Genomic DNA, 105,749 nt, shown 5'->3' with positions numbered 1-105,749 from the left:
TCATCTGTGGGTTTTTTGGTTTTGCCACCAAGCCACAGCCAACCTAAGTCAACCCAAGGAACGAACAGAGGTGTTGTTGCCATTGCCTGCCTCCCTGTCCCATCCTTGGTGTTCCTTGGAGGCCTCCCATCCGACTACTGGCCACCAGAGCTGACCCTGCTTAGCTTCTTTGAGATTCGAGAAGATCTGGCTAGTCTGGGCATGTGCTGGCTACCAGAAGCCCTTTGTGGCTGCAGATATCAGCAGCACCAACATCTTCAGCTTTGCTCCACCACGACGACAACTGCTCATCTGAGCCGGGCCACCGGTGCCACCCTGCCAATGTGCAAGATTGGTAGCTGCCCGTGAGCATATGGCGTTCTCTGTTATTGCCCCCCCCCCCCACACACACACACCAGGTGGAATAGTCTGCTGCCCAATGGGGTCAGGAAGACTCTCGCAGCACTGACACATTGCGAACTGAATTATTCAGAAGGTCTTTATTGTATTATAATGGAACCATTCAATAATAAAGGACTAAGGATTATCAAACTACAGTGTAGTTTCTGCAGCATTTATCATGTCATGTTAACACGTGTTCTTTGTCTCAGATTTCCTGATTCCTAAGCCTGTCATATTACTTACTAGATGTCCCATCTTGTTGATAACTGCTCTGAAAAAAAACCAGACGTGTGAGCTTCGGTGATTTCTCAGAGCAGCCTGGTGTCGTGGTTAAAAGCAGCAGATTCTGATCAAGAGAACTGGGTTTGATTCCCTGCTCCTTCACATGGGACAGTCACAGTCCTCTTGGGATTCTTGCAGCCCCCCCCCCCCCTCCCGTGGGAAGAGGAGCAGTTGGTGATTGTAAACAGCTTTGAGACTCCTGAAGGTAGAGAAAGCAGCATATAAAACCCAACTCTTCTTCTTGGAATGGGGCCAGTCTGCCTCCTCTCTCTCCCGGGCAATTGTCTCGGCTGGGGGGTTGAAACCAACTCTGCAAAAGCTGCAGCTTGTGAGCCCCTCTCCAACCCCACGGTGCACTCAGTAGGCAGGAAGCAGCTGTCCTCCTGTGAGGCTTCCCCAATCAGGAATGACGCTCTTGTAGCCCCCGCCTGCTGGGGGGGGGGGGTGTCCCAGCCAGAACAGAGGCCTGCCAGCCACAGACTAGTCCAACAATAAAGGTGCAATTAATGGGGTTCGAGAACACACATCCTTCTGCAATATATTCTTTCTGAGTAGGGGCATAACATTTACAGGTATGGTCAAACACCCCCCAACCCTCCATACACACATCTCGATGGAAAGCATCACATCCCCTTTCCAGCACGATGGCAGGAGGCTGGCCCTTGGCTCCCTGTCCGGGGGATGGGAGGGGGCAGTGGGAGAACACCTCCTCCCAAGCGTGACCTCTTGAAAAGGAGTCCCAGTCATCAGGCCCTGACATCAGGCCGAGACCAAGGTGGGACTTGCTCTGTTCAATCCCAGCCTACGGGTGATGCCCGATGTACCACAGAGAGCATGGAAACCTGTCTCTCCAGTCTGGTGTCAGGTGAGCGCACTTGATGGAGGTCACCATGGCAACCCTTCCCAGGCTCAGGCAAGCCCATCAGAACTTCCCAATGGCTATTCTAGGCATGGTGGGCTGTTCCGCCTGCTCCGGCAGCAGAGTCTTTGGGGCTAGCGCTTGGGGGGAGAAGGCCCGCTGCCTGCTGGTCCTGCCGCCAGAGGTGCTCAGCCAGCCCATTTAGGAGGTGGGCCACGTTCGACAGTCCAGCATGGCTGCCTGGGGCGTTGATGCTCTTTGCCCGCAATACCGGCAGGCCCCAACTGCGATGGAACGCAGCCACGTCGTGCTCTGTGACGTCAGTGTGTGCAAATTGGTCAAACCTGGAAAGAGGAGCTAAGGAGAATAATTTCTAGCCACATAAACACACGGAGCTGCCTTCGGCCAAGTCAGACCCCCCCCCCACTCCAGGGAGGGAGAGAAAGAGGTCTTTCTCATCCTCTGAGACCTGATCCTTTTAACTGGAGATGTGATGCAGGATCGTGCCTGGGACCCTTCGCATGCCAACGAGATGCTTCAGGGCTGGGCTCCAGCCCTTCCTTGTCTGAATCATGGCAGCCCCAACCTGGGAGGGGACTAAGAGCACAGAGTGGGGTTTTCTGCTGCCCCAGACTTTGGGGCCAGACCAGCTGGAACAGCGCCTTTCTAGATGGATACCTACAGGCAGCCATGGCCGTCTCAGCTGGTCAAGAGGGCTTCCACCTCTACAGGAATCAAGGCACTTAATGCCAAAGTGACTCTGAGCATGTCAGAAGTACCTCCCTCATCTAAAAATGTAAGAGCATAGTGCCGGTGAGCATGGGTAGAACAACTCTTCCCCCCTGCCCCCAGTGTTAAAGGATATTTAGTGCCAATGACTATTCTGACAGCATTCTTGGCTCCCTCAGCCACACGAGAGATCTGGCTTGGCAAGTCATCAAAAGAGGCACGGTCCGTGAAGGAGAACAGGAGGAGGAAGCCGTCCACTTTTTCGATGCAAGCCTGGGAGTTGGAAGGCAAAACGGGTCCCTCGTGGGACAGGCCCCTCACTCCGGTCTCCTCCCTGTGCAGCTGGGAGCCTCTGCCTGGCCCCAGCAGGCCCACTGCACCCTCGCTTACCGGCAGGATGTGATCAAACTTCTTCACCACGGACCCTCCGCAGTCCCAGAAGGTGAACTTGAAGAAAAGGGGCCTGCCGCTCTCACGCAGCTTGGCTGGCCAATAGACACTCGTCGTCTGGATCCCTGCAACATAACCAACCACTTCACAGGAACTGGACACCGGTCAGCACCACAAAACCGTGCTTGAAAACATGATAACAATCAACAAACTGCAGTGATTCTGCGGCTGCCATGAGATACAGAACACAATGCAGAATGGCACTGCATTGCCGTGCCTTTGGTTGATACTTGAGGATGTACTTTTTGAACTTCACAGGGTGCCCAGTTGAGCACAACTGTGAAAAATAAATCTATGCACAGTTCAACCCACTGGAATATGATCTTTTACCTCTTATGCCTTTTGAAAGCCTAAAACAAAAATATGCCCCACCAGGATTCAGGAGAGACTCTCCTTGGCTGGTCTGCCAAGACCTTCCCCAGAGCCACTCCAGGCCAGCTCCCTTGGGCAAAGGAAGCGGGGTGGGGGCATGGGAGGGGGGTGCTGTTCAGACCTCCCCAGCACTGCAAGCATCCTCTTGTGTCCTCTTCTCAGGATCTCAGTCCACCTGGGGAACTAAGGCCCCTCCCACTGCGGAATGCCCCCTCCCAGGCCCCCCACACCTGTTGTTTCGTGGTGTGCTGAGGGCACCTGCAGGCCGCCCAGAGAGGCCACCAAGGCTGTCTTGCCCACAGCACTTCGACCTGACACAAAGACCTTATAGCTGACGACATCGGCCGCTTCTTGTGGAGAGAGCACCGGCCTCTCGAGCAGCCCTGAGAAACAACAGAGAGTCATGTTAGATCTTTGGGGACTCAAGTGGAATTCCACATTTAGAACTGGAGCGTGCCTCTGAGTGCACACAGAGTGCGTCTCCATGGCGAGCGAATGCTGCCACCCGGACAGGGCAACCCGCCTCCTGCCGAGTCCAGCCGTCCTTCCAGCCTGCCCTTCTCTCCTCTCTCCTGGCAGCGGTGCATGAGGCTCCGGGCAAGCAGGCTTCCCAGGGCCCGGCCCGGCCACCGGCTCGGCACCGGGCCCCTCCCCCGCCTTCAAAGCCGCAGGAGGGCCAGGCTTCGCGTGGGGGCGGGGGGGGGGGCGGGGAGTAGGAGCGCCCCCTCCCATCCCCTCCCCTCCGGCTCTCTCTCTCTCTCACTCACCCCAGGGCCCGCGCTGGTTCCGCCGCAGGGCCGCGCCCAAGTACCGCTCGGCCTCCGGGCTCTTGTGCCAGTCCGGGTCCACCACGCAGCCGTGGGGCACCAGCATGGCCGCGCGCGTCGACGGAGCCCCCCGGGGACGCGCGCCGTGGCTCCCTCGGGACGGCCCCGTGGCAAGGGGGTCCACAGACGCCCGGGCGGAGGGAGGGAGGGAGGGGCCTCGGCGCCCCCCTCGTACACGGACGTCTCACGCGTCAGGACATCCAGACGTCCCCTCGCCACCTGCGCTCTGCCCCTTTCGCGTGCGCTCCTTCCGCCCTTCCTTCGACCGCCGTCATCGCGTCATCAACGCGCCCGTCCCTTGTCGCTCTCCCAGCGCCGCGTGTGCAGAGACCACGAGCGGCAGCATGAGCGGAGCACGTGCATGGGAACGGCCTCTGAGCACGTGCAGAACGCAGCCACGCTGGGGCCAGGCCTTTCCGCAGAACGGTCGCTGCCCCCCTCCTGCCCTTCCCGCCGTCACGTGGCTTAAAAGCCCTCCTCCCCGGCAGTGGGGGCGGTGTCCAAGTCCATCCCTAGGTCAGGAGGGCGAGAAGTCCCGGGCGGGGGGTGGCCTCCTCCGTCTCGGTGCAGCAGGACGTGCAACCTGCTCGCCGAGGGGGCCGTTGCAGGCATTTGGAAGAGAAGCCGCACGTGTGTGTGTGTGAGAATAAGTGACCAGCAGCCTTTGGTCGACTACAGACAGTGGTCCCCCCCCTCCGGTCACCGCTTAAGTGAAGTAGCCCCCCATCCCTCCACCACCCCCATACTGGTGCTAGCGCCTCGCCAAGCTTCTGCAGACCCAAGGAAGTTGACTTGCCAGGCCCTGGGGGCAGCTCCACAGCAGTTATGAAATTGCAGCCAGTGATTTTTATTAACAATCCCCCCCCCCTCCGGTTTCTAGAATAAGGAAACAGGCTCCGGGCAAGGATTGTCTAAAACTGTAAACACAAATCGGGGTGTGTGTGTGTGTGGGGGGGGGGGGAATTGTGAGCAAAGCTGCACCAGAGCATTGCTAGCAGCAGACAGCACATGAGCACACCCTGCCGGTCTGCAAGGGTCACGGTGGATGCCAGAGGCCGTCATCCCCGTTGAAGCCATTGGAGTGGGGTGGGTATTTCCTCTCCTTGCCAGATGAAGGAAACAAGCAAGGCCAAGGCCAGGTGTTTTTTTTGGGGGGGGGGATGTAGCCCTTGACTGTCTTTCTTCTGGAAAACATTACAAGCAAGGAAAGCATGGCTGAAAAGTGCACAACTACACCCTGGGCCAGCTGCAGACCCCCACCAGACCCCCCACACCCTTGCCCACCCCCACGTTCTCCCTGCGGGGGAAAAAGGTGCTCTTTGTCTGCATAGCCCCAGCCGTGTCTTGCCTGCTTCCCCACCCCCACCCCCCTTGCTTAACCTCTCTGCGAGGAGGGAGCTCATTCGGTTGGGAGGGAAGCACCGGGCGTTTGCTTAGATTCTTTTATTGATGGGAGGAGTCCCCAATTCACAGCCTGCCTGACAGTGTGCCCAGGAGGGGGCGGCGGTCTCTGTCTGTCTGTCAGGAAGAGAGCACTCCTGGCCGCATTATCTTTTTGCTCGCACAAAGTACAAGGCGTTGGTTTTGGGATAGTACTTGACGTTCTGCTTCTTGTCCATGAGGCCCCCAAAAATGATCAGCTCCCCCCGGCCTTGCACCACCGTGTGCAGGCTGGTCTCGGGCGGCCCGACCACGCAGCTGCCGTGGAACACTCTCCACTGGACACGGCCTTCCGCCTTGCTGTCCTTGACGTCCAGCACATACATCTGCATGGGCTTGCAGTTCAAGCTCTGATACAAGGGCTTGCCGACGTTCAGCGACTGAGGGGGATGATGGCCCAGCCGACGAGCTATGGGTGGCAAAGAGTGCCCATCCCCTTGGGCCGAGCTGGGGCGAGGGGTGGGTGCTGCCTCCGCAGGGCCTGAGCTCTGGCCCCCAGGGGACGCTGGAGAGCCTGCTGAGGGGGGGCTCAGAACTGCCAAAGCAGGTGGCGTTTTGGAGGAAAGGGCTTTGACTGCCTCCAAGCTTCGCCGCAGAGTGCCTGGAGAGACAGCCCCCGCCAAGGAGTTGGCGCCATGAGGCGGGGTGTGAACACCGTTGGTTTGTTCGGGGGGGTTCCTGACGCTGCTTCCAACCGTCCTGCTCTCTGTGCCGTCCAGCTGAGAAGGAACGGAAGGCAATCTGGGTTCCCAGTTCAAGTCTGCCAACCTCAAGTCTTTCTGGTCAGGGAGGGAGCCCCGCCTCGGTGCTGCAGAAACGCCAATCTTGAGGTCATGCCCTTCGGTGGCGGCAGGTGTGCTGGGCGACGCCACTTGGACTGGACTGTCCAATGAGGTTCCAGGCGATAAGAACTCGCTGCCATTCAGCACGGGTGAACTGTCCTCTCGGGCAGGCGAGAGACTCCCTTCCCGGGAACCCGAAGGGGTCTGCCGATGCACCCGCGGCCTCAGGGTTCCCCAGCGGCCATTCACACAAGGTACCTCGTCTGTGGTTCGAACTGGAGAGTGGGAACGGTATTCCCGTGTCTCAGGAGCCAGGGCAGGCGGTGTGGCACTGATGGGGGAGGGACGGGAGTTCAAGCTGGGGCTCAGGGGGGCTCTCCCACTGGGTGCCTGGCTGAAGACCACCACACACTGGCCCACCTGGAAGGGAACAGAGACCAGCAGAGAGATCAGAGCAGCTTTCTTCAGACTATGTACTTTCTTCGCTGGGCCGCCTCAGCAAGTCTCTAGCTGGGGCTGCCCTACAGGCTTGGGCAAGGGGAGATGCTTCCCACAAATTGCCACTGGAACCAGAATAGCCCAGTGTGACTGACAACCACAGGACAGCCTGTTGCAGAAACTCCCACCCTGACTCGCCATGAGGACTCAAAGCGAGGAGCCTCTGCCCCTCACACGGCTTGGTGAAGAACAAGAGAGGAACGGAGAGCCCCGCTGTGTGTGTGCTGCGACCTTCCTGCCTGCCTCTTACTTACCCTGCAAGCAGGGTGGCACCAGAGCTCAGGGGCCCCTTGATCTTCATTCTCCACCTTCAGGGGCTGCCAAGTCCAGGGCTCACAGCTCAAGTGCAGCAACCAGGCATCTTTGAACAGCTGCAGAAATGCCAGAGAGATTAGTGTGGGAAGAGGGGGCTGGTTTTTTTTAAAAAAGCAAGTCGCGTGTCTGGCACATGGACCTGTAGAACAAAGGGCTTGTGTGTGTGTGTGTGTCGGAAAGCAGAAAGCCGCAGCCTTGGCCCGAGCCCCCCGCCCCGTCTCCGGGCCTTCAGTGTCACCCACAGGCAGCAGGCTGCTTTTGTTTCTGGATCCGGAGAAGGCAGAGCTGTAGGCGCAAGGAATTTACAACATACATTTTTAGAAACAAGCCTGTGTTGGTTACACACAGTAATGCATCACTGTATCTCACAAGTCCTCCAAGGCTCTACAAAAAGTTTCAAGTGGGGAACTTCCTGGGAAGAATATTCATTCCAACCCCAAAAGGAAAAGACTCCAGCAAACCTCCAGCAAGCAAGCTCTAGCACTTTGCTCCGTCAGCCTGGTTATTTTAAAAACCATGATTATAACCCTGCTCAGAACCTGCCAAGGAGCAAAGGTCAGCAGGGCAGAAAGCACATGAGGAAAGCAAGAAGGGCTGGTTGGGAAGCCACCAGAGAACTCCTGGCTGTGCAGAAGGGCAAGAAAGCTCAAGAAATTGCACCAGGCATCAATTCCTGTTCAGGGATGACACAGAATCCTGGCTTGGAGGGGGGGGGGGTTGCTACAATCACACCGCAATGCCTTCCCCTCTCCCCCCCACCTCACCGTGCCCTTCAGGAACCTGACTGGCCACAAGAGGCCCACTGAGAGTCCCAGGTCCTGCCAAGGTTTATGGGCACCTGGCAGAAAGCTTCCAACATAAAGAACAGACAAAGCAACCTCGACCAGAACGCAGCTGAAACAGGAACGCCAGAGGGCCACGGATAGGATACACTTCTGGGAACCTACTCACCGCATTGGGACCACCGCAGCCCCCCAGGACCAGAATTGTTTCATCATCTATGACAATCTGAAGAAAAGGAAGGCACACTCAATGCAGATGGAATTGGAAGTCCTCCTTTTTTATTTTATGAAGTTCATATCCTGCCCTCCCCGGTCAGCAGCCGGGCTCAAGGCAGCGTCCACATGTTTAAAAACAATCCATTATAATAATTCCTACAGCTAACTTCTTCACCCTTTAAAAAAAACCATGGCAGTCAATATCACAGACCTATGGAAAAAGCCCCCTCTCACCTCAGAACACAAACCCCCACTCAAGAATGGTGCAAGCGCGGGCGAAGCTAAGGAGCAGGGGTGCTGCAAGCCGTGTGGATGGAGTCCGGATTTATGAGCTGCCTCAAGCAAAGGCCTGGTGGAACATCTCTGTCTTGGAGGCCCTCTGGGACCACTCAAGGTCCCGCAAGGCCCCAGCGCCAGCCAACAGAGTTCCACCAGGATGGAGCTGGGGTAGAGAAATCCCTGGCTCTGGTTGAGGCCGATCGCATGTCCCTGGGCCAGAGAATACCAGAAGGTTTTTAACAGAAGGCCAGAGCATCCTCCAAGGGCCATATGGAGTGATGTGGTTCCAGAGATACGAGGGTTCTAGACTGCTCAAGGCCTTGAAGGTTGAAACTAAAACCTCGAACCTGATTCAGAATCCCACCAGCAACCAGTACAGCTGCCAGAGCACAAAGGTGCTCTGTGCTGTCTCTCGCTGCTGCATTCTGGAGCACCAGCAGTTTCTGAGTCAGTCTCAGGGGCAGGCCCGCATAGAGAGAGTTACAGTAGTGTAGCCGGGAGGTGACCGTCGCATGGATCACTGTGGCCAGGTGGGGCGGGAAAGGTAAGAGGCCAACTACCCGGTGGTAAAAGGCCATCCTTGCGGTATTTGTGACTCGGGCCTCCGCGGATAAGGCTTTTAACAGATGCCGGTGTTTGTAGTGCTGCATCTTCAAATCTTGGCACCTGGAAACCCTCAGCCAGCCAGCCAGCCATCCCCGGCCCGGCCACAGGGCCTCCGTGTCTCTGAGGGATGCAGTCTTAGTCTGCTCTTTCCCAACCATCCAGCCCCGGCCTCCAAACCTTTTCCCCCATTTTTAAATAAAAGTTTGTGATTTTTTCTTTTCTTTTTATAACTGCTCCAAGCACTAACAACATTTCAACAGAAAGAAAGACAGAAAGAAAAAGAAAGGGCACTGGATGAAGCAGGAAAATGAGGCCACAGTCCTTCCGGGGCCCTAGCAATGACCTGGTCATTTGAAGGGGCGGAGTTACTGGCCTCTGTTGCATCTGCCCTCCCCCTCCCCCTGGCGGAATGTCTCTTATTCCCCACCCCCTAGCCCTGTTTCTTTCCCCAGCTGAAGAGCCCAAAGCCAAAGGGGCCTCTGGGCCAGGATCAGGCCGCCTCTCTTCAGCAGCCAGGCAACTGCAAGACATGTGGAAGGCCTCCTGCCACCCATGGTGATGGACTGTGCCTCTAGACCTCCACCCCTCCCCTGGACAAGCCCCCTCAGCTCGGGCTGGACCCGCACTCTGGACCCTGGAGGCTGCTGACGTGGTTGACCTTGGGCTCATGGAGCAGGGAGGCTGCGCCCCCGGGTCCCGTCTGAGCTGGCCGGCAGGTCTGCCTCTGGTTTCTTCCGGTTCTCTTTCTGTGCAGGCGCTGGTGGGGCAGATGCCTTAGCCAGAATCAGCACACTGCGCCCCCCCCGCCCCCGAAACTCTAGGCTGGCAGCCACACATTCCTTTCCCAGAGTGACCAGGGACCAAACCCGGTGCACTTCAAGGGCAAAGCTTGTGCGTGTGCGTGTGTGTGCTGTACCTGGGACTGGCCTCCACGGGGGTGAGGGCTGGGGCCGGAGACGGTTGGCTTGGACCAGGCCCACTGCTCCAGATCCAGCACCCAGAGTTCGTTGCTCCTATGAGGAAAAAGCAGCTGCCACCACTGCCAATAACACCCCTGCCCTCCCGCAGCAAGCAAGGCCCAGTCACGCTGCAGCCGTTGCCTCCCACCATGTGCCCGCTGCTCTCGCTGGACGTTCCCTTCCCTGTGACCACCCCGCTTCTGGCAGCCTGGACACACAAGGCTGCTTCTGATGGCCGGTGCCGCCCATCCGGCCCTCTCTCCCCACAGCCTTGCCCCACCCTCTTTGAGGTGGCAGGGCAGCGCTTCTTTCAGTGGGGGCCCTGGAAAAGCCATCTGTTGCTTGCATGGCCCAATAACACCATGGGCTTCAGCTGAGTGGCCCAGGCCACAGCAGGGGAAGACTTACATTTGCCGAGACCCCAGAGAACCCCCAAAGACAATCATTTTGTCCTTTATCACACAGGAGGAGTGGCCAGCCATGGGAGGGGGACCGTGAGTTGTCACAACACAGTTCCACCTGGGGAAGAAACGAGAAAACAGACACAAGAATTCTCCCCGCCAGGTGAGATGGAGCTGGCTTCCACCTCGGGCCCCACCCACACCACCTCTCACCAGTTTTTGGAAGGTGAATATGTGTGGATTTCATCAAAGAACCTCTCCGGTTGGTGCAGGGGGTACGGGCTGGGCCGCGTCCAGCCCCCAAAGAGCACCAGCAAGTCCTTGTACACCACCAGAGTGGCCCCAGCCTTAGGTGAGGGGTAGGAGCCTGCAGGGGGAGGAGGAGAGGTAGGCGGAGCCCCACTCAGCCAGGGGCAGGCATCGCACCCTCCGCACCGCATTCCCCGCCCCCCAGGTCAGAAGATCAGGACCAGAGTCAGGCGTTCCCCTCCCCCCACCCCAAACATCTGCACTCCCATCGGCTACAGGTGAGCACACATGCCAGTTTGCGAGGTGGGGGCAGGCGACTCACGATTCTCATCTGGGTAAAAGGAGGATACTCAACCTTCCCCCAGCCCCCCACCCAACTGAGCTATTTTCCAACACGGGGCTCTGGCTGAGAGAAGGGCAGGGGCTGCGTCTATTCCCTGCCCCCCACCCTCTGCGGAAGCTCGGCAAGCCAAGTAAATGGGCCACAGAAGCATGCCGGGGGGGGGGGGGTCTCCACAACTGATCTCCCTGCTCCCAAAGCCTCGGGGGGGGGGGGAGCCAGAGAAAGAACAACAGGCAGCAACAGCAGCAGGCCGCTTGACTAAATGCTTTGCCTCTGGAGTGGTGGGGGAGGTGTCCGTCTGGGGATCCAGTCGCCTTCAGGGGTGCCCTCCCCTCTTTGCTCCCAGCGCCGAGGGACCGAAGTGCTCTGGGACACAAATGGAGGGGCCCCCCCCATCCCTCAGCTCACTTTGGCTCATATGCAACTCCCAGCTGGCAGATCAATCCTGGTCCTGCAGGGGCTGGCTTTGTGTAAACCTGAGAGCCGTCCCCACCCCCACCCCCCACAACCCGCTGGTGCTGCCACCCAGTTCGCCTGACCTGAGGCCAGTGGGCGGATCCACTCCTTGCTGTTCAGGTCCAGCCTCCACAGGTCATTGAAAGCAGCATTGCAGCTGCTCTGGGTGCAGCCCCCAAAGACGTACATGGACTGGTTGGCGTCATAGTAGCACGCACCTGCAGAAGAGCAGACAGAAGCACGGGCCCGCTAGCACCTCCTTCCCCTGCCGAAGGGGCGGAAGCAAGGGCATCTCCGGCAGATGGCTGCCAGGTAGGCAGGCCAAAAGCCAGCTGCAGAGAAAGGCTGCGTCCCCTGGCTTGACGGGCCCCTGCACTGAGGACCACTGTCTTGTACATGAGGGGCTGGAGTTTAGGAACACCCTGCGGGCGCACGCAGAAGATGTGTTAGGGTGTGATGGCTATCCCCATGCATGCTGGGACCACTGCAGGTGCTTCGAGCCTTTCCAAGGGAGGCTGCCACTCCGTGAAAACACAAATCCCACCCCTCTCCTCAGAGAGGCCCCGCAGGGGCAGAGGACAATCTGCACAGCCCTGAACACAGCCAGTCTGTTTTGCAAGGGTGCCACGTGACACTGCCTGCCCACCCCGCCGTCAGGGGTCCACCTGGGGAACGCTCCCTGGCCGCTTGCCTGCAGGATCCTCTTATTTGCCACAGGAGAGCAGCAAAGACCCTCTTTGATACTCCTGGCTCAGATTCCTCAGGGGCAGACACAAGCTGAGCACCTCAAACTGCTACAGGGCAGGGGAGAGAGGAGATCGAGGTCCCAGCAGAAGGGCAAAGGCCGCGAAGAAAGCCCTCACAGCTGCCAAGGTCTTCAAGAGCAGCCAGCAAGCCAGCTGTCTGGAGAAGGCCTGACCACAGCGCCCTGAGGAGTGCCTCTGCTGTCTGGACATGGCTGGCAACGGCTCTAGACTGAGACCTGCGAGCAGCTCCCCCATGAAGTGCCGTGGCAGGGCCTGCCACTCTGGCAGGGGTTGCTGACACTGGACAGAGGTGGGCAAGTGTTTGGCCTGCCACTCTTGACCAGCCACGGCTCTTGTGCAAATGAGCCGGGTGGGCAGAGTGAATTTGCCCACATCCCCTCCCCCAATCAGGAAACTCACTGTGTGAAAAGCGCTGAGTGATGGGTGTGCCAGGGTATGGGTACGTGCGACTCTCCCACTGAATGTTGCCTTCTTGGACTGCCTTGATGAAGCCGTGGTAACACTGGTGGGCCACACCTGCAGGACACAGCAAGCCAGAGGAAGCTGGGGCACCCTCCACGCATGGCAGGCGGGCTGGCTGGGGCCAAGTTGGGAGTCCCTTCCGTGGCCCCTGTCACTTCAAGCCTCAGCAGACGGCTACTGCCCCTTTGGACTCAATGTCCAGCCTCCTCCTCCTCCCAGTGGGGAAGGGTGAATGGACTTCACAGCACAACTTCTGACTACAGGCGCCCCCCCCCCCCCTTCCCTCAGGAGTCAACCCAGGAGTCTCACCTGCTCCTCTGACAGGCAGTGGCTCACCCAGGGCCAGGTGGAGGTCTTTCACCTCACCTCCTACCCAGTGCTTTTCCAAACCGGAGAGGCTGTGGGCACAGAACTGGGGCCCTCCTGGGTGCCAAGTGGCTGCGACAGCACACAGCTGGCTCCAGGGCAGGGAGTGTGTGCTGCCTCCCCTCTGCACTCTGGGGACCTCTCCTCTGAAGCTGCCTTCTGGCAAACCAGAGGCAGCAGCTGCCGGCAGTTCTGGAGAGAGGTCCTCTCTCTGTAGCCCAGGTGCAGAGGGAGGATGCCCACTGGCAATGCCGCAGTCCTTGGGGCAGGAGTCTTCTTTTGGCCACGATCCTGACCGCTCCTTCCATGGGGGGGGGGGGCTTAGATTTGGCAGTTCTTGCTCTTTCTGTGACTATTTACACGCCCCAGCCCCAGCCGCTCCGCCTGCCGTGCCCCCTTGAAACCCTTCCATGTGCGAGCCTTCTGATTCTGCTGGCACAGGAAGGGGCAGGCAGCACGTGGAGCCCTGGCACCGAGTGGGCAGAAGGCGTCTCTCTCTGCATTCAGAAGGGAGCGAATCCCGCAATGCGGAGGTCCCTGTCCTGCCCAGCCCGACTGGCACGGAGCCGGAGGGCCTGCTGGGGCTTTTCCATGGGGCTCCCCACGCCAGAGTTAACCGACGGTGGCACCAGTACCTTTGATCAGCCGATACCACTGCTTGCAAACGAGTGCTGCAGTTTTGTGCTCCTGATAGGGCGAGAGGAAGGACAAGATGTACTCCAGCACCTCTTCCGGCAACTCCAGCATGGACCGGATGTGCTGCCCCCTGGCCTCCTGCTCCGTGCTCTCCTCCGTGGCCACAGCTTCCTCCGAGTCCACGGCCATGAAGCTGTCATCCTCGCTCTCGAAGGAGTGAGCCATGGCATTCCACCGTGCCGCTGGGGGGGGGGGGGGAGCCACATGTCACACTTAGCAGATGATAGAAAGGCACAATCACTGGACAACACTGCCCTTTGCTGATGTGACTCCATTTCCCCCAAAAGGGGCCTGAGGAAACGGGAGGATGCTCTGGTCTTTGACAGTTCTCCACAAGGTTTCCCCCCCTTGAAAATAGCACCCAGCTGCAACGTGGCCACCCTCTTGTGAAATGGAATGGTGAACAGCAAGCAATCTGGGCATCCCAAAGACCTCTAATGGACCACGTCCCCTGGGCTCAGAGAGCTTGGATTTGCCATCAAATGCAGCAACTGGTGAACCACGACCCTGCACAGCTCCAGCGGCCTCATGCAGAAAACATCAGTTTGCCGTCTGACACCCCAACCCAAAGCCTTCACTGGGCCTCCGATGACGAGGAGTGTGTATGATCCATCAGATCATGTATTTAACAGCTACGGGCAACTCCTCGCCCAGTTAGTCCAAAGTTTCGGGCTTGGCTATCATCAATATACAAATGACACCCAGCTATATCTGCTGATGGAAACCCAACTGGATTCCATACCAAATGAGCTAGCCTGTTGCCTGGAGGCCATGGTGGGACGGTTGAAGCACAGTTGGCTGAAACTAAATCCACCAAAGATGGAGGTACTGTGGCTGGGCCAGGGAGGTTTAAGGTTAGGATGCCAGCTGCCAAATTTTGATGAGGTGGAATTGATACCCACACCTACCGCAAGAAACCTGGGTGTGACTTTTGACGCTCCTCTGGAGGCCCAGGTCACAAAGACAGCTGGGGTGGTATCTTGCCGTCTTCCCCAGGCTAAGCAAATGGTACCCCATCTGTCTTGCCTTGACCTAGCTGCTATGATCCATCCTACAGTCACCTCCAGACTGGACTACTGAAACTCCTTCTATACATTTGAGCTACCTTTGAGATTGTTCCGGAAACTTCAGCTGGTCCAGAATGCGGCCATGAGGGTTCTTTCAGGAACACCTTTAAGATCTCATATTCAGCCTGTACTTCAACAGCTGTACTGGCTACCAGTTGAATGCCAGATGAAGTTCAAGATTTTGGTGCTAACCCTTAAATCCCTAAATGGCCTAGGGCCGTCATACCTGTGGGATCATCTCTCTCAATACAACCACCAGAGATCAATACACTCCACCAGAAGTGCTCTGCTGGTGATCCCTGGCCCTAGAAGTATCCGGCTGCCCCCAACTAGAGCCAGAGACTTTTCATTTCTGGCCCTCTGTCAACTGAGCTCTGAAGGATTCAGCTCAATTCAACAGGACCTGTAGGGATGAGATATTCCACCAGGCCGAAGGCTAAGGCAGCAGTGGTTCCTTGATTGCTGACCCCCTTACCCTCTCCTAACCCTCTGTATTCTCTGTCTGTCTCTATTTGTTCATTTATGGGATTTAGTTTGTTTTCTTATTGTTGTTTTAGGTCCCCCTCCCTGTGTTGATGAAACAGCACGGTCATATTTGAACTGTAATATTAAGGTGGCGGTGGGGGTATTTATTGATGGGCTTGTCATTGGCTTTACGAAAGATGTATTTTTTTGTATTGTATTTTGTACTGTAAGCCACCCTGAACTCGTCTTCGGACAGGAAAGCTAAATTAAATCTCTCGTTCGGCCAGCAACTGCTTAACGTTGTTTATACAACTGTATGTGATGTAATTTTTTCACTAAATAAGTTCAAAAAAACATTAGCTTTCTTGGAGTGTGAGCCAGCACAGCATTTCTGTGGGCGCAAGGAAAGTCTCCCACGATGCCCTGCTCCTGCAAACCCTCCCGCCCTTTCCCCCAGGAGCAGGACTTCAGGGGGCATTTCAGGCTGCTGCAGGAGGGGGAATGAAGGGAAGTTGTGCTCCACTTCAAGAAGTCTTTGCACCCAAAGAAACATGGTACCGAACACCTTTCTTTCTCCAGGCTAAAACTCATTCCTGCAATCAGTAAAAAGCCCAGCTAGGGTTGGGGTGGGGAGGAGAACTCCCACCATAACCTTTCATGAGAGGTTAGTTGCTCTGGCCTCTGGGCACTGGACACTCCCACCAACTGACTTGGAGAAAGCCCCCACAGCCTCCAGAGTTGTTTTGAGGCAGGAAAGAAGCCCACCACTTGCCTCGCCTTGCCTGCTACATAACCACCTGGTTGGCTTCTCTTTCCTGCCTCTGAAACCTCAGCAGACCATTGGGCCCTTCAGTCCAGACCCCAACTAAGAAGAGAGTCTCTGGAGATGGAGCGTGTAGCCCTCGTATACACAAAAGACTTACCCTGAGGTTTGGTGCTAGAGGTGGCTGCTGTTGACACCCTGCTGGCCGTGTTGCACCTGAACTAGTGAGACCCGGGTTCTAACCTTTGCTCAGATGTGACGCTTGCCAAGTTGCCTTGACCAAGTCACAGTCATTCACTCCAATCCATTCCAAAGGGTCACTGAAAAAAAACAAAAGGGGCATCAGCTGGGAATGTGACGGGCTCGGAGAAATACATGTACCTGTGAGGCAGGCTGCAAAAATTAAAGACCCGTGTGTGCTTGGGTAGCACGGGATCAGCAGTGTGCAGCTCCTTTTCAAATATCAGGTCCATCTGCAATTTTTCCTCTAGAAAACCAACACATTTCTCCTTTTATATTCCATAGATATGCCGAATCATAGAGTTGGAAGACACCTCAAGGGTCATCCAGGCCAATCCACTGCCATGTAGGAAGACACAATCAAAGCATTCCCGTGCCATGTTGTTAAATCAGTAAAATAAGTTTAGTTTGGACTCCCCCACTCCTGCAAACCCAGGGACTTTCCCATGGCTTCAAAACTTCCAACATTTTCATATCTCTAGTAGAAGCCCAAGCAAAAGGGAACAAGAGGCAATTAGGAACAGCTCAAGACAGCAGGATTTTTACTGTGCGGATCCGCTGGGCAACAGGCACAGCCCACTGCTGTGGAAGAAGGAGCAGCTGAAACCGCACCCCTGCTTGCCCACCTGACACAGCAGCACCGTGGTCACGCAGTCACGCAGACCCCAGCATATGGATTATCACAGACCTCACTCTTCCTACATAGAGGGCATCTGCCAACAATAGCTCAGCTAACTGTCACGGTCAACATTATTATTACTACACATGGTGAATAAATCCTGAGTCTTTGAAAAGAGAAAATATTTCACAGCTTTTCAGTGTTTTCTCAAATGTCCCAATTGCCCTACCAGAAAACTGCAAAAAGCCTGGGGGAAAACACCCCTCACTGATTTTTTCCTCAGACCTTCGTATACCTGGGGGCAGGGGGAGAGTTTTACAGCTCCCTCAAGTTAGAGCAGGCCTATGTCACAGGGAGTCCAGTCCTGGACCAACATGGATACGAAATCCCTCCTCTCCCCCCCCCCCCACTCACCAGAACAAGGATTTTTAGCCAAGCAGAAAACATCTTTTTTAGCTGAAGCAAAGGATCAAACCGAGGGAGCTCAGATCCCCTGCCTGCCTGCAAGGGCTCGGCAATGTTTTTGGCATTCAACGGGGCAGCTGCACAAGGGAAGTGACTCCAGGATTCCCAGGCCCTTCTCCCGAAGGGAGCGCACATCATGCCCTGGCATCTTACTCTTTGTCTTGAATATAAGGGCAATGATGAAGCTGACATCGGACACTCTGGGGCAGCCAGAGGCTGTGCCAAGAGGGTTTGGTGCTGGCCCTGTAGAGGGGCAAAAGCATGCTCCGACATTCATAGCCTGAGGAGAAATGCCTTAGGCCCCTGCAGGGCTGGATTCCTTCTACTTGGACATACTGACAGGCCCCGTCAAAGTCGGCAGCTTGGAGGTTCTGTGGAACAGGCCCCAGGTTTGTCAAGCATTGACATCCATCTGGGCATGGCTTTGAAAACTCCGCTGGTGGAGAAGGGGTTCAGCTCATCCAAGGAAACCAGTATTAGGGGCCAACTTAGCAAGCTGTCTCTTGGAAGGTTCTTTGTCTGAACACTGGAGGGGAGCAAAAGGGGCAACCAAGACATTTAGGCGTACCGAGCAACCAGAAGAGGGTCAATCCATCATTGGCTCTGCCAGCTGTCCCTCGAGCACCAGAGCAGCCCACACAGGCCCTCCCCATTTCTCTGCTTCCCAAACAAGAATGTCTCTCGGGTCCGACTCAACAGAGAAATGGCCAGCCCTATGGTTGTTACTTGCCGTCAGGTGTACAGTCAGGCCCATTTTGAACTCACTGCAGACAAGGGCAGGATCACATTCACACTGGCAGCCTGGCCCCAACTGCCAGGCTCTGAGCACAAAGCCCCGCCTTAAAAGGTAGCCAACCACCCAACATCACAGCCCGCCAGCCCCAATGCCCAGGAACTTCCTTTGGAGAACTTCAGTGGGAGGGGAGGATGCCCTGCAGCTGCATCACAGCCCTCCAACACAGCGGCACTCTGGAGTGGAACATGAAGCTAGTCCAAGAGCATGAGTGGGAGCATGCTTGAATCCTCCTCTGCCCACAAACCATGCATTCAACAACCACCAGGCTCACAGTCCCCATCATGACTCTACTGGTGTCTGCCTAACAGAACAAGTCTCATCCAGACCATAAACAGATGCAAAATGAATTTCAAGAAAACACCACTGGTGCTCAGGAAGCCGATGGATTACTCCAGGGCCAGAGTTGCCATCAAGCAGGCACAGGTTCATTTTGCTCTGCTTTGGTGGTTCCGTTTCTTCATCTGCTTGCAGCAGAGATACTGCGGAGTCCATTCCTGTCGGCTGCTTGCCAAGAAACACACAGCCTGATAACCAAAAGACTGTCAACTTCCCTACAGTGAACTCCTTCAGCAGCTGAAAGGACACTAAGGCGTGAGCTGGGAGGAGAATAACAAGGAGACAGCGACAGAGAACAGAAGGCAGGCATGGGCCAGGGGGTCAAGCCCTCCGCCAAAGCACCCGCAAAAGGCCATCCCCCCTTCGTGCACGTAGTGAGAAGCCAGCCCAGTCGCTAGTTCAGGTCAGGGAAATGCAACGATGGTGGTTGCTGACTTCCAACCCCAGTTTCCTGCTGAACCTGCCCACTGTAGTGAGGGTGTTGAGGCGAAGCAGGTTCCCACACTCCACTATGGCCATGCTTATTTAGAAGAGTCATTTGCTTCACGGAAGTACGCTTGCAACTGGAGGTGTGCAAATGTTATCCCAATTTGTGCCAGTTCTCTATGCTACAGTGAACTCTTCCAAAGCAGCACAAACTCCCGAGGTTACGGTTGCTTTTGCTAGACCTTCAGCCTATAATAAGAAAAAATCCATAATATTTACAAAATTTTCTTGCCCAAAATAGATGTCTACTCACCACAGATAATGTTATGATACTATTTACAACACTGGCATAAAAGTATAATTCAATGGAACAGGTTTAAAAACATACATAGGAATCACCCCCCCCCCCCGCGACCGCTCCCCCGCCGCACCTTTGGCCAGTCTCTCCCTGGCTGGGCACACCTTGCAGGGCGGGCGGGCGGGCGGGCACCGTGGAGCCCGTGAAAGACGCAGCAGAGGCCCCATCCAGCCCTCCCCACTCTCCCTCCCCCGCCCCGCCGTGTCCTGCTCCGTCCCCGCGGGCAGAGCAACACGCCTCGCCCCCGGGAGGGGAGGGCAGGCAGGGCGCGCCCCTCGGGCCCCTCCGCCCCGCGCTTCCCAGTAAGCAGCCCCGCCGCCCCGGGACAAAAGGGCCCTGCCGCTGCCGGCCTCCCCGAAGCGGGCCGCGGGGGAGCAGCCGCCCCGCCTCAGCCGCCCGGGAGGGGCGCGGACGGCGCAGGGGCCCCGGCAGCCCCGCCCGGAGGACCCCCCTCCCTCCCTCCCTCCCTCCCTCGAGCTCACCTCGCCCCTCCCCGCCTAGTCACAGCCCTTCCGGTGGGCCGGGCGGCCGCGCAGCCAAGGACCAGCCGCCTCCGCGCCGAGACCCCCCGGCCGCCGCCGCCGCCGCGGCCGTCATCTTGCCGCGGCCGCCGTCCCGACCGGAGGAGGAGGAGGGAGGGAAGGGGCGGGGCCAGGGGCGGTCGGGAAGGAGCGAGCGAGCGCTCCCTCTGCGCATGCGTGCGGTGGGGACCTCGGCGACGCGCGGTATTGTCCCGTCAGAGGCGAGGGGTCACGTGACGCTCTCCTCGGCCTGTGGGGCCTCTGGCGGGGCGCCTGCGTCTGCGGCAACAGGCAGACCGGCGGCCTGCTCGGGAGGGGCTCGGCCGGTGCACCGTCCCGCTGTGCTTTGGGAAAGGCGGCGAGGAGGGCCGCTCGCTCATATCACAGCGTCGAGACGACCGTCCCGCCCCCACGAAGGGCGGAGGGCCCGGCTGCAGGCGCTCCCGTGGGGCCGGAGGTGGTCTCGGCGGGAGCCTCTGCGCTCAGCCCGGGGCCAGCGGCTGGCTCTTGCTTTCAGTAAAAGGGCCTTTCAGTCTGGTTTGCAGGTTTCAGTCCAGAGAGCAGAACTCGCGCTCCCGCGCTGGAAGCCTGCTGGCTGCGGTGTGCCCACGAGGGGCACCGGGCTTGACAGGCAGGCGGAGAGAGACCTGGCGGCGATGCCACGTGTGGCTCGCAGCAGCAGCAGCAGGGACGTCGCTCTTCTGGCGCTCGGAGTCCAGATTCCCTGACTGGGTGTCCAGGAGGCGACGTCCTTCGGCCCTAAGGGGGGAAAACGGGGGTGGGGGACATCTGCCTGTCCCGAGCAGGGCAAGGATGCGGCCTGCTGGCAGCTGCCTCTTCCAGGGCGAAGGGGGGCGACCGGTCTTGCCGGGTGAGCTGCCTGCCCGAGATCCCTTTTCTGCCCGGTACGGGGCCGCCGTTCCTTGTCGCATTCCGAAGGGAAACGGCGCACGTGTGCAGAAAGGGCCCCCGCGGTTGGGGGGAACGAGCACGTGCGGCCCCCACGGGCAAGAGGCTGTCTTGCCTGCGCACGCGTGAGGAGGCCCGTCGGTGACAGAACAGAAGTGCGCATGCGCCGGAGAAAGGCCGGGAAGAAGCGTCTGCGCATGGGCGTGTCGAGGCGGCCTTCTGCTGAGGTGGGGGGGTGCTCCGGCGGCTGGGAGCGGCGCGCGCGCATGCGCGTTAGGCGGGCTGGCGGCAGAGGGGCATTACAATGGAAGATGAGGAGGTCGCCGAGAGTTGGGAGGAGGCGGCCGACAGCGGGGTGAGCGGGGGGGGGGGCGGGCGGGGGCCTCTCCCCCGGGGGGCCGGGAGGGGGGTGGGGGAGAGGCGCGCCCCGCCGCTTCGGGCCTCGTCCCTCCTTCGGCGTGGAAGGCGCTGAGGCGCCGCAGGCTCGAGCGCGCCTGGTAGGCCTCTTAAAGGATCCGTGTCCTCGGCCCTCCGAGCGAGCCCCGGCCCACGTGTCTGCTCAGGGCCCGCGCCTCCTCCTTCGGCCCCAGGGGCTCGGCGGGGCCCGGGAGAGCGGCGGAAGCCGGGCGGGGCCGCGCGGGCTCCTCGTGGGCCAGGCGGCCTCGGTCCGTGGGCACGGCCCCGCTGCCGGAGGGGAGGGTGGAGCGTGGAAGGTTGCCCCCTCCTGCCTCGGGCGGAGAGGAGGAGGAGGAGGCTCCCGGGAGCCGCGGAGGCTCTTCTGCGGAGTCGGCCTCCCGGGGCAGGCCAGGCAGCGGCCGCCGGCTGGAGCGCCTGTGGGCCCGGGCCTCTGCGGGCTCCCTGGCGCTCCCTGCGTGAGGCTGGCTGGTGGCCCCTGACACCCCCCCCCCCCCGGCGCCGCTTGTTCTGCCGGCCGAGGGCTCAGTCTCTCCAGCCGTGCCTCGGGGGAAGGGGGCCGGGCGGGGGGACCGGGCGGCGCTTCCTGCGGGGTCCAGCGGGGTTCTGAGGGCCATGCTGGGCCCCGCAGGGCGATGCGGCTGCAGAAGCTGCTACCGGCCCTCTCGACTGACCCGCGGGGCCAAGGAGGCCAGCCTCCCACCCGAGAGCCAACCCGGTTGGAGGCCCCAGTTGGTGAGGAATGCCAGCAGTTCGGTTACTGGCTAGAGCTGCGTGGAGGGTGCCCATCACCCACCCACTCACCCACTCACTTATGGGGCTAAGCAAATGACTGAAATTACCTTCAGTTTATTCATGTTCTTGCAGGGACTTAAGACAGACTGATTCAGGAAAGGACTATTATTATTTTCTTTCTTCATCCTTTATTGACATTTAAATAATACAGACTAAACAAAATTAAAATAAAAGCTCACAGTAGTCTACTTCTTTCCTTTAACAACTGCAGAGAGCCTAGCAACTGTAGCAGTAGTCTCAGCTCATGTAACAAAAACTGGATAATACTATCCTTGTTCGTAAGATTTTTGGAACAAAGTAAGGGAAGGAGAAAATTATTGCATAGTACTGCATGCAACTGGCAGTCCATAATGACAAAATATATTGTGTCGAGAGAGCTTGGGGAACATGGACATGTTATTTCCTGCAGAGGGATCCTCTGGTATCTTTCAGTCAGTACCTTTGAGGGAAGAATATTATATCAAGCTAACATAAAACCTACAATGTGAGGAATTATCTAAATTGTGGAAGTAATGAGGTTGATAGTTTTAATGCGGCAGGAGAACAAGTGGGCGGTTGAGCAGGGAACAATTTTTGATATCCCAGGTCAAGCTCTAAAATATGCGTGACTCATTTGAAAGTGCAGTGGAGTCGATCTAAAGTCCAAAGTGTCAGACTCTGGTTTCGATATTGGAAAACCATAGGATACTGTGGGAATCATTTTTCAGATGAAACATTAGGGAGTTTCAATTTGCTGTAAAGTGGATCGTAAGTCAGTTTTTAAACGAAATCAGCCAAGCCTTACATTTTAGGAGATGTTGACCCAACTCAGCACAAATGACAGAGTAGGGCTGACATTTAGGAACTCCTAGGAGCTGGTGAAAATAATCTTCACGTTGTTGTTAAATGGGAACACTATATAGCAACTGCAATAGAATTTTGGCTTGAAGATTTTAATAGCCAGGCCAAATTGATTCCCTTTAAGAAAAAAAGAACTGTTTAATTGATGCAGAAGAGTTTTTGGCCAAATTTACAATTCTGGCCAAAGAATTGGAGTATGATGCAGCCCCTGCCTTGGTTGAATTCATGGTGCTGGTTATCACCTGCAAAGACCTGAATGCCCTCGGATCCACATTCCACACGATAGCCTTAGATGACTCTCGGTTTGCACCTTTTTCTTAATAGTGTTCTTTTTTGATACGGTTGTGTTGGCTTATAGGAAATAGACCGGCGGCTGGAAAGGAAACTGAGAATCAAGCAAAAGGAGAGGTGAGGCTACTCTGACCCAATTCTGAATGGGAATGACCTTAATGCGTCCGATGAGTGCCTATTACAGTGATCTGGCCCCAGTTGCTGGAAGGTCCTTGGGCTTACATAAACAAATAAATTGTCTCCTGGGGCCAAACTGAAATAAAATAGATGAATGGTAGTGTGTGTGGGGTGTGTGTGTGTGTGTATGTGTGTCTTCCATTCTGCCCTGGAGGCTTGTCTGCATTTCATTCCGCTGGGTTCAGGCTGGGGGGCTGCCTTGACTTAGAAGAAGAAGAGTTGGATTTATATCCCCCCTTTCTCTCCTGTAAGGAGACTCAAAGGGGCTTACACACTCCTTTCCCTTCCCCCCCCCCCCACAACAAACACCCTGTGAGGTGGGTGGGGCTGAGAGAGCTCAGAAGAACTGTGACTAGCCCAAGATCACCCAGCTGGCGTGTGTTGGAGTCCACAGGCTAATCTGAATTCCCCAGATAAGCCTCCACAGCTCAAGTGGCAGAGCGGGGAATCAAATCCTCCAGATTAGAGTACACCTGTTCTTAACCATTACACCACTGATGCTCTCCGCCTCGCACCTCCTACTGGGCGGCTGAGGCAGAACAGCTGCTCCCCCTGCGGCCTGCTTTGGGGAGGCCGGCAGCGGCAGGGCCCTTTTGTCCTGGGGTGGTGGGGACTTACTCTGCTTTGTGTTGCACTGGGAGGAGGGGGGTTGCTGGGGATGGGATGCTGGCACAGATGTTCTCCTGGGGCCCTTCCAATACGCGGTGTCTGTTGCTCGCTGCCTGCAGTTGCATAATCTGTGCCACTAGTAGTAAACTCTCTCCCTCCCTGATCCTCTTGACAGCGGGAAATCCAAATCTCCCCCTAAAGTGCCGATTGTCATTCAGGATGACAGCCTTCCCTCAGGTCCTCCTCCACAGATCAGGATCTTAAAGCGGCCCACGAGCAACGGGGAGTTCAGCAGTCCTCATTCAGCCAACCGGCCAGCTTTCCAGGGGAAGTCACTGGCCCAAAGGGAGGCGGAGTATGCAGAAGCCCGGAAACGAATTCTAGGCAGCGCGAGTCCTGAAGAAGAGCAAGAGAAGCCTATTCTCGACAGGTGGGGAGCATGAGGTTTGGGGGCAGTGGCTGGTGCTGCTGCTGGAGGGGCTTTCCTGCTGGCCAGTGGGCCAAACCCAAGAGGTGCCATGGTGGTGCTCCAGGCGGTTTGCCTTCTGGTGCTTATGCCTGTGGGCAGCAGCCGACCCTCTCTCATTCACACCACCCTGGACTTGAGTGGGATGCCAGCTGCCTGCATGTCATGTTATCCTCTCCACACTGAGCGTAGCCTCCTGCCACAGTGCCATTTCCTGGGCAAGCCATGTGGCGTGGCGTGGTGGCTGACTGCCAAGGAGCAATATCTCAGTGGCATCGTGAGACAGTGTCCCCAGTGGGAAAAGCACCTGCTTTTTCTTAGGGAGGGGGAGGAGGGTTCACTCTCACTCACCCTCATGGCCCCAGCGTCAGTGGTGGCATTCTGCTTGCTCTTGGAGGAGATGGAGGCTTTCTGGCCTGTGACTAGTTACTCCAAGGGAGGCAGCTGATGATTTCTCCAGTGCCAAGGAAGGGACTGATTGTGGCTGGGTATCTACTTGGCATGCAGCATCTCCAGATTAAATGATGGTCTGGCTCTGCAGAAGGCAGCTTCGTGGATCTTTGGGCACTGATGGGCCTCTGGGGAGACTAGAGCAAACCTCTGCTCATGGAGGCAGGTCTTTCTCTGAATCCAGAGCTAGGAGGCAGTCTCAGGGGACAGCCTTAGGCCCTGCATGAGTGGTGGGATGCTGGGTCAGAGCAGCAGGAGTGTTTCTGTCTCCTCCTGATCTGGCGCTGGCACGCTTGGTTGGTGAAAGCTGCTTGTGTGTTCTCCCGCAGGCCCACGAGGATCTCGCAGCCAGAAGATGCCAGACAGCCCAGCAACGTGATCCGGCAGCCGCTGGGGCCAGACGGTTCGCAAGGCTTCAAGCAGCGTAGATAGGCATGGGTGGCCAGCTCGGCGGCTCGAAAGTAGGGCTGTCCCCCAGCCCGGATTGTGCTACTGCAGCAGCGGACAAATGGACTGGAGCAGGGAGGCCCCCCTTCCGGGGTTCCTTGCACTGTGACCCCCTTTGCTCTGCCAACTGTGCCCTTCAACCCCCTGCACTGTGACCCCACTTCACCCACTGTGATTGGTGCATAGAAGAGGGCTGTCCCAAGGGAGCAGGGCAGGCTTCTCCACAGAGTGTGGGGCTGCACACAGTGCGGCTGGCCAATGTTTGCATCAACAATAAGGACTGCAGCTTTGGCAGAGGGGCTCGGCTGGGATTGGGAGCGAGAGGCGGGGGCTGCTTCTTTAACCATGCATGTTGGCCCATGTTGCTTTTGGGACAAGTTCAGTTAACATGGGGTGGGGGTGGGTGGGAGCTGTGCACAAGTTGTTGTTTGGTTTTGGAGAACTTAATGGTATTGAAGCCAAAAGTGCATGAGAAGGCGTGGGGGAGGGGTGTTAGAATTTTAACTAGTTTCTCTGAGAAGCGGCAGTTTGTAGATTTCCAGGGAGAGAAAGCCTTTTTGTTGAGCTTGTGCCGGGGCTGATGGGTGGGACTGGGCATGCCTGGTCCTCATCCAGGTCCCCTCTGCTGCTAACCAAGTGGGATGTGGAGTGCACGGGAGCTGCGCCTTCACCCGAGGCACACCTGCCACTTGCCTGGAAATATCCGAGCTGGTATCAGCCTGCTGGCCTTTGTGGCTGAGGGTGAAATGGAACCGGTTGCATTTAGGGAGGGGGAGGATCAGCTGGTGCCCCCTTGCCTGCTTGCGCTTCTTCCAGGCACTGGGGTGGGGTCGGCTTGGTGCCACAGAGATGGTGAGCTAGGAGCAGATGGGTGAAGTCCCACGGGTGTTGGGCAATGCTTGTGTTGGCCAGGCAGGTGGGATGAGGCAGGCTGGACCTTGACCTTGTGGCTCCAAGGCGGTGGTCGCCTCCAGAAGTCACAGTAGGATTCAGGAGAGAGCAGGAAGCCACGTTCCTTCTCATGCAGAGATGGAGCAGAGGGTCAGACCTGATGCTTGCAGTCAGCCAGATAGGATTGTGAGAGATCTGAGGGGCTCCAGGCAATCTGAAAAACACCTGGTGGGAATTGGTTGCTTTAACTTTTGTCTCACCTGGACAGCAGAAATGGTGGAATTTCCCTTTACTGCATCAGGAAGACCAGCCTTTGGCCTTTTCCCCTGGCAGCTGGAGGCAGATTTCCCTGGGAGGCTGGCAAACCTCTGCACGGTGCAAAGTCCCATGGAGGCCTTTCCTTCGCCCCTCTAGGGGGCTGGGCTCTCAGCCTCCCCCAGCACCACCTTCACATGACCCTGGGCCAGCTGACTTCACTGGGTTTGTGTGCCTGGTTTCAGAGGGCACCACAGGTGTACAAGCATTCAGTTAATGGCAGGCCCGTAACCTTCTCTTAGACTGAAATGGAAATGGAACTTTGCCTGAGTCGGGTCATATGGGGTGGGAGCAAGGGAGAGTCTCTTTGTACGTCTGTCTGAGACTTGTACAAAAATATTGCAAAGTAAATAACTGGCTGAGGAAAATCAACAATAATAAAACTACCTGTGTACAAAAAGTAACAACGTGATTGCCCGTGGCTCTGTTTGACTTGAGGCCCTTTCTGGATCTTTCAGCTGAGCCCTCTTGGCCAACGGCAGGACCCTTCGTTCAAAACCAGCAGCAGCTTCTGCAGCTGCTTCTTTTCTTCCTTGGAATCGTGGGGGACGCTTTGGGGTGTTTGGGGGTTTGGACCCTCTTCCTCCAGCCTCATTTCTGTCTTATGCTTCTGGCTCTTTCGGAGGGACAGTAATTCACTCCAGTTAGGGTGGCAAGGAGAAGATAAGGCCAGAAAATCCCCAGCGGAAGAAAAAGGGGGTAGTGTGCAGGGAATAATGGTGTGAGCAATAATGGTGTCAGTCACCATGCCTTTCCTTAACTCTGCTTGGGTGGGCAGTGTCCTGTCCAGCTGCTCCTGCTGGCTACTCCCAGAAAAAGCGCACAGCCTGCTTGCTGCCACTGCAGAAGGCCGTTGAGAACGTTGCTCCTCCACCAGCAGAGCCATACGGGAGGACCCTGCAGGCCTGCAGGCAGGCCGGCAGGGTCCATCGAGCAGTCTGCCTTCCAGGACTCTTTGGAATGGGTGCCCAGTCCATTGTTTTGTTCAGCAAACAGTGTTGAAATCAGTTCAGAGTCCACTTAGGGTTGGGGGGGAGGGGGCGTGTTCTTAGAGACACTTTAGGATTTGTGTGTGTGTTTTCACAAGGCAAGGAAGTAGCCACATCAGCATATGATCATTTTAAGTATGCAGAGAAACATTTTATAAACTGTATTTTAAATAAATGTGTTAACTTTTGAATATGCAGCCTCATGGTTATTCGTCTTGTGAGCCTGACAGAAAATCTGCTTTGAAAACCAACAGGCAGCCTTGGAGTAGAAAGAGCACCGATTTTCCCTGGGGCAGCCACTACAAAGCCCTGTGCCGTCTGAATGGCTTCAGTGGGGCAAACAACAAACTTGTCACTCACATGCAAATGGAGGAGCAGAAAGCCCTACCAGCACAAATACTCCTCCTCTGTGGCTCTAAGTTTTGGAAGCTAATTAGAGCCTCCAGCTTTGGGTGCAGTGAACCTGAGCAGGGGGGGAGGAGAGCCGATGTGTTCCTGTCTGTTGGTGAGCTCCCTGGGAGCATTGCATGGCCTCTGCATTGCATGGTCTACAGTGGTCTGAGCAGGGCTGGTTGGTAGGCCTCATGCCTGGCTTCTTCAGGTTGTCTGTGGCAGAAGCTTTAATTGATAGCCCATGTTATATTTTAGATTGTTGTTGCCAGGGAGTGGGCAACATTCATTGCTCACCTGGAGTAACTTCACTTGCTGCCTGCCAAGGCCCTAGCAACGTCAGGACTGGAAGTCCAGGCTTTGCAGGCTACGGGCTGTGGTGCCTGCCAGCTCCAAGAAGGGAGGCAAACGTTTTCCCAACGTTTTCCCAGTACTTAAAAAATGGACTGGTAACCCCACCCGCAATACAATGAACTCAACCACACCTTTGCAAAGCAAGTTCCACCCAAACAGGTAATGATTGGTTCCCCACCCTGGGACATGGACAGTATACCCCACTAAACTTTCCCTTCTCACTGAGAACCAGACTTTTCTCTGGGATACGCCTCTGAAGATGCCGGCCACAGATGCAGGCGAAACGTCAGGAACAAGATCCACCAGACCACGGCCACGCAGCCCCCGGAAAACCCTCCAGACCCAGTTTTGCCAACAGCCCAATCCTAGGGGTGGAGGCGGGCAGGGGGAGTGGGCGCCCTCTGGCTCTCTCGCGGCAGGCCTGCTCCCCGGGACCTTCGCGCCTGACGCTTCTGCAGGGCCTCGCTCTGATTCGGCGTCATACCCAGTTCCCAGCGAATGGGGGTGCGAGGAGGGAGGAGCGCCACGGGGAGTTCCCCGCACGTGGGCGGGGTTCCTGGCGCTGCAGTCGCCAACGGCCGCATGTTGGGGGCATCTCAACGGTTACCCCCAGGCCGTCACCTGGCACCGACCTCCTCTAAGACGAAGGAGAGGCCCCGCCGCCGCCGCCGCCGCCGCCCCCCTCCCGCCGAGCCCTGCTGCCCCGGGGACGCGTCGTCGGCCGGGTTTCCGGGAGGGCTGCCGGCCTCTCCTCCAGGCCCGAGCCCCCCCCCTCCTCCCTCCCGGGGTGCGAAGGAGCGAGCGACGGAGTTTGGGTCCCCGACGCTCCCCGGAGTCGAAAGCAGGCCGGAAGTGGGTGGCTGATGGGACGCTGCTCGCGCATGCGCGGCACGCACCTACCCCGCCCCCTCCGGGCGGGACCCGGATTTCCGGATCGTCCGGCTCCAAGATGGCGGACAGCGAGTACGAGTCGGTGCTGTGCGTCAAACCGGAAGTGCTGGTCTACCGGCTTCCCCCGCGCTCCTCCAACCGCGGGTACAGGTGGGTAGGGCGCTCTGAGCGTGTGCAGAGTGTGCCGCCCGAGCCGCTGACGGACCCGCGCTCCGGCTCGTGGCCCCGCGCTTGCCCCCGACCTCCTGCTCCCCAACCGCGGAGAGGAAGGGAAGCGGTTGCCTGAAGGGAGCTGAACTGCCCCTTGGCCCCGACAGCGCTCCCTCTGGGACCCGCTGCCTCGCCGCCGCCGCCCTCGAGAGTCCGCCGAAGCCTCGGGAAGCCCCTCCAGTTGAGTGGGCTGAGAGAAGTCTGCCAGGACCGGCTGGCTTCGTCTGGAAACCCGCCTCTCCCCATTCGCTGTGGCCCGCCCGGGTCTGCCTGCCGCGGTTCGGGGTCTGCAGCTGCTGCCCCCCCCCCCCCAATTTGTGCGTCATCCCATCCGGCATCCCGTCTCACACCCAGAGGCCAACCGGCGTGGAGACCGAGGCCGCCCTGTGCTGATGTCGTCTGCTGGCGTTGGGCCTCGGAGGTTGACTGCTTCTGCACGTGGAGGTTGGCTTTAGTTCCCACGGGCAGCAACCACCGACGGACCTCTCCTCCGCGAGTCTGCCTCATCCCCCTTCAAAGCCGACTGTGTCTGTGGCCGTCACTACATCCTCTGGCAGGAAATGTCACACTTTAATCACTTGCTGTGTAAAAAAGTATTTTGTTCTGTCCAACTTGAGGCTGTTGCCAGTCAGCCTTTGAGTTCAGGTACTTCAGAAGAGAGGAAGGAAGTGATCTGTATGAACCCTCTCCACCGCAGACATAATTGTATCGCCAACTGGACTGTTCTCATTTGTATTTTTCCTAGCTCTGCAGCGTCCTTTTTGACATATGATGGCCAGATCAGCACCTAGTATTCTAAATGAGGCTGCACTGTCGATCAGTACAGGAGCATTAGAATATTGACAGTTTTATTTACATTCACTTTCTTAACAATCCTCAGCATGAAGATAGTTTTAGAGAATCGCCACATTGGTCTGCAGTAGAACAGTTAGACTGAAGTCCCGAAGAAGCCCTTAGATCCTGAAAAGTTTGGTCCCCAAGGTGTTCCTGGCCTCTAATCTAGCTGTTCCCCACCATAAAGTTGGCCTTTCTCACTGCTGCTGAGTCAGGCTATCTGCTATAGCCCCAAGGTCTCGTTCCATCTCATTCACGGCGTGTTCAGACCCCGTCACCATAAAGTTAAAGTTGGGGTTTTTAATCCACGTACATCACCTTGTCTAGACTGAATGTTGTTCACTGGATTGTTGCCCACTCTGCCAATTTGTGGGGAGCCTCCTGGAGCTCTCCAGTCATGCTCGTGTTTTGTATCATCTGCAAACTTGGTCACTTCACTGCTCACCCACAGTTCCAGATCATTGATGAAAAAATTAAGGATAATGGGAGGGGTGGCATGCAGGAGCAGGGAATCCTGTTGCTTAATTCTCCCTTTGAGAAAATGATCCCTTTATTCTAACTCTATGCTTCTGTCATTTAACCAGTTTTCAATTCAAAAGAGGGCGGGTCCCCATCCCATGAGTTCAAAGCTTATCCAGGAATCCTTGGTGAGGCACTTTTGGTTAAAGCCTTTTGAAAGACCACATGTGCGCCATCTACTGGGTCACAGTTGCCTTCTCAAGGAACTTGCCTTTGCAGAAACCGGACTGATTTTCTTTCAGCAGGTTTTGTTCCTCTAGGTGTCCAGTACTTTTAACTTTGATTACAAGTTCTATTGATTTGCCTGGGACAAACAATACATTAATTGCTGTAACTTTCTAGTTAACTTCTGCCCCCCTTTTTAAAAATGAGTGTGATATTTGCTGCTGTACAATGGCTGATTTTAGTGACGAATTACATATACAGCTTAGTAGATCAACAGTCTCACCTTTGAGCTCCCCATGACCTCTCAGGGTGGGCCATCAGGACCTGCAGTTGTTAATTTCCCCAGTGGGCCTGGAATGTCACCTCTCCACCTCACAGATAGTTTTTTAGACTTTCTCCCTGAAAGCAGAGGCGTTGGTGGAGGTGGGAGCCCCACACATTCCCCAGCGTATCCAGTCGCAAACAGTGTTTTGTGCTCCTCTGTCACCTCCCATCTTTCCTCTCCCCTTTCTGCTGCTAGAGCTGCTGAGTGGCAGTTGGACCAGCCAGCGTGGAGTGGCCGGATGCGCATCACCTCCCAGGGGAAGATGGCCTACGTGAAGCTGGAGGACAAGACTTCAGGTACAAGCAGGCCTGGCAGTGCTCTTGGCCTCCCTTGGCCTGGAAGACCGTCCCACATTGGAAGCAGGTGCTTAATGAAGCAGACTTTGGTGGTCAGAAGGGCTGGGCTGGGAGCATCTCTGAAAACCACCTGCTTTTTATGCTGCTCTTGGGGTCTCACTGACCCCGATATTAAAGAACAGGTCCTCTACTCCATCCCCATTAGCTTGTGCATTTTTGAACTCAGAATATCTCTGTGGCTAATCTTCAGCTGCTCTACAGGCCTGGCGAGAATGCTTCTGAGCCTCCATTCCCCTGAGCCCTGGTTGCAGATGTTCGCAAGGAAAGTGGCAGGCCCCTGTGGGTGGAGGGCCAGCCAGCACCACACCTCACACTTCTGCCTCCCCTCAGGAGAACTCTTTGCTCAGGCCCCAGTGGACCAGTTTCCAGGCCTCGCTGTGGAGGGCGTGACAGACTCCAGCAGGTACTTCGTCCTTCGGATCGAGGATGGAAACGGTAAGGGGGCGGCAGCAGCAGTGTGGGTCGCAGTTGTCCCCATCCGGTTGGCTGCAAAGGCTTCAGACCCACAAACTCACAACACCTCATGGCCACCTTCTCTGGGCACAGAGCTTGCCTTCCCGCCTCCTAGGGTGGGGGAAATTCCTGGAGATATGGACCCTGGGAAGGGGAGGCAGCTCAGCAGGGACGTGATGTCCCAGAATGGCCACCTTCTCCAGGCGCATCTGGATCTGTGTTATCTGGGGATCTGCTGTAATTCCAGAAGATCTTTCCCCCTGTCGGGAGGCTGGCAAGGCTGCAGCCACCCCTTTTCCTTCAGTGCTGTTTCCTCTCTGGCCCTGGGGGCAGAGTGCAGGTGATTTGGGTTTCCCAGAACTTTGGGCTGTGGAAGAGGCGTTTGGCTGTGCAGGGACCACTTGGCTACCAAGGGTGGAAACCTCTTCCCTCCCCGAGGCACCTGCTGGATTGGAACGCTAGGGATGTGTCCAGACAGCGCTCTCTGGGGAACCAATCCCAAGGGCCCCTGCCCGTCCTCTGGCGCAGCTCTGCTTGGTGCCCTTTGACAGAGCAACGGAGCAGGGCCAGTGGCAGGGCTTGGCCTTCAGTTCCCCCCTGCTCCGATGGTGGTCTGAGGCCTTGATCCACGGCCAGCCCCTCTGGGGAAGGGGGGGTGCTTCTGCCCACTCCTGCGGTCCAGCCCCCAGAGGGAAGTAACGGACTTTTGCTCTAACAGCTGCCTGACATGAGCTGGCCTCGTGGGATACCAGTTCACAAGGCAGCCGGTCCCAGCAGCAGAGGCCAGGTCACCTTTGTGTGGCATGTCACGCAGGAGTGGCGCAGCCAAGCCTCTTGGAGAAGGCGACTGGCAGTGACGTTGCTCATTGTGTCTGGTTTTCTGTTTCAGGACGTCGGGCGTTCATCGGCCTTGGCTTTGTTGACCGAGGCGATTCCTTTGACTTCAACGTTGCGCTCCAAGACCACTTCAAGTGAGCTCTCGCCCTCCCTGGCCTCGTTGCTCTGGGCACACCGCAGCCCGGCTCTTTGCTCGGCACACAGAATCCGTGCCAAAGCAGCGGCCGGAGACTGGAGCGGGTTTCTGCTCACTCCTCCGTTGTCGCCTCTGAGAGCACAGGGTGTGTAGTGCCAGCTTAGGAGCAGGTGGCAGAAGGGTCTCCTGCCAGTCCCCTTCACCACTCTGCTGTACATCTCGGGAGCAGAGATGGGCGTGGGGTTTCCAGTGGCTCTTGAGCACCTTATCCCTCCCCAGAAATCAAAAGTGGCCCTTCTGAGTCCACAACCTGTTTCAGTCTCTGCCTGCTTCCGCATTCTCTTGTTTCCAGCCCCTCAGTTTCTCTGGTGCTTTGCAGGTGGGTGAAACAGCAGAGCGAGCTCGCAAAACAAGCCCAGAGTCCAGAACAGGGGCCAAAGTTGGACTTGGGCTTCAAGGAAGGACAGACCATCAAGCTCAACATAGCGGTGAGGGCTTTGCTGCCGCCTCGGGGGTGAATGGGAGGCAAAGGGTGCGCGGGCAGCCATGTTTGGCCAGCCCTTCCCTGTCCCCTGAAGGTTGTGGGCCGCCCCTCCCCCCCGGGCCCATGGCTGGATGGGGGCAGATGCCTCTGTGTAGTAGTTGGAAATGTGAGCGGGAATGCTTTTAACTCTCTTTAGAACATGAAGAAGAAGGAGGGTGCGCTGGGGAGCAAATCACGCACAGGAAGCTTGGGGGGCCCCAGTCTGATTCCCCCCCCTCCAGGAGGAAGGGGCTCTTTCATTCCTCTGCCCGAGAAGCAAACATCGTCCCATCCAGCAGAGTCCCCAGCAGGTGCCCCTGAAGCAGGTCTGTGCATCTGGTCCAGCTTCCCAAGCAGAAGGGGCAAATGATTCTTCGGGGCTGAGCTGCTTCAAGAGGACTCTGGGTGCAACGGGGTGATGCTCTTTTGGGGTGCAGCGGCATGAGCAGTGATTTGGAGGCTGTGTTCAGGGGCTCCCGGGAAGGGCGGGTCCATGTGCCTGCGGAGCCTCACTGCTGGGGCGTGCTCTGTGTCCTGGGGAGTGCTCTTGATTTGACGGCTGCAACTAGCCGGGGCCAACCACAGAGCGACGCCACTGGCGTTTACTGCAGGGAGGCTGAAGGAGCTGCAGGGGGTGTTGCCAGCGAATCCCAGACGTGTGCCTTCAGGGCCAAGCTAGGCGGTCTGTTGGATAGCCATTCCGCCCGCGTACTGGGAAACAAAGCTGCTGCCCCCCCCCCCCCAGATCACAACTGGACCAGTAGGGAGCATTGGTCTGAGACGCATACACACACACGCACCCCCGACCAGGAGAACGCCAGAAGCTGCCCTTTCTCTTCCTCATACAAGCTGGCTGTTTCCACAAAGCTGCAACTGTTCTGGTGGGGCCTGTGTTACCCTCACACCTCAGCTGATCCCTCCTCCTGTCTTTCAACACAGAGGCCTCCACAGCTTGGCCGCAGTGCCAGATGCTTACAGCTGAAGCCACTGCTGAGATCTGGGGAGACTTTGCTCAGGCTTCCGGGTGAGGAATCTGTTGCGAGAGCTGCGTTTGTGCCCGTTTGGCCCGTCCTGGTCTGCTACTGTGTCCCTCTGTGGGTCTCTTTGGGTCTGCCTGTGCCAGAAGGCAGGAGTGTGAAACACGCAGGCAGGAAGCGCCTGCTCGGAGGGAAGCAGGTCTCTGAATCCTGCTTTTCTGTAACACCCAGTAAAACATGTGGGGATCTCCCCCCCCCCCAACAGAGGTGGCATTTCTGCTCTGATTTCTTGTCTTCTCTGCTTCTTCCCAGGTCTGCTCCTGCCCCTCCTCAGCAGAGTAGAAGCTGGGTGCAGTTCTGAGCCAGGGCGAGCTCCACTCTCCCCACTCCAGGTGACGGAAGGCCAGCCTTTTGCTTTTCTCTTCTGCACGGAAGGCCAAGAGGAGCCCCCCTCTGGGCCTGTTCCAAGGGCTCCGTTTGCAACGTTTTCCAGCACGTGCCTTGGGCAGAATGAAGAGGAAGAGTTCCGTAGCTACCCTCCCTCCCTCCCTCCCTCCCCAGCGTCAAGCGTGGGGGATTCTTTTCCACAGCCTGTAATTGCTGAAGGGGACTTTTTCCTGCACTCAGATCACAGTGGATGGATCCAAAGGGCCTTGAAAGGGCAGCAAAAGAGATCTCAGGGGAAGCCCTTCTGCCTTTCTCCCCCAGGGCAGAGAGTGGGGAGTCCCACCCCAGAGGTCTGGGGCTCTCTGGCCAAGTCCCTCCTGCAGGCTGGCCGCCACGTTCTCCAGGGGGAGGGACAGTGCTCGCTGGCACGCTGCTAGATTTGCTTCTCCCACACTCTGCAGCGCAGCCTGCATCTCTGTCCCCTTGGATCAGAGCAGCCCAGGCCCACCTTGGTTCCTCCCGAAGCACATTTGCACAGCAACTGGCTTGACTCCTCCGTCCCCAGAGTTCTGGACTCTGAGGCAGAAGCGGGTGGGAAGGGGGCGGTCTTTCATCTGAGCATGCCTTCACTTGTGGGGTAGTGGTAGGGGGGCGGGGGGAGGCTGGAAGGTGGTTGGGTGGCTGCCATCCCTGAAAGATAGCCCCCCCCACCCAGATTGTCTTGTGAAGAGCCTTCCTCCCACCCCCTGCCTTCCCTCCACTTTAACATTCCTTATTGTTCTGCCGTAAATACCCCGCCCCGTGCCCCCAAGCCTTTGGTTCCCCAAGAGCTCCTGGTCTGGCGGCCTGTGCGGTCTAGATGTCCTGAAGGACCAGTCTGTTTGGGAGATTGTGGTTAAGGAACTGTACTTGAATTATCTTTTAAATATACACGAATGCATCTATATTCTTACCTATTTATACTGAGGCGAAAGCCTCTTTCTCAGAAAGTTCTATTTTGCATCTCTGCAGAGTATCTCCTGTTTTTAAACAACTGATTCCTAATTAAAGCAATTCCTGGAAAACTTGTTTTGGTTTGCTTTGGGGGAGGAGGGGGCACAGCTCAGCCAAGGGGGGGAAATGGAGGGTCTCACTTTCTGCATGGCTGGGAGGAGGAGGGGGGGCTGCGCAAAGGAAAGCGGGGAAGGGGGCTCCTGTTTTCCTGCCCAAGAGCCTCCCTTCTTTCCTAGCAGCCTGGCAATGCCTCGAGAGCCAGCTGCCTTGGCCTGCGCCCTGACCCGGCTCTGCCTTCGGGCTGTGAGGAGTCCTCCGCCCCCCAACCCCCCCACCCAGGCAGCCGAGGCCTCCGCGCCCGGCCCTCCCCGCCGTGGAGTCCGCTCGCCCTGCAGACAGAGACAGCGCGGGCTCCTTCCCGGGCCGGCCGGCGAGGAAGCGTCCAGGCGGGGAGGTGGCCAGAGGGGCGTGATCGGGGCCCGGGCCGGCCCCCTCCGGCCAAGGGCCAGCCTTCCTCGCCTGCCCCCGCCAGGCAGCGCTATGGCAACGGGAGCGGAGCGGGAGGCCACCAACGGCCGGCGACCCGGGGTAGCAGCGCGCCGCTGAGCCACCGGAGCCAGAGCGGCAGCAGGTGACTGGGCGGGCGGGCGGTGCCTTCTGCACGTGCTCAGAGGCTCCGGAGCGGAGGCGCGCTTGGCCCGGGCCCGTTCTGCCGCGCCCGGCGCGCCTCGAACCTGGGCGCTGCAGCAGGCAGCCGGCGCCGCGGGGCAGGGTCGGAGGGTAGTGGCCGTAGTCGTGCCTCCGGGCGGGAGTGGGGGTCGCCGCTGGAGCTGGCGCCTGGCGGAGAGCGCGCGCTGAGCCTGCGACCCTTGCCAGCCCGTGCCGCCGGCCAGCAGATGCGCCTGGGGGGGCCGCTGGAGGGGGAGGGCGATGCGCGCCCCGCCCCGCTATCTGCTACGGTTCCTCCTCCTCCTCCCTGGCGGGGGGGGGGGACGGTCTCTCAGTCCCGCCTGGCTGGCCGGTTCCCGTGCATGAGCAGCCGGGAGCCCGGGCAGTGGGGGTGGGCGCTGGCTGGCTGGCGCCCGGTTTCGCCTTCGGGAGGCTTGGAGGCGGCGGCGGGTGCGTGCTTGCGTGCGTGCGTGCGCGTGTGGAGGAGAAACGGCGGGCCTCCGCTCGCCCCCTGCCTGCTTGCCTGCTGGGCTCGGTCCGCTGGCCTGGAGAGCAGCGGGGGCGGCCCCTGACCGGTTCTCTCTGGGCGTCCGAGGGGGCGTGGCGCGGGCGGGCGGGCTGGTTTGCTGCGGCGCCCGCCCCTCCGCCATCCGCCGCGCGGGAAACCAGGAGGACCCCCGTTGCGGCCACCGCCCCCACCAGGTGGTGTCCCAGGCGGTGGTGACGTTTGGCCAAAGGTGCTGGGTCCACTTTTGTCAGGGCCCAAAGAGAAGCGGCCTCCGGGTTCTCAGGGTGCAGCTTGACCCTGTGCCTGCTGGGGTGTCTGGGTTGCGCGTGTGCGGGGGGGGGTGGTGGTGGTCCTGTCCGCTCTGCAGAACGGGGGTGGCCGCCTGCAGAAACCTGGAGGGAGAAAGATTGTCTGGTTCTTCTGTTGTGGAAGGGGCCAGGTCTGCCGTGCAGCATTTGCTAGGAGTAGCCTGGCGTTTCTGCGTATGCGCGTGTGTTTCCCGCTCCCTGGCAGGCAGTGGAGGGTAGCAGGAGGAAGCCCCTTCCTTCCTTGTGTGCCTCACAGCTGAGGCGCTTTGTTGTTGGTTGGCAGACGCTGGAGAGGACCCTGGCCCTGGTCACTGCGGAGCGAAGGGCCTTTCCCCCCGGGGTTCCTGTGAAGGCTCCCCCCCCCCCCCCCCACACTTGGTTGCCTACCGAATCCAAGAAATCATCACCAAACACCTGACTGAAGGTGATAGGGAAGTGGTTGTTGTGGGAGCTTTCTGGGTTGTGTGGGCGTGGTCTGGTGGATCTTGTTCCTAACATTTCACCTGCGTCTGTGGGAGGCATCTTCAGAGGTGTATCACAGAGAGAAGCGTGTTACATACTGTGTCCAGAAGTGTACATTTTAACACTTGTAACACACATCTCTCTGTGATACACCTCTGAAGATGCTGGCCACAGATGCAGGCAAAATGTTAGGAACAAGATCCACCAGACCATGGCCGCACAGCCTGGAAAGCCCACAACCACCAGTTGAATCTGGCCATGAAAGCCTTCGACCACACAGAGAGAGGGAAGGTCCGGCTGGCCACACAGGAGACTGGGGCAGGTGGGAGCAGGGTTCTCCTGGCTGCCCGGCTTAGACATGCCCTTTCTGGCTGAGGCTGAGGATGGCTCCCACGGAGGAGGGCAGTTCTGGAGGCCCCGGCCAAAGAGGCTTTGGTGGGTGTGGAGACAGAAAGCCCAGGATGCTCGTGCGGTTGAGCTGGGGTGGCAGGGAGCGTCTGAGGCCAGGTCTGGCTCTGTGTATGTGTGGTTGGGGGGTCACACCTGTTTCTGTAAGCAGCCTTGAGCTCCTTCTTTCTATGGGGGGGGGGGGCACAAACCTTTAAACAAAGTAATTCATCCCAAAACTTTTCCACCTGGGGAGTGAGAAACAGCTGAGATCTGGCAGAATGGAGCTTCTCTGCCATGGGCGTTTCCCCATCTAAAGGGTAGGTGGAGGAGCTGGAGTGTGTACAAACCAGCCCATTGCAGGTGACCTGCTCTCTTTCAAGCACTGTGCTTCTGGCACTCGTGAGTGGAAAGACAGCAGGGCGAGTGCCCTAGCCAATATCTTGGTGCCAGTCATTCACAGTTGGCAGGCTTTCGCACAGAAAGGGGAAAGCAAGCGCTAGGCTGCCCTTGGGACAGATGGGTGAGGACGGAGAAGCTACTTGGTGATGCATGTGGCCTGGTGTTGGGTGCGCCACCTTTTTGGGGCAGAGGATTTGGAATCCATTTCCATGGCACTTAAATGGAAAAGGCGGTTGATGGGAGCATTGGGAAATCCAAAATAAGTATGATGCAGAAGACACCACCACCGGGTGAGGGAGCTGTGAAATACGTATCCTAACAAATGGCAAACTGAAATAAAGCCACGACATTAGCAGCATCTTCCCTAATAGCAGCTCCCACAGCTGCTCCCTGGGAGGCGTCCGAATGTCCGTGGACTTTCCATGGCAGGCAGCATATTGTGATAGTTGAGGAGTACATCAAAACAATAGGGGTCCTCCACAGAACATGCAAGGAGAAGATCACTTCATGGACGGGGACACACACACACACACACACACACACACACAATAATAATAAGTGACTCGGGGGGGGGGGTGAGTGGGTGTGCTCCTAATTCTGGCTTCACTGAACTTTCTTGGAATTTTGGAGGTGGGGGGGAAAGATCCATGTTTTTCAAAAAATGATGGTGAATTATTCTCTCCTGTTTCATGACTGTGTCCAGGTGCATTAGACTTGTGGGCCTGGGCTTCCTAGCACGTCCTGGTCCACGTGGCTGAAATGCCTGCTGGGGGGCGAAGTGCACGGCTGCCCTCGAGCTCTGTGTTGCCCTCTTTCCCTCCCTGCAGCCTTCCCTGCCAAGATGTCTGCCTTGCTTTCCCCGCACGAGGAGAACCGCATCTTGCAGCAGGAGCTGTCCCGGGTGGAGGACTTACTGGCACAGAGCCGTGCAGAGCGGGATGAGTTAGCTATCAAGTACAACGCCATCAGCGAAAGGGTGAGAGTGGGTGCTCCTCTGCGGATCTTGTCCACCTCCTTCCCTGGAGTCAGGGCTGTCTCTTTTGGCAATAGTTGCATGAGCCGGGGGCTGTCCAGGAAGAACAGTGAAGTGGTTGCTGCCCAGATGATGCCAGGAGGGAGAAAGGGGAGGGGAGGGTGTTTGGGGAAAGGGGAGGGGGGAGGTTGCACATGGGTCTGTGTTTTGCTTGTGCTCCCCCCCATCAAAAACCACATTCTCTGCTGTCGCCTTGGCATGCCCAGTGAATGAACCTGGAGGGGAAGAGGAAGCCATGAGAGAGAAAGTTCTGCTTCTCGGCGCCTGTTCCCCCAAGCTGTTGCTTCTGGCCGACTTGCAGGGGGTCACTACAGGGGGTCACGGTAAAGCCCCCACCTGCTGCACTAACCACAGTCAACTTCTTCTCTCACCCTACCCTGGGAACTTTGGATCCGCCTCTTCCTTTTCTGGGTTGGGAGCAGAAGTCAGGAGATGGTTTCCGGGCTTCCTCGGCTCGCCTCCCCATTGTGCTATAGCCTTTTCCGTCCACTCTGCTGGAAGAAGTTGAATCCTCACTGCTGTGCCCAAAGAAAGGGACCTACTTGGCAGAACGCATTTGTTCGCTGTTGGTGTGTGTGTGGGGGGGCACACTTTCCTCCCTCTCCTCCTGTGTGTGTGTGTCGTGTGCTTGTACCTGCCACCGCTTCATCACACATTCTGTTCAGCATCCTTCCAGTATGCCACCACTTTTGGGCCCTCAGCCCTCCTCTTGAGAGGCAGGGCTGGCTGGCTGAAGTGTGCCTGCGCCCCCTGTTCTCCCAGGAAAGAATGCAAAGCCCCACTGCCTGAGGGGTGGAGCAGTGGCCGCCAGCTGGGATTGCTTTAAAATGAGACCTGAGGTCCATCAACAGTCCAGGTGTTTAAATGGATCATCTACGATTAGAGGCTTTCGGTTACTGGGGGCACCCGGCTTTTGTGCCTGGCTGTGTGCCCTGGAAATAGGGGGCAGGGCTAAAGGGCCTTGATTCTGGGAGACAGCCCTTCTGTTTCCTCCTTGGTTGCGCCCGGCCATTATTATAGTGGTGCATTTCCATCTCCCCCGCCCCCGCCCCCGTGAAAAAAAGCATGCGCTCGCGATTTCAGTCTGCCAGTGGAGAACAGGATCTTCTGTGGAAAGTCTCCTCTGAGAAGGATCTGAGAGCGTCCCTCAGAGCACCTGTGCTAAGCATCCATGGGCATCGGGGACAGAAAGGCCAGGAGAGGGTGTTTTGGGGAGTGGGGTTGCTTTGCCCTGTGGCACTCCTCTGCCGTTGGCCTTTGCCGGTGGTGGGGGAGGCAGCCTGTCAGGAGGATAAGAAGTCCTTTGGCCAATGGGACTGACTGGAGCTGGCCAAAGTATTGGAGCTGGGGAAATCTTCTTTCAAGACCGGGGGGGGGGGGGCATGCTCACATGCTCCAGTGATCATGACAACCATCAACAGGGAGATGAAAAAGGGCTGCAAGTTTCTATGGCAACAGTTGCCAAGATTATAGTAAACTTCGCTTAGACGCTCCTCTGCCCGTGCCAGATCACCCCTCCAGCCCAAGGTGGCAGATTCTTTAACAATGTGAAAAGGGGCAGCAGCAGACATTGCGTGTTGAGTCCGCTGGGTTCTCTCTTTTTAGACTAGTTCTGCCAGAGTTCTTTTGCGGTGGGGGTGGGGGGGGTAACCTCTGTCCTTTCAAATGGCCTCCGAAGTTAGCAAGGCTTCAGCTGTGGAAACTTGAATAAAAAGTGGAAGGCGTGGTGGGAGGGGGCCAGGTGCTTTCAGACCCAGAAAAGCTCACATGTATTGGTGGGCACAGGAGCCTGAGCGACTCGGCTTCCATTTAACAAAACCCCTCCTCTGTAGGTCCCTTTTCCCCAGAGACATGAAGAAAACCAGGGGAAAGGCTGGCTATGTTTTCCCAGTGGTTTAGGGCCTTGCCCCTGGAAGTCCCTGGCCTCTCCTCGTGAGCCTGGAGAAGCATCTGCCAGGAAGCAGAGTGGCGGAATTGACTGTCCAAAGAGCTCCTCAGATGTGCTGGTCACAGTCTTGATGTGGTTTTGGTGCAGCAAATGCGCAGCCTTCAGTGTGGCTGCAGCCCTCCAGATGCTCCACAGAGGAGAGCATGATGGGGGTGCAGTTGTGGGGCGAGTGGCTTGCCACCCCAGGCAGTTGGCCGGTTCCTCTCTGCTTGCTTTGTGTGAAACAGCTCACAGTCCCTGTCTTCTGCTGAGGCAGAGCCTTGGCGTGTTTTGACTCCTCTGCCTGAGCAAGGCTGCTGTATCGGCTGAAGGACAGCAGATGTTTGGCAAAGCAACGTATGAGGAGGGGCCACCCCCCTCTGAGCCCTGCCAACAACTGGGGAGGCTGCACATGAAGAAGAGAGTGGAACAGGCCAGTGACAGGCGGGTCAGGAGGTCGCCCTGAGCCCAAGCTGATCGACAGGGCTGCTGCCTTCCTGGCGGTGGGGCAGACGGTGGCTTCAGATTGGGGGCTGCCTGTTAGAGGTGGAAGAATACTTCTTTGTCTAGGCAGCGGCTGGCAGGAATGATGCCGAGGCAGGATCTCAGTGGGGCACAGCCTTTGGGTTCTGGCTGAATGGATTCTCCCCCTCCTTTCCCTCTGGTGTCCTCGGTCTTGGCCGGCAGTGATTCTGTAACACGGCTGATGGTGCCGCTGGAGGGGCCCATCACCCAAACAGATGTGGGTGTTCTTTCCTCCATCCCTGCTCTGGAGTAGTTGCTTCCCTTCATGGAGGAGAGGGCCTGGCTCCAGCGGGGGGCGGGGGGGTTCTCAACATCTGGGACCGTGCTGCAGTTTTGAGCTCTGACAAGTCCCACATTCTCCTGCCCAGTGGAATGAAGGCAATGCCCCCCACCTTTCCCTCTGTGTAACTCCTGTCTCTTCCTCCACATGTGGGCCCCAGTGAGTTACTTCAGGCAGGCATGAGACCCAGCCCCTTTGTCAAAGGAGCGTGAGGCCAGCGCCAAGGGCCTTCTTCAGCCTTGGTAAGATCTGGACCAAAGGCCTGGCAAACAGGTGTCCCCAGCCACCCTGGAAATGCAGAGCGTGGGGCCCTGCTGCCTTCCTGACAGCAAGGTTGAAAATGCACACAGGCCGCCTCTGCTTGGCTTTCCCTGAGTTCCGTGTTCCTTCAGGCTGCGCTCTCCACAGACCTTTTCCGTGGGCACCTGCTTTCAGCCCACGTCCCACTCTTTTCTGTGGCGTGGGCTCTCCACATTCCACACTTGATTCTCCTGCCTCTGTGCCTGTAGGTGCCAGCCGCTGGATCCTAGGGCCTCACTGCGTGCCTCTCTCCTCCCTCTGAGCATTTGAAACCCTTTGGCATGTTCCCCGTAACAGGGCCAGAGAGAGGCAGTAAGTCTGTAGTTTGTAGCCAGTCACACCTGTGCATTTGGGACTGGTTTTCTGCTAGCCAGGAGGCCGTGTGGGCGGGGGGTGGATTCCTGTGTCTGTCTGTTCATCCTGCCCTGAGTGTGGCTAGCAAACACAAGTCCTTGCATGCATCCGGGCGAGCGGCTTTCGTTTCTCTCTCACCGGCCTCACCCTGCCTTTTGGTGTGGAAGCTGGAACAGTCCATCTGCTGGAGTGCGGAGGGGCTGAGTGGCCACCAGAGGACGGAGCAGCGTTGGAGGCGGAGTGGGCCAGCAGAGAAGATGGGCCGCATGGGTCTGGTGGTCCAGATGCTTCCTCTGGAGCCAGGAGTCCACTGGCTGCTGCAGCTGGACAAAGGCGGGGCGTTGCTTCTGCCGGGCATCTCAGGGAGAAAGCCTGGCTATACATGAAGGCGGTCTTCCTCATGACCTCCTGCCTTAGTCAGTCGGCTACCAAAGCGGTTTCCACTGCTGTCCCCCCCCCCCTGCATTTTATCCTTGCAGCAATTCGGTGGGGGCTAGGGTTAGGCTGACCCAGGGTCACCCAGCAAGCCCCCGTGGGAGAGTGGGATGGTCAGAGGGTAGAATCTGATCCTGTGACGGCTGCATCACCTTGTTCCTTTAACTGGAGATGTTGGGGGCTGAAAGTTGGACCTCCTGACTGTCCAGCAGGGGCTCTTCCCCTGAGCCAGGGCCCTTTCCCACAGCTCCCCGGTCAGGTGCTTGGAGACTTGAATATCCTCCCTGCTGCCTGGCCGGAAGCCATACTGGGGATTGCGAAGAGCCACATTTGTAGTTTACTCACCCCAAAGAGTCACATGGCTACACTGTGCCTTGCGTACAACCCCAAGCACACAAGATATAATATTTCACTGCAAGGTGGAACCTGTGAGTAACTTGTGGTGGTGAAGGAGAGGCATATGAAGGAGCAGTGCCCCCGGTCATCTCTGCTGGGTCAGGCGGCAGCAGAGGGAGACCGGGAAGTGAAGTTGGCCCTGGAGTGGTCCCACTGTGCCACGAGCCAGCACTGCAGGGCTGCTAAACTCTGTGGGGCCAACAGTGGGCATTTGCTCCCCCCTGCATCGCCCCCTGCCCTGGCTGGAAGCAGCGCAGGGCAGGATTGTTAGTGAGTTGGCAGAAGGTGCCAGGGTGGTTGAGGAGTCTGGGCCAAGCGGCCCCTGAGGTTCGAGGAGAGTTGCTAGGACTTGGCTCTTCGTTCTCTTGGCCACCAGCACTCCAGCAGGAAATGTCCCTGTAATGTCAGTGTCCTGTCTGCCCCTGAGCAGTCTGTGGGTCTTTGCCCCCTTCCAGTGGGGCTGCCAGCTTTCCAGGGTTTTAGATAGAAGCCTTTCCCCTCAACGTCCTGTCGAAGGCTTTCACGGCAGAAATCAACTGTCTGTTGTGGGTTCTCTGGGCTGCGTGGTTGTGGACATTTTGCCCTCATCTGTGTCTGGCATCTTCATGTTTCTCTCTGTGGCACAGTCTTTCCCCTCACCTGATGTGTTCAGTGGCAGATGGCAGACCTGGGACCTTCTGTATAGCAGGTGGACACTCCACTGTGTCCAAAGGATAACTTGTGTTTTGAAATAAAATAAAATCAGTTTACCTTGAAACCATAGTAATGGTGACATTTCCCCCATTTCTGAGGCAACGGCCCACTTCCCAGGAATGTGAAGTGGAGGCCGTTTGCGGTGGGGCTCAGAAAAGCCACCTGGAACTGCCTCTTCACGCAGACGTCCTCCTGTGGAATGGCTCCCCTGAGGTGGTCGGGAAGAGACCCCCTCCCCACTGGCATTTTGCTGAATGTGCAGAACAGAAATGTTCAGGAGGGCATTTTTACGAAGAGATCGGGATGGTAGCTGAACAGAAAACCTCTGCGGTTGGGGGGATGGGATGGGGGGTCGCTTCTATGAAGACCGTGCTTATCCTCCTGGTGCTCCCCCCCCCCCCGCCTTCCTTTCTTTACTGCAACATCCTCTCCCTTCATAGTCCTGTCTCTTCTGCAGGGGGGGCCACTTCGTGGGCAGTCTGTGCAGCCTGACGGCTCTTTCCTTTTGGTCCCTCCAGGCTGGCTGCAGTGTTCACTGGAGGCCCCTGCTGTCTGGCTGCATATTTTGGTGTCTCAGTGAGGAAAGCAGGCCGTCAGTCAAGCCAGTGATCATAGGGATGCGGCCTCTGAGCGGTGGATGGGGGTCTCCCCGCCCTTTCCCTTTCAGGTCCCTGGAAATACTTTCCACAACCCATGGGGCCAGGGAGGGCTATTCCTGCCTTTTTGGTTTTTTTTGCAGCATGTGAGCATGAAAGAGATAGTTTGTTCATAACGAGGGGTGCAGACGGGGAGTAGTTTTTCATTTTCCTGAAGTGATAGGAATGTCTGGATGGATGTGCAGTGCCTTTGGGGCAGAGACCCTTCCATCCCTTCCTCCCCCCACTCCCGCTCCCAGGGGGTTGATCCACCTTTCCTCCTGAGCAGCTGGAGCAGGCGCTGCGCTTGGAGGCGGGGGAGCCCGAAGTACTGGAGAGCCGGGAGTTGGCCCAACACAACATTGAGCTGCGCCGGCGACTGGAGGACGAGCAGGCGGCCTACAAGCGCAAGCTGCAGGCGTACCAGGAGGGGCAGCAGCGGCAGGCACAGCTGGTGCAGAAGCTGCAAGGCAAGGTGAGCCCTTGGCATGGGGGGGGAGGGGGGCGCTGGTCCCGCAGCTGCTCCTGTTATACCTGCTATCCTTCTCGTGTCCTCACAACCACCCTGCGAAGCAACAGTTGCAGGTAGAGGATTGAGGCTCAGGTCCAAAGGGCAAATTCTGAGCAGAGTTTCCAGCATGAGTGTTTCCAGCATCCCGAGAAGCTCAGGGTGCTGCGTCGGGTGAATGCACTGAGGTTTTGGGAAGGCAGGAGCAGGGCGTGGTGTGATGGGTGAGGCGGCCCCGGGAAGCCTCCTGGGGTGAGGAAGCTGGGAAATGTTTGGTGCTTGAGCCTTGCTCGCCAGCTGGCAGACATTTCCTGTCCTCCGTAGGTCCTGCAATATAAGAAGAAATGTGCCGAGTTGGAGCAGCAGTTGGGGGAGAAACCAGCCGAGCTGGAGCAGCGGAGCAGCGTGGCGGCAGTGGTGGGTGGGGCCGACTCTCTGCTTTCCCTTTGGCCCCTTTCCGCTGGGCTCTAATCCTGATGGCTGGCCACTGTAGTCCGAGGGCAGCCAGCAACCCTTAACCCCCCCAACCCCCCCCCACGCACACCCTTCAAAGCATTCCACTTCCCAGGGGTCCTTGGCTGTGACTATTAAGCCACTTCTAATCGGTCCCCTCAGCAGCACTGGACCAACGATTTGGGGCTGGTGTGAGAGAGCATTTCTGAGGGCTGAGTCTGTGGAAGCGGAAGGGAGACTGGGTATGTGGACGGAAGGCACTCTGCTTATGGTCAGAATCACTTCACAGGTTCCAGGGCCTGGGGGGGAGGGGGGATGAAGCCGTGCGTGCCGTGATGGGCATGTGGGGGGTTGCTGGGAACAGGGCCTGGGCTCCTCCTTTAAGCCCCTCTGGCTCCCCCCCCCCCAGGGAGGCTGCCAGGATGTCACGGAGTCCTGCCCGCATCATGAGGGGGACCACAGCAGCGGCGACCTAGACAGTGCTCTCACGCGCTTGGAAGAGGAGCAGCAGAGGTCTGTGATGTGTGGAGCGGGTGGCCGGCCGGGGGGCGGGGTGGGGGGGGGCAGCATCTTGACAAATCTGGGTGGGGGCAACATTTGGTCTCAATGAGGATGTCTTGACCTAAGTGGCATTTGGGGAAGTCAGGCAGAGGAGCTGAATTTGAGCTCCGTGGTCACGTGGCTGCTGAGGTGGGTGTTCTGTGTGGTGGCTGGAAAGATACTTTTCCGATCACAAATGGCCACGTGCTGGAACACGCAGCAGCAGCAGCAGCGGCGGCGGCCTAAAATCCCACCCCCTCAAGAGGCAGCTGAATAAAAGGAGAGGCCGTGTGCTGTAGAAACTAGAATGTTTGCCTAGGACCTGGGGCACCAAGTTCGAATCCTTGCTCTGCCATGGAAGCTCTCTGGGCCAGGCACTCTGCCTCGGCCTTCCTCACAGGATGGTGGTTTTGATGATGAGAGGGAGGAGGAGAGATTCCCCTTTTGCTGCCTGCGGTTCTTTGCCCTTCTGGCATGTTGGCATGTAGTGGTGCCAATGAGACGCTGAACAGATATTGCATCCTGATGCCCAGGAGTGCCAGCCTTGCCCAGGTGAATGCCATGTTGCGGGAACAATTGGAGCATGCCAGCACTGCCAACCAGGCCCTGAGTGAGGACATCTGTAAACTGACAGCGGATTGGTCGAAAGCCCGGGAGGAGCTGGAGCAGCAGGAGGGGGCCTGGCGTCGAGAGGAGGAGGTGTGGTTGGTGGTGGTGGGGGAACGAGGGGCTTCACTTCCCAGGCTGGACACAGACTTTGGCGGTGGGGGGTGGGGGGTGGAAGCCACTCTTTCCTGTACCTTCCACTGTCTCAGCTGGGGCCCAACTTTGGGGTGGGGGTGGGGGTGGGCGGCGTGCTGGGGTTTCCTGACAGGGGCAGATGGGAGCCTTTTGTCTCTCGGAGTGCTGTCTGACGTCCTCCCTGTCTTCCTCCCCAGTCGTTCCACACATACTTCAGCAATGAGCACAGCCGGCTGCTGACCCTTTGGCGCCAGGTGGTGGGTTTTCGGAGACACTTCAGTGAAGCAAAGGCCATGATGGAGAGGTCAGCACTGAAACACCTGAACTGAACCGGGCCCTTCTCCACAAGTGGTGGCGGGGGGGGGGGGGGGGGGGCTCTGAAATGACTTGAAAAGGTTGCTTTGGAGTGGCATATCTACATGCAGGAGATTGTGAGACACCATCCAAGTCACTGGCATTCTGCAGCCGATGCACATGAAGCCAAGTGGGATGTATTTGCCAGACTAATTAATTCTGCTTCCGCTGCCTGAAAAAGGGGCCAGTAAGCCATAGTTGGTGCTAAAGCTGCCCCCCCCCACCACTGGGAATCATGTGAGACACCCCCCTTGTTTGTGTGGATATTGGGCCTCTGCAGTTTCAAGCCCTCCTTTCCAATCAAATGGGGTGGAGGTTCCCTTTATAAAAATGGCTGTCGCAGGATGCTCCATTCAGTCCTCCTCCTGGCTCTTGTTTTGCCTGCGGAATGCCTGGCCTCTTCCTGGGTGCTACTTTGGATGGTGTCAGATTAGTGGGCGCCTTGCTTTGGGAGGGGGGAGTGCAGCCCACCCCTTGCAGGGACCTCATTCTCTTCCCTCCGGCCCTGCAGAGATCTCCTGGAGCTGAATGGCGAGCTGTCCCGGTCCAGCCGCACGGTGCACGCGGCCTGCCTGAACCTGAGCAGCAACCTCCTCCTGTCGGAGAGCAGAGCGAGTGCGGATCTGGAGAGACAGACTCTGCTCACAGCCCAGCTGGAGGAGCAGCTGAAGGATAAAGTCCGTGACATGATCCAGCTGCAAGTCAGGTGTGACGCAGAGAAGGCGGAGCTGAGCAGCAGGTATGTCCTTGGAGGGGGTGGGGGACTGAGGGGGCACCAGAGCCCCCAGTACGGCTGGAGTAAAGATGTGCCAGCAGGCTGAACCAGGCTAGGCCGCTCGGGGCTCTGCTTGACCTGCTTTGCGTGCCAAAGGTTCAGCTGTCAGCCTTTGGGGGCAAGTTCAAAGGGGTCTCTGGCTGCAGGCCTGGGAAGACCTCTGGAAGAGCCACTTGCCCTCCTAGCAGACCAGAGCCTGGTGGGGTGGGCTACTGGGGGCCTAGGAAGGGGCATGCTCTGGGCACCAAGGATCTGCCCTGGAGCGCAAGCAGTTTCAACAAATGATGCTTCTGGTGCTGGGCTGGCAGGAAAGATTTCAGTGTTTGTCTTTGTCCACAAGGTGAGTGTGAAATCTCCATTAAGCTTTTTCGTTTACTTTGTTAATAGCCCATATTTTTTGCAGAGACCCAAGGCAGATTGACACAGTTTATAAAAGAAAGCACGCAATGCCAGGGAATGCAACAGTAGTGCAGTAAAAGCAGGTGGATGCTATGGGAAACAACTAACCCATGCAATGAGAACTGGCCACAAAGTTCACTGGCGTTAGGGTCCGCCCCCACCCCCTTCCCTTTCTAAAGAACACCCTCCTGACCCACTCATTCCCCATCGGTCATGGCAGCAGGAGCAGCGGTGCAGCCTGACCCAGTCCAGGGTGGAGCTCACATGCGTGTTGCTTGTGCATCCCCACTGCAGAGTCAATGAGGTCGTCTCCACCTTGGAGCGCCTGAAAGCCCAGAATGCGGAGAAGGCCAGCACCATCGAGAGGCTCACCCACAAACTGCAGGCTCAGGTGAGCAAGGGGGGGGGTGTTGTGTTGAACCAGGGGGCATCCATTGACAATGCTGGGGGGAAGAATTAGGACTAATAAAAGGAAACACTTCTTCACGCAACGTGTGATTGGTGTTTGGAATATGCTGCCACAGGAGGGGGTGATGGCCACTCACCTGGATAGCTTTAAAAGGGGCTTGGACAGATTTATGGAGGAGAAATCGATCTATGGCTGCCAATCTTGATCCTCCTTGATCTAAGGTTGCAAATGCCTTAACAGTCCAGGTGCTCGGGAGCAGCAGCAGCAGCAGCAGCAGAAGGCCATTGCTTTCACATCCTGCCTGTGAGCTCCCAAAGGCACCTGGTGGGCCATTGCGAGTAGCAGAGAGCTGGACTAGATGGACTCTGGTCTGATCCAGCTGGCTTGTTCTTATGTGTGACCCCCAAGAGACAGGGTTCAGCTGGGGACTGTCCTCTTCGGGGGGGGGGCTAGGAGTGGTAGGCAGCATTCTCCCAGTGCCGACCCTGTGCTTCAGCCTGCCAGTGGGTCACAGTAGACGAGAGACCGGACTGTCTTGGAATGGCTCTCTGGCATGCAAAAGTCCTGGGGGGACAGAGCCCCCACCCCATGTGCTAATCCCATGTGTCTGACCTCAGGACGCTGCTGTACGTGCCCACGAGCAGGCGGCTGGGGAGGCCAGGGAGGTGGAAGCCTTGCGAAGCGAATCAGAGATGCTGCAGCAGACATTACAAGACCTGGCTCAGGTATGGGGCAACAGGAGAGACAGGTAATGATCCTCAGGCCTTGCGGAATGGACCTGCTGGCTCTTTTGAAAGCCCAAGGGGGCGAGTGGGCAGCGCACTGGGGCGCAGACAAGCCCTGTCACCTTCCCCTGTAGGCTGTGCTCTCTGATGCAGACAGTGCCGTTCACCTCCCATCCACTGACCGAACGACCGATGTCTCAGGCAGCGATGCCTCTGGCTTCAGCTTGCCCACCTTGTCCACCAGCCTACGGACACCATCCCCACAGCGTCGATCATTCCGCCACCGTAGCCTCTCCCCAGTCTTCTTGGACTCCACGTTCGTGGCAGTTCGGTCTGCCTTTCACAAGCGCCAGCTGCAGCTGCAGGTGAGGAGAATGGCTGACCTCTGGTGTGTCTGTGGTTGCGGGATGAATGTCTAATTCAAAACAGCGATGGGGAAAAAACATTGTGGGGCGGAAACACACACTTTTCACCCTGTTTCTCTCCCTCCCCCACCACCCCCAGGGACTTTTTCAGTGTTTGGAAATGCTGGAGCCCACCAGGGAAAAGGTCCTGTGACATATTTCCTCTTTTGGAATGAATGAATTGCTTTTCAGAGCAGGAGTTTAGACACCCAGAATGTAGTTTATGAAGTTCTTAATGTGAGGCAATCTGCAGCATTTGAGAATGACCGGATGTCCTGTATGTCCTGCAGGCATTCAACTTATTTTAAACTTTACATTATATGCTGGAAATGCAAGAAAGTTTGCACACAATATACTGTGTGTGATAAAAATACACTTTGTTAGCTAAATACGCTCTTAACCCTGTTAGAATTGTATGAGGCTATTTCTACCCAAAAGATCCCAGTTTCTATTCTTAAGTGCAGATTTTGTTTTGTTTTCCACTATCTCTTTTCCCCACCTGCTGTTTTACAGAAACAAAGGTAGGTGCACGAGTGCAGCTGCCCAGGGCTGGATCGTTGGCAGTTCCCTTCCTTCTCATTGGGGCTGGGGTTATTCCTGGTACTAACTGTACCCATTTAAGGCATCGATCTTTCAAAATTTATAAGTATGGTGAACAGCATGATTTTATAGTTAATTAAACAATGTCATGCATTTTATTGTTAAAGCAGTAAAATGCATATATGATTTTTATATATGTATTAATTTATTAAATTTGCATCCTGCTCCCTGGACCAAAGTCTGGCTCATGGCTGCGAACAAACATTTTAAAACAATTCCACTAATTCATAAAATATAGCTATCAGTAAAAACCAGGATGGCATCAAAATTTAGGCCTATTAAAACCCCGCCCAGCCCAGTGTTGTGAGCAGTCTTGAGCCAGGCACTGGAAAGGCACCCTATGCAGATTCTCAGTTAATCATTGTGTGGCGGGCGGGCGGGCGGGCGGGCGGGGGGGTGGGGGGGTGTTGCAATGCAGAAAGCCCCTTTCCTTTGCCCCCACAGTCCTGTTCCGTCCCCCTGCTTTGGTTTCTGCAATTGCAGTGGGCGTGTCTTGTGATTCCAGGCAGAGGTTTTTATTCATGAGGGCTGGAAGCTCCTTTTTTATATTTACGAGGGCAGACGACCTTACTTGTGACCTGGTCGGTGAGACTCAGTCTTCGGCTGTAGCCATATCTGGGTGCCAAAAGTCTTCCATCGACCAAGGGAGACCAATGTGCAGTTTGCTGCTTGTCGCCCCGGCAGGAGGCCCGTGGCAAGTTCGAGGCCAGCCAGGATCTGGTGGCCTCCCTGAAGAAGCAGCTGGCTGAGGGCAACCGTGAGCACCGTGTCCTTGAGCAGAGGGTCCTGCAGCTGAGGGACGAGGCAGACGACCTGGCACGGGCCAAGGAGGGCGCCCTGCGAGACGCCAGCCGCTCCCAGACATCAGCGGACCTTTTGGCCAGGTGGGGGAGCTTGAGGAATCAGAGGCAAAGGATGGTGTGCTGTCCCCAGGGAGAACACCCCCCCCCTTCCCGCTCTCTCTGAGGAGGCTGCCTGCCTGCCTGCGTGACTCTAGCCTTGCCTGCTTGCAATCAAGGGGTGCAGCTTGACTGGTGAATGAAATGGCTGTCCTCTTGGAGGGGGCCTCTGGCTCCCTCCTTTGCTCTGTCTGGCAGCACCGGATGAAGACAATGGCCTGAGCTGTTGGCGGCCGTTGTCTGTCCTGCTGGCTCCTTTTTCTGGTCCTCTTCACTGTGCCACAGACATGCTCAAGAGAAGGAAGCCACAGAAATTGGCCCCCACTTTTTCCCACATGTGGTTACAGGACATCTCTCCCCCTCCCTTCCCCCCATGCCAGTGAGAAGGTTGTCCTGGAGAGGAAGCTGCAAGCCCTGCAGCAGAGGCGCAGTGCCTGGGGGCAGGAGAAGGAGCAGCTGCTGAAGGCCACCAGCGACCTCCAGCGCCAGTGTGAGGCCCTGGAGGCGGAGAAGGAGTCCCTCTTGGCAGACCGGGAACGAGGCTGGAAGGAGGTCAAGCAGGGGTGGGTGAGCAGGTTGCAGTCCCACTCTGCCCCCCCTTCCTGCTGCAGAGTTTTTACTGGGGGGGGGGGGGGGCGCATGCGGCTGGGTTGCAAAGCCCTGCTGTACATTCGCAGCTGCCTTGGCTAGTTCCAGGCTTGGCCAGAGAAAAGATCCCTCCCTCTCCCTTCTCTCTCTCATACCTCCTGTTTTCAAAGGAGACTGCCTTCATCAGAACCCCCCCCCCCCAAACAGACTGTGTCCAGTCTGAGGAGCTGTTGGGGTGACCACAGAGCCTTAAGGCTGCAGCGTGCTCTGGAAGACGGGGCCGTTCTCCCTGCGCCTGTCTGTTCGGCTCCTGTTGCATTTTGATTTGTCACCTGGGGACGTCCTCAGGCGTCTTCTGCAGGATGCCTGTAATCCCCCCCCCCCCCCGCTTGCCTCTCACAGCCACGAGCAGCTGGAGCGCCTGCAGGGGCAGAAGTCGGCCTTGAAGAGTGAGCTGGTTCTTGCCCGCGAAGCGCTCAGCCAGGCGGTCTTGGAGAAGGAGATGGCCGAGGGTGAAAAGGCCCAGGGGGCTGAAGCCCTCGCCCAGGCAAGTGGGGGTGGGGGTGGGAGCTGCTGCCGTTGCAAGGCGGCCTGGGTCTTCACGTAGTGGTGCTGAGCATGAGGAGCTCTGCAGGCACCTTGGCACAGTGTAGGGACCTTGGCGGCTGCTAGGTGCTCCCCTTTCTGCTTGGATCAGGCCCATGGTCCTGGCCAGGGGGAGGGGCGTTCTCAGGTTTTCCCTTCTGCCCATCCATACAAAGCCCTGGGGAGTCCTGGATTTGGCTCCGTGGGTGGGGTTTCCATGCCTGCATGGCATGGCTGAATGATGTCCCCCGTTCCACCAGTAAGATGCCGCTGCCCTGAGTGCCTCAGCCAAAACCGCTGTCCTGTCGCAGAGGCCCACCCGCAGGCTCTGGTCCTTGCTGTCGGGCTTGAGCAGTTCGCTGCCCCTTCCCCCCGTTCAGGCAGAGGTGAGGCGTGCTGAGCTGGAACGAATCCTCAACAGGATGAGTGCAGAAGAGGCTTCTCTGCGGGATTCCCTGTCCAAGATGAGTGTCCTGAATGAGGGACTTGCCCAGGATAAGACAGAACTCAACCGCGTCATTGCCCAGGTGCGGACCGGGGAGAGTTTTGTGGCTGCAGGGGGGGGGAGGCGGCTGGAGTGGCACAGTATTCCTCACCGTGGCCATCTCTGCTTGACTGGCAAGAGAAACAGGGTCCTGGGCTAGGGGGGCTATGGCCAGGTGTGCTGTGGAGCTAGCCAGGAGGCCTGGCTGAGCAGGATTTGCAGGGCTGCCCTGTAGAGCATCTCCCTGCCCTTGCTGACTGGCGGGTTCCAAGGGAGCCGGGGGGGGGGGTGCCCCTTGGCCTTTGAGAGGAGGCTGCAGTTTTCTGGCCCTGGGCACTGGTGCATGGCAGGTGGTGTTATTTAATCATGGCTCACGGTAGCAGAAGAGCTGCCGTGGGACTCGGGTGGAGGAGGACACCGAGGGCGGTGGGCCCTTCTGCCCTGCCTGCTGCCCAGGGCTGGCAGTGATGAGCCCTCCCTTTCCTTGTGGGGCCAGCTGGAAGAGGAGAAGGCGGCCCTCTCGGGGGCAAAGCAGGCAGCGGAGCAGGAGAAGGCTACGATTCGACTGGAGCTGGCGCAGCTGGAGCAGGAGAGGCTGGACCTGGCTGCGGAGTGCCGGGCGGCTGGGCATTCGCTGCAGGCGGTGGAGCAGAGCAGGGAGAAGCTGCAGCGGGAGCTCTCGACTCTGCAAGGGGAGCAGGAGCTAGTCCGGGGGCAGCTGGGACAGGTGAGCTGCAAGGCGGGCATGGGAGGAGCCTCTGCCCCCCCCCCCACACACACTACTGAGCTGAGTTGGAGTTGCTCCTGCTACTTCTGGCTTCGGGGGGGGGGGGGCGTGTTTGCGCAGGCATAGGGGTGTGTCCGTCAGCAGCTAGCTTTCCTCCTGTGAGTGAGCCCTGCTGCAAACTCCCCGCAAGCGAGCCTTGCTGTTTGTGTGGCCGTGGCTGTTATGAATGCAGAGATGACCCCGGCCGGCAGGGGCTTCCAGGGGCTGAACTTGGGTCCCTGGCGAATGTGCCGTTTCTTGAGCCTGAGTTGCCAGGTAGGTTCTTTAAAAGAGTGCCTGCAAGACGGCTGCTTTCTTCCTGGCCCAAGTCCTGCACCTCCGAAGGCTGCAGTGGTGTCAGGCGAGGGCGGTCTGCCCATGCTCTGAGGCAACCACTTCACTTCTTCCTCTTCTTCGAGGGCTGAGCTCTGCTTGGGGGCGTGGGGGTGGCCCTGGGGACCAGGAGAGCCTGGCAGCGGCTGCCCTCTTTTCTCCTCCCAGCTGTCTCGCCAGAGGGACGCAGCCAGCGAGGCGCTGGCGCAGGTGCGCAGGGACCTGGAGTGCCACAGTGAGGCCTCGCTCAGGGCAGCCAAGGAGAAGGAGGGGCTGATGAAGGAGAAGGCCAGCCTGGCCGTCCAACTGGCCGCCTCGGAGCGGGACAACCGGGGGCTGGCGGAGGAGATTGCAGGCCTCAGGTAGGGGGCTGGGCCAGTGCGCCCTCTGCAGGTGTGGCTGAGAGTGCCTGGGACTGGTGGGTGGTGGGTGGGTGGACTGGCCAGCGGCCGTGTTGAGCAGGCCGCCTGGGCACTAGCAGCAGTGCTAGCAAACAGGCAGGGTGGGGTGTGGCTAATTGGAGGGCTCCGCTGCCACTCGCTGGCAAGAGCCCGTGGGGGGCAGAGCCACAGCACGAAGGAGGGCTCCGGTCTCGTGCTGCTCCTTCCCCTCCTGATTTGACATTCCCAGGGCAGAGCAAGCAGATCTCATGGGGGACTGAGATCTGTCTCGCGTTCCGCTCTGTTCCCTTGATGCTGGGATGCCTGGGGTCTGGATCCTTTTGCCCAGACTGCCCTTGCCGAATGAGAGGTCTGGAAAGTTTGGGGGGAGGCCTCAGGGGAGAGGGTTGGAGAAAGGGTTGTGGCAGAAAATCCAGCAAAGTTGAGGGAGGATTTGGATGGCATGATGCAGGCAGGCTAGCTTAAGTCGGCTGCTAGTTCTCTCACAGGCCAGAAGGGTTTGCTGGGGACATAAAAGGGAGGTAGACAAGTTCAAGTCCAGGAAAAATGGCAGACAGATCAGTACTGGGCATGAATGGGGCATGAAGCCATGGGGCGTTCTTAGGCTAGCTACTGGGCAGCGCTTCCACACGCAGAGAGAGGCCTGGGGAGCGTAGGGCCCCTGCTGAGGCTGGAGAGTTCAGCTACACCGAGAATCCCGTGTGCTGAAGCAGAGGGCAGCCAGGATGGGGAAGGGGCGGTACTTCTCCCCTAGGAGCAAAGGCTCAGGGGCTACAAAAATGATGGTCAGTGGGGCACGATGGGAGGGATTGTAGAAGAATGCACGGGGGGGGGGGCACTCTTTAGTTAGTGGGCAGTCAATTCAGGCTTTGGAATTCCACTGAGAACTCCTGTGATTCCTGTTAGCCCCATGGTGGGGTGAACTGAAACCCCGGCGGGGGGGGGGGGGGCAGTGGCCTCGTGTCAGCAGGTGGGAGAGGCTTTAGCCCCTATCTCTGAAAGGTATGAGCCCTGGATGGCTCAGAGGGTTATTCTGGGCTCTCCTTGTGCTCTTCTGAACTTTGTCCAGATCAGAAAAAGACACCTTGGAGACAACCCTCTTTGATGTCCAGAACCGTCTGGCTCAGGTGGACGCACGGAAGGAGCAGCTGGAGTCACAGAGCCAGGCCCTGTGTCTGGCCAGAGAAGCCCTGCAAGGTGGCCTGGGGTGGGGGGTGGGGACACACTCCTGCTTGCCCCCCTGTGGGCCTCTCCATTCGTGTGGGGCACGGGGGGATCTGGGGTGCTTGTCGTGTCCAGCTCTTGTTGGGCTGGCCCTCCAAGAGACACCTATCCGCACTCTTTATTTTATTTTCTCCAGGCTGGGCAGGAGTGGGTGTTTTCACGGGGGGGGGGGGGGGAGCAAGGGGCTCAGGCGTCCCTTGTGTTGTGGCTGATGCCTCTTGGACGCATCCTGTCGTTGGGAGGCCTCCTGTGCTGAGAGTCCTCCGTGGAGATGTCCCCCCCCCCCAGAGGGGGCAGTGGCCTCTGCCCTTGCGGAGGTCCTCCCTGTGACCTGAGGCTCTCTGGCCCTCTTTGCGTTGACTCCCTTCCTCCCGTCTGTGGCAGTGGAGCTGGGCAGCGCCCGCAAGCAGAGGGAGGCTGAGGTGAGCCGGCTGGAGCGTGAGCAGCTTCTGCAAGCCCTGAAGTTGTCCCAGGTGGAGGAGGAGGCCCAGACGGCCCTGAGGACCAGGCAGGCAGCGCACGAAGAGGAGGTGGCTCAGCTTCAGAGGGAGAAAGTATGTGCAGCGTCGGGCCTGGTGGATTGGGTCCAAAGGTTTTACTGACTCTGTGCAGGTTTGTTCTTTAGCAAAGCAGAGCAGTGGGCGCGTGCCGAAATGCACAAGCCTTGCTCCAAATGGGATTTCAGGCAGATGTTCCAGAGGGAAAAGGCCATGTTTTAAAACCAGGTTGGATCTGCCTTCCTGTGTCAGTCGGGGAGAGCCAAGCAGGGGCTTCTGAGCATGAGCAGGCAACAGTCGTCCCCCCCCCACACACACTCTGCCCCCCTCCCCTTGCTGTTCAGCAGCCGGCTCTTTGAGCAGGCAGCTGGCAGTAGCCCGGATGGAGCAAGTCCCTTGGAAAGCCAGTCGAGGGATCCTCCGCCTTCTCTTGTGGCCAGAAGCGAGATTCACCCAGCTCGGGGGGGGGGGGGGGTGATCTTTGCCTCAGAGGGCCGGAGTCTCGCTCTCTCTCAGCCACCCAGATGAACACCGTTCTGTGTGTGAGTCAAGCTTTGGTGTTGGGATGGATTGGCAGAAGCCCTTCTCCCCACGGGTGGGTGGAGGGGTGGGTGGCTGGGTCCCAAGTCACCACACCCAGCCCTCGGGTGCTCTTCCCTGCAGGAGGCGCTGCGGAGGGAGCTGGAAGCCCAGCGGGAGGCGCTGCTGGCCCGCCTGACGCGGGAGCAGGAGGAGCTGCTGGCCCGCCACGAGGCCGAGAAAGAGGAGCTGATCGAGGAGCTCACGGCTCTCCAGCAGGAGCGGGACGAGACCCTCTTGCAGGCTGAGAGCGAGAAGCAGCAGGTGGGAAGGGGGCGGGCATCTCCACTGGAGGGCCTGGGCTTCCGTGCGGTCCCGATCCTGTGGACTCCAGTTGCCATTGCTGAGCTGTTGCCCAAGGGAGGTTTGATGTGACAGAGCTCAAGAGGCGCCATCAAAACCCCAAGGCAGGTGGCGGGGGAGGGAGTCTGTGGCCCCTCTTCTCAGGGGAAGGCTCCTCTCCACAGGGGCATCAGGGCAGGGCAGGACTACTGGGATAGATTCCCTTCATTTTATGTGCATTTGTCATTTCCCCCTCAAATGTGGGCTTTCAAACAATGTCCAGAAATGTTTGGAATGGGAAAATGCAGGGGGAAGGAAGGGGTTCTAGAACACACACCTAGAATCAGCCCCCCAAATTTAAGTGTGTGCATCCAAATCAGCTCCGCTCACCCCCCCCCCCCGCAACTTCTCTGCTGCCCGATGCTCTGGCCTTTGTGCCCAGCTGGGAATCCTTTGCGTGTGGAGGGTCTCTCGGCTGGCACCTGGGGGCGTGGAGGGAAGCCCTCTGCTCCCTCCCCCAGACTGAGTGTGGCTGTGCCAGGTGACTTCCGTCTCCTCAGACCAGGAGGATGGTTGGGGGGGAGGGGGGCGTGCAGAGAGCCGGTGCCACATCCACCAGACCTTTGGGCTGTTGCCGCTCCTCGTCCCCATGCCTGGCTGCCGGTGACCCCCTCGTCCTCCCCCCGTCCCCAGGGCCTCTCCCTCAAGGAATCGGAAAAGATGGCGCTGCTGGAGAAGCTCTCGGGGGTCCAGCAGAGCCTGGCCAGCCGGACCTTGGAGCTGGAAAGGCTCAAGCAAGATGCCCGGAGCCGGCAGGAGCAAGAGCGGGTGGGTGTGCATGTGGGTTCCGATCTGGGCAGGGGTCACTGAGGGTGGGCGGGGGTGGGGGTGATGAGTGAACTGAAGCCAAAGCCCGGCTGTCCGTCATGACGGTGGGAGTCGAATTTCGGGTAAATGATGATCAGCAGCCACTATCCTCACGTGGCCCCTTTGGCCCCTCCCTTTCAACGGTTAGGAGACTGTTACGATTGGCAGTCCTAATTGTAGTCTTTAAATTGTGTTTTACAGAAGATTGTTTTTATTGCTTTTTGTTGCTTCACTTCTGTTGTAAGTCATCTCGAGTTTCACATGAGAGAAAGACAGCTAATAAGGGTTTCAAATAAATAAATAAGTAGCAAAACCATAAAGTAACTCCCCCCACTCTGTGGGGTCACATCCACACCCTTGGACAGATTTATGGAGGAGAAGTCGATCTATGGCTACCAATCTTGATCCTCCTTGATCTCAGATTGCAAATGCCTTAGCAGCCCAGGTGCTCGGGAGCAGCAGCCGCAGAAGGCCATTGCGTTCACCTCCTGCACGTGAGCTCCCAAAGGCACCTGGTGGGCCACTGCGAGTAGCAGAGAGCTGGACTAGATGGACTCTGGTCTGATCCAGCTGGCTAGTTCTTCTGTTCTTCTGTTCTTCTGTTGCTGCTCGTGCCAGCATAAGCGCCCCCCGCCCCACCTGCAGGAGGGCCTGTTGATGCTGCATCACCCGAGGCTCAGACAAGGGGCTGGTCTTTCCCTCTCGCTGCAGGCCACAGTTGCTGCCTTGAATGCGGAGCTCAGAGACCTCCACAGGCAGCAAGAGGAAGACACGGCAGCCCACGAGCAGGCGGTGCAGGCGCTCCGTGACCAGGCCAGGGATGTGGGAAAGCAGAAGGAATCGGCCCTCCAAGAGGTAAGCGGGCAGCCCAAGGCGTTGGGGGAGGAGAGTCCTGCTGGCCAGGCTCCCCAGAGTGCTTCTGCAGAGGCTGCAGGCGGTGGCCTCGGACAGCGGCCGCCCCCCCCCCTGGAGCTGGTCCTCAAAGGCAGACGGTCAGCTGGCAGTCAGCTACTTTTCCCCCCTCCATCACTTTGCCCATGCCCTTTTTAAAGCTGTCTAGGCTCTTGGTCATCATTACATCCTGGGGCAGTGAGTTCTGAAGGTTAATTATGCATTTGTGTGAAGGGGGGGGGGTTCTTTTGCTTGTCCAGCATCTGTTGTCTGTCATGTTCATTACATGAAATTCTGATGGAAATAAAAGTTCTCCCTGCCCCCGCCCACGTCCTCCGGCTCACGCGTGTTATTTCAGCAACCTCCATCCCATTCTCCAACGGCTTGTCATCTTTTCTCAAACTTGAAACGCTGACGTGCCTCTTCCTTGCCTCCTGAAGAAGGCGCTGTGACCCCCTGGCTCATGTAGGGTTCCTTTTCCTGCACCAGCCCCCTCCTCAAATATCACCAGTTTGTGAGCTGGCAGTCAGGACTCTGAGCAATCCTTCGATCTTCCCTTTATTCTCCCCGCCCTGCAGAGAGGGGTCGCACCTTCCGCTGCAGAATTTGGCTCTTCCCTTGCTGCCCACCACCCTGCTGCTGTCGGCACTTTCACAAAGATCTCTCCTGTAGCCCCCCAAGCAGTCAGACTCCAGCAGAGCGTTTGTTCCGTTGGATTTCCTGCCCCGTGGCGCATCACTTTGCACTTAGTCGGAGTCCTTTGCCACACAGTTTCCTGCTCTCCCAGTTTGGACGGATTCTCTTGAGCTTCTCGGTGGCCACCTGGGCTTCCCCCATCCTGAGAAAAGGCTTGACTGTGACCACCTGCCCATTCCCCCAGATACCGGGTGGTGTATGAGCCTTCACCTTTGCCTTCACTTTGGCCTTAATCCCTGGGAGCCCCCAGCCCATTGTAAAGGGTCCCTTGATCCCCACCTTTATGTTTCCGGGTGAAGAAAGATGTGGTGGGGTAGGAGCTGGCCAGAAGGATAGGAGAGGGTAGGAGGGGCCGTGTGCAGCAGAACTAGGGCAGTGTGGGGTGGGATGGGGGAGGACCTTGCTGGCCTCCAGATCCCAGGGGGAGGTGTGTCACCTGGAGGCTGCTGCAACCTGGGCTGTCCTGGGAGCTGTTTTGGTTTTTCGAGTGTTCCCCACTGCTGCCCACCCAGGTGGAGGAGCTGAGGGTGCAGCTGCGTCTGGTGGAGGATGTGCGGGACGCCATCCGGCAGGACTTGCTGGAGACTCAGCGTCAGGCTCGTGAAGCCCAGGAGGGTCAGATGATCCAGCGCAAGGAGTCCATGGGCCTGCACCGGAGCCTAAGCGATGAGACCAAAGAGAAGGAGGCCCTGCAGCGGTCCAATGCAGAGTTGCGTGCCAATGTGAAGCGTGCTGAGAACAACCGCATCAGGTGAGGGAAGAGAGGGCGGAGGGCTGCCCCACTGTCCCTGTGTGGCCTGGGCAAGGCGTTCTCTTGCACAGCCTTTGTTTCCGGTCAGACTTGCTTGGGGTGGGGCAGTCTGGTTTCTGCACTCCCTGACCAGGCCTTGGATGCTGGTGGCCACGCCCCTCTCTGTCCCCAGTTTAAAGCGTGCCAATGACGAGAAGGAGCAGAAGATCTCTATTTTGGAGGAAGTGTGTGCTGCCGTGGGCAAGGAGGCTGCTGACCTGCGCATCAGCCTCCAAGAGGTGGAGCGGTCGCGGCTGGAAGCCCGGCGGGAGCTGCAGGAGCTGCGGTGGCAGGTAGCGGGGTTCACCCAAGGGCTGGAGTCCACCCCATAGTGATTATCTGGCTTAACTATCTGGACTGGGCGAGGAATTGAAAGCGGCACACTCAACTCTACCCCCACCGTCCCTGAACCTTTCTGTGCCTGGAGTATAAATGATGTGGGGGGGTGGGGTTTACATATAAGGCTTTGCTGCCTCCCCACGTGTTCTCTCTCTCTCTCTCTCTCTCTCTCTCTTTCTGCTTTTCCTCCCTCGCCCTTTTGTTATGTTTTGGGTTTTTCTCTTTTCCTCTTCTCCGGGCTCTTTGCATCCCTTGGCTGGAGACCTGGCAGCCCTTTTGCTGAGGTTTGCAGGCGTTTGGGGAGAGGCCTCCCTTCCTGGCACAGGCACACACCTCTGTGTTGTTGACCAAAGAGGTTGGGCCAGTCCCTGAAGCTGCTGCCCTCCCTGCCAAACCTGCTTCCTCCTGGCCTCCGTGTCCCCGTCAGCTCCCCTCCGTCTCCTGCCTGTGCTGCTGGTGCCTGCTCAAGCGCTGCTGCGTTGCTGCTCCACAGATCAAGGTGCTGGACAGCGAGAGGGCCAAGAGGGAGCAGGAAGTGGCTGAACTCCAGGCCCGAGTGACTTGTGAGGAGCAGTGCAAGGAGGAGAGCAGAAGGGAGTCCATTGGCCTCAAACAGAAGATTGCAGCCAGTGAGGCTGGCAGAGAGTCAGTCCGGGAAGAGGTGAGCTCCAGGACCCTCATGGGCCTCACCTGGGCGCTTGGGTCTGGAAGGAGCCTGCCCGAGCCTCTCTCCTTTAGTCAGGCATTCAGTCCCTCGTCCTGCTTGCTTCTTGCCCCTTCTCAGGGGGAAGCCCATGGGAAGCTCTTGACGTAAAGCACTTTTCTCCAACTTGTGTGGCCAGAAGATCAGTATTTAATTAAAGCATTAAGCCCCCCAGTGATTCCCCAAATCCCCACCGTCAGAGGGGGCCACCGACCTATGCCACTGTGGGAGCGAGCCTGAGCAGGGCTGCTCAGAAGTAATTCCCATTCTCGTCAATAGGACCTGCTCCCAGGAAGAGTGTCTTTAAGATTGTAGCTGTTGACACCTTTCCAGCACGGAGTGCGCCTTTTCCACGGCTGCTGCCCTCTGAGCCTGTGCTTTCGACATGCTTTCCACGACAACCTCGTGGCCTCCTTCATTCCTGGTCACAGCTAGCTCGATTAGACCCCATTGGCATACATTCCATGCTGAGATTTTGTGGCTCAGTGTGCACCGTCACACGCCTCCAGAGGTTGCCCCAAATGGCTCTCAACCTTTGCCCTTCTCTTCTCAAACCCTCATTAGCTCCACAGACTGCAGCAGAAGGTGGCAGATCTGGAGCGTGAATTCCAGCAGAGGGAGAGGGGGCTGCTGGCCAGCCTGGAGGAGGCTCAGGCCCGCGAGAGGAAGCTGGTGGATGCCGGCCACAACTTGGGGGTCAAGCTGGAGACCGCGCAGGCCGAGGCGGCAGAGCTGAGCCTACGCCTCAGTGCGGCTGAGGGACGTGCCCAGGGCCTGGAGGCAGAGTTGTCCCGCATGGAAAGCCTGAAGAGAGGCGTGGAGCTCAAGCTGGGCAGCCTCTACTCGTCCCTGAGGCGCACTGTGGGCATTGGCCTTGCTGTCAGGAAGCGAGGCAGCTCCCCCCAGAGACTTTTCTCCCCTCCAAAAGGTATACTCCGTGGTGGGGAGGCCCTGTCTGCTTGGCACTGGTCTGTCTGCATGGCAACCCTGCCTCTTCCCTTCCTGCCCCTGGGTGTTGCTGCAGGTAGGCAAGGCAGCCCCGCACCAGAGGCCTGCAGCGTGAACTCTCGAACTCCGTCCCCAGAGCATCATGCTTCCCCAAGTTGCAGCGAGCAGCTGGTCGTGGACATTGACCCGGAAGTGGTGCGGGTTGCGCTCTGTGATTTCCTGCAAGAGCTGAGGGCAGCACAGCGAGAGAGGGTGTGTGGATGGCGTGTGGCGGGTCAGCGGGCAAGTGCTTTTCCCAGCTGCTGACTGTTCCGTCTCTCTCTTTGGCACGAAGGATGAAATCCGGTCTCAAATGGCTACCTTGAACCACCGGTTGGCTGACATGGAGGCCCAGCGGGATGTGGCCGGGGCTCAAGTACAGCAACTGCAGAAACAGCTGGCCGAGTGCAATGAAGGTAGGAGTGAGTGTGTGTGTGTGTGTGCGCGCGCACGGGCATGCTACCAGCATAATAAGCCGCTCTTCTAGACTGGAAAAGTCACAGACAGCTTTGCAGTGGTCCCAAGGGTTGGGTTCCGAACTCAGAGGAAGAGACAGGGCTTGCGACTTGGAGTGCTGACCCGGGTTCTGCAGCTGACTCTGTCAGGGGATGCTGGGGGATGTCTCACCACGAGGCTCTTGTTGCCTGGCTCTGCACAAACCCAAACTCCCATCAGGCATTCCAAGGCTATTTGCTTCAAGTAAAGATGGAGGCAAACTGCTGGAAATGGAGCGTGCTGCCTCCTTCCCACCCCGTGGAGTTTCAAGAAGAAACTCACAGCTGTCCTGCTGGGTCACACCAGTGAGGGTCCCTCTAAACCAGTATCTGGTCTCATGCAGTGGCCAGTAAATTATTCTGCAGGGCTAACAGCAGCAGCGCCTAGAAGCCAAGGGCTCTCTTGATGTCTCCTCCTAGCACTGGTGGTGTATTGCCTCTGTGTAAGGAGGTTCCATTTACTCACCATGGCTAGTAACAATTTAACTACTCATTGAATAAATAAGTATTTCCTTGGTCCTGTACCTGTTACCCCTCAACTTCATTAGATGCCCCCAGCTTCCAAGTATTATGAGAGAGTGAAAATAAGCTTGCTCTATCCTTTTCTCTACCCCAACTTCTATCCAATCATCTGTTTTCTGAACTAAAGACTAGTTTATAGTCGTCTTCATAAGTTATTTCTGATATTTTCCAGTCTCCCAATAAGAAACTTGATTTTAATGACGAGATACACATACTGTTTAGAAAACCTACAATTTCTCATTTGATTTCCCGGGGAACACCTGGGTGTATGCCATCAAGACCCAGTGACTAACTTACTGTTAGTAAGTGACTTGTGATGAGCTGGTTTTTAATTTGCTCATTGGTCCTAATTCATCTCTCGCTTCTTCCATTTGACACAGTTCTTCATACACCACTCCCCAAAACAGGACCTTTGGTCTGGGTCTCTGTCACACACTTTCCACAGCAAACACAGAGGCAAAGAATCTGTTGAGCTGTTTGCTAGCTTATCTAACTCTGTGTCCTCTTTGATATGCAGAAGACTGCCCGCTCCCCCGCCCAACGCAGCCTTCCTTGCCCTGTTTGTAGCATTTCTGTCCAGGAGCAACCATGCACGATGCCATCAAGTTTTAGAGGTGGCCACTAGATCTGTCATGTAGCATCAAGTACTGCAGCATCCCTCGCTTGGCTCAGAAGCTTCTAGCCTTTCCAAGGAGGGTCACCCCCTTCAGTCTCCTCACATGTTCAAAATTACCACCATCCTCAAGGAGTGCAGACTCCACGGCTCCGCATCTTCAGCACTGGAGAGTCCAACTGCTCAGCTGCCACTGTTGGGGGTCAGGGGGAGAGGCCTTGTTTCAGTCTCTGAGTCTGGGTGGCTGTTATTTCTTTCCCTCGCTTCACTTTCTGCTGATACGCTGTTGATGTCAGCACCACAACGTTGGAACGTGATTGATTTTGGTTGGAAGCCAGGATTCTTGGGGCTTTGCAGGAAGCCCCGCGTGCTTCTCCTTGGGCTGGGCTTTGGGGGACCGTGGGGCCTTCTCCTACCTTCACTGCTGGCCGCTGTTCTCTTCTGCAGGGAGGCGCACCGTGGATGGGAAGCTGAGCAGCACCCAGGGGGCCCTGATCCTGCAAGAGGAGATCTTGCGCCGAAATGAGCGGGAGCACAAGGCTTTGCTGGACAAGGCGGCAACGCTGGAGCAGAGCGTGCAGGCAGCTGATGGCGAGAGACGAGTCTTGCAGGTTCGGGGTGGGGGTGGGTGGGATGACGACGCAGTGGCTCTGAGCTTCCTGCCTAACTGCCCCATGGCTGCCTGCTTTGTTTCTGCTGGTTCTGTTCCACCCTGCGCACAAGGGTTTTCTTTTAAAGCTCTGATAATGGTCAGATCTCCGATTTGTATTGTGTGGATGGATCTCTGTGAGAGTCCTTGAGCACCTCATTCAAAAGAATAATCTTTTATTTTAAGAATGAAGTAATCCAAAGAGGATTTGGAGCGGGGAAGGAAGTCCTAGGATAAGGCACTAAGATAGCCTGGATCCTCTCCAGTGATCTTGGGGGTTGCCAGATAACACCCCAGCAGTTGGCAAAAGGGGAGGGGAGTAATGAACAGGGGGAGGGGGACAGACTTCCCACTCTGGGGCCAGTTCTGGGAAGTACCTACATCCAGTCAGTAATTCCAGAGATTTAACCTCTATAAGTCACATGTATTGATTTTCAGAGTGCTACAGCATGCAAGCAGCCAGTCACAGGCAAGGCAAACATAAAAATAATTTTAAAAAACTCACAATGTCTTCTCAGCATATGATTAATTATACATTTTTCAAGCAACAGCTTAGTGCTTTCATGGATTCTGGCAGTTCTCTTAGCAGTTCTGTCACCCACAAAAAGTGCATTCCTGTGCAGCAAAGCAGATGCCATTCAAGAGTTTTCTGAGATTCCTGCCTTTTGCCACTAAAAGACTACCCTTTTCTAACCCACACACCGCACTCAGCATGCCAATTCCCCTGCAAGGCTAGGCCAGTGAATATCATCCACTATAAGCAATTAGCAATTCTGCAAATGCTTCTACATAAGGGAGGATGCCAGCAACACTTAGAACCTAAAACTAAAGTGCAAAGTTCCTTACACCCCCACACCACCCCCCAAGTAGAGCAGCAGATTAAGAGCTGGATTTAGACGGGGATAGGAATCAGACGCTGGTTCCCTCCCTGGCCGGCCATTTCCTCAACCAGCTGCCTCCTCCTTTAAGGGCTGCCTTCATCTCTTGCCTGGGGAGGAGGTGGCCTTCAAATGTCCCTCTCGACCTCTTTCCTCAGGAGAAGCTGGGCAAGATGAAAGCTACTGAGGCCAAGCTGGAGGCAGACAAGCAGCGCCTGAAGGCTGTCTTGGATGCCTCGGAAAGCCGCTGCACCCAAGTGGAGCTGTCCCGACGCTCACTGGAAGGGGAGCTGCAGAGAGCCCAGCTGGTGCTCTCCGATCGCCAAGTGGAGGTGCGGGGGCTGAGGGACCACCTTGATGCTCTGCAGAGACAGGTACTTGTGGCACATGGCAGCTGTGCCCTGGCCCGCCCGTTGGGCCATTTTGATTGGCGCTCGCCCCATGTTGATCGGGGTGCGTGCTGGCAGGGGCGTGATGCTTGCAGGTGGGAGACCAAGAGCGAGGTTGACAGGTCTCACCTCCTGTGCTGCGGCAGCTACGAGGGCTAGAAGCTTGAGGTGGTTTCATGTTTAGGGCAGCTGCGATTCTCAGCAAGAAGTGGGTGCCTCATGACTGGCTCCGTGTCTTTGCTGTGAACGGGAAATCCATTCAGGCCCAGAAAAGACTTGAATGAGGAGAGACATGGCAGGCATCTCAGAAGCCTGGCAGCAGAGGGAAAAATTATGGAGCATGAACAGAAGTTCTATGGACAGGGCACGGAAGGATATTTGGGGGGGGGGGGCTCTTCTGGGGGTTAGAGGCCAGAGTCAGATGAGCTAATTACAAGTAGCAGCATCTGACAAGCTGAAGTCCACAGGGTGAGCCCTCCTTCCAACCCTCTCATCAGCTGGAAAGATCCTTGGCTGGCAGCATTTTTAAGAAGTGGAAATGATTATTTTTGATGGAAACAATCCCATGATTGCAGTCTGCTCCTCTTCCTTTTTTGCCACAGGAGGTTGTCCTGGCCAGGAGTCCCCATTCTTAACACGAGCCCTGGGCATTCTTCCCCCTTTGTTCCTCAGCACCACAGAGCTTACCAACCTCCCTCCCTCCATCCTTGTCCCCACAGGTGACCGAGGGGGAGATGAAGGCTGGTGCCCAGCAGCTGAGTCTGGACCGCCTTAGCCTGGCACTGGCAAAGGCCGCGGAGGCCGAGGGTTCCCTACAGGAGAAGGTGCAGGCGCTCTCTGCCTCCTTGCTGGAGGCCAAGGCCGAGGCCAGCTCAGCCCAGGAGAGGGTGCTGGAGTTGCAGAAGGCACTGACGGCCAGCGAACACGAGCAGCGGGTGCTGCAGGTACGCTTGGACCAGGGAGGCCAATGCCTTCCTACTGCTACTGCTGCCATTCTGTGCCCCAGGCTGGGGTCTTCATGCGCCTTTCTCAGCAGGGCAACCCTTGTGCCGCTGTGCTGCGTTTCAGGAGCGGTTGGGGGTTGCCCAGCAGGCTCTCTCCAGAGCCAGGAAGGAGATGCGGCTACTGACAGAGCGCCTCCAGACCCTGCAGGCGGAGCAGGTGGAGGTGCAGTTGCAGAAGAAAGAGCTGGGTGGTCGTGTGCGCCAACAAGAAGAGGTGAGGCCTGGGTGCGGGCTGCCCCAAGATCTCTCGGCTGGGCCCCCAGAAAGGGCCAGCTCTGTGGCCTGCGTGGATGTTCTCGGGCGAGCTCCTCGTGATGCCAAGAGGGTGTTGCCGGGGCCTCTGCTGGGCAAGGAAATGCCAGGAGACCCCTACAGCTGGGCAGCACCTTGTGGCTCCAGGAATCTCAGCTGGCAAATCTGTACCCGTAACTGAAGTGGGGGTCCTGGGGTGGGAAGAATCAGCCGGGGGGGCTACCTTTTTGACTTTGTTCCCTGCCTTTCTGGACCACTGGATGGGCAAGGGAGCCACCAGCACCCACCTGGATTTTGAAGGATTTGCTTCTCTGCAGGGGTGACCCTTCACCTTGCCCTTCAACGCCCTTGGCGGAGCCCCTTTTATCACCAGAAAAAATAAGATTTGATTTTTATTCCTCACTTTTCTGTCCCTTAAGGAGTCTTAAAGCGCTCCCAATCCCAATCCCTTCCTTTCTCCACCACAGACACCTTGTGAGGTAGGTGGGGCTGAAAGAGTTCTGAGAGAACTGAGACTAGGTCACCCAGCAGGAGTGGGGAATCCAGCCCGGTTCTCCAGACTCCAGGTCACCTGCTTCTAACCACCGCCCCACACTGGCTGGTTAAGATTTACCAGCAGGTTAATTGAAAGGCCAGAAAGCGCTGGAGTTGGATGGAGAGGTGGTCAAGCGAAGGCCACCCCCTCCCCTGCCTCTGAACTTCCCGCTTCTTGTCCGAGCAAGCTGGCCTGCCCTCGTCTCCCCTCCAAGGGGAAACCCCCCAGCAGCAGCCCCCCCTGCTTTCCAGTCCCATAGAGGAAGGGGGGTTGGCTGTATCTGTGGCCGTCAAATCCCTGCCCCTGACAGAACTGGGTACTGTTTCCCTCCACGATGGTTTGGGCCAGTCCTGTGACCCTGACTCTGCTGGAGCTCTAGGCAAGAGGAGGGCGCGGGCCCTTCTCCCTCACTGGGGAAGAGTTCTCTGAGAAGCTGATAACGCCCACCGCCCTGGGACAGAACATCTGGCAGTGGACATGTGGGCTGTGGGCTCCAAGCCCTGACCGTCCACACAGCTCTGCCTGCTGAGAGAGGGGCATGGCAGCTGTGGTCCAGCTGCAAGAGGGGTGGGTGGGGGCATGGCGAGCGGGCTCGAGGCAGCCCCCCCTCTCTTGTCGGTCCTCCTGCAGCTGCTCGGCCAGTGCCAGGAAGGTGAGACGGTCGCCCTGAAGAGTCTGCGGAACGCACAGGAGGACAATCGGCGGCTGCAGGAGGGCCTGAGCGGCATGCAGAGGGCCCTGGCACAGATGGAGAACCAGAAGTGGGAAGCGGAGCGTGCCTCTCTGCGGCTGGAGAAGGACAAGATGGCCCTCAAGAGGATGCTGGACAAAGTGAGGCCTCAGGGGGGTCAACAGCAGCGGCAGGCAGGCAGGCAGGAGCAGAAGGGGGGAGCATTTCTGGGCGGGGAGAGTGGGTGGCCCTGCAGCCCCTGTGATGGGCAGGAGGGTGGAGATGAGCCAGAGGACTGGGTGCAGAGCACAACTGGCCGTCAGCACGAGGCTTCGTGGCAGACTTGAGTTGGCCTTGAGGCCCAGGAAGCAGGGAGAGGCTCCTTCCAAGGCGGGCTCAGAAGAGGGTCAGAAACACTCCCAGAACCTTTCACGTGGGTGCTCAGAGACTGGCCATGAAAATGGGGAGGGGGGCAGCAGCAGCAGCACAGATGGGGGGTGGGGCCTTAGACAGAGGAGCAGCTTGTTTGTGTACCTTTTCTTGGACAGGTGCGCCCTTTCCCCCATCTGAGAGGGGGCATGCAGCCGAGGGCTGAGCTCCCCAGACAAGACCTCCACCCCCACCCCCGTTATGTGAGTGTGTGGGGTGGTGGTGGCTGTTTTTGTGCCACTTGCAAGCATCTGCTTGGCTGGCAGGTGGAGCGGGAGAAGCTCAGCACCCGCGAAGAGTCGCTGAGGCTGTCTGCTGAGAAGGGGCGGCTGGGCTGCTCTCTCACCAGTGTGGAGCAGGAGCTGGCGGAGGCCTGTCAGCAAATCCGGCTGCTGGAGGTAAATGCCGCCCCCCCCCCCCCCGGTCGCCCCTTCCCTGTGCCTTGGGGCGGATTTGGTGTTGCCAGCAGGTCTGAAGAGCAACGTTCCATTTCAGATTCCTCCGTCTCCCAAGCTGCGCCCTGCTGGAAGTCTCTGTCTGGGGGGGGGGGGGGCACAGTGGGGCTGCTCTCCTCTGGAGGCTCCCTGGCTGCCTCCCGGGGGCCCAAGTGGGTGCTGGGCTGGCTGGAACCTTCCTGCAAGGAACGCTGCCTGAAGCAAGATGGGGTTAGGGTTAGGGTTAGGGGGGAAGCCTGGCTCTGGCAACGGGGCCAGCCCAATCTTTCAGCCTCCTCCTCCTCCTCCTCCTCCCCCTCCTCCTCTTCCCCCCCACCTAGGCTCAGGTAATGGACCGTGAGCACCTCCCAGGCCGGAATGAAACTGGGGCTTCCCTCCAGATGGAGCTTGAGTGCCTGGGGGGCTCCCAGCTCCAGGCAGAACGCATGCCGGATGCCCACCGGCAGCGGGTCAGAGGAGCAGGTGAGCCTGGGTGGGAAGGAATGCCTCCAGGCCCCGCCCACGGAGAGGGCTCAGTTGCAGTCATTTGCTCTGGCTGGTTGGGGGTGGGCCCAAACCTCTACCACGGAGAACTCTGGGGCAAGCCCCTTCCCCAGAGTCGAATCTTGAGGATTCGGTGTCTGGGTTTTGGAGAGCAGCAGGCGGAAGTGTTGCAAGAGTTGGGGGGGGGGGGGCGGTGTCGGTGCCCAGTATCTACATCTGTGCTGACAAAGTGTAGTTGGGAAGAGACACGTTGACCCCATGGGCTGGCCGGTCAGCCCTGCTTCTTGTGTGCCCCACCCGATGAGTGGGATTCTCTGCCCCCTGCCCCTCGGAGGCGCTCAGACCAGGGGCCAGCTCACTTAGGGGCTACGGTCTCTGCCATGGGGCTTTCCGTGCCTTCTGTTCTCCCACAGATCCTGACGCTGAAGGATGAGCTCCGGTCCCCAGACACCCCTTCGCCCATCTGCCCAGGAAGCTAGCTGCCGCCTTCCTGCCCTGCACCGCAGCCCCCAGCTGGAAAGCATTGGGGAGGGGGGGGAGAGTGGACTGGCCAGCCGTCCCTTCTTAAGCCACGGTCTGGTATGAAGCAGTCACTGAAGGGAAAAGCGCAACTTTCCTGTGCCTCCCCTCCCAAACACACGTGCCCTTCGCAGGGGCGTATCTACAGAACACAGCCCCTGCAGCAAGCACATCTGGACGCCCAGCCCTGCACGTGGCTCTGGCGGGTTCCTCAGGCACCCAGCCTAAGGGGAAAGGGGGGGGGGGTAGTCGTCTTGCTGGCCAGCTGTGCACTTCTCCCCAGAAGGCAAAGTGCACAGACTGCGTGGCTGTGGCCAATGGGTGGGTGGGCAGGGATGGGACCCACCCTTCAGAGGATGCACAGAGCATGTGCCATATGCAAGGCTCTGCTTGGAAGGCTTTTCTTTTCCTACAGCTGTGATGTAGAAATGCCAAAGTGACCCTTTACTCCTTGGGGGCTGAAAACATGCGACCCCCCCCCCCCAGCTAGAAGTACAACCAGTGGGGGCTTCCTGGGAAAGGCAGAGAGAGGGTCTTATGTTCTGTCACACACGGACTCTTTTGGCACAAGGGAGAGGAGCCACTGTGCTGTGAGGCCCTTCCCTGGAGGGGCCTCCTTGTCTACTGCCCCCCCACCCCCCGAGTATCTTTGTTGCCCGTGTGAGGCACCATAGCATAGCATAGCAGCCTTTGGCTGGGGCACAAATGGGCACACACACGAATGGGTGGGTGGGTGGGTTCATGCACAGGCACATCATCGCCCTGGTGTATTTTTCTTTGTGGAGCTTTTGTAACATTTTAATCTGGAAATGTAGAAACCTTTATTTTTGTATTAAGCGGGGGTGGTCTGATGTGCCCGTTGCGGAAGGAATTAGTGTGAAACTTGTAATAAAAGCGTCTCTCCCGGAAGTTCAGTGTTTCCCACCAGCCCGGACCGAAGGAGCCCCCTCCCACGCTGCAGCCCCCAGCCCCTTTTCAGCTGGCCCCAGGCCGTTTTGGCTAAAAGGGGCAAAGGGCGACTCGCTCAGGTATTGTGGCAATATTGGGGGAGGGCCAGGGAATTGCGGGGGGGGGGGGGGGCTCCCACTCCAGAACCAGGACGGGCAGTGGACACAACTATTGAAAACAGAGGACACAGCAACTTTGATATGTTGGAAGTTCGTGCTGCTGGAGTGCTGACGAAGCCAGGCTCTGTGCAGAGCTTTGCCGTCCAGGGACTAGGAAGTGGCCCGAAACCCCCCCCCCCTTTTATTCATTTGTTTGTTCAACATGCCCACCCTTGCCCACCAGGGCAGCTTCCAACAATACATAACACACAGTTCTGGGAATGGGCGTTAAGACACATGCTGGCTGCAAGACGTGGTAATACTTTTGGTTTATTTAACACTTGTGTAAAAAAAGAGAAGACACGATTATACTGAATGAGACAGGCAGGTCCCGGGAGAGCTGCACATTTAGCTCCTCCTGGCCCCCCCCCCCCCCCCCAAGCCACCCTTTCGCAACCCTTGGGCCCTGCTGAGGACTGTGAGAGTCTCCAGAGATACCCCCACTGGGCCAAGCTCCCACCAGGCAGCAGAAGGGGAGAGAGAAAGAGAGCTGCCTCCCACTCCTGGCTTTTCCATGCCCGTGTGCCCCTCGCCCCCCGCCAGAGCTTCACCCACTGGCCACATTGGAGGCCTGGGAGCATCCTGTGTGGGCCTGGCCAAGGGGAGTGAGGGGGAGGCAGGGGAGGCCTGGCTGGCTGGCTGGCCCGTGGGTGGGGCATGTTGTGCGCGCCTGTTCCTGCCTAGCAGCCCCCGCAGCTTCGGGCACAGGAGGCAGCCACGCTCTGGCACAGCCCGCTGGTCGCCATCACGCCACACCGGGAGAACTTGTCGCGGCAGAAGTCAGCTGTGGGAAACAGAAGGAAGCCCCGGGGCGGGCGGGCATTAGTTGCTCCTGGGCTGCCTTCTCTTGCCCAGGTCTCCCAGGGCCCACCCTTGTGGAGGAGTGGGGGGCTAGGGGGGGCCATGCCTAAGGCTCCCCGCTGCCTGTTCCCAACAGGAAACACCAGGCTGCTGTGTGCCCCTCAGCCCTGCCTCGTCCACTGGGGGGGGGGGGGGGCGGGCAGAGCATGGCAAGGGGCCCAAATGCCGAAGACCCCGTACCTCTCAGCAGCTCTTCATGGGCACAGACAGTGCGGATGCAGATTTCCTTATTGATCACATAAACCCGCCGCAGGCTGATGAAAATGGCGGGGGGGAGGTGAAAGAAAAAGAGCAGGCTGCTAGTGAGACACACAGGAAGACCAAGCCCCATTCCTCGGCCATGTGCTGCCCCTCCCCTTTCATGCACACCCCCTTCAGGCCCCAAGCCAGGTAGGAGCCTGTGCTGGGCAGGGAGGGTGGTTGCCATGGCCCCCATCAGGCCCAGGTGCCGCTCCAGCGTCTCTGCTGCTCTCCGTGATCCTCTCATGATCTCCCCCCCAAAAAAGCATGCTCACTCCACTGAGGCGCCTGTAAAAAGGAGACTTCCACCTGCCCGAGTCCCCCGTGCTGGGAGGTTGGAAAGGGGGGGGGCTGCGAGGGGTGTTAAGCAGCCTGGAGAAAACCCCCCTAGAAGAGCCCCCAAGGAGCTGGAGGCAAGGGGCTGACCATGTGCCCTCCCTCAGGGCCTGCTGCGCCCACGTCCTGGGTACAGACTCGCTGGCACCCTCGCCCTGAAAGACAGCTGGGGGGAGCCTCCTGCCCTCCCCCCTCAACCAGCTGCTCACCTGTAAAAACAGAGCTCATTTAGGCACTGCTTGCAGGGCTTGTGGACCGAGTACAGGCCAGGTACCAGAATTGCCTGCTCCTCCTGGCAATCTCTGCAGGGCACAAGGGGCAGCCGATCAAGCAGCCTTTACTTGATGCTTAGCTGGCCGGCCGCACAGAGCGGAGCGTGTGGGGCTAAGCAGCCGCCCCTCACACCTCCAGCCAGAAAGACCCAGCAAACCACTGTGCCACCCCCACCCCGATTGCGGCCCTGCCACCCTGCCTCGACGCCGCTGCCTCCTGTTCAGGGCCAGAAAAAGAGACACAACCCCCCCTCACTCCCAGCTTGGGGGGCAAAGGAGTGGGAGATCTGGAGTGGTGGCCAGTCTCGGCCCCTTCCAACCCCAGATCTATTCAGGCCGCAGGATGTGCCGGTCTGGGAGGCCCGAGGCTCTTGAGCAGCAGCCGCCGCCGAAGCACTTGGCTCAGGGGCCCGTCCCCCTAAGCCCTGCCTCTCACCGAAGGGCCCGGGCTCGGTGGGCTCCGTCTCAGCCGTGCCTAGAAGAGGAAGCAGAAGCGGCAGCAGAGGGCTAATGGGCTGGCGCGCCAGTGGAGGCCCTGCCGACCGATAGAGGGGCCAGGGCAGCCCAGCGGGCAGGAAGGGCTTCCCGTGCGCCCCTTGGCCGCTGGGCAGCAGGAGGAGGAGGCGGTGCAGACCTGGAGCACTGGGTGGCCAGCAGCAGGGGGAGGGAAACCTCCACGCTGAGAGGGGTGCCTGGCAAGCAGGGCCCGGGAGATTCCTCGCAGCACCCGCATGATACCAGCAGAGGGCAGCAATCTGCCGGCGGGCGGGCGAGGGGCGCAATGTCCCAGCTGCAGACTGGCGACAGAAGGCCTCAGTGGGCAAGCACCAGAAGAGCCTGTCCGGCTGCGATGAGGCGCTTCGTCCTCCAGCGAGGGAGGATGAGGTGGGACCCAGTGCTGCGTGCAGATCCCACCCCCAATCCCTGCCTTCGCCAGGACGACAAGAGCAGGGCTGGGAGTGCAGGCGCGCATCCCTCCCCGGCGGCCCTTCAAGGGCACTTCAAGGGAAGGCAGCCAGGCCTCTGCCCCCGTCGTTTTGATGGGCAAGCTGTGCCCACCCGCCCCGAGCTGCAAACAACTTCCAAATGAGGAGGACCAAACTGACCTGGGGTTGGGGCTGGGATGACCTCCTGCTGGTTCTGCTGCTGGGACTGGTAGGGGTATTGCTCTTCGGGAGCCTGCGGGGCAATGTCTGGCAGGGAAATGAAGGCCTTCAGCCAAGGCCTGCTGGGACAGTGGCCACCCCCCACCCACCCCCAATTACTCCACCGAAGCAACAGAGGGAAAGGAGACGACTCACCATTGCCAGCATAGTCATAGTAATCTTGACTTTCTGGGGGAAAGAAAAGGAGGATTAAAAATAGCCAGCAACTGGTCCGCTCAGTTTAGCATTGTAAAAAAATAAAACTTGATCCAAGTGGGTGCAGCATTTGGGACCCTCAAATATATCTGTCCCTTTCTAGGTAAAGAAATAAAACGACAGCATCGCTTTCCCCACCCCGACCGTTTTAAAACTCAACGTGGGCAAATTTTATAGTGCAGTAGAAGGATGTTTATGAAAGCAGCCAAAAATAAGCATTGGGAACAGGCAAGGTGGTGGCTGGTGCTGCTTCGGCCCTGAGAGAGACAGTGGCTGGTAGGTGGATAATTTAGGACCCTTGTTCTATTTTGGAAAGGGATTTTCCTTTTAAAAATATAAAATCCCAGGTGGATCAAATATCCAGAGCGGAGGCTTCCCAGGTCTAAAGTTAACACCAGTTGTGCAAAAAAGTAAGGTTGTGGGGCATAAGCCCAATTAAAAAAATGTTTTAAATTGCAATGGTCTTTCCAAAAGCAACCTGAAACAGCTCGGCTGAGCTATGGAGCAAATGGTGGTGGTGGGCAGCGGGGGAATTCCCCCTCCTTTGCAACTTCCTGCACTTGAAATGTTCACACAGGCACACAAGAGCCCGTTTCCTATCAAGGCCAGACTACTCAAACAAATGTTCACATGATGACGGTCACGTCCCTCTAGCTTGGCTGGACAGTTTCTCCTTCTGCTGCAGACAGGATGTCCCATTGGAGATGCTTTGTGGGAGGATGTCTGAACTCAATCCGGTGGGGCGCCTCTACAGGGCCAGGCAGCGTGGCATTCATCCAAAGGGCAGGAAGAGGGGACATCAAGGTGTCTGCTTACCTATTTCATAGGGGATGTATGGCGTGTCGTGGTATGCTGGGTCTCCAATGTCGTACTGCCCTTGGGCCAGAAGCACTGCAAGGGACAAAGGGGGGTGGGGGGCTCAGAACTTGCGTCCTTTCAAGGACCAGACAAAGGCTGTCTTGCGTGCTCTTGAGAACGAACCTATGCATACCTGCAGGATCACCAAGCCCATTAGAGAGGGATCAGGATCAAAGTTTTTGTGGGCTCCCCCCCTCAGGAAGCTGCCCCCTCCCAGCAGCCTGTCCTGATATTTAAGACATATAAGGTGCCTTTGCACCGTCTCCCTTTCTTGATAAGGGCAACAGCAGGGAAAGGCACGTGCATCATGGCCCCCGCTTCCTTGCCCCCCCCCCCCCGCTATACAGCTCCCTCTGCCACCAATTAAAACATCCTTCCCACTGAGGAGCAGTTCTTCCTCACACTCATCATAGATGGGGATGACGATGCTGGCTTAGTTTCACCTAATCTAGTTGTGAGCCGATCTTTTTAACGGGACCTTTGCTTTGTGGAGAAATGTCTAGGGCACAGGTGTCAAACTTGCGGTCCTCCAGATGTTATGGGCTACAATTCCCATCACCCCTGCCAGCATGATGGTTGCAGGGGATGATGGGAACTGTAGTCCATAATATCTGGAGGGCCGTGAGTTTGACACCTAGAAAGCAGCTGTGTGTGGCCTCTGTTCTTGAAAGAGGGGGGCAGGATTTGGGGGGGAGCCCAGGCCAGTCCAACGAAGGAGCGTTGCCAGGAGCCAGCCCCCCCCCCTTGTGCTTTTCAGAAAAGTGGGGGAGACTCTATGGGGAAGAGGGGACCAGAAATGACGTCTTACACATCTGCCAGCCCCTGAGCTGGAGCTGGGGACGCTGCTGCTGCCCTCCGGTGGCCAAAGGCATGAACTACAAGCACGTCTCAGACTCTGGGTGCCACTCTGCAAGGGGGCTTTTGCTCCAAAGAGGCTCCGACGCTATGCAAGCTCGACGTGCGGCCTCGTGCGAAGGCGGAGCCTGAGAAAGGCCGCCCTAGACTCTCGGTTCCATTGTCCAAAGGGGCTGCCAGCTCCAAGAGGCTTAGAACGTTAGCGGAGTCGTCCACAACCTCCACCTGCGGTCTCGTGCGAAGGCGGCGCCCTGAGAAGCGTCGTCCCGGGCTGCTGGCATCCCTTTGGTACAGGAGCTCCTTGGCCAAAGAGCCTCAGAAAGTTAGCGGGGCCCCCACAACCTGCACACGAGGTCCCGTGCGAAGGTGGCGGTCAGAGTGGCGCTGTCCTGGGCTGTTTTGGCATCCACTCTGCACAGGGGTCGGACCCCCTCTCCCAGGAGCGCTGGGGAAGCTCCAGCTCAGGGGCTGGCAGACGTGCAAGACGTCGTTTCTGGTCCCCTCTTCCCCATAGAGTCTCCCCCACTTTTCTGAAAAGCACAAGGGGGGGGGGGCTGGCTCCTGGCAACGCTCCTTCGTTGGACTGGCCTGGGCTCCCCCCCCAAATCCTGCCCCCCTCTTTCAAGAGTAGAGGCCACACACAGCTGCTTTCTAGGTGTCAAACTCACGGCCCTCCAGATATTATGGATTACAGTTCCTATCATCCCCTGCAACCATCATGCTGGCAGGGGATGATGGGAACTGTAGTCCATAACCTCTGGAGGGCCGTGAGTTTGACACCTGTGATCTAGGGTGATGACTGTTCAAAAGTACCTCCACCTGCTACCTAGCTAAGTCTGACACCCATATTTAATAAGGATCAGCCAACACAGACACGCCCATAACCGGTCATAGAGAAAGCCGTTTCTCCCAAGGCATCAATTGGCACTTACCTGGCAAGCAGAGGACGAAGAGGCCCAGAGTCCTCATGGCCACGGGGGGCAGGGCTGGGGGGCAGCTGGAAGATCCTGCGGCAGGCTGGGGGGGGGGGGGGGGAAAGGCATTAGTGGCAGCACCAGCTGAGGAGCACGCACGGATTCACGGACTCACGGCAAAGAGCAGACGCACAAGACAATGGCTCCAGCAGGAAACGAACAAGGTTTTGCATATGGAGAGAAAGGGTGACGAACAGCAGTAAATTCATTTGTAAACAACTAGACACAAATGTGTATAATACAATCAAGGAATAGCTGCTATATGTTGGTCTTGACCTTAGTTGTTCAGTAGGATTGCAAGTATCGAGATGTTGGTATTTTTTTTTCATTTGTGTTAGTTGTAATCCACCTTTCTCACTGAGATGCCAGGTGGATTACATAATGCAAATCAATGCAATTTACAGGATGAGACATCTGATAAGCAAGATAGTACAGCAAGGCTTACGTACATCAGAAACAAATCATCAGTATGAGACATACATTCAACCTTGCAGGAAATGGTTTTATGTAAGTCAGAACCTGGGCGGTAGGAGTAAGTCATACGCACCACAACAGATACAGCAAACTGAAGTATAATCCTGACAATATCAGTTTTTTCCTGTACGCATGTTGATGGTGCAGGACAGTAATCACAACACTTCAGTGAATTTAGGTAACGCACACACACCAGGCCAAAGAAATGTAAAAATGGGCTCTCAAAGTAGCCCAATCAGCTTTCCTTTGATTTCTATAGAAAGAAACTAGACTCACCATGGAAAGAAAGAAAATCCATCTGGGTCCTTGTGCCAGAAATGTATTCAGAGCCACCCCCACCCCCATCTGACTGAACTGGATGGAGAAAGGCCTAACCCCGACCCCACCCCCACCCCCCCACACACAAGGTCTCAAGCCCTTTTGCTGACTTTGCAGAGCTGCAGTTGAAATTCTGCCTGCACAGAACCAACAAACTGGGGAGGAATTCCCCTCTGGGGCTTACTGTGGAGGAGGCAAGAGGGAGCCGTGCATGACTTTGCGGGGGGAGGGGGGAGGTTTGAGTGGAATGGAAGAAGGGGGGATTGTTTGACTGTTGTGTTAAGTATCATGTGAGCATCCAGCTCCTGCTGAGGAACACAGAAATGCCTTGCGTTTCATGAAGGAACATTTGAATCATGTGGTCAACAACACAGATGAACTAACGAACATCACAGTGCACCATATGCTCATTGGAGAGGTGTGTGTTTTGCTGGGGCCAATTCACTTCTCTGAGTCTGAGCCAGGCTTGCTTGGCAGCACCTCTGGAACCTCCTGCCAGTATCTGCTCCTCAGTACTGAAGACTGTGTCTCTGAACACATACAGAGTATCTTTTCTGCTGGATGTGACCACTACCAAGATCTCTAGCATTGGCCGCCTGCTTTTCCTGTGTGGAGCATGTGCCACGTTCTCTTTCCCCCACGCTGTCCTTCCACCAGACTTGAACGGCCTCTGCCAAGGACTTTATGGGTAAAACTCCCCAGATGCAGCTGTGGCACAAGGGGTAGAAGTGGGTTGGGGGGGGGGGCAGCAGCCCTTGCCTAGCCGAAGGAGTGACAGGCCTTTCTTGGAGCGAGCCAGTTCAGGACTCAGGTAGCAGAGCGTGGCCGGAGGACTTTGCCCACCCCTTCACGGGCAACAGGCCCCTCAGCCAACAGACAGCCAGGCCCTGAGCTGCTTTGCCCACACGCTGAGCAAGAGAGGCCCCGGAAGACGTCCTTCATCAGTCACTGCCTCCAGCACCTGGGGGCGGGGGGGCGATGCTCCCATTTTCCCTTGGACCAGCGCTGAGGCCTAAAACTGGTGTCTTACAGAGCCTTCAGCATTGGGGGGGGGGCATGAACCAGCCTCCCCCCATCCCAGAATTTTGGTAAAGGGGGGGAATGGTAAGCACTATGTGCACCCCAGGGCATGCACGCCCATGGCAGCCGGAGTGGATCGGGAAGTTTCTCCTGGTCATCAGGCACTCGTGGCCCACCACAGCGAGAGAAGATGCTGCCCTCCCTCTCGCCATCGTCCTGACTGAGCAGGTTTGAAGCAGGACCATCCCCCAAACCCCGTGCAAGGCCCACTCCACACCTCTGCAGAAAAGGCAGCTGGCTCCTGTGCAGTGCTGCCACTGGGCTGGGGGGAGGCAGCCGCGTCCCACGCAGCAGGTCCACGGTGCTGCCCCTGCTCAGTGCCTGGCATCGGCCTGGTTCTCAGGCGAATTCCTGGCAAGCCCTGGCTTCAGCTGCCCGGCCAACCCCAAGAGCTGAATGATCCCTCTGGAAACACATAAAGCCCACAGGGAGCTCTTGCTTCTCGACATCCACAAAGAGTGCCTCTGATCGTGTGCAGAGTGCTTCCTGCAGAGGAACTGCTTTTCAAGTCAGGAGCGGTGCCTGGCAGGCTTAAGTTCTCTTCTGAAGGAGCCCACCTATGCTCTGTCAATCCCACCATGGGGGGAGGAGGAACATCCTGGTATCCCAGAACACCCCAATCCCAGAGATTGAAGCTCAACTGGTAGTGGTGGGGAGTTCTCCCCGACCCGCCTCCAACCTCCTTGGCTTGGAGCTAGGGGCAGCACTCTGGCCGTGCTCAGAGATGTTCCTTGAGCGCCCAGAGAGACTGCAGAAGCTCCCACTCCCAAACTCCACTCCCGCAATGCCAGCTCCCCCCCCCCACAACCCAGGCACAGAAAGGCCAGATGTTCGCTTGCTGAAGTCTTCCCTGCAAGGAACATCTGGCAGCAATCAGCCAACTCGCCAAGCCGCCTCCTCAACGCCCCCCCCCCCCGCCGGCCAGGGGAGAACAAAAGGCAGGGCGGGGCAGGCCTGGCTAAGCCCCCCCCCCCCACACACACAAATGTTCGGGCAGAGGGGATTGTCTCCCTCCCTTGAGATAGCATAGCAATGCATGCCCTCCCACTAAGTTTGCTTGTAGAAATTTCCATAAAGTAAGTTGCGGGGAGGGGGGAATCCAACCCTGCCCCGGCCCAAATACCAGCCCTGGGCCCCAGCAGCAAAGGGGCATTGTCTGTCCCCCACACCCGCCACGCATTCGGGCCCCATGAGCTGCCTGAGAGCTGCGGGCTTCCCCAAGCTCACTTCGTAAGGGAAAGAAAGGAAAGTGGCATGGCAAAGAACAGCAGCAGACAGCGTCTTCGGTCCCGCCCCCCCCCCCCTCGCCGTTACATCGCCCGGATGGTGTCTATCGCTTGCCAGAGAGGGGTCCCACTGGGGAGGCCCGACCGAGCAAAAGGTGCCCCCTTACCTGGCTGGAGGGGATCTGGCAGCGCTGGGTTGCACTTTCTGGAGTGCCTGGATTCAAAAGAGGCAAGGGGGCGGGGGCCGTGGGCTGCAGGGCTGCCCCAGCTGCTGGGTCCTAACACCCCCCCTCTGACAGAACCCCCTCCCCCTCCACTTGAAACAAACCCCATGGAAGAGAGTCCAGTTGCGGAGGAAAGGATAATTCAGATGTAGCCACTGCGGGGTCCTCTGCCTGGGGGGTTGGCCTGAGTTTCAGGGGTAAGATGCTTCTTTGCGGACGTCAGCGTTTCAGTGGAAAAGCCAAACCCTGACAGTGGCTCAAAGGAAACCATGGTCTCCAGTCAGCAGAAGACACAAGTGACACCGGAGACCCCAAGTGGGGGCCTGCCGCCCTCACCAGTCACCCCCAGGAAGGAACACGGCCAGGCGCTGAGAGGGGCCGGGGTGTGCGGGAATCTGTGTCTCGCCAGGGCCTGGGGCCATCGGCCTCCAATCCCTCACTGAGCCATGGAAGTCTGCTGGGTGATCTTGGGTCTGGCCCACCTGTTCAGGCTGGCCTATCCCCACAAGGCCGCCGCCACTGCCGCTGCTGCAGGGATGAAGCAGAGGAGCGGGGACTGAGGTGAAAAGGCACTCTTGAGCAGTGAGAGTTTGGTGCAAACGCCACGTTCATTGCAGCCTGCCCCTTCACGCTGGCAGGCCAATCTTGGAAAGAAGCCACGCCTGGTGGACAGACACTATGTGGGCCAACCCAGCCGGCGCCTTCTGCACAGTCAGCACGTTGCAACCATTTGTCCAGAAAATATAACCTCTTTTATTGTTGGACACATTCCCAGCCACCGAAAGAGAGTGGACACTGTGGTCTCTCTTTTTCTTCTTGGGAGAAAACAAACTTCTCGGGGCAGGAAGAGTCTTATTGCAAACAGAGAGGTCTGGCCCACCAGGCCTCCCGCCAGTGGTTCTTGATGCACGACGCTCCCCTCGTGAAGAGCCAGAGTGGCGCTTGTAGGTGTGTCTTGAGGTATTTCCTGAAGAACTGGGATCCCAAACACCAAGAGAGCGTATAGGCCCAAATACATAGAAATGGCCGTTTCTGCTTTCTGCCGTGGCAAATGGCCCAAAGTCAACATGGTAGGGGAAAGGTGCACGTGCCACAATTCTCCCCAGAAGGCCACTCTGAGCCTTGTCTGCTCAGACGCAGCCTGCAGTTGGGTTCACAGGCTAGCAGGCACAAAAGAAAAGGGAAGCTCCAGAAGGAACCTGCACTGCACGAGGCCAAGGGGAAAGGTCGGGGCACCGACAGTTGCTTGGAAACCCAGGGGGTGGAAGAAGAGAATGACACCACACAATTGGTCAGGGAAGTGGTCAACCAATTGTCTGTGGACCCCTCGTGAGGGTTCGGCCGGCACCGGCAGTCATGGCAAGCCAGGAAATGCCTTCTAGGGCCTCTGAGCCCTCAAAGGGGACCCAAGGACCAGAGCTGAACATCCTGGTTTGGCCACGCTTCACAAAACCAGAGGGCTCCTCTGACCACAAACAGCAAGCAGGATGCTCTGGCCCAAGGAGGGACCAACCAAAAAACTACCCTGTCCCCATCCAGTCCCACCACGGAGCAGCCACACCCAACCTTGACATAACGTGCGAACGCAGGAGGGAGGAGCAACAGCGGGCAAGGGGCTCCATGCCAGAGGACGGACTTGCAGGGTCTCCAAGCAGGAGGCTCTGGGGACAAGTACCACAGGCCCTGCAGGAAAAATATCTAGTGCTTTGGTGGCTCCCCCTCCCCCCACGGCATGGCAAAACCCTCCTGCCTGGGGGTGCCGTAACTCCAGGGCTTTGACAGGGCCAAAACCCTAGTGGTTTGTTGCCAGTGCATTTTGTGGGTCAGCAGTGAACTGCACTATTACCCAGGAAAATAAATTATGAGGCCACACGCCCTGGGAGGGTGGAGCAGAGGCACAACAGTCCAGCCAGGGAGCCGGCTGCCCCGCCCCCTGGATTTCCACAGCATCACCTGGTAGCAGCAGAGCCAGTCGAGGGGGCGAAGACAGGCTCGTAGAGGGGGGGCCACGCAGGCTGCTGTTGGCAGAGCTCTTTCTCTAGCCTCTTGAAGATCTTCTTGGAGGACTTCTTACGGCACAGCTTCCTTAAGCCACCCGTCAAGCCACTATCTAGAAAGGTCTGGAAGGAAAGACAGGACACCTTCAGGAGGGCTACCAGACCAGGGTGTGCCAAGGCTGGCTCGCTGGCCCGGCGCTCCAAGCAGGCTCTTAAGCAACCACTTGGCCTCCTGTCTCAGGACACAGAGGGGCACTTTTGCCATCTGTCACCCCCCCACCCCCAACTCCTGCTGCTCATCCATCTAGCCCTTTTTAAAAAGCCGCTGTTGCCAGGAGCCGTCACAAGTGCTGACAACATCTGAATTCACAGGTTCATGCTGAATTACAGAAAGCAATTTTTCTACCCTGTGCCCACCCTAAATCTACTGCTGGTCTCTTTCATTGGATAACTCCCCAAAAGTTACTCTGTGTAACGGGCACCGAGCAGGATTCCTTTCTGCCTCTTCTGCCAGCTCCTTACTGTGCCTCCCCCTGCAGTGTAGACTCCTCCACCTCCCTTACCTCCAGCACAAAGGCCATGAAGAAATGGAGCGTGGCCATGCCCAGCAACACCAGTTTGAAGTTCATGTCAGCAATGCCTTTCAGAGTCAGCATGTTCATGAAGCCCAGTGGGTAAAGGGTCAGCCAGATCATGAGGCTGAACAAGACAATGAGGGCGATCAAAAAGAACACTGCGGAGGAGGGGGAGAGAGACAGTGAGCAAGAGGGGAGGGGCTCACAGCTCAGCTGCAGAAGGTCCCCTTCCTGTCTAGATGCAACCCCAGAGAACAGGCGAACACTGCAGGGAGGAGACCTCCCAACTGGAGGACCTCTCAGAATCAGTGCAGAACGTGGGGACTGGAGGGAAGTGAGCTGTGTGTGTGTGCGAGCGTGCATGTGTGGGAAGGGGGGACAAACTGTGCAGCGGCGGGGCAGAGAGACATGAGCTCACCGTTGCTGTACAGGGGTTTCCTGAAAGGGTAGCCCTTAGACATGGCCACAGCCAGGATGAGGTACTGGAACCCTGAGACGCAGAACACAACGGTGTTTTCGTAATTTGGGAGGTTCTCAGGGGCGGTCACGGTGCTGTTCAATGGGACATACCTGGAAAGTTGGAGAAGGCTGGTGTTACCACTCACCACACCCACCACGGGCATGAGCTGGAGGCTGCCTCCTGCACCTTGTGCTCAGCACCTGGTGGCAGATAAAGGGGTCCTCTGAGGCCCACAGGACAGGCAGCTGCTCTGGACCGAACTATGCTGGCCCACGGACCAGACTCTTCATCGCTGCGGGCACTCACCACCTCTGAGAGACAGTGATGAAGTAGCAGATAACCTGGACGGCAGTGAGGAGCCCTGTCTGGAGAAGAAGGCTGCCCAAGACGACGGGGTTCATCAGGGTGCCTTGAGGGCGCTCGGGACCCAGCTCCTTGGCTGGGGCTGTCTTGCCCATCAGAGCAGCCACGGTGGTGGTGATCACCAGGTCGAAGAAGAAGAACTGCAGGTCACTGAGGTTGGTGTTAATCTGCATTGTGGCAGAAAAGAGTGTCAGCTATCGGCTCTTGTTTCCAAACACTCAAGCCCCTTTCACACGGTCGGTCGTTCTAAATCAGTGGTTATCCAATTCCTTGCATAGTGGCTTGGGGCCGGGGGTTTCAGGCGGCAGACTGAAATCTGCTTATGAGCCATAGCTGAAGCACTGCGCCCTTTTCAACATCTACTGCTTTTTCCACCTGCCCTTTTTGCAGCAGGTTCTATGTCAGCTTTTAGTTTTAGGGGCTTCTGCACGCTCTTTGGTTGCAGAACACAGCACTGCAGAAGTTGGTGGGGGCACAGCAGCGCCCATCAGCCCCAAGGAGCACCTTCCCTGTTGCGGGGGAAGCCTTTTACCGTGTAGAGGAGCAGCACAGAGACAAACTGCACCAGGCTGTAGAGGGCCATGTACTTGAAGACCACGAAGGAGGTGACCAGAGAGCACCGGCCCTCCCTGCAAGGGAAAAAAAGCACACTGCTGTCCACTGGGCGAAGCCCTTGCCAGGCACCGCTGGCTACACAGATCCACAGTGGGCAGAGCTCTCGTCTGCTCCAACAGCCCCTTCTACTCTGCTGCTTCAGATGTGCAGCTTCTAGTCACGGGTTTTATCCGTCACCTGCTGATTTGCAGACCACTTCACTTGGGTCTCTGAGCAAGTTGGAGGAAGATGCAATCAGTCTATGCCTCAAATAAATAAAGAAATGTGGGGGGGAACTGCCATTCCCTTGGATTTAAAGAGGAAAGCAACAGGACAGCTATGGGTCCGCCAAGGCCGGCCTGTGTAGACTTGGGGGTTCACATCCTACCTGTGAGGTGGACTCTTTGAGTGAACCAGAATCCACCTTCACGCTTCTCTAGCTGCGGCACAGACACAACAGCACACCTCAGAGACGCACCCACGGACAGGCACACCTGACTCCCTTGGCTCCTTCGCCAGCACTGCTGTCCGCAGAGCAAATGCTCTTCCTCGGCCATTCAGAAACAGGCATTCCCTGCTGTCCAAATCCCCACTGTCATAATTCTGCAGGGGCTTCTGGGTTTGGAGGAAAGGGAACCAGAACATGTGAATGAATGTACCCCGCAGAAGTCAGCAGGTACCAACAGCTTTTTCTAATTTTCCAAAAAGGTATTTCTTGGAACTGGGAAGCAAGGTGACTACCACCACTCGTGAGGAAATGTGATGAAACTGAATCATGTATCCCTGGGCTTTTCACCCCCAAACAGTGTTCAAGGTGGTTAATTCTGAAATTCCAGATAACACAAAAGCTTTTAAGTCCTGGAAGGATGACATCACCGGGCATCTTGCAAATGGGCAGAGGACTGGGAGTGGATGCTCTCCTCAGCCCCCCCCCTCCCCTGCCCCCAACTGGGTCTCCTCCTCCGGACCTACCGTATGACAACGGGCACACACTCAATGCTGGCAGTTTTGGATGTGAAAGGGGAGGCCACAGAAGCCTCGGCGTCTGACAGCGAGATCCCCACATCGGCTGCCTTCAGGGCCCCGCAGTCGTTGGCCCCATCACCACACATGCCCACACAGTAGCTGCAAGCAAAACACAGGTGAGCCCAAAGCCTCCCTCTGGCTTCACCGTGGCAAATGCGTCACGAGGGTTGGCAGCCGGCAGCCTCCTGCCGCGCCCCTTCCGTTTCCCTCTGCTCGCTGCAAGGCGTCAAAGGCGGTCCCCTCTCCTACGGGCAGCCAGCAGCACACACGGCTGGCCCCAGCGCTTCCGATGTCTCTTGGCCACGTGTCCTTCCGAGGCCACGTCCCCTCCCCTCCCCTCGTACTACCACTTCATGTGGTAACCTTCCAGAAAAGGAGGAGGGAAATTACAACAGGCTTACTTCAGGTCTTGCAAACTGCGAACCAAGAGTGTTTTCTGGTCAGGTGACATCCGGGCAAAAACTGTGGCTCGCACCAGTATCTGCCAAGCACAAAGAGATTTGCAGTGACGTTTTCCAGCCACTGCCTGCTCCTGTGTGGAATGTGTGCAACCACATATGCATCCAGCAAAGTCCCCTTGTGACCTACGGCCCAAGCCCCAGAGACCGTGAGCCACTTCCTCACCAAGACAGAGAGAGCCACTGGGAGTGGGGGGCACACCTGGCTCTGCCCCCCAGCCAGCCCACTCTGCCTGCACGCCAGGGAAAGTCACCTTTGGCAGGAGGCCAGGGAAGTGTTCGCAGATCACAGCAAAGGACTTTCCGTTCAAGGCAAAGCGAGAAGGGTGCCGCTCCAAGAAGTAGCCCTCCTGCTGATACGAACCCTGCAAGACCCAAGAGGGCTCCCCTCAGGCTTCTCTTGCCTGCGCCAGCACCTGCGGGCATCAGGGAGGGAAGGCGGGCAAAGGCAGCCTGGCTCTTGGCCACACAGGCAGGCGGTGAGATCGTGAGAACTGGCTTGCCAACGGGCAGAACATTTTCCCCTCAGAAGGCCAGAAACAGCCCCCCCCCCCCCGCAGTACCAAATGCTTGTGGGGATGCACGAGGCGTGGGAGAAGGACAGGCAGGGCCTTCCCTTGTGCAACCTCCAGTTAGGTCCAGGAGAGATGCTCTGAGGTGCAGCCGTCCTCCCACAGCATCCCTCGTGGCCCGCGTCCCCCACCCCCGCTCCTGGAGCAGCACGAAGTGGCTTCACAGCAGGGCCCCCAGCCTGCTCTGCTGGAGCCAAGGAGCCCCCAGTGAGAGGGACAGTGACAGGCCCGGCCAGCAGGAGGCCTCACCTCTGGCAGCTGAGAGGGAGGCTCAGCGGGGATGAATTTGAGGGCAGGCGGCTGGCCATCACCGGGGGGGACGGCGTTCACAAAGACCACCTGCTCCCCGGCCTCCACCATCCGGCAGCTTCGGGCCACGTTCACCGCGGTGAGCATGTTGTCCCCTAAGGGGAAAAGGGACAGAACCACCAGGATTTGTAACCATTGGTGTTCAGAGATATTATGCAGAGCAGAGTATGTGGAGATCAACTGTGGACAGCGCTCTAGAAATTCTTCATCTACATCCCAGGACACACCCTGGAACCTGGACTCATCCTGATGGGTTGTCAATCAACTGTTTCCACTTAACTGTTTTGCAGGCAAAGAGCACCAACGGGTAGGTCATGCTCAGTCCCGACCCCAATCTGGGCTGCACGGCGAGAGACTTCCCAGAGCCCTCTCAGTGTTGCAGAGAGATGCACCGGGCCCCTCCCACACCCGTCTGCCGTTAGCCAGGGAAGTTTCCACTCCAGTCACCAGCCTGCTGCAGCAATCAGCCTGCTCCCCTCAGAGCCTTCTGGCCCCTCTCTCTAGAGCCGCCTCCCACGAGGACGCCACTGCTTCCTTATCCGCTCTCCCCCCATCCAGAATCTGGAAGCTTGGCCCATCCCCCCCATGACTACCTGTGACCATGACGGGCCGGATGTCAGCGCTGCGCAGTAAGTGGATGACGGGGGCCGTGTCGGGCTTGAGGACGTTCTTCATCATGAGGAAGCCGAGGAAGAACATCCCGCTCTCCACAGAGTCCCTGTTGATCCCAGGAGAACAGCTGGCTCAGAAGGACTCTCAGCAGCACAGAGCCAAGCCACAAGGCGGGAGGCCAGATGAGGGGCAGGGGGAGGGAGCCCCACCCTTGGCACCTGGGCACCGCCTGGGCTTCTTCAAGGGTCCTGACAGAAGCCATGGGCTTGTAGGAGAGCCCCAACACACGGAAGCCGTCACTGGTGTAATGACACAACGTTTCAGAGAAATCCACAGGAACTGCACAGGCGAGAGAGAAAGGCAACCCTTAGTTGGACATGGGGGGGGGGGCACTGCTATTTTTTCTCACCCCCACATGCTCCACAAGAGACCGAATCTGTGTGTCTCCACGCTGGGAGGTTTGGTCCCAGGATGCTTCCTCCCCCCACCCACAGGACGTCACCAGAGCCACTCAGGGCTGGCTAAGCAAGCCCACCTGCCCAGCCCCCTCCCGGGTGGACGGGACTGAATGCACAAACCCAGGCTCTGCCTGTGCTGGAGAGCAGGCTGGCAGCTGTGGAGAGAGAAAGAGGCATACCCGACTCTTGCTTGCAGCGGCTGGCTACTGTTTCGGGAGCCCCCTTCATGTAGGCCTCTGAGGGGCCCCCGCCAGGAAGCTTCACCACAACACTCATTCTCTGCAGGGATGAGGCAAATGGGAAGCGGCGGAGAACCGCCACGGGGAGTGTGTGCTGGTGAAAAAAAAGAAAGTGTGGAAGGAGCGCCTGAATAAATCCACCCAAGTGGCACGGGGGAAAAGGACAGAGGGGGGGTCCAGGAGACCCACCAGGATCCGCCCCACCCCCCACTCAGAAGATTCCTAAGCTCCTGTGAGAACACTTTGCCGCCCATGGTAAATTCCCCCAAGGCTTACTGCATCAAAAGGTTGATCCACCAGGGGCGGCGGCTTCATCACAACCAGGGCCTTGGATCCAAAAAGCCGAATCACCTGGGCCTCTGCCTCTTCTCCCTCAACCGTCTCCTGGGTCTGCAAGGGAGGAAGGAAGGGGGAGGCAGTGTGAGAAGATGCAGCTTGCTGCAATAACCCTTCTCTGCACCTGCCCTCTGATGCCCTCAACAAGCCCAGGGCAGCTAGCTATGCACTGGGTCCCAGTCTTGCCAGACGCATGGAAATAGAGAGAGAGGGAGTTCACTTGCTTGGGCAGACCACTGAGCGCTCTCTCTTCTGTCACTCACTCACTCACTCACGCACCACCATCTCCACCAAGCGGCAGTCTGGAGGTCAGCCAATAGGAGCTCCAAACTCTAGACATGAACTGTAGGGAAGGGGGCGGGTCTTCCCTCCAGAGAGGCTTTCCACTCACCCATCCAGTGGACTCCAGCATCTTGAGGTCCACAGGGTCTCCAATGGGCTGATCTCTGAGCAGAGAGACCGTGTGGCAGGTGACCAGGCAACGGCGCAACGGGCCGTCACCCACACAGCGCACCTCATGAACAATCGGCAGGAAAGTGCGGTTCTCCTGGGGAACGACGCCCCAGATATCCAGGCCCTCCTCTGTGAGGGTCCCTGTCTAGGGGCAGACAAAGGCTGTGTCAGACTGTGCCCACGGCAACAGAGATGCCCCCCCCCCCCGGCTCCCCGCCCTCACCTTGTCAAAGCAGACCAGACGAACCTTCCCCCCAAGGTTGATCCGGGGCGGGCTGATGCAGAAGATCCCGTGCTTCTTCAGCCGGTTCTGGGCATAGATGGTGCCCACGGTCATTGCAGCGGGCAGGGCTGGGGGCACCACCACCGTCACAATGTCCAGGCCACGCAGCACAATTTGCCAAGCAGGAACCTGGCAAGGAGGGCAGACGGGAGCTCGGGGTTCACTGACAGCCCAGGCAGGGAGGCTGATCAGGCTGCTCTTGTCCAGGAGCTCTGGACCGTCCACTCTTGACACTCCAGTCCCGTGGGGGAGGGGGGGGGGCTGTCAGCAACCATCAGCCCACTGCCCAAAAGGCCTGGCAAGGGGAGCTCATGGGCCAGTGCCAAGCAGCCTTCATAGGGACACTCAGGGGCCGAGGGCATCCTTAGCCACTTCACTACGGACTGAAAACACCCCCCCCCACACACACAGTTTTATAATCATCTGGAGAAGCAGAATTTGACCCTCCAGGCTGAGAGACGCGGGAGAGGGAAAAGTAGCACAAGGGCCTGTCCAGGACTTGCCCTGGTAAAGAACAAAATTCAGGCCAGAGGAGAGGAAGTGCCTTCTTTACCCAAGGACTATTGTCATGGCAAAATTCACTCCTAGGGGTCAGTGTTGCACAGACGGGGATCAGAGGCCCATTAGCAGCTACCAGCTGTGGTGACTAAAGGGAACCTCGACATTCAGAGGCTTCCAGCTCTACAGGGAAGTCCATTTGCTGGCCCTCTGAGGCAGTGTGAAAAGGGAACACTAGCTGAAATATTCAGCAGAGCACCTCTTGAGGACAGATTAATGAACTGACACATAACCAGAGAAAGACACAGCAGCAAACATTGCCCTCGACTTCAACCTGCTAGCAAAGTCTGGCAGCAATTGGGCAGGGCTGGCATGGGTGAGGGTCTGTTGACAGAGTTCAGATAAGCCACCTGCCAATCCTGCTAGTCATCACAATATTTACCTGATTTCGAATTAAGATGAAGATGCTGTAGGCGGTCCCGAGGGCAGCTAGAAGAGATGCAAATAGAGGGAAGAAATTACAGAAGGCAATGTACCGGGGGGGGGGGGGCACTGAGCAACCACCACCACCCCCGTCCCACTAGTGGCATGCAGGACAGACCTGCCATGGCTGCAGTCCACTGGCTTTTTGCACAGCAGCAGCCGCCATGATTCGACCCTCGGCAGAGGGAGGGACGAGGGAAAGGACTTCTCAGTGGGCAACTTCAGGCTGCCGCTGAAACATCAGCAGTACGTTTTGCTGTGCTGTTAGTATGATTTAATTAATGCAGTGGTTGTATTGGATTGCTGATCAGTTGCTGCCTTGATAATATGTGTGTTTGTATGTATATATGTGTATGTATATGTGTGTGTATATACACACACACACACATATACACAACTGTTAAACATTGCTTTTGGGTAAGCCTAGGAATAGTAAAGGGGAGGATGTGTGACCTTGATAAATCCATGAATAAATCCATGATTGCTTCCCTGGGAATTTATAACATTTATAACATTGTGACAAAAAGCAGATATTAATTTACCCAGGACTGCGAGAAAGAGCACAAACTTCACTGCATCCTTATAAAATTTAAAGTTAACGGGCTTGGGGTAGAGGATGGAGCTGACGAGGTCTCCTTTGGCTGTGCTGAAGCCTAGAGAGAAAAGAAGGAAAACGGGAAGTTGAAGAAATGGATCCTAATCTAAGACTTTCCTTCTTGGCTCAGGCAGAAAAAAATCACACGGAGACACACGCGAAACCTCCAGCAGGGAACCAGTGTAGTGCAGCAACAGTACTATCCCAGTCCTGGAGTCCTGGATTCAAATCCCCACTCTGCCCTGATGTTCTGGAGCTAGCCAACCACTGAGCAGATTAAGGCGGGAGGACGCTGCTCTGAGGGTTAGAGGGGACGAACACATGAGAAACAGATAAGAAGTGAAGCAACAGATGTGGGTCCACACACCTCGGGGCGGGTGAGAAGGAAAAGGGCAAAAGGGATTTCCAATTTGAAGCTGGCCAGCAGGCAGAATCCATGCTGAACCCATTCCTAAAGTCAACCTCAGACCCACTTCACTGTGGTGATGCTTCCCCCCTGCCCCCACCCCTGAGAACTGCAGACCTTCAGTCTGTGCTCAGACCCTCAGCCGCATCAGCCCACTGGAGCAAGCTGTGTTCATCCCCAGGTTTTCCCCAAGATGAAAGGCACCCCCCCCTCCCCGCCACCAATCTTGACAATGCTTCCATGCTCTCTGTTGTGCATCACATTCAAGAGGCTGCTGGGATACAGCCAGGAAGTCCAGAACTCTCCTGCAGAGCAGCTTACTGCAAGGGTGGGGGAAGGGCATCACCGTGCCCAGAGGCCTCACCTGTGCGAGTCACAACAGCCAGGATTTCGGCACCCCCGTGGGACCTGGCCTGCAGGACCTGCGTCCCACAGAAGAGTGTGTGCCGCCTGTGCTCCTCTGGGGAATAGGTGTTGCTGGTGGCCTGCGGGCCTTCTGGCAAGGGGGCCTTCATCACTGGGGTGCTTTCTCCTAGAGGGGTGAGAAAGGCTGCCTGGAAACAAGGGGCACTCAGCCAATCCCAAGGGCTGCCCATGAGCCACGCTGCCCCACAGTTGCCCCAGGAAGAAGACTCGCCTCCAGCCCGCCCACTTTCCACCCCAGCTCACCTGTCAGAAGGCTTTCATTCACCAAGCACTCTCCAGTCAGCAGTGCGGCATCACAAGGAACAAACATTCCGTCTGCAGGGACCACGATGCAGTCTCCCGGCACAAGATCACCGGAGTTCATGGTTGTTTCCTCTGTGGTCACCGCCCCCACACAAAAAAGGTAAGACACTCCACAAAGCTATAGCGGGCAGATACTTTCAGAAGATGAATGTTACAAGACCACAAGCCTCCTAAATCACAGAGGACACTTTTCCTCGCTCAGAAATTACTCAGCATTTGTCTCTTAAGTGCTCATCCAGGCACCCAAGAACTTCACACAGATGCAGAGGCAAAATTATGCAAAAGATAATAAAACATTAAATCAGTTCCTGAGCACAACGTGGAAAAGCAGAACCTTCTACGAGACAACCCAAAGTAGGAGCCGAGAGAGCGCTGCTCCAGAGCCATGCCAGCAAACGGCCTCCCAGGGCATCCTCAGATCCCCCTGGAGTGGGGTTGGGGGGGTGGGCATTGGGAAAGGGTCTGGGTCCATCTGAGACTCTAAAGAGCCCCCCCCACCAACACGATTGAGCTTTGGCCTAGACAGACTCACAGCCTAGCTCCAGAGAAAGCAGTGCTGCTTAAGAAATCGCTCTTCGGCCCAGCATCTCTCACAGACAATGACTGTTTTTTGTTTCCGTTATTTATAGTCCATCCCATTGCCAGTCAAGACAATTGACAGGATGGGACATTCAATGGATAATGAAATAGGATTTGTGTTGTACAGGCAAGCAGAAAACTAAAAAACAAACCCAGAACTGAAGCAAAGCAAAAGTGTCAACATTACACATTAAATGATGCACAATTACCCCATGGGATCCAACCCGCAACATCCTATACATAGGATTACAGAAGAGGCTCCCCAAAAATCTATCCAAGTAACAACTGTAATGTTGCCAAGTGAAACGACTGACCTAGGGAAGCAGCAGCACAGAAAGCTACTTCTTCCAGGAGATGGGGTGGGACGGGGGTGGGGTGGGAGTAAGAGAACAGTTTAAAAATGAAAGGATTCTACTTTTCAGTTTTCAGCTGCCTCAAGTCCAGGTGTTCTGCAACAGCTGCTTCCAAAACCTTTTCTGGACCAAACCCTTTCTTTTGTGGAAGCAAATGCAAAGCAGATAACATTATCTACGGGGGAGGGCGGGGTATAAATCAAATAAATGAAATGGAATTATGGGGCTTTGGAATAGATCTTTACTCATGAATCCTCGCAACCAACCTGCAAGATAACTGAGAATGGGAAACCGCAGGGAAAGTGTCTGAGAGAGGCAGGACACACAGTCCGAACTGGAGACATCTTTGGCCACAGCTGCAACCTGGCACCACACTGGCAAGCCAAGCGAGGCGCCCCCCCCCCCCTCACTGCATGATGTCATTGGTTTGGAAGCACCCCCCCCCGTCCACCTTAGAGGGAGTGGGTGTGACACGAGAGCCAAGTGCACCGCAGGCTCCCGAGGCTGGGGGGGGGGGGGAAGGGGGATGATCCTCTTAGTGCAGCGTCTGGGTGACAGGGCCCTGCTCGGACACGCTAGCCCAGGTCTCCCCCGCACATTCAGCTAGCAGTGAGTTCCAGAGCCAGCAACTCACCCCCGTTGCCTGTGCAGACTCTCACGCTGACCGACATCTTCACCATGCTCTGCAGGGTTTCACTTTGCTGAGAGAAGCCACACAAAAGTGTCAGGATGGGGCAAAGGCGGCGGCTGAGGACCGGCACTGAGACCCTGCTGGTGCCCCCCTAGCCAGACAGAGCGGTGGGCCGGGGAGTCCCGGGGCTTCCTGCACAGCTTGGGTGGGGAGCAGAGGACTCAAGGGCCAGCTTCCCAGCACAAAGAGCTGGGAGGGTTCCATCTGACGGGGCTGGGCTCGCGCACTGGCCCTCGGCCTGGGGTCAGGAGCGCTGCTTCCATTTCTCAATCTTTCCGGTGATCCAGGCTGAGGGCCAAGGTCACAACTCACCCTCCTGGTCTCGTAAAGAGAGATTCCAATTGAGGCAGCAGATATGACGAAGATGCAGGCAGCATAATAGTAGTAACTCTCACAGACCCACAAGGACACACTGAAAACCTGGAATATGTAGAATGGGTTCAGGATCTGTGGAAGGAAGAGGGGAAAGGCCACAATGCACAGGGCAGCAGACTGCCCATCCCTCCCGCCCGCCCGCAGGACTTCCCTTGGCGAGGCTCCTGGCGCAGCCCCCACCTGGTACGCAGGAAGGCCCAGTCTCCACTTTGACAAAGGCAGCAGGGCTGGGAAAGGAAGGCCGTTCCTTCCCTCCAGGGACTGAGAAGCTGCGGCTAGTGGTAGGACACGGCTCTTGCTGCCTTGGCAGGAAAACAGGTATCCCTCTCAAAGCTGGGACATCGCCTCCACGCCCCCCCCCAGCCACTGCCAGGGTTCTTTGGCAGTTTGTTTGCCACCTCCTCCTCCTCCTTCTTCACTCCCAGCAGCTTCTGAAATGCCCACCTCTGCTATCAGCAGGCTGAGGTAAGTTTTGACAGGTACATCTATCAGGTTTGGTCCATAGACCTTTCTCCTGAGAGGAGGAAGAGAAGAAACACAGGAATGCCAAAGTGAGGAACGCAGTCAGAAGACCTCAGAAGCACACACCAAAATGTCTTGTCGCCCCCGCCAGGAAGAATGGGCTGTAAGCAGTGGCAGTTGGATATGGAAAAGTCTAGCCTTCATCCACCCAGGTGACGTGGCACTGCTGAGAGAGCTCAGGCTGCGGCCAGCCCGCCAGCCAGCACGCCTCCTGGCTCCTCCTCTCCTGTCAACAGCCTGGAAATTGCACAGGTGAAACCCAAGCAGGGCCAAGCAAACAAAGGCTGACTCAAAGGAATGGAAAAGAACACAAGTCAGAGAATAATGCCCCTCTGGGGATCATGTAAAGGTTTTTGATTATGTCAGTGACTTCTTCAGGGATAAAACTGGAGGGTTCACTTCAGGTCTTCTTCGGTGGTGAAATCTGGTTTGCAACCCAAATGGCTTCATTTCCTATTATGATGCAGAAACAGAGAGATCCTCACCTGGTGCTCCGTTCCTGGGCGCTCAGTCCGTAGCGGGAGGAGTGGATTGCTGCGAAAGTCCTGTTCTCATCTAACTTGCTGCAAATATACACCGGTCCAGGCGAGGGGGAGAAGAAATGGTATCCACCAGTAAGCAGCCAAACCAGGGAGTTCCTGGTTCCTTAAAACAGTGGTAGTGCCCTATATCCCTCCCCCACATCAGTCAAGCAGCTATGATGTCACAGAACATTCCAGAAGCTAAAGAGGAAAGCTCCCTAGGTCATAGCATGTTGAGCATGCTCTGGCAGAAACGGAGGCCTGGGTTTATTTTGACCTTGTTAATACATTAAGATAGAGCTGGAATCACATTTCTGCAGCTCACGAGGAGGGCGAGACAACAGCAGCACAGACACACCAAGTGCCCAGATGCTTTGTTGTCTTGTAAGGTGCCTGGCACTTACCTGACCCTGCAGAACACTTCGTGTGTTTCAACCCAGATATAGCGCAGGCCTTCAAAGAGGTAGTAGCGGATGGCATTCTTCTACAAAACAGAATGGCATATGGCAAAAGGCACTCCCTTAGCAGGCTCAGGAGAACACAGTGAGGCGCAAAGGACAGAACAGGATCCAGAAAGCAAAATGGGAGCAAAGCAGCAGTGACCCAGGAGGTGGGTTTTTCGGTTTTTTTCTTTTTTGCTATTTCTTACTTCCCTACACCCATTTCCGTACCCCAAGCAGTCCCCTCAGAGCTGCTACTGTCCTCTTTGGAGACAAAAAACTGGTTGCCTGGAAGATGCTTGAAAGTTGATGCCAGAAACCCACCTCCCTCCCCCATAAAAACGAAATAAAAGCCAAAAACAGCGCAGGTACATTGTCCTCCCAGCCTGAATTGAGATCTTCCATAGCTATTGTTTGCAAAAAAATAGAGAAAGAAAATAAAAGGGGGGGGGGGGATAGTTAACATGCCATTTTATGCAGAGTTAAAATTCTTCCCCTAACATTCAGTGGCCTTTGGAGGGGCTTGGAATGCCACTGCTGGCCACGGACTTCCACTGTGCTCCCCACCCACCCCAACTCATCCAGGTTGGCTGGGGAATGGGGGTGGGGGAGAACGCAATACCTGCTCCTCTTCCCGATGAAGCCATATTGTGTCTCCGGCATCAGGGTCCTCTGCCGCCCCCACAGCGATGCTACTTCTGCCGGCATCTCCCCCGGCAGCAGCACCCCAAAGGGTGAGGCTTCACAAGACAGGAGAGAAAGTGGGGAGGACAGCCTGCTTTTTGGCACGAGGTGCTGGGAATACCACTCACTAACCCTAACCCCACCCCGACTTTTATTCTTGAATCCATCCCAGCGGAAGCCTCTCGCAGGTGGCACTTCTGGTTTGCTAACAGTTGGCATCGTTCAGCCACCCAAAGCCCACGCCTGCCCCCACCTGGCAGTCCTCCCTCACAGAAAGCCCACCCGGAGCTGCTCAGGGAAGCCACCCAACATCCCCCCCGCCACAGCCTCTGCCCATTCCCAGCTCCCTAGCCAGCCTACTCATGGGGGTATTTCCACCCAGGTCAGCACCCCTTGCCCACCTTTTCGGATGCATTCTTGAGGAGAGATCCCCAAACCAGCCCAGGGCCAGAAGGCAGAGATGCCTTCCAGAAGTTTAAGAAGAAATTAAAAGGAAAAAAAACCCACTTGAGATGCATGCTCCCTTCTGACCCAAAGGCTGGAGGTGATCACAGACTTGGGGGTCTCTTCCAACCCTAAACACAGGATGATTCTGCACAGGCCAAGTATAAGGTTCCCACAGAACCTGCCCCCCAAATACTTCTAACCCATTATGTTTGCCTGAACCCGGGTTAAGTGAAAGCAGCTAAATCAGCGACTTTCCCCCTTCAGCCTGGGTTTCCTGCTTGCTTGGGAGGACTACAGCAAACAGGAAGCGTTCTATTCCCCCGCCCCTTCTGTCCACCATTATGGTGGATTCCCCAGGCAGTTGCCATTAGAGTGGATTCAGTGGAGTCTCTAGATGTCCACCGTGTTGTACCAGTAAGTGGGTGGGAGAATCTCGAAGTGTGTGTGTGTGTGTATGTGGGCTGTTTCCCGCAGGTGGGCGGTTCGCCGGGCAACACGGCATTTCCCAAGCGAACCATGCCACTTCCAGCAAGCCTGTCTGGCCCCTGAATCCACTGGGCAAGCGGCGGTACAGGCAACACAGGTCCATGTAACAACCCGTGCAGAATCAGCCATAGAGACCTCTAGAGCTGTGGGAAACTGGATGCATCCCTGTGAGCTGGGATTGCTTCAGAGACTCATTGGATGGGAGAAGGTGGCTGGGGTCAATCCTAGAGTCAGGCTGCAAGGGACTGGCCAGGCTGATGCCAGCAAGGTTGCAGCCCTGGAGCCTTGGGGGTGGGGGGGGGAGGGGGGGTCACAATCCCTGAGAGAAGGCACAGCTGCTCTCCCTAAACCTCAGGCTGACGTGTCTCCGTGGAAGCATGTCCTTTCAAGGCAGGCCTGAGAAAGCCAGGCAGAGTCTGGTGGTGAGGAGAGGCAAGCACTGGACCCCTAGGGCAAGGACAAAGGCGGGTCGGAGTCCTTGTGGCTCCCATGGAAGCCCGGGTCACGGCAGGTGCTATTCCACGGGGGTGGGGGGAAACCTCACAGCAATGTGCATCACCCACACTCCCCAGGTGCAAGATGGCAAAGCCCCTTTCCAAGCAGCTAAGGAAGGAAGGAAGGAAGGTGGGAGGGAGGGAGGGAGGAAGGAAAAGGAAGGGAGGGAGGGAGGGAGGAAAAGGAAGGAAGGGAGGGAGGAAGGAAAAGGAAGGGAGGGAGGAAGGAATGAGGGAAGGAAAGAGGGAGGGAGGGAGGAAGGAAAAGGAAGGGAGGAAGGAAGGAAGAAAGGAGGGAGGGAGGGAGGAAGGAAAAGGAAGGGAGGGAGGGAGGGAGGAAAAGGAAGGAAGGGAGGGAGGGAGGAAAAGAAGGAGGGAGGGAGGAAGGAGGGAAGGAAAGAGGGAGGGAGGGAGGAAGGAAAAGGAAGGGAGGGAGGAAGGAAGGAGGGAAGGAAAGAGGGAGGGAGGGAGGAGGGAGGAAGGAAAAGGAAGGGAGGGAGGAAGGAATGAGGGAAGGAAAGAGGGAGGGAGGGAGTAAGGAAAAGGAAGGGAGGAAGGAAGGAAGGAAGGAGGGAAGGAAGGAAGAAAGGAGGGAGGGAGGGAGGGAGGAAAAGAAGGCGGGAGGAAGGAGTGCCTGCTCACAAGGCCATGGGGGTATGTGGGTGGGGGGTGGAGGGGGAGAAACCGTCGAAGCTCCCATGCTTCCTCTGCTCTCTCTTGTCTCATCAAATGTCCTGCGCAAGCCAACAAGGGGGAAGGTGGCCTAAAAGCCTCGCTCACCTGCCTTCCTCGAGTTGTTCTGTTTGCACCTGTGCAGTGAAGGACTGGCCAAACTGGTCCTGGAAGAGAGCAGGTCTTTGGCTTATGGGATGGGTAGAGACGTGGTTCAGACCGAAAATAGGAGTGCAGCCCTTGCCTGTATCACTGAGAAGTTCTTTCTTCCAAGAGCTGCAGCTACCAGGAGAGGTGGTCGCTGCCCACCAGAAACCCACCCACCCACCCACCCGGGCCTGCTGGGTGCTTGCTTGTTGAGGGTCCACCAGGCAGTAGAGAACACAAGGAGAGCAGGCTTTGTTGGGGGGGGGGGTCGCATTCAGTTGGTGTGTGCATGCACACGCCTGGCATGTATCAGCAAGGCTTCAGCTGCAGCATTCCCGTGCTGCAAATTCCCGCCACTCAAATTCCCCGTTCTTGCCTATTGCAAGACAGAGCCCCCCCCCCAGCCGCACTCCTGCCTTCTGCTTACTGTAATGACCACCCAGTCAGCCTGGCTCAGGGGGCAGCGGCGGCATCGTGCTCGGACTCTGAGGTACGGCTTCCAATGAAAGACGATGAGGAGGCCGCCCAAGGTGAGCAGGGAGAGGAGGTGGCAGAGGATGACCTTCCAGGTGTTGCTTTGATAGCCGCTGACATCCTGCAGAAGGATAGAAAAGAAGACATGGCCTCCTCCATGTGACCAGCACACAGGGGGGTGTTTCAGAGGCTGGAGGAGCGACAGGCATCCTCCTTCCCCCAGATTAGGGGGCATTTGCTGGCCCTGCACAAGAAAGCCCACGGGGTCCAGCCCTGCAAACCCTCTGTTTGCCAGAGACCACAGAGGTGGGGGGAGAGAACTGGTCCCGGTTCCTGGCCTGCTTCTCGAGGTAGCCCAGTGGGAAAACTGCTGGCCGGCCAGCCAGGCACTGGCAGCTGAGGTTCCACCACCCCTTTCCCAAAGCTCCAGCTCTGGTGCGCTCCAAAAACCCAAACTCAGCCTTTGTCCTGAGCCTTCCCTCCCCCACCTCCCCTGACCTTCCCTCCCCTTACCACGGGGGTCTCTGGAAGGCTTTGCTGGAGGGTCCTCTGGCTGCGGGGCGGGCACTCCCTCAGTCTGCCGCTGCCTGCAAGGAGAAGAGATGAATGACATCAGCCCAGTCTTCATGGAAGGCAAGAAGGCCGACCAAAGGGGGCTCCGGCTCCTGTGGCTGACCCAGGGGTCCTTGTGCCACCTGTCCAGGGGAGGGGGCTCCAGCATGCAATCTGGGAGGCTCAGAGGAGGGGGGCTTCTATCAGCTGGGTCTGCTCCCGAGAGAGAGTGGCCGACTTGGTCACCATCATAGGCTACTGTTAGGTTGCTATCAGGTTGCACAGGCTGCTATCAGGCTGTGAGTGTGCGTGCGTGCGTGTGTCCGGCTGCTGGAAGCATCCCCCGAATGGTCATGGCCCCTCATGGCCACGGCAGGCTTCTCATCTCATCTGAAACAGGCCTGACCTGGAAGGCCTGAATCGCCTCGCTTTGTTTCAGCTGAGGTTTTCATGCTGTCAGTACGCCACGGATATTGCGAAACTGCTGCCAGCAAGTGTGTTGTATGTTTTAGAATTGCTGGGCAGAACGGCAGGTGCCGCTTCAGACGTTCAGGGGAGCCTGACCGCTCACCCTCTCCTGAGCTTGCAGAGGAACCAAGCGTGCCCTTCCCTTCCCCAAGCACAGCTCAAGCCAGCTGACCTTCCCTGCCACTCACACTGCTAAGGGCCAGCCAGAGGGAGGCTGGAAACTGCTTCTCCCCACGAGGGCCTGGCCGTTGCTGGCCTGTGCTTTTGCTGGGGCCAGGAGAGGGAAGTCATCCCAGCCCAGCCCAGCCCAGCCCAGGCAGGAAGCCAGCTCAGCAGCAGGAACGGAAGCAGCTTCCGGGGAGATGCCCGGTAGTGCCACTCCTTGCCAGGGGGAGGGGGGAACGTTAGGGAAATCTTTTTGCTAGACGTGGGACGGAAGGGAGGCTGAGGTGGCATCTTTCTCCTCCTTACAAAGGGAGGCAGAGACGAAGTCATGCCCCTCCCTCCACAACATGACCCCCCCCCTTCACAGGTGGAGACAGCTAGCAGGGGAACGAAAGGGGCTAGGGCAGTGGTGGCGAACCTATGGCACGAGTGCCAGAGGTGGCACTCAGAGCTCTCTCTGTGGGCACGCGCGCACAGGGTTCATCATGCGGGGGGGGGGGCAGAAAATCACCCCCCCACACACATCTAGGCTGGCTTGGGCCGCTGGGCACAATGCCCCGCGGAGAGCAGGGACGACTCAGCTGGCGGGCCTGGTGCCCGAGTGGGGCAGAGGCAGAGATGCTAGAGAGGTGCAGAGCAGTGCGCACGGGACTTGCTGGAGGCTAGAGCAGGCTGGCCCCTGCTCGAGCGGGTGGGGCGGAGGCACTGGAGCAGTGCAGGGCAGAGCAGTGGGTGTACGCAGGACTAAAACCCCAGTATTCAGATTAAATTGCCATGTTGGCACTTTGCAATAAATAAGTGGGTTTTGGGTTGGAATTTGGGCACTTGGTTTCAAAAAGGTTCGCCATCACTGGGCTAGGGGTTCTCGCCCAGAGGTGTAGTCTCTGCCTGGCAAAACACACTGCTAGTTTTCATCCCAGATGAATGGATGATGGATGGATGGGCTTCCATAGGTCAACAGATCCAATTACTTTCCAAACTGAACAACTTTGCATCCGTAAAGTGATGCAGAAAATGAAGGACAACCACAGCCCACTCTTCTCTTGGCGGCCCCTGCAGTACGGCAGCAGAAAGACTTGGGGAGCAGAAGAAGAAGAAGAGTTTGGATTTATAATCCCCCTTTCTCTCCTGCAGGAGACTCAAAGGGGCTGACAATCTCCTTGCCCTTCCCCCCTCACAACAAACACCCTGTGAGGTAGGTGGGGCTGAGAGAGCCCTGAAGAGCTGTGACTAGCCCAAGGGCACCCAGCTGGTGTGTGTTGGAGTGCACAAGCTAATCTGAATTCCCCAGATAAGCCTCCACAGCTCAAGTGGCAGAGCAGGGAATCAAACCCGGTTCCTCCAGAGTAGAATGCACCTGCTCTTAGCCACTGCTGATCGGCACAGGGCAGAAGGCCCCCCACCCCCTTGAATGGGTGTGTGGAGGCTGCCACAGAGAACCAGAGAACTTTCACCTGAGATTGCAGTGATGGAGTGACACCCCCGCGCCCAAATAATCGCTCAGTAGCCACAGAAATAGACTCTGCGCATGGTCAGAGACAACGGCTGGAATATTGTTGATCTCATAGTAGCAGTAGGACGTCCTCTTCTCTCTCCACTTTATGGGGGTGGGGGATGTCAGCTTGGCCAAAAGGCAGCTGGAAGGAGGACAGCGATGAAGGGGCTCACCTCTCCCCCCCCCCCTGTTTTTAAGCTTGGGGTTTTTGCTCATGCCTCCAGGAGGAGAGAATGCCGGAGCCAGGAGATGAATGAAGGTGAGTCCGCCACTCTTGCTTTGCTCTTACCAGCAAGCCACGCATACGCCCCGCCCGCCCCGCAAAAGTCCCGAGGGGGCCGGCAAAAGGCGCCCACCTCCCGCCCTGGGGCCGGGGGGGGGGTAACCCGAAGCCTCAGCCCGAGGAGCCTCCCCCTGCCAAGCGCTGCCCCCTCTGACCTCCTCCCAGAGCGTGAGGAGGGGGGCGCAGAGAAGCCCCTCCAAGAGGGCAGGAAGCCGGCCCGGCCCGCAGCAACAGACCGGAGGAGAAGCGGACACGTGCCGGTCGGCGGCCCACCTGAGCTCATGGCCGGCTCGGCTCTCGAGGAAGCGTCCCGACTTGCCAGGGATGGCGACAGCGGCCGCAGGCGACCCAGGGGCCGGAGGGGGCGGGACAAAGGCAGCAAGGGTCGCTGGGAGATGTAGTTTCCAGATTCCTCCTGGGATCTGTTATCAGAGAAATCTGTTGGGGGTGCGTGTGTGTGTGTGTGTGTGTGAGAGAGAGAGAGAGAGAGAGAGAGAGAGAGAACTGGAACCCAGGGTGTGAACAGCCCAATTTGAATGACGGCGGAGGCTGCTGATGGATGCCTTAACTAAGAATAAGCCAGGGATTTGTGAGTTGGGCAGAATTGATTCCCTTATCTTAACTGGAGCTTCAATTTTGGGCATCTTCCCAGCACTGCCTGGCTCCTCTAATCCAGAAACTGCATCCCATTTTGATGACAAGCAGAATGCAGCAAAGATAAGCGAAGAAGCTCAGCCTAGCAGAAAGCTGTGAGGACAACATGATGAGTGGAAGGAGTAGACATGAATTATTAACACAACTATGAACTTTCCATACTGTTGAAACACTGATGATCGCTGTGATAAGTAGATGACTGGTAAGACACCCCCCCATTTTCACTTGCTCTTTGGACTCTTCTCGCAAACACATATCTTATTGTTGGGGCCTGAATGGAATTTCAGAAGGGTGGGCACTGTGGATCTATTCCACTAACAATAGTGGTTCTCCCAGGACAACAGTCTTCTCCAACACAAGAGGAGGGTAGCACAGCTATTTTATGACACCAAAGATTGAGACATTTATTGTAATAAAAGCAACAATGACCTCCTCACAAGCTTGCTGAAGGCCCCCACATTCAGGAAAAGCTGGGGTCTCTGGCAAGCCACCAGGCGATTATCTTGACACGCTCATGACAGTCCTCCTAAAGCTGCTAGTGACAAAAGACTACAGATGAGGCACACAGGCATGAAAAAGATGCTTTTGGAGCTGTCTGGCAGAAGCCCAAATACAGAGTACAGAAACAGAATGAATTGTGAACAACATTTTAAACCCAGGACGAGAGGAGCCTGAAACCTGGGAAGCATCTCTGGCTAAGAGTCCCATGGTGGCGGCGCTAGCAGCAGCAGCGGCAGCAGCGGCAGCAGCGGGGTGGGGGTGGGGATGAGCTGTCAGGGGAGAGGGTGAGCTTCCGTAGTTGGACTTCTTTGCCAGCACTGATCCCAGCATCACAAGACCTCCGGCAGGGTCTGTTCGTGCAGAAGTGCAGACTCAGAGACTTCGGGAGTGCCAGCCATCCAGAACATCCACTAGCCAGACAGTAATTCAATTATAGATGTGCCTTGGGAGCCATGCAACTCTCTAACACTGCCCAGAGCCCTTTGGGGGAGAGGCGGTATACAAGAATGAAAAATAAATAAATAAATAACACACTGACTGACCATAAAGCCAGTTATAAATAACACCCCACACATCTTTATTAAAAAGAGAACATAAACAGAAATCAGGAGAAAACAGATGGTAGAGGGATTGGTGAGTGATCTTTAAAGAAATCAACAAACAGAAATCAAACAGAATGGACAAAACAGTTTCCTCCCCTCCCCCCCACTCTTGTGAGGCAGGTGGGGCTGAGAGAGCTCCGAAGAACTGTGACTGTCTCAAGGTCACCCAGCAAGAATGTGTAGGAGTGGGGAAACAATTCTGGTTCACCAGATCAGAGTCCGCTGCTTAGGTCTGCTGCTCAGGTGGAGGAGTGGGGAATCAAACCCGGTACTCCAGATTAGAGCCCACCTGCTCTTAACCATAACATCCCGCCCCACCCCCCTTTCTGCCAATTACTCTGCTTCACCACATGGGATCTGGCTCTAACTGTCTCAAAATCCCATGCAGACAGAGCTACTGCCTGGGCTTAATAAAGAAATTGGGAGGGCACAAGATAAGCTTGGAAGCGCATTCCTCCTCCCCGTGATGGGCTTCAGAGGGGCTCTGGCTGAGCCCCCCCCCCCCCCCCCGGCCAGCCTCAGCTTTACCTCCTACCCCCTGGAGCCCCGTGGCCAGCTGGGTCTGAGGCCGCCCCTGCCCAGGGCTGTGGCTTGGTGGCTGGTTTCCAACATCAGGGGAGCAGCAGTTTGTGTAGTGGTTAAGAGCAGGTGCACTCTAATCTGGAGGAACCGGGTTTGTTTCCCCGCTCTGTCACTTGAGCTGTGGAGGCTTATCTGGTGAACCGGATTAACTTGTGCACTCCAACACATGCCAGCTGGGTGACCTTGGGCTAGTCACAGTACTGTCTGGATTCTCTCAGCCCCACTCACCTCACAAGGTGTTTGTTGTGAGGGGGGACTTGGGAAAAGAGATTGTAAGCCCCTTTGAGTCTCCTTACAGGGCCCTTCGGGGATAGGGCAGTATACTAAATTTAATAAATAATAATAATAATAATAATAATAATAATAATAATAATAATAATAATAATAATAATAATAATATAAATCTAGCTCTTCTTCGGGGGGTGGCCTTGGCTGCCTGCCATCCTAAGAAGCACTCCTCTGAAAGGGCAGTGGACAGAGGCACCTGCAGCACCAGCAGCAGCTGCCACCAAAGGGAGCCCCCGCCCCCCTTGGGCTCAAGCAGGTGCTTCCTCCTCCTCCGCTGGGCTGCCGCCGGGGGCTCTTTGGGGGTGGAAAGTGCTTGTGAGGCGGGTGGGGCTGCTCTCATTCCACATCAGGCACCCAAAGTGGCTTTTCTTCCCATGGTTTCACCGTCTTCCACCACCTTGTGAAGGGTCACATGATGGCAGGGTTCAAACCCAGTCGTCCCAGCCCTAGTTTGGCACGCTGAACACAAGGCCATGCGGCCCGTGCCACGCTACAGGAGGGCCGAACTGGCAGAGGGGCTGGCTAGCTTGGTCCCAGCCAGGATTTCCTTGACTCCGTGTGAAGTGAATTCAGGCGACAGAACAAAAAAAATGGAGCAAGAGTACAGAAATGCACATGGGGTGCCACTGCATGAGCTATATTGGGAGCGGATTCAATCCAGAATACTGTGCTTAGTGGTCACTCATGTCAACAGGTGTGAAGTTCTGCCCTCAGAATGAAACATACAATTCAATTTTCTGAATCCTGAGAAGAGTCAGTTATTTGGAGATGCATCTTCCGAAATCTGCAACTCTGTGAGGAAATCTAATATGCCAGGTTAAAAACTTCAGGCCACTGGTAATCATTTCTAAAATTCTCCCAGGAGACAAGGAAGCAGTCCTAAAATGGCACCACCAATGGTACGCTAAGTTTCTCCACATTCTCCTGTGTCTAGTTATTCATAATACTGTTTGTGCACGATCGCTGCTGTCAAATGTATCTCTTCAAAGAAGAAAAGGAGGAGTTGCTTAATTTTTGAAAACCTCCTGACTTCTGTTTCCTTAAAGACTTCCTTCAGATTAGCCTGGAGAAAAACACAGAAAGGCATATCGAAGAATATTGT

At 57.1% G+C, this 105,749-nt stretch overlaps 7 protein-coding genes across 15 annotated transcripts; 3 read left to right on the top strand and 4 right to left on the bottom strand.

Moving 5' to 3' along the window:
* Window positions 1-463: 463 nt before the first annotated feature.
* On the bottom strand, window positions 464-4,363 carry CPLANE2 (ciliogenesis and planar polarity effector complex subunit 2). 2 transcript variants are annotated; one of them, XM_048519558.1, is made up of 5 exons: window positions 3,841-4,360; window positions 3,304-3,456; window positions 2,642-2,766; window positions 2,388-2,524; window positions 464-1,866 (listed from the first exon to the last, which is right to left on the bottom strand). In XM_048519558.1, exons 1-5 carry the CDS (start codon window positions 3,944-3,946, stop codon window positions 1,608-1,610), a joined length of 780 nt encoding a protein of 259 aa, XP_048375515.1. In that variant the 5' UTR covers window positions 3,947-4,360; the 3' UTR covers window positions 464-1,607. The 2 variants fall into 2 exon arrangements, with proteins under 2 accessions (XP_048375515.1, XP_048375514.1); XM_048519557.1 differs by having other exon boundaries at window positions 2,388-2,766; window positions 3,841-4,363.
* A 965-nt stretch (window positions 4,364-5,328) lies between these two features.
* On the bottom strand, window positions 5,329-19,713 carry FBXO42 (F-box protein 42). The gene is made up of 11 exons (XM_048518691.1): window positions 19,535-19,713; window positions 15,973-16,132; window positions 13,457-13,699; window positions 12,393-12,509; window positions 11,310-11,444; window positions 10,392-10,545; window positions 10,186-10,296; window positions 9,735-9,831; window positions 7,887-7,943; window positions 6,875-6,991; window positions 5,329-6,542 (listed from the first exon to the last, which is right to left on the bottom strand). The coding sequence occupies exons 3-11, from the start codon at window positions 13,680-13,682 to the stop codon at window positions 5,448-5,450; spliced, it is 2,109 nt and encodes a 702-aa protein (XP_048374648.1). The 5' UTR covers window positions 13,683-13,699; window positions 15,973-16,132; window positions 19,535-19,713; the 3' UTR covers window positions 5,329-5,447.
* Window positions 19,714-20,343: 630 nt separating this feature from the next.
* Window positions 20,344-27,357, top strand: SZRD1 (SUZ RNA binding domain containing 1). The gene is made up of 4 exons (XM_048518693.1): window positions 20,344-20,837; window positions 22,890-22,939; window positions 23,784-24,038; window positions 24,854-27,357. The coding sequence occupies exons 1-4, from the start codon at window positions 20,787-20,789 to the stop codon at window positions 24,954-24,956; spliced, it is 459 nt and encodes a 152-aa protein (XP_048374650.1). The 5' UTR covers window positions 20,344-20,786; the 3' UTR covers window positions 24,957-27,357.
* A 1,121-nt stretch (window positions 27,358-28,478) lies between these two features.
* Window positions 28,479-35,587, top strand: NECAP2 (NECAP endocytosis associated 2). The gene is made up of 8 exons (XM_048519225.1): window positions 28,479-28,951; window positions 31,050-31,150; window positions 31,541-31,645; window positions 32,553-32,634; window positions 33,016-33,124; window positions 33,317-33,485; window positions 34,099-34,183; window positions 34,449-35,587. Exons 1-8 carry the CDS (start codon window positions 28,860-28,862, stop codon window positions 34,495-34,497), a joined length of 792 nt encoding a protein of 263 aa, XP_048375182.1. The 5' UTR covers window positions 28,479-28,859; the 3' UTR covers window positions 34,498-35,587.
* Window positions 35,588-35,995: 408 nt separating this feature from the next.
* On the top strand, window positions 35,996-71,450 carry CROCC (ciliary rootlet coiled-coil, rootletin). 5 transcript variants are annotated; one of them, XM_048519223.1, is made up of 36 exons: window positions 35,996-36,147; window positions 39,080-39,228; window positions 45,120-45,305; window positions 45,663-45,755; window positions 46,201-46,304; window positions 46,865-47,030; window positions 47,270-47,376; window positions 47,938-48,165; window positions 48,895-48,991; window positions 49,627-49,734; window positions 49,869-50,099; window positions 51,423-51,622; window positions 52,018-52,200; window positions 52,628-52,772; window positions 53,191-53,337; window positions 53,791-54,021; window positions 54,562-54,755; window positions 55,864-55,991; window positions 56,403-56,572; window positions 57,179-57,358; window positions 58,070-58,204; window positions 58,955-59,098; window positions 60,343-60,581; window positions 60,754-60,913; window positions 61,453-61,620; window positions 62,227-62,590; window positions 62,687-62,862; window positions 62,945-63,065; window positions 64,726-64,889; window positions 65,964-66,179; window positions 66,914-67,138; window positions 67,263-67,412; window positions 68,616-68,816; window positions 69,351-69,482; window positions 69,860-70,001; window positions 70,436-71,450. In XM_048519223.1, exons 2-36 carry the CDS (start codon window positions 39,094-39,096, stop codon window positions 70,453-70,455), a joined length of 5,790 nt encoding a protein of 1,929 aa, XP_048375180.1. In that variant the 5' UTR covers window positions 35,996-36,147; window positions 39,080-39,093; the 3' UTR covers window positions 70,456-71,450. The 5 variants fall into 5 exon arrangements, with proteins under 5 accessions (XP_048375180.1, XP_048375176.1, XP_048375175.1 ...); XM_048519219.1 differs by lacking the exon at window positions 35,996-36,147 and adding an exon at window positions 36,513-36,635 and having other exon boundaries at window positions 65,964-66,137; XM_048519218.1 differs by lacking the exon at window positions 35,996-36,147 and adding an exon at window positions 36,513-36,635.
* A 451-nt stretch (window positions 71,451-71,901) lies between these two features.
* MFAP2 (microfibril associated protein 2) lies at window positions 71,902-80,804 on the bottom strand. Of its 2 annotated transcripts, XM_048519216.1 has the most exons (9): window positions 80,670-80,803; window positions 77,363-77,447; window positions 75,534-75,608; window positions 74,658-74,690; window positions 74,463-74,549; window positions 73,793-73,831; window positions 73,294-73,384; window positions 72,689-72,762; window positions 71,902-72,431 (listed from the first exon to the last, which is right to left on the bottom strand). In XM_048519216.1, the coding sequence occupies exons 2-9, from the start codon at window positions 77,397-77,399 to the stop codon at window positions 72,328-72,330; spliced, it is 540 nt and encodes a 179-aa protein (XP_048375173.1). In that variant the 5' UTR covers window positions 77,400-77,447; window positions 80,670-80,803; the 3' UTR covers window positions 71,902-72,327. The 2 variants fall into 2 exon arrangements, with proteins under 2 accessions (XP_048375173.1, XP_048375174.1); XM_048519217.1 differs by lacking the exon at window positions 73,793-73,831 and having other exon boundaries at window positions 80,670-80,804.
* A 655-nt stretch (window positions 80,805-81,459) lies between these two features.
* ATP13A2 (ATPase cation transporting 13A2) lies at window positions 81,460-102,380 on the bottom strand. Of its 3 annotated transcripts, none has more exons than XM_048519214.1 (29): window positions 102,294-102,380; window positions 99,571-99,644; window positions 99,011-99,178; window positions 98,545-98,603; window positions 96,276-96,393; window positions 95,618-95,697; window positions 95,178-95,255; window positions 94,615-94,684; window positions 94,108-94,242; window positions 93,739-93,805; window positions 92,113-92,244; window positions 91,808-91,975; window positions 90,985-91,095; window positions 90,402-90,448; window positions 89,402-89,590; window positions 89,117-89,323; window positions 88,666-88,779; window positions 88,330-88,483; window positions 87,911-88,031; window positions 87,674-87,798; window positions 87,021-87,175; window positions 86,454-86,564; window positions 86,143-86,222; window positions 85,688-85,840; window positions 84,654-84,750; window positions 84,065-84,288; window positions 83,717-83,868; window positions 83,287-83,456; window positions 81,460-82,846 (listed from the first exon to the last, which is right to left on the bottom strand). In XM_048519214.1, exons 1-29 carry the CDS (start codon window positions 102,301-102,303, stop codon window positions 82,676-82,678), a joined length of 3,540 nt encoding a protein of 1,179 aa, XP_048375171.1. In that variant the 5' UTR covers window positions 102,304-102,380; the 3' UTR covers window positions 81,460-82,675. The 3 variants fall into 3 exon arrangements, 2 of the variants coding, with proteins under 2 accessions (XP_048375171.1, XP_048375172.1); XM_048519215.1 differs by having other exon boundaries at window positions 102,176-102,297; XR_007246335.1 differs by lacking the exon at window positions 81,460-82,846 and having other exon boundaries at window positions 83,314-83,456; window positions 84,100-84,288.
* Between the last annotated feature and the right edge of the window lie 3,369 nt (window positions 102,381-105,749).

Source organism: Sphaerodactylus townsendi, linkage group LG16 (assembly GCF_021028975.2).
Source record: "Sphaerodactylus townsendi isolate TG3544 linkage group LG16, MPM_Stown_v2.3, whole genome shotgun sequence".
Classification (NCBI taxonomy): domain Eukaryota; kingdom Metazoa; phylum Chordata; class Lepidosauria; order Squamata; family Sphaerodactylidae; genus Sphaerodactylus; species Sphaerodactylus townsendi.
The sequence above is the reverse complement of the archived record's forward strand: the minus strand, read 5'-3'. Positions and strand labels throughout refer to the sequence as shown.

Bases quoted from the DNA above. Each gene is read 5' to 3' on its own strand.
- CROCC (XM_048519218.1), top strand. From the start codon at position 36,548: ATGAGCAGCCGGGAGCCCGGGCAGTGGGGGTGGGCGCTGGCTGGCTGG. The intron at 55,992-56,402 runs GTGGCCTGGGGT...CGTCTGTGGCAG, and splicing joins GGCCAGAGAAGCCCTGCAAG to TGGAGCTGGGCAGCGCCCGC. The intron at 57,359-58,069 runs GTGGGAAGGGGG...CCCCGTCCCCAG, and splicing joins CTGAGAGCGAGAAGCAGCAG to GGCCTCTCCCTCAAGGAATC.
- FBXO42 (XM_048518691.1), bottom strand. From the start codon at position 13,682: ATGGCTCACTCCTTCGAGAGCGAGGATGACAGCTTCATGGCCGTGGAC. The intron at 10,297-10,391 runs GTGAGAGGTGGT...TTTCTTCCCCAG, and splicing joins TATTCACCTTCCAAAAACTG to GTGGAACTGTGTTGTGACAA. The intron at 6,543-6,874 runs GTAAGTAAGAGG...GTTCCCTTCCAG, and splicing joins GGTGCCACCCTGCTTGCAGG to GTGGGCCAGTGTGTGGTGGT.
- SZRD1 (XM_048518693.1), top strand. From the start codon at position 20,787: ATGGAAGATGAGGAGGTCGCCGAGAGTTGGGAGGAGGCGGCCGACAGC. The intron at 22,940-23,783 runs GTGAGGCTACTC...TCCTCTTGACAG, and splicing joins AGAATCAAGCAAAAGGAGAG to CGGGAAATCCAAATCTCCCC. The intron at 24,039-24,853 runs GTGGGGAGCATG...GTTCTCCCGCAG, and splicing joins GAGAAGCCTATTCTCGACAG to GCCCACGAGGATCTCGCAGC.
- NECAP2 (XM_048519225.1), top strand. From the start codon at position 28,860: ATGGCGGACAGCGAGTACGAGTCGGTGCTGTGCGTCAAACCGGAAGTG. The intron at 31,151-31,540 runs GTACAAGCAGGC...GCCTCCCCTCAG, and splicing joins GCTGGAGGACAAGACTTCAG to GAGAACTCTTTGCTCAGGCC. The intron at 33,125-33,316 runs GTGAGGGCTTTG...AACTCTCTTTAG, and splicing joins CCATCAAGCTCAACATAGCG to AACATGAAGAAGAAGGAGGG.
- ATP13A2 (XM_048519214.1), bottom strand. The intron at 87,799-87,910 runs GTGCCAAGGGTG...TGGGATCAACAG, and splicing joins GAAGCCCAGGCGGTGCCCAG to GGACTCTGTGGAGAGCGGGA. The intron at 86,565-87,020 runs GTGAGGCCTCCT...TGGGTCTTGCAG, and splicing joins CTCCCTCTCAGCTGCCAGAG to GGTTCGTATCAGCAGGAGGG.
- MFAP2 (XM_048519216.1), bottom strand. From the start codon at position 77,399: ATGAGGACTCTGGGCCTCTTCGTCCTCTGCTTGCCAG. The intron at 75,609-77,362 runs GTAAGTGCCAAT...TGTCCCTTGCAG, and splicing joins CTTCGTCCTCTGCTTGCCAG to TGCTTCTGGCCCAAGGGCAG. The intron at 73,832-74,462 runs GTCAGTTTGGTC...TTCCTCTTCTAG, and splicing joins CATCCCAGCCCCAACCCCAG to GCACGGCTGAGACGGAGCCC.
- CPLANE2 (XM_048519557.1), bottom strand. From the start codon at position 3,946: ATGCTGGTGCCCCACGGCTGCGTGGTGGACCCGGACTGGCACAAGAGC. The intron at 3,457-3,840 runs GTGAGTGAGAGA...GTTGTTTCTCAG, and splicing joins GAACCAGCGCGGGCCCTGGG to GGCTGCTCGAGAGGCCGGTG. The intron at 2,767-3,303 runs GTGTGGGGGGCC...GTTATGTTGCAG, and splicing joins AGCACACCACGAAACAACAG to GGATCCAGACGACGAGTGTC.